General features: G+C 41.9%; 1 protein-coding gene across 3 annotated transcripts; it reads right to left on the bottom strand.

Annotated features, from left to right (window-relative positions):
• Positions 1-34,512: 34,512 nt before the first annotated feature.
• On the bottom strand, positions 34,513-136,095 carry nfyc (nuclear transcription factor Y, gamma). 3 transcript variants are annotated; one of them, XM_063033934.1, is made up of 11 exons: positions 135,895-136,095; positions 103,181-103,305; positions 97,441-97,512; positions 87,613-87,726; positions 84,578-84,673; positions 65,796-65,963; positions 65,065-65,142; positions 58,079-58,231; positions 50,612-50,722; positions 47,697-47,768; positions 34,513-39,168 (listed from the first exon to the last, which is right to left on the bottom strand). In XM_063033934.1, exons 2-11 carry the CDS (start codon positions 103,301-103,303, stop codon positions 39,052-39,054), a joined length of 1,104 nt encoding a protein of 367 aa, XP_062890004.1. In that variant the 5' UTR covers positions 103,304-103,305; positions 135,895-136,095; the 3' UTR covers positions 34,513-39,051. The 3 variants fall into 3 exon arrangements, with proteins under 3 accessions (XP_062890004.1, XP_062890006.1, XP_062890005.1); XM_063033936.1 differs by lacking the exon at positions 135,895-136,095 and adding an exon at positions 135,468-135,814; XM_063033935.1 differs by lacking the exon at positions 135,895-136,095 and adding an exon at positions 117,487-117,803.
• Between the last annotated feature and the right edge of the window lie 8,084 nt (positions 136,096-144,179).

The following is a 144,179-nucleotide window of genomic DNA, read 5'->3' as shown; positions in this document are numbered from 1 at the left end:
ACATGTTCTCAGCTCTAATTTATACCAGCCATTATCATAATATTCTCAACATACTAAACATCCGTCACTCAAACTCGTGTTTTGCGGTTTCAAGATAATGATCAGCAAGAAATAGAAATTATTGTCATAATTATTTACTGACAATTTAATCTCTAAATGTAAATGGTGTACAAAATGAGACAGCCTGATTTCTTACACACACTTAAAAATGTTTTTCTATGATTGGGATTTGGGTTTCTAAATGACAAATGGATCTTTTTACTAGCTTTATTTTCAAATCTAGAACATCCTCAATCTTGAGAATATTTTGATGATCAGTATCTCATCCTGTTGACACTATACACCAGTCTCAGACTAAATGCTTATCCATCATGTTGCACTGAATACACACCACCGACATAGAAAACCAGGAAACATTGCATGGAGATAACCACAGTTCAAATTGGGCTCTTCCCAAATATTGCTTATGAAGATGTCACCTCTTGGACTGAAAACAAAAGGCCTGCTTTGCTATTAACACAGGAGATCCTGCTGACGCTGGAAATCCAACGCGACGCACACAACATGCTGGAGGAACTCAGCAGGTCAGGCAGCAGCGTCTATGGAAAAGAGTAAACAGTGAACGTTTTGGGCCGAGACCCTTCACCAGGACTAGGAAGGAAGGGGGAAGACACCAGACAGGGGGGGGGGGGGGGGAGGAGGACAAGCTAGAAGGTGATAGCTGAAGCCAGGTGGGTGGGAAAGGTAAAGGGCTGAAGAAGGAGGAATCTGATTGGATGGGAGAGTGGACCATGGGGGAAGGGGGAGCAGGGTCACCAAGCGAGGTGAGGAGAAGAGGCATGAGGCCAGAGTGAGGAATAGAAGAAAAGGGAAGGGGAGAGAAAAGATTATCAGGAGAAATCAGTGCAGCCATCAGGTTGGAGGCTACCAAGACAGAATACAAGGTATTGCTCCTCCAGCCTGAGGGTGGCAGTAGTAATTTGAGAAAATCCCAGCAATTCAAATCGAGAGTTCTAAGCTCTTCCCCAAAGTTAGTCTCTCTGACAGGACCCAGTTTATCGTTAAGTCTCATTCTATTAATGGATGCTGGTGTATTGCGAGGTCCTTGTCATCAACACAATACAATCTACTGATAGATCCCAGTATATTGATAGATTGCAGTCTATTGATATATCCTGGTGCATTAAAAGATAATCTTTGTCTGTTTGCAATGCGTTGGGAGAGGCCTGAGATGGACTCCTGACTCTTGGAATTGGAATTGAAACTGGTTTATTATTGTCACATGCACTGAGATATGGTGGACACTAGATATCTTGCACACTAAATACTTTAATTTAATACTCATGCATTGAGGGAGAACAAGGTAAAAGAATAAAAGAATGTAGAATAAAGTGTAATCTCTACAGAGAAGGTTCAGTGCAGGTAAATAGCAATGTGCAAGGTCACAACAAGGTACTTTGTGAGGGCGAATCCATCCTAACATGTGTGGGGACGATTCAATAGTCTTATAACCATGAGGAAAAATCTGTCCTTGAGCCCACTTCCAGGCTTTTTTTTTACCTTCAGCCAAAGGAGAGAGGGGAGAAGAGAGAATGTCAGGGCTGGTGAGATCTTTGATTACAGTATATTGGCTGCCTTACCAAGGCAGCAAGAAGTATAGACAGAGTCGGTGGAGGGGAGGCTGGTCCCCATAATGTGCTGAGATGTTCCCACAACTCTTTGAAGTTTCGTGTGGTCAAGGGCAGAGCAGCTGCTATACCAAGCCATGGTGTATCTGCATTGGATGGCTTCTATGGGGCATCAATAAGGATTCATGGGGAACTGCAATTTCTGTAGCCTCCTGAGGAGGTAGAAGTGCTGGTGAGCTTTCTTGGTCATGGTGTGTACATGGTTGGATCAGGACAGGCTATTGATAGATAGATAGATAGATAGATAGATAGATATACTTTATTGATCCTGAGGGAAACTGGGTTTTGTTGCAACTGCACCAACCAAGAATACAGCATAAATATAGCAATACAAAAACCACAAACAATCAAACAACAATATGCAAACTATGCCAGATGGAAATATGTCCATGAAATAAGTCCCTGGCTCAGGGTGTCTGACCCTCCACAGGAGGAGCTGCAAAGTTCGATGGCCACAGGCAGGAACAACCTCCCGTGACGCCCAGTGTTGTATCTTGGTGGAATATGGCCGGGGTCCAAGAGCAAAAAGTTCAATATCCAGTCTACAAACACGTTCCTCGATCGTAATATGACCAGGATTGCACCATCCGTTGTTAACCAGAACAGCAAGCCCCCAACTCCTTCACGCTTACCACTCTCAGTGCACTTCCGGTCAGCCCGAACGGTCTGGAAGCCGTCCATGAAAAAGTTTTGGTCGGGTATGTCCTCATGCAGCTCCGTTTCAGTAAAACACATAACACTGCTCTCCCGAAATGTTCTCTGACTTCTGGCTAGCGCCGTCAACGCGTCCATTTTATTATCCACCGAACTCCTCTTCTCCATAAGTCTCTGTTGTCTCGACCCGGTCCTCTTTCCTCACCTTTGTGATCCCCCTCTGCATCCTCTGTGTGTTTTCCTCCAGATTTCAGCAGGGGTGTCCGCTGCTCTGCTCGCTAAACCGGCCGGCATAAGCGCAATCAGCTGGCCCCTGGAATAAACAATGCGACCATACTGCTGCCCCACTAATGAGACGTGTCGGAATGTAACTATTTCCAGCGCTAAAAACCCAAATAAAACTCTCTCCACCAGCATGTTAGAGAGGGTACAGCTTCAACATGTTACCGTAAAAAAAATACAACAAATGTAAGTTAAAAAAGTAATAAGAAAAAAGTAACAAAACTAGTCGGAACGGCTGTAACAGGCTGCATGCACAACCAGCGCATGTGCACGCATTGGTTATGTTCACTCCTAGGAAATTGCAGCTCTCAATTCTCTTGACCTCAGTACTATAGATACGGACTGGAGAATGAGCACCATCCCTCTTCCTGAAGTCAAAGACCAGCTCCATTGTATTGTTGTTACCATAACACCATGTCTCTAAGCTTTTTATCTTAACCAATTGTTACCTGGTAAGAGATATGGCTCACTGTGATGGTGCCTGCAAACGTGTAGATAGATTTAGAGCAGAAGCTGTCTGAGTGCACAGGGAGTAGAGTAGGGGGCTGAGGATACAGCTGTGTGGAGCACCAGTGATGAGAATTATTGTGGGAGGTGTTGCTGCCTGCCCTTCCTCATTGTGGTCTGTCTGTCAGGAAGTCAAGGATCCAGTTGCAAAGAGATTGAAATTTAGCTGAAATAATCGTAAAAAATAGTTACTTGGAAACCAAAGAAAAGGCATAAGTTAATAGAAATTAATTAAAAATGTGTAGGCTGTCTGCCCGGAACCAGGGCCGGCTCCTCATATTGACATCTGCGCTGTAACAAGCTGACTCAGGGGTGTTCCAGCAAGCTCCTGGCCCTCTGAAGTTCCACCAGCAGTTGGGCAGTCCAATGAGCTCCAGAATTTCAGACATAACCAGGTGATCAAACTGTCCACTGTAGACAAGGACATAGGCATGTCCTGGGGAAGTGATTGACCAATTATCCTCAAGTGCTCTTTCCTGACACCGCCCCGGCCCAGTCTCATTGTCAGGTGAAACTTCTCTGAGAACCTCCCACAAGACTCCTATTGAAAGCCCACTGCTCCTCCTGGTTCCTGAACTGTGGGCTAATTTGCTGTTGGTTGATATTGGCCTGACTGAGGTAAAGGAATCCCGATATACCCATTAGTGTCAGCAGTACTACTTGATCCACATCGTCATGGACAGTGCCTTTCGAGCTCCAACAATTCAGTGTGCTGCCCATTCACTGGAGGAGGAAACATAATAAATCCCCTTCCTCAGGGTTGATAGAGGTCAGAGTGCAAATGTGCAGGAAAGGTCACAGCCAGAAGTACAACCTGCCCAATATATGGGATTGAAGGCAAGGAATTTGAAGGCAGATAATTAGTTTAAAGATGGCAGCGTGACACAGCTTGCGCGGCCACTCCGGTGAATAATATCTGTATTCTGTCAAGTAGGGTGCCGTGCACAATCCTGATTTGATGGAGACAGACATGAGAGAACGGAGGAACATCTGGAGAAACTTCTGAAATGCCTTTTTTTGCTGCCACTGTTACTGTGTGATCCTGAATCTCCGTAGGGGAAGGCCCCGAATCCTCGGCTTCGCTTGTTCGGCGGCTGGCACAGGGTCAAAGCACTCGGCAGAGATAGTGCTCAGTGCTCGGTGTCGAAGGGCTGGTCGGAGGCTCAACGTTTTCGGACGGACTTAGAGTCGGCTGGGGTCAGGTGCTTCCAGTGCATCGACAGTTGTCGGCGCCTGGAGGTTTATGGCAGAGAGAGGTTCTCCCTTCTGCCGCCTGCTATTGGGGCTATCGGGAGTCGATTGGAATTTTGAGACTTTTTTTACTGTTCCCATGGTCTGTTCTTTATCAAATTATGGTATTGCTTTGCACTACTGTAACTATATGTTATAATTATGTGGTCTTGTCAGTGTTAGTCTTTGGTTTGTCCTGTTTTTTTGTGCTATCACTCTGGAGAAACATTGTACCATTTCTTAATACATGCATGCGTTTCTAAATGACAATAAACGAGGACTGAGTGTGCTCATAATCTAATCTAAAATTATAATATGCAACATCAGTGTGGACTTGAGAGTCGGCCAGAGTTTTGGTTTTGAGCGTTGTGCCAGGGAGGGTGATAAGTGGCAGCTGTGTACGTCTCATCTTGGCAGCCACCACACTGTGTGTGGCTAATAACAGTATATAAGCCTTGCTGGGGCATGTGGTTTCACAGAGAGCTCTTTATCTGCAGAACCAAAGGGTGAAGAGTTCACTGTTCTCAGTGCAACTCACCACAAGGGTGGGCAAGATCCAGGTTTCTAATGAGCCCCTGTATTCCTGATACCCTCTTCCATCAACGCTTCCCCATTCTGCCGAACTGTTCACCGATCTGAGACCTTTGCTGGGAGATGATCTACTCAGCTAGACCCTGTGCCTGAGGATTCTCCCATCTTTGGATTCGGCCAGCTTTGGGCATTCACACCCATCCCCAGCAGTCTGCGGCCTTCTGCTGACTGGCTGTCTTTCAATACACAACAAAAGACTGGAGGAACTCGGCAGGGGAAAAAGAACTATGACATTTCGGGCTGAGACCCTTCAGCAGGACTGGAAAGGAAGAGGGCAGAATCCATTGTAATAAGGTGGTTATTGGAAACCACAACCTGCCCTACTCCATTTTCCGTCAGGCTCATGGGGGGGCAGGGGTGGGATTGGTGTCAGCTTGTCCACCCCTCCAACCACCAGCAATCACCTTCCCGGCACTTATCCTTGCCACTATGCTAAGCGCTACACCTGTCCTACACCTTCCTCGCCACCAGTCACGGCTTCACACAGTCCTTCCAAGTGAGGTGACACTTTAGCTGAGAGTCTGTCCGGGTTATCTCTTGTATCTGGCGCCCCTAGGGCGGCCTCCTCTACATCGATGAGATGTACAAAGCACAAACTGGGAGATCACTTCATCGGGCACTTTCACTCTGTCCATCACAATAACCAGCATTTCCTGGTGGCCATTCATTTCACTTGGACTTCCCATCGCCACACTATGTCCGTCCGTGGCCTCCCTACAGCCACTCTCAGGCTGGAGAAGCAACTCATTTCTGGGTAGCCAGACTGATGGTATGAACATTGATTTCTCTAACTTTCTCCTTTATTTGTTCTATTTCCTCATCCCATTCTGGTGGCTCTCTCATACCTTCTCTTCTTCTCCTCCACCCTCATGACCTGCCCGTCACCTCCCTCTGTCTCCCCACCCCCTCCTCTTTCATCCACGGTCCACTATCCTCTCCTATTAGATTCCTCCTTCTTCAATCCTTCACTTCGCCCTCCCATCACCTCTCGGCTTCTCAAATCACTTCCTCTCATCTCCCCCTCCCTCAGGCACCCACCTCCCACCTCACCTGGTCTCAGTTTGTACCCCTTCCCCTCCCCCACCTTCTGCTCCTGGACTGTTTCCCTCCATAACTGCTGCCTGACCTGCTGAGCTCCTCCAGCATTTTGTATCTGGGTCAGGATTTCCAGTACCTGCAGAACCTCTCACGTGGCTAAAGTTCCTCATTCTGAGTTGTACTTTCCAAACTACACACAGAATGTGACAGCAATACCAACCAATTTCTTTTTGAGCTCTTCCCACTTTCTGCCAGTGGGATTTGAGCTCACCATCTTTTTCGGCCGAGCACACGAGGGTGATGGAAAATGGCCACTGAATGCAAAAGTAGGGAGATAATGCCCCAAACTTTACAAAACATTGGCCATGCTTCTGCATTCAGTTCTGGTCTCCAAAGGAAGGATGAAAGGTGACTTGATGGAGGTTAACGAGATTACAAGGGGCATAGATAGAGTAGATAGCCAGAGAGGTTTTATCCCACCCCCCCGCCACAGGGCAGAAATGGCTAGTACAAGGGAGCATAATTTTACCCCCCCCCCCGCCAAACAGGGCAGAAATGGCTAATACAAGGGAGCATAATTTTACCCCCCCCCCCAAACAGGGTGGAAATGGCTAGTACAAGGGAGCATAATTTTAACGTAATTGGAGGAATGTCAAAGGTAAGCTTTTATTTAAATCAACAGAGAATATTAAGTGCGTGGAACATCCTACCGGGGTGTTGGTAGAGGCAGATACATTTGGGGCATTTAAGAAACTCCTGTATAGACAGGTGGATGATAGAAAAATGGAGGGCTACGTAAGAGATTAGATTGATCTTAGAGTAGGTTAAAAGGTCAGCACAACATCATGGGCAGAGTGCCCTGTACTGTGCCGTAATGTATGTTTTACTGTACGTTATATGTGAGAGGGGATAGGGATCCACCAGTGAATTGACCGGGATAGAGTGTTTGAGTTATGAGGAGAGGTGAGGCTTGATTTGCTTTCCCCATAGTGGAGAAGTGATGGGTTATCTATTCCCCTCGTCATTAGAGTATCTGAGAAACGAAACACATTCCCTCATCAGTGATAATAAAACTAGAAGATATGGATGTGGGCGGTGAGGTAGAATGGCAGTTAGCGTAATGCAGTGCCACTGACCACATGGGTCATTTCCGAGTGCTCTGGTTCCCTCCCTCATCCCAGAGGTGTACGAGCTATCAGGTTAATTGGTCACATGGGCATAATCGGGTAGTGTGGGCACATTGGGACAAAAGGGTCAGTTACTGTGCTGCATCTCCAAGTAAAAACATAAACATTTTGGATAATGGGCAAGCGATTCAGAAGAGATCTGAGAGGTCCCTTTCATCCAGAGAACAGTGAGCACCTGAAACACACTGCCAGACAGGGTGGCGGAACCAGGATCACTGGCAGTTTCTCGTGGGCACTGGAGTTGAGCAAGTGCTGAGAGGTAGGACTAATGGAGGTGGGTGCCCACCGGTTGGTGTGGGCGTGGTGTGGCTGTGCCAATAATGAATTAGACTCGATGATTCAATGAACTCTGGGGAAGTGGGCAAATGCCACACACATTACCGAGGGAGCTGGTTGGCTGGGGCAGTGAAGCAGTACCCTACCAGCTACACCACCCAAACACATCTGTGTGATAAAAGGAATATTCCTCAATCTAGTCCTGTTCAGACCACGACCTGGTCTGGCACATTGACAGTTGTACTGTCACTGCTTTTACATCCTTACAGAACACAATAGTTCCACCACCTTTCCTACCAATTTCTGTCCACTTCCAGTTGAAGCATGTCTTAGTCCCTCCCTGGGTTTCTACATCTCCATCTCAAGGATATTAGTGATTAATATCCACCGTCAGCCCACAGGCTCCCACACCTGCCACAGTGAAGAGACTTCCAATACCAGAGCTTCTGAGATCTCCTTCGGTCTGCTCAACCATTGTTCTCCCTTCACCACAGTCCATAGGACTCTCAGTGTGATCGTTCCTTGCCCATTGCTCTGTTGGCCCCCTGTCCCCCATCCAGAGCAAGGTTAGTGTCCCCTTTCTCCCCCCGCCCCTCACCTTCTACGTATTGAAGAACAGAAGAGAAAAGGAGCAGGGGGAGGCCACAAAGCTTTGCTAGCTGATTCCACTTAATACTCAATTCCTTATCCATCTCCACCTTAAATATATCCACCATCCTCTGGAGCAGAAATTCTAGAGACTCACTACCTTCTGAGAAGGAATTTCTGCACACCTCAATTTTAAATGACCAGCCTTTATACTGCAATTATATTTTCGTTTTCATAATTATCCCACCAGTGAACACATTTCAACATCCACCCTGTCAACCCCTCTTAGGAACTTATTTTAATAAAGTTACTTCTCATTCTTCTAATCTTGCAATAATACAGATACAATCTCCCTTGTTAAGACAACTATTCAATCTCAAGAATTCACGCAGTGAATATCTGTCTCAAGGGCACGATAACAGAGTTGACCACCTGTTGGACCTGCCTGATAATTTCTTGCGAGTGTGCACTAGAACACTGAACTTCATTTATTTTTAGTCCCTCCTCATTTAGATGACAATCCATCTTTGATTCCTCCAACACACACAAAATGCTAGAGGAACTCAGTGCATGTTGGCTGGATTTCCAGCATCTGCAGATTTCCTCTTGTTTCTGTTTTGATCTCTCCCTACCAATGTGAAAACTCTATTTACCAGGTTTTCACCCAGTCGCTCATTCTATCTGGAAACTTTTGTCAAATCAAAACATCCCCATTACAACACGTCCTTCCACCTATCATGATATTAATGGCAAATCTGAAAATCTTACTGGTCACTAATATAATAATTGAGGGCCAAGAACAAATGGGGAGTCAGGTAGAGATTAGCGTAACAGTACTACAGCGCTGGTGACCAGGTTCCAATTCCTCTGCTGTCTTTACAGAGTTTGTACACTCTCTCGGTGACCACATGGTTCCAATTCCTCTGCTGTCTGTACGGAGTTTGCACGCTCTCCCCATGACCATGTGGTTCCAATTCCTCTGCTGTCTGTACGGAGTTTGCACGCTCTCCCCCGTGACTATGTGGTTCCAATTCCTCTGCTGTCTGTACGGAGTTTGCACGCTCTCCCAGTGACCACATGGTTCCAATTCCTCTGCTGTCTGTACGGAGTATGCACGCTCTCCCCGTGACAGTGTGGTTTCAATTCCTATGCTGTCTGTACGGAGTTTGCACGCTCTCCCCGTGACCATGTGGTTTCAATTCCTCTGCTGTCTGTACGGAGTTTGCACGCTCTCCCAGTGACCACATGGTTCCAATTCCTCTGCTGTCTGTACGGAGTTTCCACGCTCTCCCCCGTGACTATGTGGTTCCAATTCCTCTGCTGTCTGTACGGAGTTTGCACGCTCTCTCCGTGACCATGTGGTTTCAATTCCTCTGCTGTCTGTACGGAGTTTGCACGCTCTCCCAGTGACCACATGGTTCCAATTCCTCTGCTGTCTGTACGGAGTTTGCACGCTCTCCCAGTGACCACATGGTTCCAATTCCTCTGCTGTCTGTACGGAGTTTGCACGCTCTCCCCCGTGACTATGTGCTTCCAATTCCTCTGCTGTCTGTACGGAGTTTGCACGCTCTCCCCGTGACCATGTGGTTCCAATTCCTCTGCTGTCTGTACGAAGTTTGCACGCTCTCCCCCGTGACTATGTGGTTCCAATTCCTCTGCTGTCTGTACGGAGTTTGCACGCTCTCCCCGTGACCGTGTGGTTCCAATTCCTCTGCTGTCTGTACGGAGTTTTCATGCTCTCCCCATGACCTTGTGGTTCCAATTCCTCTGCTGTCTGTACAGAGTTTGCACGCTCTCCCAGTGACCACATGGTTCCAATTACTCTGCTGTCTGTACGGAGTTTGCATGCTCTCCCAGTGACCACATGGTTCCAATTCCTCTGCTGTCTGTACAGAGTTTGCACGCTCTCCCCCGTGACTATGTGGTTCCAATTCCTCTGCTGTCTGTACGGAGTTTGCACGCTCTCCCCCGTGACTATGTGCTTCCAATTCCTCTGCTGTCTGTACGGAGTTTGCACGCTCTCCCCGTGACCATGTGGTTCCAATTCCTCTGCTGTCTGTACGGAGTTTGCACGCTCTCCCCCGTGACTATGTGGTTCCAATTCCTCTGCTGTCTGTACGGAGTTTGCACGCTCTCCCCATGACCATGTGGTTCCAATTCCTCTGCTGTCTGTACGGAGTTTGCACGTTCACCCCATGACCGTGTGGTTCCAATTCCTCTGCTGTCTGTACGGAGTTTGCACGCTCTCCCAGTGACCACATGGTTCCAATTCCTCTGCTGTCTGTACGGAGTTTGCACGCTCTCCCCGTGACCATGTGGTTTCAATTCCTCTGCTGTCTGTACGGAGTTTGCACGCTCTCCCCCGTGTCTATGTGGTTCCAACTCCTCTGCTGTCTGTACGGAGTTTGCACGCTCTCCCCGTGACCATGTGGTTTCAATTCCTCTGCTGTCTGTACGAAGTTTGCACGGTCTCCCAGTGACCACATGGTTCCAATTCCTCTGCTGTCTGTACGGAGTTTGCACGTTTACCCCATGACCGTGTGGTTCCAATTCCTCTGCTGTCTGTACGGAGTTTGCACGCTCTCCCAGTGACCACATGGTTCCAATTCCTCTGCTGTCTGTACGGAGTTTGCACGCTCTCCCCGTGACCGTGTGGTTCCAATTCCTCTGCTGTCCGTACGGAGTTTGCACGCTCTCCCCGTGACCATCTGGTTTCAATTCCTCTGCTGTCTGTACGGAGTTTGCACGCTCTCCCAGTGACCACATGGTTCCAATTCCTCTGCTGTCTGTATGGAGTTTGCACGCTCTCCCAGTGACCACATGGTTCCAATTCCTCTGCTGTCTGTACGGAGTTTGCACGCTCTCCCCTGTGACTATGTGCTTCCAATTCCTCTGCTGTCTGTACGGAGTTTGCACGCTCTCCCCGTGACCATGTGGTTCCAATTCCTCTGCTGTCTGTACGAAGTTTGCACGCTCTCCCCCGTGACTATGTGGTTCCAATTCCTCTGCTGTCTGTACGGAGTTTGCACGCTCTCCCCGTGACCGTGTGGTTCCAATTCCTCTGCTGTCTGTACGGAGTTTTCATGCTCTCCCCATGACCTTGTGGTTCCAATTCCTCTGCTGTCTGTACAGAGTTTGCACGCTCTCCCAGTGACCACATGGTTCCAATTACTCTGCTGTCTGTACGGAGTTTGCATGCTCTCCCAGTGACCACATGGTTCCAATTCCTCTGCTGTCTGTACAGAGTTTGCACGCTCTCCCCCGTGACTATGTGGTTCCAATTCCTCTGCTGTCTGTACGGAGTTTGCACGCTCTCCCCCGTGACTATGTGCTTCCAATTCCTCTGCTGTCTGTACGGAGTTTGCACGCTCTCCCCGTGACCATGTGGTTCCAATTCCTCTGCTGTCTGTACGGAGTTTGCACGCTCTCCCCCGTGACTATGTGGTTCCAATTCCTCTGCTGTCTGTACGGAGTTTGCACGCTCTCCCCATGACCATGTGGTTCCAATTCCTCTGCTGTCTGTACGGAGTTTGCACGTTCACCCCATGACCGTGTGGTTCCTATTCCTCTGCTGTCTGTACGGAGTTTGCACGCTCTCCCAGTGACCACATGGTTCCAATTCCTCTGCTGTCTGTACGGAGTTTGCACGCTCTCCCCGTGACCATGTGGTTTCAATTCCTCTGCTGTCTGTACGGAGTTTGCACGCTCTCCCCCGTGTCTATGTGGTTCCAACTCCTCTGCTGTCTGTACGGAGTTTGCACGCTCTCCCCGTGACCATGTGGTTTCAATTCCTCTGCTGTCTGTACGAAGTTTGCACGGTCTCCCAGTGACCACATGGTTCCAATTCCTCTGCTGTCTGTACGGAGTTTGCACGCTCTCCCCCGTGACTATGTGCTTCCAATTCCTCTGCTGTCTGTACGGAGTTTGCACACTCTCCCAGTGACCACATGGTTCCAATTCCTCTGCTGTCTGTACGGAGTTTGCACTCTCTGTACGGAGTTTGCATGCTCTCCCCCGTGACTATGTGCTTCCAATTCCTCTGCTGTCTGTACGGAGTTTGCACGCTCTCCCCGTGACCATGTGGTTTCAATTCCTCTGCTGTCTGTACAGAGTTTGCACGCTCTCCCAGTGACCACATGGTTCCAATTCCTCTGCTGTCTGTACGGAGTTTGCACGCTCTGTACGGAGTTTGCACGCTCTCCCCCGTGACTATGTGCTTCCAATTCCTTTGCTGTCTGTACGGAGTTTGCACGCTCTCCCCGTGACCATGTGGTTCCAATTCCTCTGCTGTCTGTACGGAGTTTGCACGCTCTCCCCGTGACCATGTGGTTCCAATTCCTCTGCTGTCTGTACGGAGTTTGCACGCTCTCCCAGTGACCACATGGTTCCAATTCCTCTGCTGTCTGTACGGAGTTTGCACGCTCTCCCCGTGACCGTGTGGTTCCAATTCCTCTGCTGTCTGTACAGAGTTTGCACGCTCTCCCAGTGACCACATGGTTCCAATTCCTCTGCTGTCTGTACGGAGTTTGCACGCTCTCCCCCATGACTATGTGGTTCCAATTCCTCTGCTGTCTGTACGGAGTTTGCACGCTCTCCCCGTGACCATGTGGTTCCAATTCCTCTGCTGTCTGTACGGAGTTTGCACGCTCTCCCAGTGACCACATGGTTCCAATTCCTCTGCTGTCAGTACGGAGTTTGCACGCTCTGTACGGACTCCCCCGTGACTATGTGCTTCCAATTCCTCTGCTGTCTGTACGGAGTTTGCACGCTCTCCCCGTGACCATGTGGTTTCAATTCCTCTGCTGTCTGTACGGAGTTTGCACGCTCTCCCAGTGACCACATGGTTCCAATTCCTCTGCTGTCTGTACGGAGTTTGCACGCTCTGTACGGAGTTTGCACGCTCTCCCCCGTGACTATGTGCTTCCAATTCCTCTGCTGTCTGTACGGAGTTTGCACGCTCTCCCCGTGACCATGTGGTTTCAATTCCTCTGCTGTCTGTACGGAGTTTGCACGCTCTCCCAGTGACCACATGGTTCCAATTCCTCTGCTGTCTGTACGGAGTTTGCACGCTCTGTACGGAGTTTGCACGCTCTCCCCGTGACCGTGTGGTTCCAATTCCTCTGCTGTCTGTACAGAGTTTGCACGCTCTCCCAGTGACCACATGGTTCCAATTCCTCTGCTGTCTGTACGGAGTTTGCACGCTCTCCCCCATGACTATGTGGTTCCAATTCCTCTGCTGTCTGTACGGAGTTTGCACGCTCTCCCCGTGACCATGTGGTTTCAATTCCTCTGCTGTCTGTACGGAGTTTGCACGCTCTCCCAGTGACCACATGGTTCCAATTCCTCTGCTGTCAGTACGGAGTTTGCACGCTCTGTACGGAGTTTGCACGCTCTCCCCCGTGACTATGTGCTTCCAATTCCTCTGCTGTCTGTACGGAGTTTGCACGCTCTCCCCGTGACCATGTGGTTTCAATTCCTCTGCTGTCTGTACGGAGTTTGCACGCTCTCCCGTGACCATGTGGTTTCAATTCCTCTGCTGTCTGTACGGAGTTTGCACGCTCTCCCAGTGACCACATGGTTCCAATTCCTCTGCTGTCTGTACGGAGTTTGCACGCTCTGTACGGAGTTTGCACGCTCTCCCCCGTGACTATGTGCTTCCAATTCCTCTGCTGTCTGTACGGAGTTTGCACGCTCTCCTCCGTGACTATGTGGTTCCAATTCCTCTGCTGTCTGTACGGAGTTTGCACGCTCTCCCAGTGACCACATGGTTCCAATTCCTCTGCTGTCTGTACGGAGTTTGCACGTTTACCCCATGACCGTGTGGTTCCAATTCCTCTGCTGTCTGTACGGAGTTTGCACGCTCTCCCCGTGACCGTGTGGTTCCAATTCCTCTGCTGTCTGTACGGAGTTTGCATGCTCTCCCCATGACCGTGTGGTTCCAATTCCTCTGCTGTCTGTACAGAGTTTGCACGCTCTCCCAGTGACCACATGGTTCCAATTCCTCTGCTGTCTGTACGGAGTTTGCACGTTTACCCCATGACCGTGTGGTTCCAATTCCTCTGCTGTCTGTACGGAGTTTGCACGCTCTCCCAGTGACCACATGGTTCCAGTTCCTCCGCTGTCTGTACAGAGTTTGCACGTTCACCCCGTGACCATGTGGTTCCAATTCCTCTGCTGTCTGTACGGAGTTTGCATGCTCTCCCCCGTGACCATGTGGTTCCAATTCCTCTGTTGTCTGTACGGAGTTTGCACGTTCACCCCATGACCGTGTGGTTCCAATTCCTCTGCTGTCTGTACAGAGTTTGCATGCTCTCTCTGTGACCATGTGGGTTTCCTCCCACATCCCAGAAATGTACAGGATAGAGAGGGTCAATTGGTCATGTGTGCAACTGGGCGATGTGGGTTGTTGCGCGGGAAGCGCCAGTTACCATATAACCATATAACAATTACAGCACGGAAACAGGCCATCTCGGCCCTTCTAGTCCGTGGCAAACTCTTACCCTGTCCTATTCCCACCGACCTGCACTCAGCCCATAACCCTCCATTCCTTTCCCGTCCATATATCTATCCAATTTAACTTTAAACAACAACATAGAACTTGCCTCAACCACTTCTGCTGGAAGCTCGTTCCACACAGCTACCACTCTCTGAGTAAAGAAGTTCCCCCTCATGTTACCCCTAAACTTTTGTCCTCTAATTCTCAACCCATGCCCTCTTGTTTGAATCTTCCCCACTCTCAATGGAAAAAGTCTAACCACGTCAACTCTATCAATCCCCCTCATAATTTTAAACACCTCTATCAAGTATCCCCTTAACCTTCTACGCTCCAAAGAATAAAGACCTATCTTGTTCAACCTTTCTCTGTAACTTAGGAGATGAAACCCAGGCAACATTTTAGTAAACCTCCTCTGTGCACTCTCAATTTTATTGACATCCTTCCTATAATTTGGTGACCAGAACTGTACACAATACTCCAGATTTGGCCTTACCAATGCCTTATACAAATTCAGCATTACATCCCAACTCCTATACTCAATGCTCTGATTAATATGGCCTGCATACCAAAAGCTTTCTTCACCATCCTATCTAGATGAGATTCCACCTTCAGGGAACTATGCACCATTATTCCTAGATTCCTCTGTTCTACTGCATTCTTCAATGCCCTACCATTTACCATGTATGTCCTATTTTGATTAGTTCTACCAAAATGTAGCACCTCACATCTTTCAGCATTAAACTCCATCTGCCATCTTTCAGCCCACTCTTCTAACTGTCCTAAATCTCTCTGCAAGTTTTGAAAACCTACTTCATTATCCACAACTCCACCTATCTTAATATCATCTGTGTACTTACTAATCCAATTTACCACCCCATCATCTAGATCATTAATATATATTACAAACAACATTGGACCCAGTACAGATCCCTGAGGCACACCGCTACACACCGTCCTCCAATCTGACACACAGTTATCCACCACTACTCTCTGGCGTCTCCCACCTAGCCACTGCTGAATCCATTTTACTACTTCCATATTAATGCCTAACGATTGAACCTTCCTAACTAACCTTCCGTGTGGAACCTTGTCAAAGGCCTTACTGAAGTCCATATAGACAACATCCACCATTTTACCCTCGTCAACTTTCTTAGTAACCTCATCAAAAAATTCAATAAGATTTGTCAAACATGACCTTCCACGCACAAATCCATGTTGACTGTTCCTAATCAGAGCCTGTCTATCCAGAAAATTATATATACCATCTTTAAGAATACTTTCCATCAATTTACCCACCACTGATGTCAAACTCACAGGCCCATAATTGCCAGGTTTACTCTTAGAACCCTTTTTAAACAATGGAAACACATGAGGAATACGCCAACCCTCTGGCACCATCCCCATTTCTAATGACATTTGAAATATTTCTGTCAGACCCCGGTTATTTCTACACTAACTTCCCTCAAAGTCCTAGGGAATATCTTGTCCGGACCCGGAGACTTATCCACTTTTATATTCCTTAAAAGTGTCAGTACTTCCTCTTCTTTAATTGTCATACTTTCCATAACTACCTTTCTTGTTTCCTTTACCTTACACAATTCAATATCTTCTCCTTAGTGAATACCGAAGAAAAGAAATTGTTTTAAATCTCCCCCATCTCTTTTGGCTCCGCACATAGCCGTCCACTCTGATTCTCCAAGGAACCAATTTTATCCATGTTGTATCAATTGATACAGAATAATAGATAGATAAATAAACAGACAAACTGACAGATAAACAAATAGATAAATAGATAAGTAAATAAAGCAACTAGTAAAATGAACTGATAATTAAATAAACTAACTGATTTTTTGAGTATTCCACCCGTTACATCCATCCACGCATTATTCCAATTTTATTTTCTATATGCCTACCAGTTTTTAATCCATGCTTACAAACTTCTTTCAACACCATAGGCTCTTAAATTATGCAAGAGCTTCTTACGTGGCATCTTCTCAAATGCCATGTGGAAATCTAAATACACATCTACAGGTTCCACTCTATCAACACTCATTGTCACATCCTTAAAGAATTCAAGCAAGTTTGTCAGACATGACTTACCTTTCATGGAAAACAAATTGACTAGGTTTGATAATGATCAGAAGGACAAGCCATCTCCTTTTTGATTATTAATCCTAGCCACCTACTGCTGGCCCATAGCTCCCTGTCTTCCATTTTCCTCCCTTTTTATAAGAAGGGGGTCACAACAGCTGCTCTCCAATCTTGTGGTATTCTTCCAGAATTTAATGTGCTTTGAAAATTTTCAGATCTAATTCATGTGGAATTAATAACATGTTAAAACTCTTTAGATGGTGTGCATATGATACCGAATTCCTTCCCAACAGAGGAGATAAACGATTTGAGTTATGGATAAAGAAAGGTCTTACAACCTACCTCTCATTTATAGATAAAAGAGTATTACAAAGTTTCCAAATCCTGCAGGACAAACATGGCCTAGAACATAATGACTTTTTTAGATACCTTCAAGTACAAAACTATGTTAACCAGAGTTGTAGATATACAGACCTATCAACAGTAGAATTAGAATTTTTCAAGATTCTGAATTCGGCTTGCAGTTCAATACCTAGTAAATCAGTTTCTCGAGTATATAATGCACTCTCCCATGCTAAAAATGTAAATACACTGTATATTAAAGAGAAGTGGGAGAAAGAAGCGGGGTTGGTACTTTCAGAGGAGGCTTGGGGGAAAATATGCAGCTTTCAATGGTCCTCGACTAACTCTTTGACTTGGAGAGAACATTGTTGGAAAAACATTATAAGATACTTCAAGACCCCATATCAGGAAAAATATAAAGATAAACATTATAAGATACTTCAAGACCCCATATCAGGAAAAATATAAAGATACAAACGTGACGTGTTGGAGAAGGTGCGGCTCCAAGGAGGCAAATCATTTTCATATTTTCTGGGATTGCCCTAAATTAAGTCTATATTGGGAAGGTATACATAGAACATTAGTTAAGGTACTTAGGTCCCAGATACCTCTGAACTTTGAGACACTATATTTGGGGCATGTATTGTTTCTTGAACAGAAGGAAGATATAAAGTTGCTGCAGGCCCTCTTAGCGGCAAGTAAGAAATCAATCACTAGAAAGTGGCTAAATCCAATACCACTTACATTGGAAGAATGGCACGAAATTATCTTGGAAATATTTAAAATGGAAAAGTTGACTTATTCCCTGAGAATTCAAAAAAAAAATTTTATCAAATCTGGAATAAATGGATTGTATATATAACCCCAATGCAAGCAGACTTTAGATGACTCTCCTAATGATTTATACTGCTCTTCTCATCAACACAGTAATATTGCTAACGTAAGCACCCCTAGTCTAAATGTCTTTTTTTTTTGTTTTCTTTTGGAAAATAGAGAATTAACACAAGTAAAGGGAAAGATTTGGGAAAGGGATAAAAAATGGAAAAATTAAGTAAATAAGTACATAGGGATTGGATAATTATGTCTGCTGGCAGGAGCAAGCACAAACAAATTAGGATATAAACACCTACAATGGTTGTTACATAGACTTATATACAACATTTTGAACCAGTGGAAATGGTCCAGAAGAGTTATATGGAAACTATTATTACCATTTTTCTTAACAACTAATACCATTACTTAGCCTAATAGATTAGAATTACCACAGTACATAATTATCTATTTAAGTGTCTAATTTCCTATTATATCATCTCAATGTGTACTTAAGAATGTATAAATAATTATAGTTTTATACATATAAAAAAATGGAAAAGGTTATATGTGTGAAAAAGTACATGATATTTGTGAATTCCTTATCCAAATAAAAATAAAATTTAAAAAAAAAGAAAATTTTCAGATCAATATCTCGAATACCTTCATAGCCTCTTCCCTTTAAACCCTTGGATTTAGTGCTGGAGTTTCTCCAACACTTCATCCTTCATATTTGAAAGTTCTGCAAGTTCCTCCATGTTATTTGAAATTAGCCCATCTGTTGAATAGGAATATTTGCAGTGTTCTCCACAGTGAAAAGTGAGGAAATCAAAAATCCAATTGCACAAGGAAGCATTGAAGCCAAGGACTTGAAGCTTATTGGTTAGTTTGAAGGGATGATCGTACTGAATGCCGAGCTGCAGTCAATGAAAAGCATCCTGATGCATGTGTAATGCCCCGGTTCACATCTTCACTGTTATGCTGTAGGTATTTCATTTAGCAGTTCTGTCAGAGCAGTCTGTTCTGCTTTCAGCCTGTTGGGGTTATTGTTGAAGATTGACTCTGTGTTTAAGAAAGCATACGGTGTATTGGCCTTCGTCAATTGTGGGATTGAGTTTAAGAGCCGAGAGGTAATATTGCAGCTATATAGGACCCTGGTCAGACCCCACTTGGAGTACTGTGCTCAATTCTGGTCACCTCACTATAGGAAGTATGTGGAAACCATAGAAAGGGTGCAGAGAAGATTTGCAAGGATGTTACCTGGATTTGGGAGTATGACTTAGGAGAATAGGTTGAGTGAACTCGGCCTTTTCTCCTTGGAGCGGCAGAGGATGAGAGGTGACCTGATAGAGGTGTATAAGGTGATGAGAGGCATTGATCGTGTGGATAGTCAGAGGCTTCTTCCCGGGGCTGAAATGGCTAGCACAAGAGGGCACAATTTTAAGGTGCTTGGAAGTAGGTACAGAGGAGATGTCAGGGGTAAGTTTTTTTAAGAAAAACGCAGAGAGTGGTGAGTGTGTGGAATGGGCTGCCGGCGACAGTGGTGGAGGCGGATACGATAGGGTCTTTTAAGAGACTCCTGGACAGGTACATGAAATTCAGAAAAATGGGTAACTCTGGGTAATCTGTAAGGTAAGGACTTGTTCGGCACAGCTTTGTGGGCTGAGGGGCCTGTATTGTGCTGCAGGTTTTCTGTTTCTATAAGGGATGATAAGGAATGTGTGTCATCCGATTAGGATGGTGGAACTTAGGGAGGTTTTTTTGGGGAGGGACACCAAGTTTGGTCTTGCGGCTTTTGGCTTGGCGGGAGATGAAGAGAAAAAGCACTGGGGAGTACCAGTCATAGGATACGACCCGGTGGGAGACCTGTTTGTTCGAAATGTATTGTGAGCGACGTTCAGAGTGGTGTGTGCTTTATGCAGACTAAGGGCCCAGTGCTTGAGTGACAGGGAAGTTCAAGATGAGCTCCAACATTTGACTGTTCAATTATAATGGGCCCTTTTTGTCTTTTCTTTATTAACCCTTTAGTTAAGCAAGTTTCATAAATATAATTCCTTTAGTCTTTGTAGTGCACTGCCCGTTATTTCTCAGCACTGAGTTGTAACAAGGTAGCAGATTACACAGCAACCACACAAACCGGAGTTTGAGGTGGGAGAGCCGTCTCAGTCTCATGGTTTCGGTGGGACTGGAGTGTGTATTCCCTTTGCACAGCCAAGGAAACCAGCAGGGTTTCATTTGCATATAAACTGTCAAGATGCTCCAGGGTTGAGTGAAGAGCCACGAGATGGCATCTGGTATGGACCTGTCGCGCCGATACACAAATAGGAGCAGATCCAAGTCACTTCTCAGGCAGGAGTTGATATGTTCCATCACAACCCCTCAAAACACTTCAACTCCGTGGATCCAAGTGCTACTGGATGATAGTCATTGAGATAGGCTCTTCTTGGGCACTGGTACAAGTAAAGCCTGCTTGAACTAGATGGGTACCTCAGACTGCCGAAGTGAGAGGTTAAAGATCTCAGTGAACTCTCCAGCCAGTTGATCAGTACAAGTCTTTAGTTCTTGGCCATGCACCCCATCTAGGCCAAATGCTTTTCATGGGTTCACCGTTGTGAAGAATGCTTGCACGTCAGCCTCTGGGACTGTAATTACAGGATTATCGGGTGCTGTGGGAGTTCATGATGATTCCTCTATGTTTCGACAGTCAAAGCGAGCATAGAAGACTTTGAGTTCATCTGAAAGCGAAGCCCTGCTGTTGCCTTTACTTGATTTAAGAGGTGATAGCATTCAACGCCTGCCACAACTGTCAAGCAGCCTTTGTTGTGGGGTGGGGGGGGGTGGATGGGAACCAGAGTACCAGAGCAGATAGTGGAGTGGTTGTGAAGTCAGGAATCAAAAGGTTGAGCACATTGGGACTAATGTCCTGAGCTGCTTATATTTCAATTCAAGAAGGATCGTAGGAAAGGCAGATGAGCTCAGGACATGGATCAACACCTGGAATTATGATATTGTCACCATTATTGAGACCTGAGTAGTGGGTAGTGGCTCCATATGTCACTACTACAGGGTGTGATGACCCTGCCTTACATGAGTCCTGGGCTCAGCTGGCTCTGGCTGACAGTAGTGACAGATGGGCCCCTATCTAGGGTTACGGATCCCACTGCCTTGTGGGTGTCTTCGGGTGAAGAGAAGGCTGAGGAGTAAACCCTACACAAATACGGAGTGGAGCCCCTGAGGCAGTTGGATGACGTATCACGTCACCTCCCGGCAGCTCCTGCAGCCAAGCTGATGCCAAACGTACTGCCTCGCATTCCTTTGGACCACATCCGCGAGGCCGAGAGGGGGATCTTGATGTCTGGGCAACCCAGGATCTCCATATTCATCGCCCAGGTCTGCACCCTGGAAAACTGGGCGCATCCATTATCTACTTAGACAGACGGGGCCATGAATATTGAGACTTGTTTGCTGGAGGGGCAGGACTGCCAGCTCAATATTCTGGGGTTCTGTTGTTTCAGAGGTGATAGAGCGGGAACAATTAAGGTGGGAGGGGTGGTGTCACTCATCAGGGAAGATGTCACAGCAGTGCTCAGTCAGCACAGTCTGAAAAATTTGTCTAATGAGGCTTTAGTGGTAAAAATGAGGAATAAGAAAGGTATGAGCAAGTTAATGGGGGTTATAGTACAGACAACCCAACAAGTTTGTGGGACTTAAAGGAACAAATTTGCAGAGAGATCACAGACTGTTGCGAGAAACAAGGTTGTTATAGTAGGTGATTTTAACTTTCCACATATTGACTGGGACTCCCACACTATAAAAGGGCGAAAAGGGATGGAGTTTGTCAAATGTTTTCAGGGAAGTTTCCTTAATCGGTACATAGAAGACTCACGAGAGAATGTGCAATACTTGATCTCCCAATTAGGGAATGAGACAGGGCAGGTGACAGAAGTTTGTGTAGGGGAACATTTTACATCTAGTGATCATAATGTCATTAGTTTCGAGGTAGTTATGGAAAAGGACAGGGCTGGTCCTTGGTTTGAGATTCTAAATTAGAAAAAGGCTAGTTTTTGATAGTATCAGAAAGGATCTGACAAGTGTTGTTTGGGATAGGCTGTTTTCTGGCAAAGATGTACATGGTAAGTGGGAGGCTTTCAAGTGAAATTTTGAGAGTACAAAGCCTGTCAAAATAAAAGGCAAAGATAACAGGTTTGGGGAACCTTGTTTTTTGAGAGATATTGAGGCCCTGGTTAAGAAAAAAGGAGGTGCATAGCAGGTAGGAACAAAGGAGGTACTTTATTATAAGAAATGCAAAGATAATTAAATAACCCTCAGTGACAGGTGAGGTACTGTAGGATTGGAGGATAGAAAATGTTGTACCGCTGTTTAAGAAAGCCTCTAAAAATAAACCAGGAAATTATAGGCCGGTGAGCCTGACATCAGTAGTGGGAAAGTTATTGGAAGGTATTCTAAGGGACTGAATACACGAGTATTTGGAAAGACAGGGACTGTTTATGAATAGTCAGTATGGCTTTGTGCCTGGTAGGTCATGTCTAACTAATCAAATAGAGTTTTTTTGAGGAAGTTACCAGGAAAGCTGATGAAGACGAGACAGTGGATATTGTCTACATGGACTTCAGCAAAGCATTTGACAAGGTCTGTCCTTCATGGGAGGCTGGTCAAGAAGGATCAGTTGCTCGGCATTCAGGATGAGGTTGTAAATTGTATTAGACATTGGCTTTGTGTGAGAAGCCAGAAGGTGTTGGTGGACGGTTGCCTGTCACTGGAGGACTGTGACTAGTGGAGTGCCACAGGGATCGGTGCTGGATCCATTGATTTTTGTCATCTACAGCAATGATCTGGATGATAGTGTGGTCAACTGGATCATCAAATTGGTGCATGACACCAAGATTGGGCAAAGCTTGCCGCAGGATCTGGCCCAGCTGGAAAAATGGCATAGAATTTAATGCAGACAGGTGTGAGGTGTTGCACTTTGGGAGGACCAGCAGGGGAAGGTATTACAGAGTGAGTAGTGGGGCACTGAGGAGTGTGGTAGAGCAAAGCTTGCCGCAGGATCTGGCCCAGCTGGAAAAATGGCATAGAATTTAATGCAGACAGGTGTGAGGTGTTGCACTTTGGGAGGACCAGCAGGGGAAGGTATTACAGAGTGAGTAGTGGGGCACTGAGGAGTATGGTAGAGCAAAGGGATCTGGGAATACAGGTCCATAATTCATTGAAAGTGGTGACACAGGAGGATAGGGTCATAAAGAAAGCTTTTGGCACATTGGCCTTCATAGATCAAAGTATTGAGTAAAGGAGTTGGGATGTTATGTTGAAGTTATACAAGATGTTGGTGAGGCCTAATTTGAGTATTGTGTGCAGTCTTGGTCATCTACCTACAGGAAAGATGTAGATAAGAGTGAAAGAGGAGAGGGAAAAAAATGACAAAGCTGCTGCCGGGACTGGAGATCCCAAGTTATAAGGAAAGATACCATAGGTTAGAGCTTTATTCCCTAGAACGTAGTAGACTGAGGAGAGATTTGATGGAGGTGTACAAAATTATGAGGGGTAAATAGGGTAAATGCAAGTAGGCTTTTTCCACCGAGGCTGGGTAAGACAACTAGAAATCATGGGTGAAAGGTGAAATGTTAAGAGGAATGTGAGGGGGACTTCCCTCACTCAGAAGGTGGTAATAGACAATAGGTAGGAGTAGGCCATTCAGCCCTTCGAGCCAGCACCACCATTCACTGTGATCATGGCTAATCATCCACAATCAGTACCCTTTTCCTGCCTTCCCCCCATATCCCTTCACTCCGCTATCGTTAAGAGCTCTATCTAACTCTTTCTTGAAAGAATCCAGAGAATTGGCCTCCACTGCCTTCTGAAGAAGAGCATTTCACAGAACCACAACCTTCTGTGTGAAAAAGTTTTTCCTCCGTTCTAAATTGTCTACCCCTTATTCTTAAACTGTGGCCTCTGGTTCCGGACTCCCCCAACATCGGGAACATGTTTCCTGCCTCTAGCCTGTCCAATCCCTTAATAATTTTATATGTTTCAATCAGATCCCCTCTCATCCTTCTAAATTCCAGTGTATACAACCCTAGTCACTCCAGTCTTTCAACATATGACAGTCCCACCATCCCGGGAATTAACCCAGTGAACCTACGCTGCACTCCCTCAATAGCTAGAATGTCCTTCCTCAAATTTGGAGACCAAAACTGTACATAATATTCCAGGTGTGGTCTCACCAGGGCCCCGGACAACTGCAGAGGGACCTCTTTGCTCCTGTACTCAACTCCCCTTGTTATGAAGGCCAACATGCCATTAGCTTTCTTCACTGCCTACTGTACCTGCATGCTTACTTTCAGTGACTGATGAACAAGGACACCTAGATCTCAAAAACACAAAATAATCTGCAGATGTTGGGATCAAAGCAACACTCACAGCACGCTGGAGGAACTCAGCAGGTCGGGCAGCATCAGTGGAAATGATGAGTCGACGTTTCGGGCCGGAACCCTTCGTCAGGACTGAAGAAAGAAGGAGGGGGAAGCATTCTTCAAATCCTTCCCCCTCCTTCTTTCTTCAGTCCGGACGAAGGGCTCCGGTCCGAAACATCGACTCATCGTTTCCACTGATGCTGCCCGACCTGCTGAGTTCCTCCAGCGTGCTGAGTGTTCACCTAGATCTCGTTGTACTTCCCCTTTTCCTAACTTGACACCATTCAGATAGTAATCTGCCTTCCTGTTCTTGCCACCAAAGTGGATAACCTCACATTTATCCACATTGAACTGCATCTGCCCACTCACCCAACCTGCCCAAGTCACCCTGCATTCTCATAACATCCTCCTCACATTTCACACTGCCACCCAGCTTTGTGTCATCTGCAAATTTGCTAATGTTACTTTTAATCCCTTCATCTAAATCATTAATATACATTGTAAACAGCTGCGGTCCCAGTTCCGAGCCTTGTGGTACCCCACTAGTCACTGCCTGCCATTCTGAAAAAAGACCCATTAATCCCTACTCTTTGTTTCCTGTCTGCCAACCAATTTTCTATCCATGTCAGTACCATCCATTCAGTAAGAATGTGGAACAAGCTGCCAGCACAAGTGGTGGATGCAACTTTGATTTCAAAATTCAAGAGAAGTTTGGATAGGTACATGGATGGGAAGGGTATGGAGAGCTATGGTCCAGGTAGAGGTCAATGGGACTAGGCAGTTTAAATGGTTCAGCGCGGGTTTGAATGCCATATCTGGTGTGCTGGGAGCAAGCCATAGAACACAATCTCTCATTTTCCCTTGATACAGCAATCATGTCCTCAGGTCCTCAATTTTGTTCCGCAGTGACTGCACATTTGATAACAAGATGCTGGGTACAGGGGGTCTCATTCCTCTGTGTTTCATCCCCCCACCCCAGTCTTATTTCCAGCCATGATGATAAATCTACATATGCTCAAACCTGCTTGCTTGAGTCTGCCGAGTCCTTCAAAAGATCATGAAATCCACAGTTCATTAAAGCTGATTTAAAAGTACATTGCTTAAAGGGAAATTACATGCTGCAATAAAGGTATATTTAAAAGTACTGTAATATAGCCATGGTTCACAGGCACCTCCTTTGTTAACCACACATTGTGCCTCTTTCTCATGGAATTTCTCCTTCTAATTGGGATAAATGCATGATATTATAGACCAGTTGATTGAATACCTACCACATTACATCTACTTATTTTCCCAGTTTACTATCATACCATTTTAATTGCCCTTACTGAATTTGAAGATAGTGATTTTAGCCCTGTGACATTCCCCCTCAAACTGCACCTGGAATTCTATTATATCATGGTCTCTACTTCGCAAGGATCTTTAAACACAAATTCATATTAATCCTACCTCATTTACCCATGACCGAATCTAAAATTCTTCTTTCCAGATAGCTTCTTTTCCAAGAAAACAAAAGAATAAAAAAAGGTGCACCAGCCATACTTCCCCTACAATATCCTTGCCAATTTTGTTCAATCAATCAATAAACAGATTAAAATCTCCCATGTTCCCTTCAATAATGCCCGGTGTATTTCCTAGTTCATGTTCCACCCTATGGAAGTGGAGTTGACCCATATATACTTCCACCAGTATCTTCCTTCCATTGATAGTCAGGATTTTAAACCAAACCAATTCTACATTATTATTCACCGTCTCTATATAATGACTCGACTCTGTTCAAATACCATCTTTGATTAAAAACATTACCCTGCCCCTTTCCCCTTTGCTTTGTTCATTTATAACCTGCACTCTGCACAATTTTTTCTCTTAATTAGATGTCCCATTCTTGCAGTCCTCCCCCATTCCACCCAGCCCTGTTCCCAACTATTTTTTTGAAGTTCTGTCTACAGTGCTGTTTATGCCACTCCCCATGACAGTCATGATTCAGATAAAGCCCATAGCAAAGGATCGTATGTCTCCTTCAAAAGTAATGGTGCCCGTATCCCTTGAATTTTAACCCATTTCTCCCACACCGCACTGAGTCATCCATTTACCTCTCTAATGTCATTTAGACTTTGCCAGTTCTCATATTCCAAGTATTAATGTGGAAATGATCACCCCTTTTCAATTTTGCCCCATACTCTTCATAATCCCTGAGCAGAACCTCTTTCTAGTCCTACGTCATTAGTGTTCACATGGACCTCACTAACTGGATCCTCTGCTACCAATTCCAGCCCCAAAAGTTGTTGTAAACCCTAGCATCAGGTAGGCAAATCAACCTTCAGGACTCCCTAAACTTGCTGCAGAGAACAGGTACCTGTTATGAATACTACAGTGCCTATAAAAAGTATTCACCCTCCCCCACCCTTGGAAGTTTTCATGTTTTATACGATTGAATCACAGCGGGTTTAATTTGGCTTTTTTGACACTGATCAACAGAAAAAGACTCTTTCATGTCAAAGTAAAAACAGATCTCTGCAAAGTGACCTAATTAAAAGTATAAAACACAAAATAATAGATTGCTTAAGATTCACCCCCTTTAATATGACACACCAAATTATCACTGGTGCAGCCGATTGGTTTGAGAAGTTACATAATTAGTTAAACAGAGATCTATTTTTGGAGACCTGTGTGCAGGCAAGGTGTTTCAATTGACTGTAGTAAAAACACCCCTGCATCTGGAAGGTCCAACTGCTGATGAGACAGTATCCTGGCAAAAACTACACCATGAAGACAAAAGGACAGTCTAAACAACTCCATGAAAAGTTTATTGAAAAGCACAAGTCAGGAGATGGATACAAGAAAATTCCCAAGTCACTGAATATCCCTTGGAGTATGGTTAAGCCAATCATCAGGAAATGGGAAGAATATAGCACAGCTGTAAATCTGCCAGAGCAGGCCATCCTTAAAAACTGAGTGACCATGCAAGAAGGGGATTAATGAAGGAGGCCACCAAGAGACCTTTGACAACTCTGGACGAGTTACAAGATTCAGTGGCTGAGATGGGAGAGACTGTATATACAACTGTTGCCCGGGTGCAGCTTTATGGGAGAGTGGCAAAGAGAAAGCCACTGTTGAAGAAAGCTCACATGAAATCTCAGCCAGAGTTTGCCAGAAGTCATGTGGGCGGCTTTGAAGTCAGCCAGAAGATTTTATGGTCTGATGAAACCAAAATTGAGCTTTTTTGCTAACAGACTAAACGTTATGTTTGGCATAAGCCAAACACTCCACATCATCAAAAATACACCATCCCTACCATGAAGCATGGTGGTAGGTGCATCATGCTGTGGGGATGCTTCACTGCAGCAAGCCCTAGAAGGTTTGTGAAGATAGAGGGTAAAATGAATGCAACAAAATACAGGGAAATCCTGTTGCAGTTTTCAAGAGAACTGCAACTTGGGAAAAGATTTGTCTTCCAGCAAGACAATGACTCCAAGCATAAAGCCAAAGCTACACAATAATGGCTTAAAAATAGAGTCATGTCCTGGATGGTCAAGTCAGATCCAGACCTCAAACCAATTGAAAATTTGTGGCCAGACTTGAAAAGGGCTGTTTATTAGAATTAAATTTTATTTCTTACATTCATTTCACGACATGAGAAAGTAAAAATCTTTTCACTGTGTCTCCGTCGCTATGTTCACTCACAATCCCCATCCAATCTGACAGAGCTTGAGCAGTTTTGTAAGGAAGAATGGGTAAAAATTGCAGCGTCCAGATGTGCAAAGCTGATAGAGACCTACCCACACAAACTCAAGGCTGTAATTGCTGCCAAAGATGCACCTACTAATTATCGACTTGAAGGGGGTGAATACTTACGCAATCAATTATTTAATGTTTTATATTTGTAATTAACTTAGATCACTTTGTAGAGATCTGTTTTCACTTTTGACACGAGTCTTTTTGTGTCGATCATCCAAAAAAGCCAAATTAAATCTAGTGTGATTTAATGTGGTAAAACAATAAAACATGAAAACTTCCAAGGGAGGTGAATCCTTTTTATGGGTACCATACATTTCTCTTTACTGTCCTCCACTTGAATGCCTCTCGTGTTATAGACAGTTGGCACATCCTCTCAGCAGTCTCTGCCCTCATCCAAACAGGAAGCAAGGACCTTGCACCTGTTAAAGGCAAGAACTGAAGATCCTCTGGATTCTTCTACTTGCCTCTTCTGCAATCACACCAATTGTTCTGGAGAAATGGGCACGAGTCTCCATATTGGTGCTGTAATATTTATGGTGAAAACAACACTACAGTCTTATTGGAGACAAAGAACCATGATATAGGCTCGGATGATGAAGGACTACCATAGTGGAGAAACTGGAGATGTGTTTTTATGCATCTGTAGTCCTTATGCTTGACACAACTTTGGGTAGCGCCATAAAGAACAAAAGGAACACTTGTGATAGGCTGAAGAAATGGAAGGTGAGAAGGTGAGTGCCTGCTGAGAGAAAGTGCAGGTTTGGTAATTGCTGGTAATCTATCTGGAGGAGGTAAACTTTGACAACCCAGTTTGGAAATCCTCATAGTTCGGCAGTTGGCTCAACCCGTTGTTTCCTGTGCCTACCTTAAACTAACTGTGACCATGTTTCCAGCACTCTCTGGGTCCTGGCTCCCATGATTCCAGTTAAACTCTCCTAGCCCCATTTCATATGTTCCCTTCAAACATGCACTTTACTGGAATATTTATCATGCGTCTATACTTAAAAGAATGTTTTAAAAATGATTGGGTGTGTTAGTAGCAGTAACATCCAATAGTATGAGAAATCTGCTGAAGATAGAGGATGCTGGATTATTGGAGTTTTACTGTGGAAGGAGCAGAACAGGAACAGAGAGAAAAGGACAAGGCTGGCACTGTGAGATATAGAACTGTAGTTGCTGGAGATAAAACAGTGAATGCTGAAAATACTCAGCAAGTCAGGAATGTATGGTGAGAGATAAATACCAAGTTACCTCACAGATTGAAGACACTTATCAGAACCGGTCAGTTCCAACACAATCTAAACAAAGGAGACAATTGTAGGGATGAGGGAAGAGTTGGCTCTGATTGACTAGAAAACACATTGAAAGCTGTGACAGGGTAGGTAAAGGACAGCATTTAGAGAAATTAGGTATAGTTTGAAGAAACGCAAAGATCCAACAAATGGGGAAAGGAGGAATTAAAGCCAGAATTAAATCCACGGAAGAAGCTTTTATGGTCGTCAAGAATAGCACTTAGCCTGTGGGCTGGGAACAGTTTTCAACTCAAAGGAGGCCAAGAAATTGTTAAAGGAAAGTAAGATTGATTGCCAAGAAGAAAAATAAAGAAAAATGTTTACGCTTCCAATAGTATTGTAGGGTGGGGTGGGGAAGGAAATGAGCAAAGGCCAATATTGGCTTCTGATAGAGGTGGAAGGAATTACATGGGAATAAGAAAATAGCAAAGGAATTACATAGATACTTCATCTTCACCTTCAAACCTCCCTGAAGTATCTAGTGAGAATAAGGAAATAAAGGAATTAAGTACCTAAATTTTCAAAAATGGTTGAGACTAAAAGCTGATAAATCTCAAGCACCTGTTAATCAACATCAACATATTTTAAAAGAAGCAACTAGAGAGGAACCAAACTGATTATCATCTTTCAATAGTCTTCAAATTCTGGAATTGTTTCTGCATATTGCAAAATACCATGTGCAGCCTCATTAAGAAAGGAGGGAAAGAGAAACTACTGACCTGTAAGCCTAACACTGGTAGTAGAGAAAATGCTGGATGCTATACTAAAGGATGTAACAGAACATCTTGAAAATAGTAATAGTATTGAAGTGTCAATACAGATTTATGAAAGAAAGATGCTTGGGTTCTGACTAGTAGACTAAGTAAGGGATAAATCCATGGATCTGACATTGGTTATCAAGGATAGCTACACAAAACAGGCAGCAATGTACCCATATCGATGGTATCAAATTGACAGAAAAGTGAGAATCACCACTTCACGATAATGGTTCATGAATCTTTGGTATTTTCTGTCTGTTACAGAACCTCTTGGGGGGTTAAATAGCCTATTCCTGCTATCGCCGTTCCTATGTTGACCAACTGGAAAGGCTGATACAGTAAAATTACTGAGTGCAATGTCGTGGTTACAAGGTGTCCTTTAAATTTAGTTGGAAGAGTGAAAGAAAGTTGGAACGAGAGAAGCAAAGTGATTAAAGAGGGTGGGGGAAGAGTTGTATAGGGTTGAGACAAAATGCTGGCAGTGAGAATATGTAGAGTGAAGAAGCTGATAGGAAACATTAGGTGATTGTTGGAGAGGGAGGGAACAGAGTACATTGAGGCAGTAGGGTTAGAAAATTTGGGAGGAATATTGCAGGAAGTTGGAAGGACAATGAAAATGGGGAAACATGGGCTGCAAGGGATCACATGAAGAAAATTAAGTGTTTGGAAAAAAGTATCAGTGTAAGGGGAGAGCATGGGAAAAAGACAGAGTGAAGAGTTAATGTCCCTGGAGGTAAGAAATTAAATGGGAAGAGCGTGTGGGGAAGAGAATAAAATAGAGATTGTGAGGGAAAATCTGAGAGGGGGAGAATGTTTTGGAGAGGTTGTGGAAGAGAACAGCTGTACAGATGGAATGTATATTTAGAGTAAGAGTGGATGAGCAGACTGTATCAAAGAAAATGGGCCAGTGGAAATTTAGGGAAGAAAGATTGTATAGCAGTGGAGTATGAAGTGAGAGTGTGAAGTACAGAGTGGAAGAGAAAGTGCCCAGTTTACTTACTCTGCCATACTTTCCCTTAGTTTCTTTATCCTTGGCCCCCACCCATAAAGACCTGCAGCACTCACCCCAAATACAGTCTCCATTCCTATAACTCTCTCACCTTTGCACCATCCATTGACTTGCATCACAGACGCTCAGCCCCAGTGTATTCTCTCTCTCTGAACACACTGTGTTCCACATCCATGGTGCTTTCCAGCAGAGTTCATCATTTAACCTACACCACTAAAACAGATTCTCTGGCCATTAGACGAGTTTCAGTTTTGACATATTTGTAAGCTTAAACCAGCTACTGCATTATCTCATTCAAAAACTGAAGGTGGCTCTTCAGTCAACCGAGTCTGTGCCAAGCACCAGGCCTAATTTCTACCAATTTTCTTTTACACTCTCCTCACATTCCTATCAACTCCCCACCATTCAGCTACACACTACAGAGACTAAATAAGCTACAGATACACATGCCCTTCGGGTGCAGGACAAAATCTTACCACATAAGGGAAACCTATGTAGTCATAGTGAGAATTGCAAAACCTCCACATACACAGCACTAGATGGCAGGATTGAAATCAGATCACTGGATCTGGAAACAAAGGCATTGATGTGTACACTTCCCTGATTGCAATAGTTTGTGACCAATGAACACGAGTACAACTGTCTCCTTTCATTCTACCCACACTTTCCATGCTCTTTAACATCAAAGGTACCTGAAAATTTTCAAACAATAAATCTCAAGACATTTTGCATATTAATATCTGGGCATGTCTTTGCTAAAATGTCATGCATTATTGCAACTCCCTCAGAAGAGAAAAAAAATGTTTCATTTGTTGCATTCCATCAAAACATACAGTGAATTGCATCACTTGCATCAAATTAAATCAGTGAGGTTTGTGCTGGGCATCCCACAAGAGTCACCACCATTTTTCCGGAGCCAAACATGCTCACAATTTACTAACGCTAACCTGCACGCTTTCAGAATGTGGGAGGAAACTGGAACACTCGGAGGAACCCGCATGGTCATGGGGAGAATGTACAAACTCCTTACAGACAATAAATATTGAATCCTGGTCTTACAGCTAGTGCTATAAAGCACTGCACTAACCACTACGTTACCCCTTATCAATACTACAGTGGCTGCTGTGTTGTGCTGGCTCTACGGTACTTCGATGACTGATACAAGATGAGTGCCAGGCTGTGCTTTCATCATTAAAAGCACAGGTAGGCTACAGAGAAAAATTCATCTTTAGTACCCATGGGAATTGTATAATTGCTCAGACTAATATCTCTGCCTTCTGTCCAATCAGCTGTGGGACCCGACACAGGGGTTTGGTTTAAAAAAAAGGAAAAAGAAAATAGTTTCATTCTTTGCGATTTTCTTAACCACTTTTATAATCAATGGCTAAAGCGTATTGATTATCAAGTTCCCAAAGCAAAAGTTAGCTGGCCTGCAACATCTGCGAGACACATGGTGACACAAGTTCCCAGGCCAAGGAAAGAAAGTACAAAGGCTTAGCCAGGATCTTACCTCAGAGTATTATCCAGAAACCCAAGACTGATGACTCCATTGATAACTGACAGCTCTGTCATGTAAGAAAGCAGACTCCTGTTGCTCAATAAATCAGCACTCTCACTTGATGGTTTCTCAATCCAGCTCTATAATTGTTCTTCTCATTCATTCAGTGTTATTGCAAGAAGGATCAGAAAGTATACATATGAGGAAAGCTTAGAGAACAGTGCATTCAAAATAAAAGTACACACGGGAGATTCTGCAGATGATGGAAATTCAGATCAGTACCCAGCTGGTCAGTCAGGCATCTATGGAAGTGAATGAACAGGACGTTCTTTTAGAACTGAGATGCGGAGAAATTACTTTAGTCAGAGGGTGGTAAATCTGTGGAATTTGTTGCCACCAGTGGCTGTGGAGACCAAGCCATTGGGTGTATTTAAGGCAGAGACAGAAGGTTCTTGATTAACCAGGGCATCAAAGGATATGGGGTAAGGCAGGGGAGTGGGGATGACTGGAAGAATTGGATCAGATCATGATTGAATGGAGGAGCAGACTCAATGGGCTGAATGGCCCACTTCTGCTCCTATATCTTATGGTCTTAATGAAGTAAGAAGCTGGGAGGTGATAGGTGGAAAAGATAAAGGGCTGGAGAAGAAGGAATCTGATAGGAGAGGAGAATGGGCCATGGGTGAAAGGGAAAGAGGAAGGGCACCAGGCCATAAGCAGGTGAGGAGAAAAGGAAAAAGGCCAGCGTGGGGAACCAAAGGGGTAAAAATATTAGAAGTTGGAGAAATCGATGTTCACGCCACCAGGTTGGAGACCACCTAGGTGGAATACAAAGGGTTGTTCCTCCAACCTTAGAGTGGCCTCATCATGACAGAAGAGGCGGCCATGGCTGACCTGTCAGAACAAGAATGCGGATAGGAATTAAAATGGGTGGGCCACTGCTAAATCTACTTATTGTGGATGGAGTGGAGGTGCTGGACAAAGCAGTCCCCCAATCTACGTCAGGTCTCACAAATGTAGAGGAGGCTCCATTGGGAACACCGGATACAGTAGACAATCCCAACAGATTCACAGGTGAAGTGTTGCCACATCAGTAAGGACTGTCTGAGGCTCTGAAAAGAGGCGAGGGAGGAGGTAAATGGACAGGTGGAGCACTTCTGCTGCTTGTAGAGATAAGTGCCAGAAGGGAAATAAAAATAAATGCAAGTTTTGCAAAACTACTGTCATTTACGTTAAGACAACAGTTAAAGGGGAGTAAGTACCAACAACATGACATGGACTCCATTAAATAATATTGAAATAAACTGGCATGAGTGTCGAGTTCAAGGTCATCTGAAATTATGGTAACTGAAAAGGTGGGAAAGCAAGTTCAATTCCAAAGTTAGATCTTCCAGGTAATACAGCAGGTAACACTAGAAAAATTGTAGGATGTGAACGTATGTTTGTTGGATACACATGATGTGGGTTACTCTGCACGTGCAAAGGATTGCAAAAGTTGCACTTTTTGCATGCTTCTGTCCTTCAGTGACATTGGCCATACCAAATGTTAACCTCACATACATTCTACAGTCACTGAGTTAACAGCACTGAGGAATCAATAATAATGAGCTATAGGACCTGCACTGGAATAGGCATTTGCCTAAATAAATTAATCTGCATTTATACAGCACCTATCACCTCAGGGCACCTTGAAAACTTTACAACCAAATACACACTTCGTAAGTCTAATTGCTATTACGTTGGAACACACAGTAGCTATAACGCACACAGTAAAGTAACTCACACAGAAGTAATTACATTTTTGAAGGCATGAAAGATGGTTATGGAGAAACCACAGGGGAGTTTTAATTTAGTGCTGCAAAGGTCTCTTGGAGATGTAAAGAATGAAAAATACTTTTGAGCTGCAAGCTTCTTTAACTGCCGCCCCCCCCCCAACACTTCAGCAATGTTTAAATAAAGCTTGATACAAGTGTTATAACAAAAAAAATTTTATTTCTAAAGGTATATAAAGTATAAGTGGGCTAATATCAAAGACTCTGGATATCAGAAAATCCGTAAGACAATTTCAAACAACAAATGCACCCAGTGTATCACATGCATTGGAGAAGTGCAGGACATTGTAGCACAGGACCCAGCATACTAGATCTTCAACCTGGAAATGGCACTCAACCATTTCAGGGAAGGGATTTCACCTCCAGGAGTGGCTGCAAAGCTTGCACCTTAACCCAATCTTTTTAAAGGATGGACGCAGAAGCTCAGTAGAGACATGACTTGTGTGGACATCTTGTCATCTCAGTTGAAGCTGTGGGAAATTATTTAATAAGATCAACTACTGGAAATGGGCTATAGTAAGAATAATTCCAAAAGAGGAGAGAGAAAGGGGTGGGATAGGAATGGGGAAAGGGAAGTTCATAATGCTAATCACATCCTTGGAAATGCCAAGATCTATGACTGCTTATGACGCTTCACAAATGAGCTCAAATATTACAGTTTCAAGTGTGCATCATCTTGACACCTGCCTAACTCTATTCACGATGTCTGCATCGTCACAGACCCAATGAAAATAATTTTTACCCACATAATACAGGAGCACCCAAGGTGAGAGTTCAACAAAGGACAAATCATTTTTAGGGATGATACAATTTTCTGAGATTAAAACAGCTTTCAATAAGGACACAGCTGGTTTCATCTCACTCTCGGGAAAAGAATTCCTCCAGTTGTGTTCCAGTATTAGTATTACCTATTCTTTAAAAGATCCATAAGCAACACCCAGAACTCTTCTCGGTTCTGTGCCATTGACTTTTGGAAAGAGTGGACTATCAGCACCAAGTCAGATTATTCCATGTCAGTGCACTGCCTAGAAAACAAACCTGATGGCAGAGGAGGTGGTGCACACTAAAACACAAATTATCTGGCTCCTTAGATGTCACATCAGTTATCAATTTCATGCCCTTACAGGAAAGGTGAGTAGGAAAGTTGGTAGACACATTCAAAATCACAAGGCCATTAGGCAAGAAAATGTTTTTCCCATGGCCTGGCAGATGAGAAATTAGAGATGAAAGATTTAAAGTAAAAACTTGTATGAAAGGGAAAATAATCTTAGACATTATAATTTGGGAGGTACTACCCCAATGGTGGTGGAAACAGTTAAGAAAATAGAACTAGAAATCAGACCTGCTGTGAACTAATTAAATGACAAAGCAGGTATTGTTCGTATTTTGTTATCTTCATATTAAAGTTACAGCATGGAAGGAGAATCCTCAATCTGTTGGATCAGTAGCAACTCTGTGGACTAGTAATCCAGCTAATCCCACTTCCCAGACCTCTTCAAAGCTCTGCAAAATTTCATCTTTTCAAGTACTTAATTGGGTCCCTAATTGGATAATTTTCCAAAACAACCATCATCAGCCAGATAAACTGAATAGCACTATCCTATGGAGCAAAGACTATTCTCCCATTGGAACAAACAGGTTCTGTTGTTATAGATATCCAATGTGTCCATAAATTGGAAAATACACAAAAATCACTTGATGTGAGAAACCCACTAGCAGTATTGCAATGAACAGCAATAAAAGTACACAGCTGTGATAGTTACTAAAAGTGGGGAAACCAGTCCTGCCATTTGTCAGAATGAGCATCATGTACACGTTAGACCTATCTTTGTATAAGTGTCCACAAACTGGTGTTTGTAATTGATGGACAGCTTGCAGAACAATTAGCAAATTGGCCCCTGCTGGTCAGATGAACAGAGAAGGTTTCCAATAAATGACATGAGACTAGCATCCGCCTTGCTCTGGCAATCTAAACTCCAAACTTTATCTGTTTACATGGGTTACGAAAAGCTTTAAAATTTTCAAGTATTTTTTTCTTCCCTACGGTGCTTCAAAGTCAAGAACCTACTGTCTCTCAATAGTAAATTACTAAACTGGGGAATACACACAAAATGCTAGAGGAACTCAAGTCAGGCAGCAGCTACAGAGGGAAGTTTCAAACTGGAAAGGAAGGGGGCAGAAGCCAGAGCAGTACAAGCTGGCGGGTGAAATGTGAGAGCACGAGAAGGGGAAGGGGGGTGGGTGGTGGTCATAGGGAACCGGAAGGAAAAGAAAGTTGAGATCAAAGATTAAATCAACCAACTTCTTAATAGAGCAGGCTTGAGGCCAATTGATCTTCTACTCCCTGTTGTGTTCTCCAAAGATAATAGAAAAGATTACTGCACAATTAACATGAATTAATTTAGATTTAATAATTACAGAAACTTGAAAGGACTATGGATTTTCTATGGACCACCCAAAACCTTCCAGTATCCTCTCTCTATTATGTTTGGAAATACAGCGACGATTGTACGTTTAACTTTATTCAGGATGTTATCTTATTCAGGTAGTAGAATTGACAGGATGCATTTAATTTTGGAAATTTGGAAAATGTGAGGTAAACTGCTCTACTAAAGCAGAAACAGATGAAGCAATACTGGCAGATCTGGCTCACAGGAGGAATACAGCAGCATTTACTCTGTGCACATTGTCAAATAGCTAGAAATGAATTGAAGAGAAATGAAGCTCTGTTAAAAGTCAATTTTAGTTCCAAACATTGGGTCAATATCCTGGAATAATGGTTGTTTTCCTGGAATTCAAATGATTAAAGAGTGCTTTGAATAAACATTTTTGAAGCATTAAGGAGATCTGACAGGATACATAGGAGGGAACTATAACTGCTGGGACATATTTTCCCCCTTGGGAGCAAAGGAAAAAATAAGCAGGCCCGATGTATTTCTCTTCACATATGGTGACAAACATTTGGAACACTCTTCAGCACATGGCAACTTTTGTCAAGCTGGAGGATAAACTTGAGATTGTAGGATTTTATTAACCAAAGAGTTACATTGGAAAAAAAAGGTATACGGAGAAACAAATCAGCTGTGATCTCACAAGGTGGTAAAAGTGGCCCAAGGGACTTATGACCTTCTCATGTTTACAAGTTCTGACTGAAAGACTATCTTCACCACAATGATTACAATTCAAGGTGGCTGTCCATTATTTCACCAGGTTATCAGGGCTGAGTGATAAAAGCTGGCCCAGTCAGCATCACTCACAGCCTGAGAATGGCCATAATACTGTGCAGAGGAACAACTAACTAGCTGACTCAATGCTCAACAACACATGCAACACGCAGCTTCTGCGAAGTCCTGTTACATTCTTTACTACAGTTTCTTTCTCTGGTCAGCAAAACAGAAAAGGAGACACTGAAACACTGCAGAAAACATCTATGGGCTCTAGAATCAGCATCATGGATTTTTTGTGAGAAAAGCTTAAGAAATTAGATCTTTCCAGTTTAAAATGAAGGACCACAAGATAGTCAATGCCACAACAAAAGGCAGAATACCAAAGAATACTTTGGTAACTGTCCACTGTACACGGGTTCCAGGAAATAACAGGCTACTGCAGTATTGCCACCAGAATATTCTTCATGCAATGATCAACAGTGTTTTAGTAACATGGGCAAAAATCCCAGAATTATCAAAATGCAAGTTAGAAGTTGCAGTGAGGGTACAGTGCAAGATTTATTGCTAGTTGGATGAAAGGATCCCCCTCATTTATATTATCGTGCAGTATGGAGAAATGCAATACATGTCTTGGAAGACAGCTGATTTACCTCGACATTCAGGGGAATTACTAGACTTGCAGCATGCTGCCAAACTGGGAAAAATTTAATCAGAGATCTCTCACGAATAGATCTACACCCAAGGCAACCCCTGACCATCCTATTCAGCTTTATGGCCCCAAGCAGTTAACCGGTCAGTTATGTAGCTAGATCCAAGGTATAGTCAACACCTATTTCATGTGAACAATCAGCATTTTATAAAACAATTGAAAAGTTTTAAACATAAGAAAAACAACCACATTTTCTCCAACAGCTAAAACACACAGCAAGTTATTGAGAATGCATTCTGCAAATAATATTTAGCATTCCTCAGAATTTACATTTACTGTGGCAAACCCAAGAGCCACAAAATAATATCCTCTTGCAGGAAATTGAATCTGACACTACAAATGCATCCTAATGATCCATTCTTGAAATTCTAGTCAATGTTCATGTAAAGATCTTTTGATGATTAAGACTGAGAGGGAATACTTGTTTATAAACCTATTACTACAAAATTGTGACTTAGACTACCCCTTATTAATTCAGCCAAGAAACACAGTTGTTTAGGTTACTTCCATTTTTAACATGAGTTGCATTTCTTTATATAAAAAAAGGTCAGGCACAACACTGTACAACTGAACAAGAGAACAGCAATATGGTCAGTGATGGTACTGGATAATCAGCACAGACAAGAATTCTCCTTCCCGTCGACTCTTGTATATGGGGTTACAAAGCTTCTCAGAAGGAGTTTATTGCATTTTATATATGTACAATTAATTTTACTTAACACAATGCAATGGTGAAAAAAACTTTAAAAAATCAATTTCTATCCCAGTTATTTAGTTACTGTACTATTTATACAATGGCTTCTGTGACAGTTGCTTCCACCTCTCCATCACGTTGGACTATTCCGTGACCTGGGCCGTCTGTCCATCTGCAGTCTGATTAGTGGATTGGATGAACATGGGCTGGGCGATGTCTTGTCCGGCTGGCATGGTGACCTGTTGAATCTGGTACAGCTGCTGCAGAGATCAAGACAAAATAATAAGAACACAATTAAACCCCTCACAGATCAAGTAGCAATATTCTACAAGACACTTAGGTTCAACCAGAAAATGACCAGAAAACAGTTCACATGGGCTCAACTTGTCCAAACCAGATACCAACCTCCTCCTGCCATTTTTAACTTCACCCTAACAGCATCACAATGAGACACAAACTATTCAGAATCAAAGCCAAAGGCATTTAGTAGGTGGCAGTTGTTGCAAACAATAAGGTAACTTCTGACTTTGATTTATGGAAGAATACAAAAATATAAACAGGATAAAGCCCTCATAAAGATCAATACCTGTGAATAACATCACAGATCACCTTCTACTTCAGGACCACCTCCCCATATCCAAAAATCCATCGATCTCTTTTAATGTACTCACTGTCAGAGCCTCCAAAGCACTCTTGGGTAGGCAATTCCAAATACCCTCTGAGTAAACAATCTCTATCTCCCGAAGAGCCAACCTACCTATTGCCCATTATGCCACTCGCATATAGGGCAGCAATGCAGGTCCTCCATCTCTGATGGTGTTCAGGGTTTCCTTCAGCATGTCAGTAGCTTGGTTTTCACTACTGTCAGTCATGCAAGTTCCAGGTGGAGAACCAGGAATACGTCGAAGGATTCTTCATGCTATTTCTGTAACAGTTTTGCTTTACCAGTCAGGTTGTTAGCACTGAACTGAACCCATGAACCTGGGGGACTGGTGGATCACTCTTGGCCTGGCCTCTACCCTTTGACCTTTTTGGCATGGGTGACCCTACAAAGAGCCAAAGCATAAAGCCCTGACTCCAGCCAATATAGCTCTCCATGTCATTGAGGGACTCAAGCCTCCAAACCATAACAAGGCTGTGGTCCTCTGAAACAGCAAATACTTCATTTTTAAAAAACCTAGATTCTAGAGACCCTAGCCAGAGGAAGACATTAATCCTTTACTGTGTTAAGAACGATGAAAGACATTTTAAAGAGAGCATTTCAAAGTTCAACTTTCAAAGTAAATTCATTATCAAAGTACATATGTCACCATATACAATCCTGAGATTCATTTTCTTATGGGCATTCACAGTAAATCCAAAAATCCACAATAGAATCAATGAGAGATCGCACCCAACAGGACAGACAACCAATGTGCAAAAGACAACAAATTGCAAATATATAAAGGAAAAAAAGAAATAAAGATAACAATAAATATCAAGAACATGAGATGAGTCCTTGAAAATAAGTCCATAAGTTGTGGGAACAGTTCAGAGTTGGGATGAGAGAAGTTGAATGAAGTTATTCCCTCTGGTTCAAGAGCCTGATGGTTGAGGGGTAATAACTGTTCCTGGTTATTACCCCTGGTTTCTGGTGTGGGTCCAGAAGCTCCTGTACCTTCGTCCCGATGGCAGCAGCGAGAAGAGAGCATGGCCTGAATGGTGGGAGTCCTTAATGATGGCTGCTGCTTTCCTGTGACAGTGCTCTGTGTAGATGTGCTCAATGATGGAGAGGGCTTTACCTGTGATGGACTGGGCTGCATCCACCATTTTTTGTAGGTTTTTCTGTTCAGGGGTGTCGATGTTCCCATACTAGGCTGTGACAATGTCAATATGCTCTCTACCACACACCTATAGAAGATTGTCAAAGTTTTAGATGTCACGCTAAACCTTCACAAACTCCTAAGAAAATAGAGGCACTGCCATGCTATCTCTGTAATGACATTTGCAAGCTAGACCCAGGTCCTAGCCTTGTGGTGCACCTGTGCTGATTGTGATTGTGGAGGAGAGGTCGCTAATCCGAACTGACTGGGGTCTGCAAGGAGGTATTGAGGCCGAGGTCTTGAAGCTTATTGATTAGTTTTGAGGGGATAATAGCATTGAATGTCGAGCTGTAGTCAATGCAGAACTTCGAGGACTATGCATCTTCAATGTCCAGATGTTCACGGATTGAGAGAAGAGCCAATGAGATGGCATCTGCCACAAGAGATCAAAGGCACTACCTGCCTTCACTGCCTACAGGCTATGTGCCGTGCCCTACCCTCTGTCCCCACCCACAGCAGGCATCAATCTGGTAGAAGCTCACTACACTCCCTCCATCACAAATACACCCCACTTTGTGTAGGGCTAAGATCTGCACACATTTCATACCCAAAACCATCAAACGAGAGAAAAATCTGCAGATGCTGGAAATCCAAGTCACACACACAAAATACTGGAAAAACTCAGCAGGCCAGACAGCATCTATGGAAAAAAATACAGCCGACATTTCGGCCCGAATTGTCGTCTGTACTTTTTTCCCCATACATACTGCCTGGCCTGCTGAGCTCATCCAGTATTTTGTGTGTGTTGATGCCCAAAACCAACATATTGTTTGCTTTCCTAATTATTTGTTAACGTTTAGTGATTTGTGTCCAATATCAAAGTCCCTCTGAGCACAGCCACCTCAATGGTCTCAATAGCATGTGCCTCAAATAACCCCTGACAACTAAGTCCAGCTCCTGGCCTTCACGTGTGGCTTAGCTACTAAGCCCAGCAGAATAGTTTCAACTGGCAGGAGAAGGGGCAAAAATGGGTTACCTGTGTCTTAACCAGTTGCTTTGGGCAGATGGGCAACATCAGACATGGTTGGCACCTCATCTAGGAGGAGAACTCCAATCTCAAACATTCGCTGTCTTGTGGCCACAGTATATTCATTCATGGGGAGGGCTTCTGGAGTAAACCGAGGGGGAAAAACCCGGAACTGGAGACCCTGAGGCAGCCCTGCAATGCATTCAACACTGACTGACAACTCCTGAGACACTGCTGGTGCCAAAGTGCACTGGTCTCTGGAGTTCCTTTGAGTTCACCAGATGTGCGGAGAGGGGGTACTTGCTACATGGGCAACAGCTTGCCCTCCATATTGTACTGCCCAGGGTTGTGTATCTAGACAGTTAGAATGCAACATCCATAGTTGACCCTGACTGCCAGAGGCCTCTCTCACTCAGTTAGTGTGAGCAACAGCAGGAAGAGTGTGAGAACCCCGAGCAAAATCACCTGAGAATATGTAGAGAACAGAAGAGGATAGAACTAGACCATGGAAAGAATTAATGTGATACCAGAATTGTTGATAACTGTCAGTAGGACACTGGAAAACAGCAAAATTTGGAACAACAATATGGAACCATGGGCAGGTGTCCTTTTAATCCTTGAAAACTAGGTATGTGAGGAAGAAAGGGTGGCGCATGAAAAAACAATGGGGGGGGGGTTTGAGTGTTTGCTGGATACTTTAAAAATGTTCATTTCATTTAAATACAAAGAAAGAATAATTTTTAAAAGTTTCCAACTGTAGTACTTTAAGGGGTTTGTATTGTCACACACAGTTAATAACTGGCTATTTGCTGCTAGTTCTCACCCCATAGGAATGCAATTCTGAGGAGGTCAAGTTATTTTTGTGTCAATCATTTACATCTATCACCCACCCCTGCTGAGCAGTTGCTGAATATTATCCTGAATGGCAATTTGAAAGTTAGTGTTTCAAAACTTCACATAAACAAAGCAATTCAAGTAATTGTTATACCTACAATTAATTCTTAGTCAGGAAAAAAGCAAGGATTTGGGAGACCAGATATAATTGAAGTGCAGTGGGTAGTACTTATGCCAGATTCAAAAGCTGAAGAATTTGACACCTATAACAATCATTTGCATGAAGACATTCTCAGCTGATACTCCTGTATCTCTCCTTCTGGATGATATTTTAAACCATAAAGAAATGCAGGCAAATGGGACTAGCTTGGGTGAGAATCATAATTCTCACGGGCCAGTTGGGCTGTTCAGACAGAAACAGACCTTCCAGCACTTTGTTTTCCTGATAACCAATTCACTGCATATATCACAATTACCTGAATTGTTTTGCTTATGTGAAGATTTGTCATTATATTTTATCAATATATCTTCTGGATAGATCATGAAACCATGTATTTCACTTCTTTTGTGTCTTTTACGTTTATTTTTCACCTTGAATGTGATTCTGGAACTGTTGAGGCCTGGTTGGAGATGGTTTGGGTGTTTCGGTAGATTCTGGGAGACAGACAGAGTGAATAAACCTCATGGCGGCAGGCTGCGGGACGGCACGCAAGTTGATGTTTGACTCCACTTCGCCGATTAAAGTTACAAGGAAGATTGAAATGTTAAGGTGAATGTGGAAGTTTGGAGATGGTTTGGGTGTTTCAGTGCTCTGCAGTGTCCCAGAAGATTCTGGGAGACAGAGGCAACATGCGCATACCACGTAGCAGGCAGGCTGCGGGACTTATTAAAGCTTCCGTTGTGCGCTGACTAAGCTGACTGCGTTTTAGATGTGGACTTGGACTATAGAATTCTTTTTCCAGTCTATAGATCTTTTATATACTGCATTTTTCGCCCGATCTTTCTCGTTTTATTGTGCAGGGAGAAGTGATTTGGGGGTTGATGAGACTGTTCAGTTTTTGGTTTTTTTTGTGCAGGGAGCTGGAATTTGACTCAATTGTCAGTTCCTGAACAGTCAACACTGAAGGATTCCTACATGTCTGAGGTGCAGTCTTTCGGAGAAATTTTAAACTAAGGTCCCATCTGTCCTTTCCAGGTCAATATTTTGAAGAGCTACAACTGGTGCCCTCACTAATATTTTCCATCCCAGTAAAAACAGTAAAATATATTATCTGCTGCTTGTGGCACTTGTCACATGTTCAAAGTAAATTATCAAGGTAGATGCAGTACTGTGCAAAAGTCATAGGCACATACATAAAGGTAGGGAGCCCAAGACTTCGGCACAGTACTGTAGCAATTTTATGTATTGCACTGTACTGCAGCAAAAGTAAAACAAACTTCATGATGTACGTGAGTGATCATAACCCTGATTCCGATATGGATCTGCATTATGCACAGAATGGGAAGAGGTTAGAGAAGGGAGAATCATAGTTGGGAAAAGGGGAAGGGAGGGGGAGGGAGCAGGAAGCACCAGACAGACATTCCATGATTAATAAACCAAATGACCTTTGTCTGGTGTCTCAGGGCTGGGTGTGTCTGCACCCGTCTCACATCCGTCCTACAGTGCTCCACCCTCATCATTCCTAACAGCCTTTGCTCTGCCAGATTTACAACCTCGGGTCCAGGCTCCATGTTGACAAATACAATAGTATGCAAGAGTCTTAGGCACCCTAGCGCGTGATATTATATATGTATGTATATGTATATATGCATGTATATGTATATATATATATATATATATATATATATATATATATATATATATATATATGTGTGTGTGTGTGTGTGTGTGTATATATATATATATATGTGTGTGTGTGTGTGTGTGTGTGTGTGTGTGTGTGTGTGTGTGTGTGTGTGTGTGTGTGTGTGTGTGTGTGTGTGTGTGTGTGTGTGTGTGTGTGTGTGTGTTTATATATACACACACACACACAACTAAGACTTTTGCACAGTACTGTATATGCCACCATATACAACCCCAGCATTAATTTTCTGGCAGGCATTCACAGTAAACCCAAGAAACACAATGGACTCAATGAAAGATCGCACCCAACAAGATGCACCCACAACCAATGTGCAAGACAACAAACTGTGCAAATACAAAAAAAAGTAATAATAAATAAATGAATAAACAATAAATAGACAACATAAGACATAAACAACAGGAATTCTGCAGATGCTGGAAATTCAAGCAACATACATCAAAGTTGCTGGTGAACGCAGCAGGCCAGGCAGCATCTATAGGAAGAGGCGCAGTCGACGTTTCAGGCCGAGACCCTTCGTCAGGACTAACTGAAGGAAGAGTGAGTAAGGGATTTGAAAGCTGGAGGGGGAGGGGGAGATGCAAAATGATAGGAGAAGACAGGAGGGGGAGGGATGGAGCCGAGAGCTGGACAGGTGATAGGCAGAAGGGGATACGAGAGGATCATGGGACAGGAGGTCCGGGAAGAAAGACGGGGGGGGGGTGACCCAGAGGATGGGCAAGAGGTATATTCAGAGGGACAGAGGGAGAAAAAGGAGAGTGAGAGAAAGAATGTGTGCATTAAAAAGAGTAACAGATGGGGTACGAGGGGGAGGTGGGGCCTAGCGGAAGTTAGAGAAGTCAATGTTCATGCCATCAGGTTGGAGGCTACCCAGACGGAAAGTGAATCAATATGTTGCAGGAACATTTCAATGATGAGGTGAGTGAAGTTGAGTAAAGTTAGCCCCCTTGGTTCAAGAGTCTGATGTTTGAGGGGTAGTAACTGTTTCTGAACCTGGTAGTGTGAGCCCTGAGGCTCCTGTACCTTCTTCCTGATGACAGCAGCAAGAGGACAGCATGGCCTGGATGGTGGGGGTCCTCGATGATGGACGCTGCTTTCCTGCGACAGCGCTCGTGCAGATGTGCTCAATAATGGGGACATCTTTACTCGTGATGGACTGGGCTGCACCCACTACTTTTCAAAGTATTTTCCATTCAAGAGCACTGGTGTTTCCATATCAGGCTGTAACACAACCAGTCAATACATACTCCACCACAAATCTGTAGAAGTTTGTCCAAGTTTTAGAAGTCATGCCGTATCTTCACAAACTCCAAAGGAAGCAGAGACACTGCAGTGCTTTCTTCATGATGGCATTTACTTGCTGGACCCAGAACATTATGACAGAAACTGTAACACTGAGGAATTTAAAGTTGCTGACCCTCTCCACCTCTGATTTCCCCAATCAGGACTGGCTCATGGACCTCCTGCAGTCAATAATCAGTTCCCTGGTCTTGCTGACATTGAGATAGAGATTGTTGTTGTGCATCATTTGGCTAGATTTTCAATCTCCCTCCTATATACTGATAACATCAACTTTGATTTGATCGAAGGTAACACAGGGATCCAGATTGTCCAGGTTTGAGTGAAGAGCCAATTAAGTGACATCTACTGAGGACCTGCTGTGACTGTGAGCAAATTGGAGTGGTTCCAAATCACTTATCAGGTAGGAGTTGATAAGCTTCATCACCAATCTCTCATAGCACTTCATCACACTGGAAAATAGCAGTTGAGGTGGGTTACCATTCTTCTGAGGCAACGGTATTACTGAAGCCGCCTTGAAGCAGGTGAGTACATCAGACTGTCAAAGTGAGAGGTTAAAGATATCGGTGAACACTCCAGCCAGTTGATCAGCACACGTCTTCAGTACTCGGCCAGGTATCCCATCTAGGCCAGATGCTTTCTCTGAGTTCACCCTCCTAAAGGATGCTTTCACATTGGCCTCAGAGACTGAAATCACAGGGTCATTGGGGTTGAGGGAGTTGCTGATGGTTTCTCCATGTTTTTACAGTCAAAGCAAGCATAGAAGGCATTGAGCTCATCTGGGAGTGAAGCCTTGTTGTCATCTATGTTGCTCAGTTTCACTTTGAAAGAGGTAACAGCATTCAAGCGCTGCCACAGCTGTCCAGCATCTTTGAGCGATTCAAGTTTGATCTGGAATTGCTACTTCTCGCAGAAGGTAGTTTTCCAGAGATCATACCTGGACCTCCTGTATCTTACTTGGTCACCAGACCTGAATGTCACTGCACACATGTGCACAGCACATGATCACATGTACATGTAATATTAGAAAAGTGACATTTCAAGTTCTACAATTCTACTAAGGTTTGTAATAAGTGGATTTCAAGCACAGTGTAAGTCCTTCTTTCTCATTGACTAAGAACACATCTTGTTGACTTGGATTATGTATCAGGCAGTAGTGGATAATAGAAAAGTTAAGAATCACACTGAATCGCTGATTAAGTACCTTGTACACTGTTTGAAAGAGGAAAAGAAACAGGGTCAACTAAAGAGTAATATGTTATAGTGCTCCACAGGCATTATCTGTACAGCATGGGAGAAGCCCCAGGGGAACGACATCAGGCTGTAATGGAGACCATAGAAGTAGGTTACTTGAGTGGTTCCAAAATGCCATGAGAAACCCATCACAGTCTATTGCTCCAGTGTATGACTGGCTATATCTTCAGACACAAAATTAACTCAAATGAGTTCATTCACAAAATCACAACTGAAGAAAGGGCAGCAGCTCACTATTTTAAGGCTGTGGGGAGGGCGATGACTGTTGTTGCCACATTATTAATGGCAAATCCAGGTTATTCCTAGCACTGTAAATAGCAAGTTCATTTGTGTGTGACAATAATACTGTGCAAGTCTAATGGCTCTGATCCTGTTGCAGTTCAGGCAATGATCCTCACAAACAATTCTCACAAGGTGAGAACTTTACACATTAGGTAACAGATCAAGAGAAAAGGCATTAACTAATTGTTTTTGACCTGTAACAATCAAAATACAAATACAAAAAGCAGCAGCCAGTCAATATTTCAGATTATTTGTGACTCAAACTAACTTTCAAAACAGTTGTAAAACTATGAACTCTGGTACAGAAAGGTCTGTGATACTTAACATTCCATCTGAAAATGTTGCTAGATACACAATGGTTGCAAGTTATGTTTCTGATACAATCCATGGAAATAAAGTTAAACCTGATCAGGAAGCAATCAGCATACCTGCCCATCAGTAAACTGGTTGTATTGTTGCTGCTGCTGCTGCTGACCCTGTTGAACCTCTGCTTGACCAACCTAAAATACAGGTGAGAACAAATTACCTAAGCAGGATACAAATACAAAAAGCAGCAGCCAGTCAATATTTCTGTTTACACCTTATAGTTATTCATCAGTTCTCTGGATTAAACAGCATTCTGCTGCATAGCACCAAGGTGACCCAATTCCTCACTCAACAGCGGATCATACACAAACAGGTTATCTATTTAGTTGCAATTCCCCTGTGGAGAAACACCTAGAAATACACACCTACTCACTACAAGGCCAGGCATTCATCTTTGTAATCACCTCAGAGCCAGGCATTTCTGTTATATCCTCAGGGAAGGAATGTGTTTTTTTCTTTCTCGTTTTCAATGATGGGAAGGGAATTAGTATAAAGCACCAGTAGTCCTGTGACTAGTAAACTCAATAATTCAAAGTTCGTGAACTTTGATTTTGGCCTTCATCTCAGGCCTATTAACGTGAACATTAGTTAGGAAATCATTAATTGCAGGAAACTCTCAATTGCAGCAATGAGTTTCCTGCAGGAGCTAGCAAATCAGAGAAAAAACATTTTAGTTTACAATGTTCAATGAAGCAAGCATCACCAGCACAGGCAAATACTATGTAATAAGAGCACAGTAAATTTCTACCGTTTACTAAGTAGTTCAAGTTTTCCTTCCAAAACAATATAATATTGCCAGCATCCCTTGGATTTGTAAGCTGATTTATTACCCAAAATGGCAACTGCCAGGTTATTCTTTCTATTTAATCATTTCGACCTCAGGATTAGAGATGACACGGAACAGTTATTTCAAGGACAATAAAAACAAAATGCTGGGAACATTCAATAAGCCAGGGAGCATTTGTAGAAGTACAACGTTTGTAGTAGTAGTAGTAGTAGTAGTACAGTTAATGCTTCAGGTCAAGAACTACACATCAGAACTGGAAAATAAGAAAACAACTTGGTTTTAAGTAGCAGGGAAGTCAGAGAAAAGATGATAAGGATAAAGGCATATAACTGCAAGGGTGAAGCTTTTGTGAAATGCTATTTACGAAGCCTGTAAGATTATCTATAAGGTTAACTCAGTATTTCTCTCCATAAATTGCCTGATCTGCTGTCTACTTTCAGCATTCTCCCCTCGATTTTGGTTCTCTACAAGAGTTCTGATTTGCATTCACAGCTTGTACATGTCCCTCCCTTTGCTTCCTTTCTAACTGCCTCTGTATTCTATATCTATCAAACATAACTTTGCTAACAGCACATCTCCTTGGCAACACCGGCCTCACCCTTTCCGTGGCATTGCCTTTGTCTTATCCATACACCCCCCCTTCACTCTGGAACTTAATCAGATCTAAAGTACTGGCAGAGTTAGTTAGTTTCAAGAGTCTTCAATACAAAGTGTTATCACTTTCCAGACTTGCTGACTGACTTCCTCAAAGCATCCAACATTTTGCAATTTTATTTTAGATTTCCAGCATTCACTATGTTTGTTTATTAATTAATGAATTTATTTATAGATACAGTATGGAATAGGCCCTTCTAGCTATTCAAGCTGTGCCGCCAGCAATACCTATCTAATCATGGGTTAATTTACAATGACCAATCCACCAACAAACTGGCATGTCTTTGGATTGTAGGAGGAAACCTGAGCACCCAGAGGTTACCCATGTGTTCCATGGGGAGGACGCCAGGATCGAACTCCAAACTCAGATGCCCTTAGCGATAACAGTGTCGAACTAACCACTAATGCTGTGGTAGTTTACTCTACTGGATGAAGAACCACCAGTTTTTCCACTCTCTTTTGACAAAATTGGACACCCTTTCATTGAAAGCAGTCAGGGGAATCTTGTCACGAACATTCCTGTCTATCATCAATATGTCTGATTTAAAGTGAGAACGATATTTAAAATAGATTAGTAAGAAAAGTTTTCCACACAGAGTGATTGATATCTGGAACATGCTACCAGAGGGGACGTAGTGAAGGCAACATCTAAGAGGCATTGCAGCAAGCACACGGATAGCCAAGGCACTGAAGACTGCAGAGTCACTGAGGACAAATAGTATTAGTATAGATAGGTACAATGATATGCATAGAAATGGTAGGCTGAAAGGGACCATTTCTGTGCTGAATGATTCTAATTACACTGAGAAAGTAGTTAGAAGGCTCGTGTGTCCCTATAAACCAAATGTTAAACGCTTCATTGCTATAATTAGTGTCCAATTATATTCACTCCAGAAACCATAGGTAAAACTTCACTGTTAGTGATCATGCCTTTAACAGAACTACAAGTCATTCCCAAAGAACAAGTGAGATCTGATTTTACAGATGGCCACAAGTTGATTGTGTCCATAAATTGGAAAGTACATACTCTATCCTACAACCTACGACCATACCTCCAAAATATTGCAAAATGTGGCATCAAAAGTGAGAGGGACAAATTTTGAATCTTACAGCATCGTGGATGCTTATTTGTATGTAGGGGTGTCCACATGTTGAGGGTTCTAAACCTGGGAATGGCTTGTATAAATTTCAGAACTGTAGGACAATAATCACATTAAATACTCTGGGAAAGAAGTAGTTTCCAATAATAAATACATTAGAGCTAACTCGGGCCACCATTTTTTCTTTTGACAGAGTGAACACCAGAATATATGCCAATTTTTTTCATTTACTAATTGTTTCTTAACGATCAGGAAATGATGCCAACAGAAGTGTCACTGAAATCAGAAGTCTAAAGTGCAGTATATTCTCAGCAACATTGTGGAATGGTATTGTTTGCAATCAGCTCCAATAAAGTCAATTAACAAACACATCTGGTTGCCTATAGCAAAACAGTCAGTTTCTGAGACTAGGAGGCATTATGAAACACACGCCTACCTGCTGTGGATTGCCTGGGGTAAGGGTCTGGATCTGTCCCTGTACCACTTGAGCTCCAGATACAGGCTGAGCCAAACGGATATACTGCAGCTGCCCAGCATTCAACTGCACCTGAGGATCACAATGGATGGAAACTCAATTCTGCTGTCAGCTTAACAGAAGATGACAAATTCAGTACCTATCAAAGTAAACATAACTAACATTTCAAAACATCTTTCTATTAAACGCAACAAATTGGAAACTGTAATTTTCTCAAAACATCCAGTTTAGAATATTCTGCTGTTACATACCAAGACCATTGTTGTATGATCTAATGAAATACTAGTCAGCTATTTGTGGTAGCTATTATTTCTGTCCAGAGCTTCTGAGCAATTCAGCACACATCCCTTAAAAATGCACAATTCTCATACTTTTCACTACTAAGGGCAGCAGCGTGCTTGCAGTAACTTGAACTGTATGTAAAAGTATTTTGAGATACATGGTAGACTTCTTGTCTGAACAGTATTCTTATGCTGGGATCCTATTCCATGGGCATTGACCTCGGTCATCCCTTGCTCACATATGCAGGCTTGAACCAAGGGGAAGGTCTTTTTGTCTAACCGCATATGGACTGATATATGGACAAATATGTGGAGACTGATCAATATTAGGGATTGGAATTTTATTGTCACAAATACAATGAAAAGCTTACTGTCCATACAGATAAAATCATTACACAATGCGATAAACAAGGTAAAACAATGCAGAACAAAATGTAACAGCATAGAGAAAGAGCAGCGCAAGGTGCAATCTATCATAATTAGCTAGATTGTGAGGTTAAGAGTCCAAATTAATGTTCAAGGGAATTATTTATACATCTACTTACAGTGTGGTAGAAGCTATCCTTGAGCCTGGCGGTACATGCCATCAGGCTTTTGTATCTTTTGCTCGATAGACGAGGGAAGAGAGAATGCCTGGGATGGATGGGCTCTTTGATTATGCTGGCTGCTTAACTGAGGTTGCGAGAAGTATAGACAGAGTGCACAGAGAGGTGGCTAGTTTCCGTGATGTGCTCTGTGTCCACAATTGTCTGCATTTCATTTGCTGAGGTCAATTTTGGAATCCATACCATTGATATTACAGAAAGAACAGAAGCATCTTTGTTTATAAAATGAGAATAGTAATTTTATGTACCAAGAGAGCCTGTTAATTTAAAGACAATGGATTCTAGTTAATTGGGCCATCAGTTAAACAGGGCAGTTGCTAGTCGGGACAAAAAAACATGCAACACTATCAGGTTGAAAGAAGGCAATGGATCGCATAACAGATATATCTGCACTAGGTGTCTGTGCTGATTTTGCTTATTAACAGTCAAAAGAACATAGCAGGCTGAATACCCGCCACTAAATGTTAGGAACTAATACAGCATTATAGTACTGTAGTAGTATCGCTAGCATTTTTTAAAAATTCATTCAAATCCATCATTTGTTTGTTTTTTTATAGTTTTTAACTATTTCCATGAAACACTGGCTTATTGAGGCAGCCTCTGAATTGGGCCAAAATGTACTGGTCCCAATGTGCCCCAATTAGCCAGATCCCACTGTATGTGTTACTGAAAAGGCACATGGCTACCTTGCTTCTAATTGAAAGGGATTTGAGCACAAAATGGTTGAAAATGTGGTAGGTGAAACAGGCAACTAGTAGTATAAAATGCATTGGTTTTCATAAGTATCTCAAATGTTTTTGTACGTGACACACTAGAAATTAATGTTAACACAGGCACAATAAGCAATTTGGAAGCAAATGGAATATTGTAGCTTACTGTGAGAGAATTTAATACAGGTCCTATAGTCTGTACCTTAAATGCTATGCACAGGTCTATTCTCTCAGAGAATATACACTCAATGGCCACTTTATTAAGTACAGAAGTGCAACCCAGTGCGGCCTTCAGCTGCGGTAGCCCAACCACTTCAAGGGTTGACGTGTAGTGCGTTCAGAGATGCTCATGTTGGAGTTACTGTCACTTTGCAGTCAGCTTGAACCAGTATGGCCATTCTCCTCTGACCCCTCTCATTAACAAAGTATTTTTGCCCACAGAACTGTCACTATCTAGAATTTTATTTTTTGCAAACTCAAGAGAATATTGTGTGTAAAAATCCCAAGAGATCAGCAGTTTGATAGATACTCAAACCACCCCATTTGGCACCAACAATCATTCCTTGGTTAAAGTCACTTAGATCACATTTCTTCCCCGTTCTGATGTTTAGTTTGAACAACAAATAAAGCTCATGGCCATTTCTGCATGCTTTTATATGTTAAGTTGCTGACACATGATAGGTTGATAAGTTTTCTTTTTACATTAATGAGCAGATATACAGGTGTACCTAATAAAGTGACCACTGAGCGTATTTTAAAGGAGGGAGTATAACAAAGATTCATGGGATTGTTTGTTAGAATGAAATTTGTTCTGAGGAAGAATTAAAGCAGATTTGGTTTATACTCTCAAGCTGAAAATGAGGTGTCTTTATTGATACAAAAACCTTTTACAAGGCTTCAGAGACCCGATAAAGGATTTGAACCAAATTGCCAATTATCTATTGCCTTCAAAGATGCCGCTAGCTTTGCTGGGTTCCTCCAATACTCTGTATGTTGCATTTTATACTTTCATTAAAGACACGAAGGGGGGAAATTTGTGCTTGGAATCAGAAGATGTGGAAGAGTGACTATTGTATTTTGCCTTGGCATTCTCCATGGAGAATGACATGGAAGTTAGTAAGAATAGTGTAGAGCACACTAAAGTGCTGAAGTATTTAGAAGATGGTGATGCTAGATCTTTAAACAACATTAACACAAGCCGCTCTCCATGGCTTGATTGGATATACCCCATCTTATAGAAAGGAGCAAGGGAGGAGATTGCTGGGGTCTCGATAAAGATCTTTAAGATCATCACCAGCAACAGGCAAGGTCCCCAAAGACTTTACAGTAGCCAGTGTTGTTCCATTGTTTAACAAAGGAAACAGGGATAGTCAAGGGTATTATCAGATGGTGAGCCTTATCATGGTAGGGAGCTAGTGGAGAGGATTCTTAGAAATAGGATTTACACTTGGCCTAATTTGTGCAGTGTAGGTCATGTCTTACAGATTTGACTGAGCTTTTTGAGGAAGTGACAAAGGTGACTGATGAGAGTGGGGGGTAATGTAGATGTTGCCTACATAGACTTTCGTAAGACATTTGACAAAGTCCTTCTAGAAAGGGTGATCCAGAATATTAGCTGCATGGGACCCATATTAACTTGGTATTTTGAATTCAGAATTGGCTTCCAGTAGGCAAGGGTAGAAGAATATTGCTCTGCCTGAAGATCCACGGCCAGCGATGTTATACTGGGACCTCTTGTTTGTAATATACACATATATTTCAGTTGGACTGTATACAGAGTAAGGGAGCTGTGGACAGAGAAAAAGGTTGTCAAAGGATACAGGAGATTATAGAACAATTACAGACCTGGGCAGAGAAATGGCAGATAGAAAGTCAATCTGGGCAAGTGTGAGGTGTTGCACATAGGAAGTCAAATGCAAGGGTAAAGTAGTGAGACTGCAGAATCCTTAACAGCATTGATATACGGGCAGTCTTAGGATGCAGGTCCATATCTCCGTAAAAGTTGCAAATAACTTTGGTTAAGCCACATTTGAAGTATTGTGTGCAATATTGGTTGCCCCATTACAGGAAGAATATGGAAGCTTTGGAAAGATTACAGAAGGGGTTTACAGGATTGCTGCCTGGATTAGAGGGTAGGAGCTATAATGAAAATTTGGATAAACTAGGGGTGCTTTCTTTGAAGTGTCAGGGGCTGAGGGAAGACCTGATAGAAGTTTATAAAATTATGAGGGGCATAGACGTTTTCCCAGGATAGATGTGCCAAATAGTAGATGACATACTTTTAAGGTGAAGGTGGAAAGTTTAAAGTGTGTGGTAGTTTTTTTTTATATAAGAACAGGCAAGTGGTGAAAGCAGATACAATACTAGCATTTAGGAGGTATGAAAGGGTTAACATGAGGAACATATGATGGCTTTGAGCCTGTATTTATTGGAGTTTAGAAGCATGAGGGGAGATCTCACTAAAGCTATGAACATTGAATGGCCCAGAGCGTGGAGATGTTGTTTCCAATAGTGGGGGAGTCCAACACCAGAGGGCACACCCTCAGCATACAAGGAACAGAGATAAGGAGTAATTTCTTTAGCCATTGGGTGATCTGTCTGCAGTATTAAATGCCACAGATGACTGGAGGCCAAGCCATTGGGCATACTTAAAGCAGAGGTTGCTAGATTCTTGATTAGTCAGGGCATCAAAAGTTATAGGGATTGAGAGGGCCAATAAATCATCATGATTGAATCATGAAGCAGACTCAATAGGCCAAATGGCATTATTCTGCTCCTGTATCTTATGGTGTTATAGACAGACACACGGGTTTGCAGGGAATGGGGGAGGGATATTTATCATATAAAGACAGAAGAGATGTAGTTTAATTTCAGGCATCAGGTTCAGTGCTAACATTGAGGACTGAAGAGACTGCTCTTGTGCTGTACGGTTCTGTGTTCAAACCTTTAAATTGTGGTCCAGGATTCTGATTACATACAGTAGTTGTCAAGTTACAGGACCAGCAGGCGATTTCCCTTTGCTGACTCGTGAACACCTTGTAACTACCTTAATCTCCCCTGTAATCACGATTTGCCCATCACCCATGCAATCTTCCCTCTGATTCCCGACCTTTCCCTTCATTCCATGGCTTGCTGTCCACTCCTAGCAGAGCCTTTGCCTATTCCACCTGTTACCATCCAGATTCTCTCTTCGCCCCCACCTTCCTGGCTTCTCCTGCTCACTTCGACTCGCTTATCACTCAACTTGTGCCCCCACTTCCACCCTTTTTGTCTGGCCTCTGCCCACTACCTTTCCAGTCTTGATGAAAGATCTTGGCCCAAAATGTCAACTGTTCATTTCCTTCCAAAGATGCTGCCCGACCTGCTGAGTTTCTCTAGTATTTTGCGTGTGAGACTGCAGTGTATTTTGCTTTTTTGCCTCCTCTTTTGACAGGAAATATCACACCTTAAGTTTTCAAGCTGCTGCAACCTTTATCTGGGGAGCTTTGGAAACCCAGAACTCTTCACATTCTCTGCAGCCACTTCTGTTAAAACCCATGCATGCAGCCCATCAAACCAGCTCCATCAGCTTTACCTCTAGTACTAACAATTGTTTTCAGTTCCTCTCTCCCTCTGCATCCAGATTTTTTCTTGTAATGGAAGACAAAGTACTTGTCTCTTTTTACTAATCTCTCTTTACTAATTTTTTAGTATCATTGCAGGGATGAACGCTTAGTTTCGCTACCTCTCTTTTTGCATTCTTGCAGAAGCTTCCATTAACTATTTTTATATTTCTTGATCACATTTTTCTCCTTTGTTATCGTTTTCTTTTGCCCAAGTTTTTTCACTGCTGAACCAAAACAAAATTCTCTCTCGTGATGCTCACTATTTCTCCAGGATCCTTTATTAAGAGATTAGTAATCTGTGCAACACACACAAAATGCTGGTGGACCGCAAGCAGGCCAGCCAGAAAAAGCAGAATCTCCCAGTGGCCACACATCTTAATTCCACGTCCCATTCTCATTCTGATATGTCAATCCATGGCCTCCTCTACTGTCAAGATGAAGCCACACTCAGATTGGAGGAACAGAACCTTATATTCTGTCTGGGTAGCCTCCAACCTGATGGCAGGAACAATGGTTTCTCTAACTTCCGTTAAAACCCCTCCTCCCTTTCTTACCCTATCCCTTTTTATTTATTATTTTTCCCCCCTTCCCACCCCCCCGTCCCTCTCACAACAACTCCTTGCCTGCTCTCCATCTTCCTCTGGTGCTGCCCTCCCCCTTTCTTTATCCCAAGGCCTCCTGTCCCATGATCCTCTCCCTTCTCCAGCCTTGTATCCCTTTTGCCAACCAACTTTCCAGCTCCTGGCTCCATCCCTCCCCCTCCTGTCTTCTCCTATCATTTTGGATCTCCCCCTCCCCCTCTCAAATCTCTTACTATCTCTTCTTTCAGTTAGTCCCGACGAAGGGTCTTGGCCCAAAACGTCGACTGTACCTCTTCCTATAGATGCCGCCTGGCCTGCTGCATTCACCAGCATTTTGTGTGTTGCTTGAATTTCCAGGATCTGCAGATTTCCTCGTGTTTGCGGTTTTAAAATTACTAATCTGTCCTGTTTTATTGAACATAACCAGATTTTAAAATAGCATGTTCTTCAATTAGTTTCACAAAGTATTGCTCCAAGAATCTGTACCAAATACACCACAAACTAATCTTCAAAACCACACTTGCATGTTTGGTTTCTCCAATCTATGGAAGGATTAAAATTATGATTATTGTGGCATCATTCTTAGAAGAACCCATTTTTTGATTTACATTCTGGGCTATAGACTTGGTTCTACAAAGAAAACTTACTGGTTTGCTTAACCGATTCTACATCTTTACTTTTGACTCAAGATCATTTCTCACAACCGTACTGATCCTGCCCTTTTATTAATGAGCCGTGCCAATTCCTCCACATTCATTTTTCTAAAGAGTCATATTCCTTGTTCTTTCATCTCATTGATCTAATATTTTGTTCCACCTGCTACTTAGTTATTAGCAGACCCTCAAAAAGCAAAAGGTTTGTGGGCTCAAATTTCACTTGAGACTAGCACAGAAATCTAGCTTGGCACTCCACTGCAGCTAGCGAGTGCCACACTGGAAGACATGACAGATTAAACTGAAACCTGGTCACCTCCTTCATGAGGATATAAAAGATCCCAAGAGGTTATTTCAGAGAATACCTGGGAGCTATCCCTTGCATCCTCACCAAAACTTCTCTCAGATTATCTGGTCACTAATACACTGCTGTTAGAGAAACTCTGCATTTCACAAATTGGCTGCACTGCAACAGCTCCTTAAAAAGTATTTATCACTGTAAACATTACATCAATGATATTTCTCCTTCGATGAAATATAATAGTTCCCCATTTTGGATTGTAATATCACCTTTTATATATTCTTGTTTTACTTCCATCTTTTATACATTCCCAAAAATGTTTATTTACGAGGAAATTCAATGTTAAAAACCTCAGAATGGTAATAAAAGGTGTCTATACACGTATGTCTGCATGTGCACATCTACCATGCATGCATGTTCAGGAGTGGACACATGTAAAGAGAAAGCACAAAAATAAATCGCTCTATGTTCCATCTTCTCCAATAACATGGGAAGTAACTTAATAGTTTCAGGTTGTGCCCAATTTGGTATTTCATCAATCCACGGCACTAAGCAACGTCTTATCCACCTTCATCCACACGTACAAGCCAAATGCAAATCATCCTGCCAGTTGTTAACATTTGGGGAAAGCAAATGTTTCCAAGAATCACTATTTTATAGCTTTACCGGTGGTTCCAGAAAACTGTGCTTACTGGTATCTGTTGGATCTCGCCAGTGTTGGTGATGATCTGCTGCATGACCTGCATGGTTTGCCCAGAGTTGCTCTGAGCCTGCTGTGTTTGGTTTTGTGCTGGAACAAGCTGCACCTGTTGTCCATCTCCAACCTGCATCGTCACTGGGGCACTCTGTAATAAGGCAGATAAGAAATTACTCACATTGTACATGGTTTTGAAAAGAATGTTTCAGTGGGTAGTTTTAAATAAGACAATAGATTCTGCAGATACTGGAAATCCAGAGCAACACATACAAGATACTTGAGGAACTCAGCAGGTCAGGCAGCATCTAAGGAGAGGAATAAACAGACATTTTGGGCCAAAACCCTTAAAGGATATTTCAATTTCTTCACCGATTAAAAGGACAGACAACACTTATTTGCCCAAAGATTCTGTAGGTGTGCATTTGCTGCAAATGACGCAGAATCACCTTCAAGTATGGTCCAGGTATTGCTACAGTGAACCTAGTCTATTTCTCCATTCCAGACACCATATGTAAACACAGGCATCATGACAACTCCGGTTCTGTATCTGCAGTGGTTCAGTTCTTGGAAACTGAAGGCAGAAAACTATAGATTTAAGCCGCACTACAAAGGACTTTACACAAAAATCAAGGCTGATATTCCAGTGTAGTCCCCAACAGAGTATGATGCTTTTGGAAATGCTGTCTTTTGGATAAGATATCAAACCAGGGATCAAGCTGGTTACAGGGGAGTGCTAAAGCAGAAAATTGCCCATGCTGTAATGGTTAATAGTTAATCACCTAATAAAAATCATAAAAATAGATTGTGGTTATTGTTACATCACAGTTTGAGGGAAGTTATGTAGGTACAGATCTACAGATGATAGAATGACGTCAAAGAGCCAATGGAACAGGAGACAAATGGACAACTCCCAGGTGACTTATTCCTAAAGATTAAAGATTAGCTTTATCAAAATATCAAAAGGTACAGTGAAATACGTTGTTTGTGATAAGCTGGGGCAGCTTGCAAGTGTTGCCATGCTTCTGGCACCAACAGAACATGCCACAACTTACTAATCCTAACCCATACTTCATTGCAAGGTGGGAGGAAACTACAACATCTGGAAGAAGCTTACTTGCTCATGGCGAGAACATACAAATTCCTTACAGAAAGCCGGGAATTGAACCTTGACCTTACAGCTGGTACTATAAAGCATTACGCATTACACTAACTGCTATGCTACAATGCTGTGCTTGGTCTCAACATGGGAAGTGCAGGAAATACTTAGATCAGCCAGCATTGTTTGAGAGAGATTCTCATCAAAAAGTTAACTCCACTTCCCCTTCCTGTGGGTGCTGCCTGACCTGTTGAGTATTTTCAGCATATTATGTTTTAAATGCAATTAGAAGCTTCGGAAGTTATGTTGCAGTTGTATAAAACATTGTGGGGTCTAATCAGAACCAGGTTTATTATCACCGGCATGCGTCGTGAAATTTGTTAACTTAGCAGCAGTAGTTCAATGCAATACATAGTACAGAACAGAAAAAATAATAATAAGTAAATTAATTCCAGTATATGCATATTGAATAGATATAAAAAACCATGCAAAAACAGAATATATATTAAAAAAAGTGAGGTAGTGTTCACAGGTTCAACGTCCATTTAGGAATTGGATGGCAGAGGGGAAGAAGCTGTTCTCGAATCGCTGAGTGTGCGCCTTCGGGCTTCTGTACCTCCTATCTGATGGTAACAGTGAGAAAAGGGCATGCCCTGGGTGCTGGGGGGTCCTTAATAATGGACGCTGCCTTTCTGAGACACCGCTCCTTGAAGATGTCCAGGGTACTTTGTAGGCTAGTACCCCAGATGGAGCCAACTAAACTTACAATCTTCTGCAGCTTACTTTGGTCCTGTGCAGTAGCCACACAACCCCCCACCCCATTCCAGACAGTGATGCAGCCTGTCAGAATGCTCTCTATGGTACATCTATAGAAGTCTTTGAGTCTTTTTGCTGACATACCAAATCTCTTCAAACTCCAAATAAAGTATAGTCACTGTCTTGCCTTCTTTATAGCTGAATCATAGTTCTTGACACCCAGGAACTTGAAACTACTCACTCTCTCCACTTCTGATCCCTCTGAGGATTGGTACTTGTTCCTTTGTCTTACCCTTCCTGACGTCCACGATCAGCTCATTCGTCTTACTGAAGCTGAGTGCAAGGTTGTTGTTGTGACACCACTCCACTAGTTGGTACATCTCACTCCTCTACACCCTCTGATCTCTATTTGAGATTCTACCAAGAATGGCTGTATCATCAGCAAATTTATAGACAGTATTTGAGCTATGCCCAGCCACACAGTCATGGGTATAGAGAGTAGAGCAGTGCGCTAAGCACACACCCCTGGGGGGGGGGGGAGGGAACATCAACTCAGACCATGAGAGGCCTGCGTCGGGCATTTTCAGGCCTTACATTCCCCTGAGGTGCACCGGTATTAATCATCAGCGAGGAGGATATGTTCTCACCATTCCGCACAGACTGTGGTCTTCCGGTTAGGAAGTCGAGGATTCAATTGCAGAGGGAGGTACAGAGGCCCAGGTTCTGTAACTTATCAATCAGGATTGTGGGAATGATGGTGTTAAATGCTAAGCTATAGTCGATAAACAGCATCCTGACGTAGGTGACTGTATTGTCCAGGTGGTCTAAGGCCGTGTGAAGAGCCATTGCGTCTGCCATAGACCTATGGCAATAGGCAAATTGCAGTGGGTTAAAGGTCCTTGCTGAGGCAGGAGTTCAGTCTAGACACGACCAACCTCCAACTTAGAGTATTGTGTGCAATTCTGGTCATCTACCTACAGGAAAGATATTAATAAGATTGAAAGAGTACAGAGAATATCTACAGGTATGTTGCAGAGGCTTGAGGACCTGAGTTATAGACAAAAATTGAATTGGATAGGACTTTATTCCCTGGACTGTAGAGAATGAGGGGAGATTTGATAGAGAAGTATACAAATTTATGAAGCATATAGATGGGATAAATGCAAGCAGGCTTTTTCCACTGAGGTTCGGTGAGAGTGGAACTAGGACATTGGTTAAGGGTGAAAGGTGAAATACCTAAGGGGAACATGAGGGAGAACTTCACTTAGGAAGGTGGTAAGAGTGTAGTATGAGCTGCCAGCCGAAGTGGTGGGTGCGATTCAATGTCAACATTTAAGAAAAGTTTGGATAAGTACATGGATGGAAGAGGTATGGAGGGCTATGGTTCAGGTGCAGGTTGATGGACTAGCCAAACTACTATTCTGCCATGAACAAAGGGCCTGATTCTGTGCTGTAGTGCTCAAATAAAAAAGGAAAACTACTTAACTATATCAAACATACTGCAGGATTCTCATTCATTTGCTAGCTTCTGTCATCCACTCATTCTAAAATTCTACACCTTTGTTAGTTAACTGAACTCAAATTGAATTTTAATGTTTTTGCAAATTAGATTTGAAATTTAATAATGCATTTCCAGAAGTGCTGATTCACCAAAAACTACTTTTGACTGGACTGTATGTCAATGCCTATATGTATGGCAACACACACAAAATGCTGGAAGAACTCAGCAGGTCAGCAAAGTCTATGGAAAAGAGCGAACAGTCCACACTTCAGCCTGTTTGGAAGAGTAGGAATGTCTGCTTGTCAAAGTGGTTATCAGTTGGTAGCTGTTAATAGTCATAGTCATACTTTATTAATCCCGGGGGAAACTGGTTTTCGTTACAGTTGCACATTAATAATAAATAGTAATAAAACCATAAATAGTTAAATAGTAATATGTAAATTATGCCAGTAAATTATTAAATAAGTCCAGGACCAGCCTATCGGCTCAGGGTGTCTGACCCTCCAAGGGAGGAGTTGTAAAGTTTGATGGTCACAGGCAGGAATGACTTCCTATGACGCTCTGTGCTACATCTCTGAGGAATAAGTCTCTGGCTGAATGTACTCCTGTGCCCACCCAGTACATTATGTAGTGGATGGGAGACATTGACCAAGATGGCATGCAACTTAGACAGCATCCTCTTTTCAGACACCACCGTGAGAGAGTCCAGTTCCATCCTCACAACATCACTGGCCTTACGAATGAGTTTGTTGATTCTGTTGGTGTCTGCTACCCTCAGCCTGCTGCCCCAGCACACAACAGCAAACATGATAGCACTGGCCACCAGAGACTCGTAGAACATCCTCAGCATCGCCCGGCAGATGTTAAAGGACCTCAGTCTCCTCAGGAAATAGAGACGGCTCTGACCCTTCTTGTAGACAGCCTCAGCCACAATACTCCAAAAACTGCATATTTCCCTCTATAGATATTGCCCAAATTGGTGAGTTCTTTCAGCATGTTGTGTGTAATTTAAAAAGAAACATTTTGGGTTTTAGAGGCATCACTGTAAAGAACGTGTCTGAACCCAAATCCTAGTATAAATAAGGTACTGTACCTGTAAAATACAAGAATAATTTACGTGTATAGTTGAAGTCAGAAATATACATCCACCTAAGCCAAATACATTTAAACTCAGTTTTTCACAATTCCTGACATTTAATCCTAGAAAACACTCCCTGTCTTAGGTTAGTTAGGATCACTACTTTGTTTTAAGAATGTGAAATGTCAGAATAATAGTAGAGAGAATCATTTATTTCAGTTTTCATTTCCTTCATCACATTCCCTGTGGGTCAAAAGTTTACATACACTTTGTTAGTATTTGGTAGCATTGCCTTTGAATTGTTTAGCTTGGGTCAAATGTTTTGGGTAGCCTTCCACAAGCTTCTCACAGTAAGTTACTGGAATTTTGTTCCATTCCTCCAGACAGAACTGGTGTAACTGAGTCAGGTTTGTAGGCCTCCTTGCTCGCACATGCTTTTTCAGTTCTGCCCACAAATTTTCTATCGGATTGAGGTCAGGGCTTTGTGATGGTCACTCCAATACCTTGACTTTGTTGTCCTTAAGCAATTTTGCCACAACTTTGGAGGTATGCTTGGAGTCATTGTCCATTTGGAAGACCCATTTGCAACTGACCTTTAACTTCCTGGCTAATGTCTTGAGATGTTGCTTCAATATATCCACATAATTTTCCTTCCTCATGATGCCATCTATTTTGTGAAGTGCACCAATCCCTCCTGCAGCAAAGCACCCCCACAACATGATGCTGCCACCCCCATGCTTCACGGTTGGGATGGTGTTCTTCGGCTTGCAAGCCTCACCCTTTTTCCTCCAAACATAACGATGGTCATTATGGCCAAACAGTTCAATTTTTGTTTCATCAGACCAGAGGACATGTCTCCAAAAAGTAAGATCTTTGTCCCCATGTGCACTTGCAAACTGTAGTCCGGCTTCTTTTTTTTTTAAAATGACGGTTTTGGAGCAGTGGCTTCTTCCTTGCTGAGCAGCCTTTCAGGTTATGTCGATATAGGACTTGTTTTACTGTGGATATAGATACTTGTCTACCTGTTTCCTCCAGCATCTTCACAAGGTCCTTTGCTGTTGTTCTGGGATTGATTTGCACTTTTCACGCCAAAGGATGTTCATCTCTAGGAGACAGAATGCGTCTCCTTCCTGAGCGGTATGACGGCTGCGTGGTCCCATGGTATTTATACTTGCGTACTATTGTTTGTACAGATGAACGTGGTACCTTCAGGCGTTTGCAAATTGCTCCCAAGGATGAACCAGACTTGACATCATTTTCTGTCCTCAATCCGATAGAAAATTTGTGGGCAGAACTGAAAAAGCGTGTGTGAGCAAGGAGGCCTACAAACCTGACTCAGTTACACCAATTCTGTCTGGAGGAATGGAACAGAATTCCAGCAACTTACTGTGAGAAGTTTGTGGAAGGCTACCCAAAACGTTTGACCCAAGTGAAACAATTTAAAGGCAATGTTACCAAATACTAACAAAGTGTATGTAAACTTCTGACCCACTGGGAAAGTGATGAAAGAAATAAAAGCTGAAATAAGTGATTCTCTCTACTATTTTCTGACATTTCACATTCTTAAAGTAAATAGTGATCATAACTGTCCTAAGACAGAGAAGGTTTTCTAGGATTAAATGTCAGGAATTGTGAAAAACTGAGTTTAAGTGTATTTGGCTAAGGTGTATGTAAACTTTTGACTTCAACTGTATGTGCATAGGAGGGAGGAGAAGATAGCAGTGCGCGCGGCCATTCTGAATGAATATCGTATGTGTTAACTGGGGGCCGTGCACAATCCGGATTTGATGGAGACAGCTGTGAGAAGCAACGGAGGAACACCTGGAGAAACTTCTGAAATGCCCGCTTCGCTGCCGCTGCTACTGTGCGATCGAGAATCTCCGGAGACGAAGGCCCCAAATCCTTGGCTTTGCCTATCGCCTGTTGCCGGGGCCAAAGTGCTCGGCAGAGATGGTGCTTGGTGTCGGAGAGCTGGTCGGAGGCTCAGAGTTTTCGGACGGACTCTGAGTCGAACTGTGGTCGGATGCTTCCAGTATGCTGCATCAGCAAGTTTGCGGCGCTGAAGGTTTACCATCTGCGTGAGATGATGGGACTTGCGAGAGACTTGAGACTTTTACCATGCCATGGTCTGTTCTTATCAAATTACGGTATTGCTTTGCACTGTTGTAACTATATGTTATAATTATGCGGTTTTTGTTAGTTTTTAAGTCGGTTTGTCATGTATATCTGTGATATCATTCTGGAAAAACATTGTATCATTTCTTAATGCATGCATTACTAAATGAAAATAAAAGAGGACTGCGTGTCCTCAATCTAAAAAAAAATCACAGGAAAACTGAGACTAATCTGAAAATGCAAGACTCTAGGACAGGTAATTTAAATTCACGGATGCAAGCATTACGAATTGTGTTAAAGATATCTGGGAAAGGTATTCCAGTGGTGTGGCAAGCTGGAAATTCATCTATTAGCACCATGCTACGTATACACCAAGACAAATAACAGCATAAACTATAGCTAGAAACAAAGTACACGATTTACAGTTGGCATTACCGTGATGGATGATGCAGTAGTCTGAGACTGTGCCACCTGCACTTGCTGCAACTGTTGGACAGTGGCTCCTTGCACAACCTGTAGATGCAACATTTCAAGCCATTGAGCAGCAGAGACCAAAAGGCTTTTTAAACAAGCTGTTACTCATGAAATTATGCATACTGCAGTTCTGATGGCATACAACCAGTAAAGCTAACCAGTGAAATGTGACATCATGTTAGATTCCATTAGAACAAGGATCAGATGACATCTGCTGTGACCTGCTAGCTCCTGAGCCAACAATAATGGTCTATGCAATAATTATCATTTAGATTTTCATGTATACAAGGGTACAATAAAATGAGAATATGACAAGTTGTCCAAATAGATATCAATGAACTAAATTTTGCAAGTCATTAAAATTAAGATAAATTGAGGCATTTTATGCCAACAGTTTTAACCACAGAACTTGAAGTCCAAAATGGCAGAGAACGCTCCTGCAGCTCGAAGAGTTCAGCTGACTGAAGATGCTCTGTAGTGGTCTCCAAAAGTGTAACAGAAAGAATCCAAGCTCTTAGTTCCCCAAGCCTCTGAGATACCGAGGTCACCGAATAGCTCTGGAGATCTCACAATTAACAATCATAAACAGTTAAAGGTATGAGCTCAAATGAATCTTTAGAGAACTGATCACAACTAGAAGAGTTTGATTAACAAAGTTTGATGCTGCTCCTTGGATCCTTATTGCTTCCTACCTGACCCTGCTGTGGTTGCCCAATGATGATCTGACTTGGCTGAATGGTTGAGCCGCTGGAACTCTGTCCCTGCTGCTGCCCCTGTACTTGCACCGTTGTTGGCTGCTGGGCCAACGTGAAATAGTACTGCACTTGCTCGGAGCTTGGAACTGCCTGGCGGACTTCCTCCTGTCATACAAAAACCCAGAAAGTACATTTAGAGGTTAGAACAGCTGCTATTTTTGTTAGTAAAGCTACTACTATCAAAATAAAAAGGTGTTTTGTTCTACAAACGTAAAAGTAGCATAGATTGTTCCTTTCACGTGACAATCCTAAAACTTAAAATGGTGGCACAATATGGCTGCTATATCCAGTACCATACCAATTAGTTACAAAGCACTGCTCTCACCTGGGGCACATCCTCTTCATACAGCATACTTCCAACATGGTACACAAGAGCATCAGCAGTTGCAACTACCCAATTCATATTCTCAAACAAAAGCATATGGATCTTGGCTTCATCACTTGAATGGTAACTTGCTGACAAAAGCTTTCAATTCTCTACGACAGTATTGAAGTACATCACTTAAAAAAAAGACCAGGAAAACTACTGGTTCAATAAACAGAATAACTGTTTGATGTTGGTTACTGTTCATTCACCTGTTTTCATGTTTGTGCATTTTGGCTTTTTGCAATACTGGAAAGAAATACTCTAGGCACAATAGTGCGCATCTCCTCTTCTTGGAGTATCATGCATGCCAAACATAGACCCATTAGCATCCTGTGCTATCCTTCACCTAGGATTCTGAAGTACATAAAAATCCTTAAAATCTAAAGGCCACCGCTTTCTATAGCTAGGTTACCTGGTAAGTTTCCTGTTTAAACAAGAGCCAAGAAATAAACCAGGAAGGATCTGGTTCCAATTAATTTTCAGCCTTTTGTAACATTGACACTCCATGATTGGCTTCATGTCCTGACTGGTTCCACCACATACTTCCAACACGGATAGGTTTGCTCTCACCACCGCCCGCCCCCCCCGCGCCCAAGTCAACGTAAGCACAAGATTAACAGAACCTCTAACAAATCTAGTACAGTCTGTGTGCACACGTTGATGGCTTGATGCTGTTTAGTCTGTGCCAGAATGAGCAAACATCCCTCTCCCAGCTCAGTCAGACCACAGCTGAGAGTGTAGGATGTTTACACACCAGAGCACAGTGATTCTTCTGCATCAAAATGAAATCTTCAAACGAGAGCTAGGAGAAAAGGAATGACAAACCAGAAAACAAACACTTCAATGAATGAAAGGCTAATACACTATGACCCCTTGAACAGGGCAGAGGAACTCTGACAAAAGGTTCTTAACTTCAGTATTGATTGGTTCATCCAACTTTTCATGCAATTATCACCAGTTTTTATTTCAACATCTGGCATCTTCTGTTGTCACCTTACAAAACAGTTAACACTACAGATGAAGTTGGAAAGATATTTTGTCCAATATCCAATTGCATACACAAAATTCCCACTATTTAGTGAACATTCCTCCTGCTAGCAGTCTCGCCTCCGACCAAGGCCGGGAGATCAGAGAAGTGAAAGTAAAAATTTTAAGTAACAGTATAGTCCAGCATTGATGGAGCACAGTACTGGCTGAAGTGCTTAGTGCTCTCATTTAACAACACTAGTTTAAAAAAAAATCAGTGAGAATTATCAGTGCCCTGGTTATGTTTATCCTACAACTAACATCACTAAAACACGTTGATTATTATCACACAGCTGTTATGGGATTCTGCTATATATAAACTAGGTGCCATATTTATATATTGCCACACTGACTACAGAGCAAAGTGCTCTTTTAGCTATAAAGTTCTTTCAGCATCATGAAGCCACAAGAAGGTATGGAAATTTAAGTCTGACTTTATATTCTTCATTCCCCTAAGGGCTACTTAATGACAGTAACTTAAAATATAATTTAATGTAGATTTTCCTCTATGCCAGTACACACTCATGGAGACAATAAATGTGCTGGCCTATCAGCAGTTGCTTGGTGGATCAGGCAAGCTATGACAAAGGAACAAAGAGGCTGTAACATTCCCATTTCAGCTTCAGCTGGAAACAGCTCTCATTGCAGTGGCTGCCTGGACAGGGATAACAGTTTGTTGAACAGCAACATGTCCTGGTGGCCTCACTGAGAAGAGGAGGAATTTTAGATGCACATTATATTCAGGAGAATTTTAGTGACATACAAGCTGACTACAGGCATTGTCAAATTTGTTTAGTGATGAACATTTAAGGCACCTCTATAGCATGAAGTTTACTTTAGGTTTGTGAAAAGATACGCAGCACTCCAAGATAAGCAGGCTGCTGAAAAATGCCAATTGCAATGAGAAGGGTGAGGTCTGGGAAAAGCGGAATTAATGCTTAGCTAGCAAAACTGCAATTGAACAACCTAAAGTCTTTAAGGTAGAGATAATTCAAGTATAATGAAGATACATTCCCACGAGGAGGAAAAAAGGTATGGTAATTAAAGCCAAAGCACTCCGGATGATCAAAAAAAGAGGATAATAAAGCAAAAGAAAGGGCATTAGACAGCAGGTTGATAACATGTCTGAACCACGATGATTAAAGGGGGTATTTAATAGCCAAAGAACAAAAAGAGCAGGAGAAAAGACTAATAGCAAAAATAAAAGGAAATCCAACATTCTGTAGATATGTAAACAATTAAAGGATTGAGGAAACAGGTGGGGCCAACATCAAATCAACCCAGCATATCACTACAGAAGACGTTGCTGGCATCTCAAAGGAATAGGAAGCTGAAATAGAAAGTGGATGAATGACTGACATAAGTGGCAGTAAAAGGGGTGATTAATTAAAGTGATTTGTTGCATCCAAGATGCCTAGATAAATTAGGAATAACAATAATCAGGGACAAAACTAGCTATCAGTTCGAATGTTTAGGGAAAGCTACTATGAATTTGCTGAAGGCAAATTGCATCTAATCAAACTGACATTGGTTTTAAAGAGGGACTGAGGTATCTGCAGCTGCAGTATTCAAAGGGTTTCCAAATAAGTCATCTACCTCTACCACATAAGAGAAGCTAACAAGAGAAGTCAAAGCCAACATGAAAGCCGAACTGAAGGCACATAATAGAGCAAAAACTAGTGGGAAGTTAAAGGCGCAAACAACAGGAATTCTGCAGATGCTGGAAATTCAAGCAACACACATCAAAGTTGCTGGTGAACGCAGCAGGCCAGGCAGCATCTCTAGGAAGAGGTACAGTCGACGTTTCAGGCCGAGACCCTTCATCAGGACTAACTGAAGGAAGGGTTAGTAAGAGATTTGAAAGTGGGAGGGAGAGGGGGAGATCCAAAAAGATAGGAGAAGACAGGAGGGGGAGGGATGGAGCCAAGAGCTGGACAAGTGATTGGCAAAGGGGATATGAGAAGATCATGGGACAGGAGGTCCGGGAAGAAAGAAGGTCCGGGGGGGGGGGAAGAGAACCCAGAGGATGGGCAAGGGGTATAGTCAGAGGGACAAAGGGAGAAAAAGGAGAGTGAGAGAAAGAATGTGTACATAAAAATAAATAACGGATGGGGTACGAGAGGGAGGTGGGGCACTAGCAGAAGTTAGAGAAGTCGATGTTCATGCCATCAGGTTGGAGGCTACCCAGACGAAATATAAGGTGTTGTTCCTCCAACCGGAGTGTGGCTTCATCTTTACAGTAGAGGAGGCCATGGGTAGACATGTCAGAATGGGAATGGGATGTGGAATTAAAATGTGTGGCCACTGGGTGATCCTGCTTTCTATGGCAGACAGAGCATAGGTGTTCAGCAAAATGGTCTCCCAGTCTGCGTCGGGTCTCGCCAATATATAGGAGGCCACATCGGGAGCTCTGGACGCAGTATATCACCCCAGCCAACTCACAGGTGAAGTGTCGCCTCACCTGGAAGGACTGTCTGGGGCCCTGAATGGTGGTAAGGGAGGAAGTGTAAGGCCACTATCAACTCTGCTCTCAAACGCATCTCCCCCATTTCACATACATCTGCTCTCACTCCATCCTCCCGCCACCCCACTAGGAATAAGGTTCCCCTGATCCTCACCTACCACCCCACCAGCCTCCGGGTCCAACATATTATTCTCCGTAACTTCTGCCACCTCCAATGGGATCCCACCACTAAGCACATCTTTCCCTCCCCCCCCTGCTTTCCGCAGGGATCGCTCCCTACGCGACTCCCTTGTCCATTCGTTCCCCCCCATCCCTCCCCACTGATCTCCCTCCTGGCACTTATCCTTGTAAGCAGAACAAGTGCTACACATGCCCTTATACTTCCTCCCTTACCACCATTCAGGGCCCCAGACAGTCCTCTGGGTTTCCCCCCTCCCCCGTCTTTCTCCCCAGACCTCCTGTCCCATGATCCTCTCATATCCCCTTTGCCAATCACCTGTCCAGCTCTTGGCTCCATCCCTCCCCCTCTTGTCTTCTCCTATCATTTTGGATCTTCCCCCTCCCCCTCCCACTTTCAAATCTCTTATTAACTCTTCCTTCAGTTAGTCCAGACGAAGGGTCTCAGCCTGAAACGTCGACTGTACCTCTTCCTAGAGATGCTGCCTGGCCTGCTGCGTTCACCAGCAACTTTGATGTGTGTTGCGGTAAGTTAAAGGATTAGGAAGCTTCTTAAAAACCAACAGAAGGCAATTAAAAAAAGTCATCAAAAGGTAAAGATGGAATATGAAAGCAAGCTCGCCAATAATATTAAAGAGTATATTAAAAGCTTCTTCAGATACATAAAGTGTAAGAGAGGCAAGTGGATATTGGACCGCTGGAAAATGACGTTGGAGAGGTAGTAATGGGGGACAAGGAAATGGCAGACGAACTATGAATTTTACATCAGCCTTCATAGTGGAAGAGGCGAGCAGCATGTTGGAAGTTCCAGATGTAAGGGGTCATGAAGTGTGTGAACCATTACCAGAGAGAAGGTTCTTGGGAAACTGAAAGGTCTGAAGGTAGGTACCATACTCAGCGTTCTGAAAAAGGTGGCTGAAGAGATTGTGGAGGTATTAGTAATTATCTTGCAAGAATCACTAGATTCTGGAATGATTCTGGAAGACTGGAAAATTGCAAATGTCACTCCACTCTTCAAGAAGGGGAAGAGGCAGAATAAAGGAAACTATAGGTCAGTCTTGGAGTTGATTATTATAGGTGAGGTCTCAGGATACGTGGAGAAACATGATAAAATAGGCAACACACACAAAATGCTGGAAGAGCTCAGCAGGCCAGGCAGCATCTATGGAAAAGAGTAAGTAATCGACGTTTCAGACTGAGACCCTTCATCAGTCTTGCTTACTCTTTTCCATAGATGCTGCCTGGCCTGCTGAGCTCCTTCAGCATTTTGTGTGTTGCTAGGATTTCCAGCATCTGCAAATTTTCTTGACTTTGTGATAAAGTAGGCATAGATTCCTCAAGGGAAAATCTTGCCTGACAAATCTTTTGGAATTCTTTGAAGTAGTAACAAGCAGGATCGACAAAGGAGAAACAGTTGACGATGCGTACTTGGGTTTTCAGAAGAACTTTGACAAGGTGCCACATGAGGCTGCTTAATAAGCTACAAGCCCATGGTATTACAGGAAAGACTCTAGCATGGATAAAGCATTGGCTGAATGTCAAGAGGCAAAGAGTGGGAACAAAGGAGCCTTTTTCTGGTTGGCTGCCAGTGATTAGTGGTGTTTCACCATGGTCTGTGTTGGGACCACTTCTTTTTACATTATATGTCAATGATTTGGATGATGGAATTGATGGTTTTGCTGCAAAGTTTACAGGCAATATAAAGACAGCTGAAGGGCCAGGTTGTTTTGAGGACGTAGAGAGGCTACAGAAGGACTTGGATGAGGAGAACGGGCAAAGAAGTGGCAGATGAAATACAGGGTTGGGAAGTACATGATTATGCACTTTGGTAGAAGAAATGAAAGGGATGACTATTTTTTAAAATAAGAGTGAAAACCCAAAAACAGAGGCGCAAAGGAACTTGGGAGTCCTTGTGCAGGATTCGCTTAAGGTTAATTTGCAGATTGAGTCTATGGTGAGAAAGGCAAATGCAATGTTAGCATTCATTTCAAGAGGACTAGATACAAAAACGATCCAGGGTTAGATTATCATTGAAAATTCAAATGGGATTAATGTAGGATTAGTGCAAATAGATGGCTGATGGTCAAAATGGATGGTGGGCCAATAGACCTCCTTCCATTCTGTACGATTCCATGGCATTATGAACAGAGCTGGTCAGATGAAGAAAGTGACCCGAAATGCATACAGAAACTTTGGCTTTACAAACAGACGCCACAAAACATTAGAGGATCTTGATTAACATGGACAAAACAAAAATCCAACTGCAGCAAAAGCAATACCCCCAGTTCTACGCACCCCAGAAAAGAGATTACTAGTGACTGGACAAGAGATCAGAGTTTAATTATGATCTCCACTATTTTATGGGTAAAATTTGCATTTTTCTTGTTGACCATGTGGGTCACTTGCAGGTGCTCCAGTTTTCTTCGAGATCCTGAAGACATGAAGTTAACTGGTTGCAAAAATTACCCTTAGCATGCAGGTGGGTAATGGAAGGGGTGCTGACCATATGTGGGAAGTTTCAACTGTGATTAATATTGGATTACTCTAAATAAGTGCTTGATGCTTCACAAAGCCCATTTTCACATTCAACAGCAGACTCTACAAGTCAAGTTTGTGCTCCTTGGAATAAGGGAGGTTGACGGCAAATCTGATATTTAACGTTACTAAGGGTCTGGACAGTAAATAGAGCAAAACTCTTTTCCTTTGATAAAGGGTCAAGAATCAGAGAATTAAAAAAAAAACAAGGCAAAGTATCATGAGAAAATAGCAATATTTTGAAAAAGGAGGAACAATCTGCCTTAGGAGTCAGTGGGTTGAGCAATATCCACAGAGGTAGAGTAATTTTTGATGATCCAGGTGGAAATCCTGCTTTCAGTCCAGATTCTACCATTTGCCATCTCATGTGCCAGCACTGTAAGGGGAACTGGATAAGTACAAGAAAGGAGATTATTCCAGTGCTAAGAGGAGAAGGCAAGGCTTGCTCTTGCATAAAATTATGTCCTTAAATTATTTAATATTGTGATGTACTGAGACACTGCAAATCCAAATGCCTACACATGAAGAACCTCACAAAAATGATTGAAATATGTATATTGTGCATTTTGCAACAGTAATTTTTATTTTGTAATTCCTGTGTTTACTGTCAGCTAAGATGCACACAACTGGCAATATAGGTGATCTTTTCTACGGTACTGTACTGGGGAGGGAGGGGAGAAGGAGGGCAATTCATTATACAGGAAATGGCAAAAAACAAATACATTCCTATTTTAACGCAAACAACAGGAATTCTGCAGATGCTGGAAATTCAAGCAACATACATCAAAGTTGCTGGTGAACGCAGCAGGCCAGGCAGCATCTATAGGAAGAAGCGCAGTCGACGTTTCAGGCCGAGACCCTTCGTCAGGACTAACTGAAGGAAGAGTGAGTAAGGGATTTGAAAGCTGGAGGGGGAGGGGGAGATGCAAAATGATAGGAGAAGACAGGAGGGGGAGGGATGGAGCCGAGAGCTGGACAGGTGATAGGCAGAAGGGGATACGAGAGGATCATGGGACAGGAGGTCCGGGAAGAAAGACGGGGGGGGGGGGTGACCCAGAGGATGGGCAAGAGGTATATTCAGAGGGACAGAGGGAGAAAAAGGAGAGTGAGAGAAAGAATGTGTGTATTAAAAAGAGTAACAGATGGAGTACGAGGGGGAGGTGGGGCCTAGCGGAAGTTAGAGAAGTCAATGTTCATGCCATCAGGTTGGAGGCTACCCATACGGAATATAAGGTGTTGTTCCTCCAACCTGAGTGTGGCTTCATCTTTACAGTAGAGGAGGCCGTGGATAGACATGTCAGAATGGGAATGGGATGTAGAATTAAAATGTGTGGCCACTGGGAGATCCTGCTTTCTCTGGCGGACAGAGCGTAGATGTTCAGCAAAGCGGTCTCCCAGTCTGCGTCGGGTCTCACCAATATATAAAAGGCCAGATCGGGAGCACCGGACGCAGTATATCACCCCAGTCAACTCACAGGTGAAGTGATGCCTCACCTGGAAGGACTGTTTGGGGCCCTGAATGGTGGTAAGGGAGAAAGTGTAAGGGCATGTGTAGCACTTGTTCCGCTTACACGGATAAGTGCCAGGAGGGAGATCAGTGGGGAGGGATGGGGGGGACGAATGGACAAGGGAGTTGTGTAGGGAGCGATCCCTGCGGAATGCAGAGAGAGGGGGGGAGGGAAAGATATGCTTAGTGGTGGGATCCCGTTGGAGGTGGCGGAAGTTACGGAGAATAATATGTTGGACCCGGAGGCTGGTGGGGTGGTAGGTGAGGACCAGGGGAACCCTATTCCTAGTGGGGTGGTGGGAGGATGGAGTGAGAGCAGATGTACGTGAAATGGGGGAGATGCGTTTAAGAGCAGAGTTGATAGTGGAGGAAGGGAAGCCCCTTTCTTTAAAAAATGAAGACATCTCCCTCGTCCTAGAATGAAAAGCCTCATCCTGAGAGCAGATGCGGCGGAGACGGAGGAATTGCGAGAAGGGGATGGCGTTTTTGCAAGAGACAGGGTGAGAAGAGGAATAGTCCAGATAGTTGTGAGAGTCAGTAGGCTTATAGTAGACATCAGTGGATAAGCTGTCTCCAGAGACAGAGACAGAAAGATCTAGAAAGGGGAGGGAGGTGTCAGAAATGGACCAGGTAAACTTGAGGGCAGGGTGAAAGTTGGAGGCAAAGTTAATAAAGTCAACGAGTTCTGCATGCGTGCAGGAAGCAGCGCCAATGCAGTCGTCGATGTAGCGAAGGAAAAGTGGGGGACAGATACCAGAATAGGCACGGAACATAGATTGTTCCACAAACCCAACAAAAAGGCAGGCATAGCTAGGACCCATACGGGTGCCCATAGCTACACCTTTAGTTTGGAGGAAATGGGAGGAGCAAAAGGAGAAATTATTAAGAGTAAGGACTAATTCTGCTAGATGGAGCAGAGTGGTGGTAGAGGGGAACTGATTAGGTCTGGAATCCAAAAAAGAAGCGTAGAGCTTTGAGACCTTCCTGATGGGGGATGGAAGTATATAGGGACTGGACATCCAAGGTGAAAATAAAGCGGTGGGGGCCAGGGAACTTAAAATCATCGAAAAGTTTAAGAGCGTGAGAAGTGTCACGAACATAGGTCGGAAGGGATTGAACAAGGGGTGATAAAACAGTGTCAAGGTATGCAGAAACGAGTTCGGTGGGGCAGGAGCAAGCTGAGACAATAGGTCGGCCAGGACAGGCAGGTTTGTGGATCTTGGGTAGGAGGTAGAAACGGGAAGTGCGGGGTGTGGGAACTATAAGGTTGGTAGCAGTGGATGGGAGATCCCCTGAGCGGATAAAGTCGTTGATAGTGTGGGAGACAATGGCCTGGTGCTCCTTAGTGGGGTCATTCCTATTTTGGGCAATTTTCAGATGTGCTAAGGAGAACTAGAGTCATAGAATACTAGAGTGCAGATACAGGCTCTTCAGCCCATCAAGTCCATGAACAGTTATTCTGCCTAGTCCCATTGATTTGTACCTGGACCAGAGACCTCCAGATCCCTCCCATCCAACCCTTTTAAATGCTGAAATCAAATCCACATCTTCCACTGGCAACTCGCTCCAGTCGCACCATCCTCTAAGTGAAGAAGTTCCCTTAAACATTTCAGCTTTCACCCTTAACCATGACATCTAGTTCCAACATCACTCAACCCCAGTGGAAAAACCTGCCTGTATTAACCCTATCTATACTCCTCATAATTTTGTATACTGCTATCAAATCTCCCCTCCTTGTCTTATGCTCCAGGGAATTAAGTCCAAACCTACTCTAACTTTCCATACAACTTGGGTCCTCAAGACCCAGCAACATCCTTGTAAATGTTTTCTGAACTCTTTCAATCGCATTGCTATCTGTCCTGTAGGAGAGTGACCAGAACTGTACACAATATCCCAAATTAGGCCTCACCAACATCTTATTCAACATAACATCCAACTCTTGTACACAATACTTTGATTTATGGAAGCCAATGTGCCAAAAACACTACGATCCTGTCTACATGTCACATGACTTTTAAAAGTATTATGGACTTGTATTCCCAGATCTCTCTGTACTACCACACACTCCACGGTGGTCTACCGTTCCACTGTGCAAGTCCTACCCTGGTTTGTCATCCCAAAGTACAACACCTCAAACTTGCCTGCATTAAATTCTATCTGCCATTTTTTCCACTGCTCCAGATCCCATTGCAAACCTGAATAGCCTTCCTCACTGCTTACTACACCCCCAATTTTAATGTCATTCACAAATTTGCTGATCCAGTTTACTGCCACTCTGGCTTCTTCCATGAAGCTAATGTCAAATCCAAATTACTACCTCTTGAATGGCAAGCAACTGAACCTTCTTGACCAATCTCCCATGTAAGACCTTGCCAAAGACCTTGCTATGCACACAATACCCTCTGCCTTTCCTTCATCAATATTCTTGGTAACTTACTCCAAAAATTCTATAAGATTGGTTAGGTACGATCTATCATACACAAAGCAGTCCCGGTCTAATTTTCTTAAAGACTTTCTCAAACAATAAAACAATATTAGCTATTCTCCAATCCTCCTGCATCTCAACCGTCTCCATGGATATTTTTGATACTTCTGCTATGGCCACTGCAATTTCTGCACGCCTCCCACAAGGTCTGACCCTGGGGATTTATCCACTCTAAGTATGTCCTCCTTTGAAACCTGTATACAGTTCATGACCTCACTGTTATTTTACATCAATTCCATTAACTGTGTCAAACTCCCAAATAAATACATATACTCCACATAATGCTACCACACATTGATTCGTTACAATGCAGTTGTTCAATACTTTATTGACATTTTTTTTTAAATGACTAAAACTCATTCTAAAGAACACTTAAAACTTCTCTAGAGTGGCTGCCGTTACAGTAAACATTCAATCAGCCAATGAGAGCGTTTTACATACGCTCTAAGCCACTCACAGCCAATATGTTAGTTCACGCTCTGTAAATGTTCTTGCTCCCCCACCAATTTATTCGATTTTCTCACCCATCTCTGGAAAATGGCCTGCAACATCAAGCTGCATGAATGGAGTGTGGAAGAAGCTATGGCCAGAAGCATGCAACAACATCCTTGGTTCCAGCTGGAACCAATCATCTAAAACATCGTTGAACTGACAAATGAAGCGGGATTAGAGGATGTAAATGATGGTGTTATTGATGAGTTGCTGCATTCTCAAGGTGAGAGCCTTAACAACGAAGGACTTCGAGAATTGGCAGATCACCACATCCTGGGTGAATCTGAGGACAATGATGGAGGACAGGAAACACCAGCAAGAAACCTCACCACTAGCATCACCACGATCACACAAATCATTGATCAGTTCATCGGTAATGACCCCAACCAGGAGCGAAGCAACAGGGCAAAGATTTCCTGCTACAGGGAACTGTTTCATAAGAGGAAACTTAAGAAAAGGTAGTCAAATCTGAACACCGACTTGAAGAAGCCAAAGTTAGAGGATGACCCACAGCCTGGTCCCTCCTCTCAAGATGTAACCACCACCTAGTTTCCTTCGCTGCTGCTGTGACGTGTTGCTGCTCCACTGGTGTACAGGTTTGACCTATTTGCGTGTTTGTTACTCCATGAATTACTGTTTTATACATAAAATAATACATCATACATCAGGTTTGATTTTTTTTTAAAAATCAGGCACATGTCCAATTACGCAATGTTATGATGACCCCGCATAGTGCTAATTTACATAGAATTCCACCTCTGAGGAAAGCGTTATGCGGAGTCTGAGTATACAGATGAAAAAAATCAAGATCTCCCCCATCTCTTTCAGCTCCATAGATAACCATACTGATCTTCAAGTGGAACTGCACAGATGTTAACCCAAGTAGATTGTTATTACTGGCACCCAATTCAATAAAAGGGTGCAGAGCATAACTCAGCTTTATTGTTGAAAGTATGTCCCACACTATGGCTGTACACAAGGAACAGTAAATTTTTTACAATAATTAATGGAACATTAACAATTCAATGGTAACAAATGCAAGTGAATTTTGGGGCAAAACTCTAAACGTAGTAAATTAGTTTATTATTGTAACAGGTACCAAGGTATAATGAAAAACATCTTGAATATCATACATGCAGAATAGTGTTATAGTTACATAGGCAAACACCAGGTGCAAGGTCATAATGAGGCAGATCAAGCGTTCAATAATTTGGGGAACAGCAGGACAGACCTAATAGCATAGTCTAGGAACAGCAGAGTAAAAGCTGATCTGGAGCCTGGTGGTAGGTACTTTCAGGCTTTGGTATCTTCTACGTAATGGGAAGGTGGTGAATAAAGAATGTCTAGGGTGGGTATGGTCTTTGATTATGCTGGCTGCTTTACTGAGGCAGTGAGAATTGTAGACAGAGTCCATAGAAGAGTGGCTAGTTTCTATGATGTGTTGAACTGTGTCCACAGCTCTCTGCAGTTTCATGCAGTCACTGACAGAGCAGTTACCATTCCGAGTTGTGATGCAACTGAATAGAATGGTTTCTATGGTGCATCAATAAAAATTGGTAAGCATCGATAGGGAAAATGCCAAATTAATTTAGCTTCTTGAGGAAGTAGAGATAATGGTGAGCAGTCTTGGCAATGGCATCGACAAGTTTGGATCAGGACAGGCCATTGGTGATGTTCACTCCTAGCAGCTTGAAGCTCTCAACTCTCATGATCTCAGGACCATCGATGTAAACAGGAGCTTGTCCAATGTTCCCCTGTTTAAAATCAAACAGCTTGTGTTCTGGCGAATTGAGCTCACAAGACCATAAAACATAGCAGCAGAGTTTGGCCATTCAGCCTTTCAAGCCTGCTTCGCCAATCCATCATGGCTGATTTATTATCCCCCTCAACCCCATTCTCCTGTCTTCCCCGTCATAATGCCATGTCGAATATACAGTCACAACACCATGTCGAATATACAGTCACAACACCATGTCGAATATACAGTCACAACACCATGTCGAATATACAGTCATGACACCATGTCACTCGGCTCTCCATCTCCTTCCTGCATTTCAGCTCATCATTCTTTAAGAATCAGCCCACTGCAATAGTATCATCTGCAAAGCTGTAGGTAGAACACAATCCGACCATGCAGTCAGGGTATACAGATTAGTGCAGGGGGCTGAGGAACCAGGATGGAGGATAATTGTGGTGTTGCTGTCCTTATTAACTGGGTCTGTAGGACAAGAATCCCATTGCAAAAGTAGATGATAAGTCTCAGGTCGAGGTTGGAGACGGGCTTGTTTGGAATTATAGTATTGAAGGCACAGATGCAGTCAATAAAGTCTAATGTAGGTGTCCAGATATTCCATTAGTTTGTTAGGCCAGGGTAGATGGTGTCTGCCATCTGTTTTGGTAATAGGCAAGTTGCAGTGGATCAAGGTTTCCTGGGAGGCTGGAGTTAATGTCAGCTACAATCCACCTCTTGAAGCACTTTCTGATGGTGAATGCCAGCCACCATGTGGTAGCCACTAAGGCATGTATGTTATCTTGTTTCCCTTGCATAGCTGGACGGTAGTGGTCTTCTTAAAACAGATAGGAACCCCAGTTTGAAGTGGAGAAGAGGTTAAAAAATTTCTGCAAATATCCCCAACAACTGATCCGTGTAGAACCTAAGATCATAGCCAAGGACACTATCCAGGCCAAATTATGCCAAGAGTGAACGTGAATGTCTAATATTAAATGGACACATATGCAAAACAGACCATTAGTAACCCACCTCAGAGAATTTCAATTGTACCTTGAAGGCAGCAGAACATGAAAATACTTTGATAAAACTTAAAAAACTGAGAAGTTCCAATTTATAAAAAAAATCTGTACAGAACAGACACAGATTTCAAAATAAATGTAGAGTCAGTGATGGAAATAGCCCATGTGGGGTAATATACATGCTAAGATACAGATGAGCACTGGGGGACAAGGATGACAAAGACAGATAGAAGAAAGAGAAAAGACAGGTGTTTATTGAACCTGTACTAACATGAAGTATTTCATAACTGGACCTTGGAAAACAATACTACACTCTAAAAATCAATTTTACTGCATGTTATAAAGCACAGGACAGCAGACTTCTTAAAACTGCAGGTAATTTCTGAGCAGCCACAATTCATTGAAGCAATCAGCAGTCAACAGCTGCAAACATCTGACTGAAAGCCCTTTAACTGCTGCACAGCTTCCAGTCAAGGATGTTTACAACTGTATAAACTGCCAGTAACCAAATCCATCAATACCAAAAATACTAATAAACCAAGTTGTAAATCAGAAATCACTAAATTAGGTTTGATCAGCACAATATAGGAGTCCTGATCTGATCAATTTGATAGCACCAACTATTCCAAAAATGAGGCAACAAACATGAAAACCACTCTCAGACATCCAAAGTCATTCAATGACCAAGAAGTTACAGTGCTTGACTGGGACAAAAACCCAGAACCCTCTTCAAAAGACCTTTCCAGACTTGTGTGACAGGCAGATCCAGAATATTACACTCAACCATTTCAGAAGGTGGTCTAATTGTAGCTTGAAAGCTGCACATGGCTTCTACAGCCCAAACGCAGCTCTCAAAAGATCAATGGCAAACATGATAGGTTCATCAGAAGTGGATCAGGGTGCAACAATGCCCAATGCACTTGGTCCTCCAACCTCAGAAGAACTGCCATAAAATGCTCTGTATGAAATTTCACAAAATGGTATCAGATAGTATTCAGCCATTTTGCTGAAATGATCAATGTGTTTGTGGCGAATTCTCTGGAGAACATTTCTCAAGAATTTAAGGACTGTAAGTTACGTTTTAAATTATCCGTAGCCCTATATTATGTACATTACAATTTAAGGCACAGTGGAAAGATGTTCTGCGTTCACTGTTGAAGATGGCAAGCCACTATCTCCTATAGGTATCTACAAAGCATGACCCATTTACTGCGCCGTAAGCAACTTGGAAACATCACTACGAAAATGAAGCAGAACGGAAAAGGCAAGATTATGACATTAAAGACAAACCCAAACAGCTAACGAGCACCAACTTTCAGCATGAAAACTGGTAGAACAACAGAAGTGAGTTTGGTTATTGCATGCAAAATTGTACATGATTAGAAAATGAAGAGATGAACCTTTTTGAATTTGTATGACAAAATTCCAGCAATGAATAAAGCAAACTTCAATTGTGGAATGTTAGAATATTTACCCATTCAGTGATGTCACAAGGTGGATGCAGAATGGCTTTTCTTTTATATAGTTAGGCTTGTTCTCATTGAGTACAGTTGAAAGACAAGTCATAACTTTTTGCCAACTATGTTTCTGCATATTAAATGAAGGTTAGAAATGGTGGACCTAGTGTTGCTGAAAGAAACAAACTGATGTTGATATAAAGAAAGCAGTTAACAAAACAGTGGAAAATGCCAGAGTGTCAGCATGGAAACTTTTCAGTGCTGCAGTGGGTAAGGTACCTGAAAAGACAGGATAAAAGTAGTCTTTGTCCAACTCTTGACACAGTCCCAAATATCCAGAATATTTTCCCACTCATTACATCATCCATCATGAACATTCTGCCCGCAGAAGCTAAATATAAAAATAATCCTAGAAATCAATTTCTTCTGTTTATATGGGAAGAGGCAAAAAAAATCAGCTAAAAGTGGAATTACTCCACAGCAAGGTGGTTATCCGCCAGCAGTATCTCAAGTATGTTTATGGAAACTATTGGAACACATCATTGCTTTCCTTACAAAAATGGGAAACTTCTCTCCACAACTTGGTATGTATGCAAGTTCGGATAATTTTTACTGTTATCAGACATCTGGAAACATTCAAATGGACACCGCAAGGGCAGGATAAGATTATATCCCACTTTAAAGAGTATTCAACTTTCAGAAGTTCTGCAAATAGTCAGTGTCAAGAAACCTCACTTCTCTCATCATGGTATGGCAAACAAATGACCAAAAATCCAAGTAGCAGAATGAAAACTCAATGAATTTTAGGAATGGTTGATGACTTTCATGTGCATGTGTGAAGATCTACAGAAAGGGAGTGACCACAAATGCTGTGCCATTACTACAGCTACAGAAATATCTACCATAGAAACAGAACAATACAGTTCTAGGAGAATCAGACTAAAGGTAACGCACAAACCAGGATCAACATTCAACTTCTGGCAGAGTGTGCCAGGAACAAACCCCAGGACCAGTGTGCTGCAGATTTTGATTTCTAACATCACTATGATGAAGTTGGTAAATTTAAGATGTTGTGCAACGCTTACCAAGTCAACTGACTTCCATGACAACACATCAGATTTCTAAAGAACAAATAGGATGACATAATGGACACAACTCCAGACCCAACATTAACTAGCCATGATGCAGCAAATATTTGTTGTTTCTCTTTATTAATTCAAAACATTGCCAGTAAACTATGGTATAACACTGTGAACATTGAATCTCTTCAACTTCTTAAAGTTATCACACGCAGCTCCAAACACTAGTAGATTTGGTTACCTTAGCCTACAGAAATATAATGCAACATAAAACACAACACAGAAACAGGAACAGAAGTCGGCCATCTGGCCTAATGAGCCTGCTCTGCAATTCAATAAGATCATGGCTGATCTGGCCATGGATTCAGCTCCATCTCCAGCCTTTCCCCCAAATCATCAACTCCCCTGCTATGCAAAAATCAATGTGTGCTTTAAATGTATTTAATGAAGTAACCTCTTCAGCTTCTCTGACTAGAGAAGTCCACAGATTCAGTACTCTGAGAAAAGCAGATTCTTCTCATCTCCATGCTAAATATATTCCACTGAATCTTAAAGCTATGTCCTCTAGATCCGGTCTCACTCACTAGGGAAAACAACTTTCCTGGCTCCCTCATCTATCCCTGTCCAAATTTTATATCTTTCAGTAAGATACCTTCTCATTCTTCTGAATTCCAGAAAAATATAGTCATGGGCAATCAATCTCTTCTCATAGGTTAACCCCTTCATCTCTGGTGAACCGCCTGTGCACGCCTCCAAAGCCAGTATATCTTTCCTCAAGTACAGAGGCCACAACTGCATGTAGTATTCACCAGTACCCTGTACTGTTACAGCATAACCAAATACAATACGTGTAGCACTGTTCATTTTGCCATTAAGAATGCCTTTTTAGACTATGCATAATTACAATAAACAAAGGCCTACTCTTTTAACTATCAAATATTACCTCAGTAATAGTAGTCCTAAGTAAGCAATCAAGATTTAATTACAAACTCATTTTTGTACAAGGGTTGAATCAGTACATTTCAAATGATACTGATATTCATTCATGCAAGTTCATAAAAGTCAAACAACATTTAAAGCCACAAATCAGTCAATTAATCAACAATCATTTACTCCCTTTCTGAACTACCATGACAAGAACATGAGTGAGAAGATTGTGAATTTTAAATAAATCGGTACTTAGGGATTGTCCAGTGACTTGATATTCAGAGACTTTTAGTGACAAGGTAACATAAACATCTCACTGAAAGCCGTACTTATCACATCAAGCTTTCAGTTAAAGATGTTTACATGACCTCTGCACTAGACGGCAAATGTATGTACCAAGGAGAAAATGGACAGCACAATTTTAAAATTAAACAGATGACACTATTAGAATCAAACATTTACCATCCAGCCATTTGGATACGGAGACTTTTCTTTCAAATGCCCTCCTTTGACTATACTTATTGGAGAATAGAGACATAATCTGAAACACAGAGAGCCAGTCGGTACCTAGAGTGAAAGCCATCGACTGCCTGCCAGGAACACTGAAGGAGTAATGCTTGGTCAAGAATTTACAATCAGTTGAGTGCAGGGTTGCTTTGTTTGAAACACATTGCATACAAGCATAGTAAAAATTATATAACAAAAGAAAACACAATGTGGATTTTGTTTTGGAACAAATCCTCATACTTATTTGGATCTTAAGAAAACTGCAAGGACAACTGAAACTGCTAAATTCCAATCACTTGTTAAATAAGCTTTATCTGTGGGTAAAATACATGTGGTCCAGATTATTACCCAAAATTCAGTACCTTTAAGAAAATCTAAAATAAAATTATAATATTTCAGTGATTTCTAAATTCCCTGTGAAAATAGAATTCAGAATAAATAACATCTTGATCTTTTAAATAAGCCTAAGAGCAATCCATTTCTGCAAAACAAAAATACTTGAAATAGAACAAAATTAAATAATTCCATTTTCCCTTTTTTTTAAAAAAAAAGACACAAACTGTCACATTTATCAAAAAGTAGAAGACATTTTAAAAGACCTGTTCACTTGTTTTGTCACCAAAAGACACTCGGGTATTACTGAAGAAAAAAACATATGTTCAATAGACAGTGATTGAAAATGACTCCTCTCTAGGAGAGCATGACACTCAGGAATTCCCACCACCAACACACAATGTACAAGGTCAAGGTTGCCATCAAATACCATCATTCTTAAGTGGTGCATAGCCACAACCACGAACTTATACATATTCAGACACCACCATTCCTAGTGATCAACTGATAGACAACCTACACTAATAGATTTGAGAGCTCAGAGTGCAGTAAAGTCTGAGAAGTGCGAATTTGATTTATAGCAACATAAACATTGCTGTTTTTCCTCCTTACCTGCCGTTTTGGGGGCTTGAGCTCATCTCTAGGAACAATGTCAATTAGAAAATCAAACTGATCGAACTTTGTGATGGCCATAGCAATATCATTCCTCTGTAAAAAGAGAAACATGAAAAATACTTCAGAAGCAGGCAAAGCCACAATACAGATAGCAATGCAATACCAATATGCTGAAAGGGAAGGAGAAATTTCCCAAAAAGCATCAATTTATTGGGAGTGAAGGAGTGATGAGAAGTGAGGAGGTTTAGGATATGTAGGGTCAGGTTTCTACAGGTTTGCCATACACAGTATCTTCACTCCACCTTTCACCTCACTTTCAGAATCAAAGCAAACTTTCAGCACCTGAAATAATGCCTAGTCTGGGATTCACTAATGGAGTGCAGTCCATTACATTCTAAGGAATGTACAAAAAAAATTCTAAAAAGTTTTACCCTATAAATTTTAATGATTATACGCTACAGAAACCAGGCTGGCATTATTCTGTACAGCATATAATCAATTAGTAATAAAATGTTTTCATGTGATAAATTCAAAAATCAAAAATAAAACCACGTAATAAATTCAACATGTCATCTAGGTCAAAAATTGCTTTAAGTATTCAATTATACCATATTATAAACAATGGCCCCTTCAAAATATTATTTATCCAAAGAATGGGCAACTCCCAAAAACTTGAAATCCTTGGCCAATGGAATTAAAATTCAAAAATAATAGAATCCTCTTTCAACTGCACCCCTCAGCAATCAAGGCAGAGGGTAAATCAGAAACCGGAGAGTCTGGTTTGAGCTGTACAATAGCCTGACTTCTCAAACTCATTCACTGCAGCTGCAAGTCACTGCAACATCTCTGGAAGAATAGTGCAGCAAGAACAGCTCCTAACCTTACTATCTTGTGAATCACTACAGTCAAATGGACCACGATGCCACCCTGCTACTTTACAAGCAAACTCACTCCTGTTAGACAATCACAGAGCAGCAGCACCTCAGTTCCTTAAAACAATGGAAGACTCCTTGCAATTTTTTTCATTACTTTGTTTTCTAGGGTAACAGCACCCAAGCAAGCCTTGTCCAGCTTTCTAACGTTACCATTAGGGCAGCATTAGGTCATATGGACCATCAAGTCTGCCCCACTGTTCGATCACAGCAGATTTATTAACCCTCTCAACCCCATTCTCCTGCTTTCTCCCTGTACCCTTTGATGTCCTTACTAATCAGGAACCTATCAACTTCCGCTTTAAATATACACAACAACAGCTTTTTATAGCAATAAATTCCACAAATTCATCACTTTCTTGGCTAAAGAAATTCCTCATCTCTGTCCTAAAGGGATGTCCTTCTATTGTGAGGTTGTGCCCTCCGATCCTAGACTTTCCCACTATTGGGAATATCCTATCCTTATCCACTCCATCTAGACCTTTCAATATTCAGTAGGCTTCAATGGTAATTCTAAACTCCAGCGAGTATGGGCCCAGAGCCAAACAGCCATCATGAATTAAGCTTCATTCCCCAGGATCACTCTTGTAAACCTCCTCTGGACCCTCTCTAATGGCAGCTCATCCTTGCTGTACATTCATTACAATGAGGAGCAATTGATAGCAAACTGGATACAAGCTCCAGTTCTCCTTCAGCAAAAGTGCTTTCTACAAAATTGACCAAAGTTGAGCTTTATAGCAAGTTCAAGTGCAAGGGAGCTTTAAACTCGCACCTTAAACAGTATTTACTTCAACCAGATGCACAGTATATAAAATTAATTCCCAATAAAACTATGTACACCAAATGGATTAAACTTGTATCTTGATAAAAAGCTGTTATCAGCTTTCCAAGCAACATGCTGACACCTACAGCACTCAACAGCTTGAGCTGTAATGGCTTGAAACAAGCATTAAGGTTAATGCCTATTCAGAAATTCTAATGTAAATTCACATCTTTACTGTTATGCTATAGATATTTAGCAGTTCTGTAACAGCCATCTGTTTTCAGCTGTTTGGGTTATTGTTGAAGAGACGGGATGATGAGGAACGTGTGCCATCCATTAGGATGGTGGAACTGGGATGACATTTTTTGGGGGAGGGATACTAAAGTTGATCTTGGAGCTTTTGTTTAATGGGAGATGCTGGGGAGAACTGGTCGTAGAATACGACCCGGTGGGTGACGCGTTTGTTCAAGATAGATTGCGAGGAACTTTCGGAACGCAGACCGAGGGCCCAATGCGCGAGTGACAGAGAAGCTCCAACTTGTGCACATTTGACTGTTTTAATTATAATGGGCCCTTTTTTCTTTTCTTTACTAAACCTTTAGTTAAGCAAGTTTCATAAATATAATTCCTCTAGTCACATGCAGTGTGCTGACCATTATTTCTTGGCACTGAGTTGTAACGGGGTAGCAAATTACACAACATCCACACAAACCGGAGTGCATCTTCCCTAGACTTACGCAGCCAAGGAAGCCAATGGGGTGTCATTAATAAAAATATGTAAACAGCCTCTGAAATAATAAAATTCCACTTTTAAGAATTAATTCTATAAATATTTCCTGTCTTTCACTCTGATCGGAAATGCTAGAGATTCACACATTTGGACAGACGCATGAATAGGAATAGCTTAGAGGGGAAGTGGGCTGAATGCAGGCAGATAGGCTTAGCTAGGTGTTTTTTTTGGTAAATCAGTACTGATGAGTTAGGCTAAAGGGCCAGCTTCAATGCTATATTACTTTATGAATCCAGTTGAATCGACATCTGAATCCTGTCTTTAAGAAAGTGCTGATCTATAAAGCCTGCTGCGTTCACCAGCAACTTTGATGTGTGTTGCTGATCAGTTGAAGCACGTTTGCTTGGTCAATCTTATCCAATGCGGATTATCACAAGAACAGAAAATGTTGGAAATACTCAGCAGATCAGGTTACATCCGTGCGACGAGAAAGAGCTAATATTTTTTATTCTTCGCCTCCTTCAACTGAACTTACTTACTAGAATATCACAATATGACTTAACCACAGTCAAGTTCGCTATTCAATAAACCTAATTTTCTAAAGTACCTGCAGGGTCCTGCGTTTGTTATCTTCAGTATGTATCCATGCTCGTAAGGATAATTCAGTAATGAAAATTTGAGCTGCTTTTGCAAACAGCACTGGTGCCTCTGCGCTGATCATCTGCAAGAGAAAAAGAGCATGTGGAGATTATATTGAAAAAAAATTCTCCTGTCATGTGCTCTTTATGTAACAGGCCAATCAAAACACTACACAGTTCTAATAAATAACAAAGGCTTTGGTGTACAAAGCCCTCAGATAGTCCTACTGCTTACTAAAGGTTTCACAACCAAAGATGTGGTTGTATTGGACAAGGTCCAGAGGAAAGTTACAAAGAAGCTGCTAAGAATGGAAAATTGTAGCTGTGGGGAAGGATGGGGGTTGGATAAGGCAAGTACTGTTGACTGATCCCTGATTTAGTGTTCCCATACAATTTGGAACTGATCAACTTGCAGTCTGGGTTTTGATTACAAATTTATAGATAATTCAGAAGATAATACGCTAATATGCAACATTTCAAAATCCTTTTCTGCTACTCCTTCCACCGGGAAATGACTATGTGGACAAATGTACAAACTTTACATAATTGTCGAACTGACTTGAGGTGATTGCCTTATAAACCACGAAATATTTACCTGCACTTAAACACCACAGTGGAATATACAATTGGTGTATTGTACTGGTACTGCTTGATAGCTAATGAAAACAGAAAGGTAATAGAGCAAGATTGCATTACTTTATGCTTTATTCCACTGAGTCATTTTCATTCCAACTCTCTACCTTTCTTTGAATTGTAGACTTAGTTACTAATCTACATGCAAGAATTTCAAAAACATCCTGCTAAAATTCATATAGATTTACCTCAAATACCATACTTCCATTAATCCTCGTTACAAGATTCAATTAGTCACACACAACCTTCTCTCAATAAATCAGTCTTGCTGTACTTGATTACCCTCTGCTGCACTAAATACAGATTTATGCTGCCGTTGGGAGCTTTTCCCAATGATCTGCTTGCTGATTGACTGGTTAGTAGTCACTCAACCTATTCTTTCTTCTCCTTTTAAGTAATGGTACCACATCAGCCATCTAGTCCACCAGTACCAAGGCTATTACAAGAATTTCAAACATTTTTTTTTTAAAACTAAGATACCTGTATTATTACATCACATCTTGTAAAAACAGATGCTAAGCATTCATTTAAAACCACACATATTTTCCATTGCTATATAGAGTCTTAGAGTCAACAGCATGAAAATCAGGTCCTCTGACCCAACTCATGCTCAACTGAGCTGGACTCGTATCCTTCTAACCTTTACTATAAGTTGATTACCTTTTTATAGTTTCCAAAGGCCCTAATTCTGTTTTTCTCTATATTACAGATTTTATTCATTACACATCTATAGATTCTCGTAGCTTTTTAATTTCATTTTTATTTCATCCTTGCTTATCCTATTTGATCAATTTTTCCAAAATATGACCGTTTCTTTTTTAAAAAGTCTTTTATCAGATACTTTAACTATCTAGACTAGAGTGTCTCATCCTTTCAACATAAACATATTTAGTATAAAACTTTGCTATTTCTTCCTGGAATGGTTCTCACTTCTCCAAAACTAATTTACCTTATTGAAGTTGATATTATATCTAAAAATAATTCATCCTCATTCTTCGAATCACCGACATCCAACTAAAGCTTTCCCACTGACACCCCAACCATAGGGCAGGGTCTGTTAGGGGTAAAAAGTAACCAGCATAGCATGGAGATAAGATTCTGAATGAATACTCTGCAACTATCTTCAAAGAGAAGGAGAGTGGAAGGTGAGAGGTTCATGTCAATGTTATTGGTAGGGAACATTATTTATCTTCGACAGTATTTTGCAAAGTTTGAAGTTCAGGATCTTTGAAAGTGGATAAATTACCTTGTCAAATGAAATACACATCTCAGACTGCTCAAAGAACCAATGGTAGAAATTGCAAAGGTTTGAACTTTTATTGTTCTATTTCTCCTTGCTGCATGAATTATGCCAAAATGACTGGAGGACAACTGATACTGCATTACTATTTGAAAAGGAAAGTTGGAATACAAGCAATTTTAGAATTTGTTTAATCTTGAAAGTGAGAACACAGGTAGATGGGTCATTTGGGCACACAGTGCTATGATTTATGAAGACCAGAGTACAGAAGTAGAGATGTTATGTTGAAATTGTACAAGACACTGAAGTCAAATTTAAAGTATTGTATGCAGTTATGGTCAACTACCTACAGGAAGGACTCAATAAGCTTAAAGAGTGCAGAGAAAATTTACAAGCACATTACCAGAACTTGAGGACCCAAGTTACTGCAGCATTAAGGCCAACAGGCTACAGGACAGTTCCTTTCACTAGGTCATCAGGTTTATCGATACACATTGATCTGATTGCACATCTGACTGTACATACATGTACACAAAACAATTATGTATACAATCTTTGTGTGTGCACAATATCCTTCCACATTTCCCTTCCTTATTACTTGTACATAGCGACACAGACGCAACATTAAGACTTTTACTCCCTCATGTTGTGAGATGGATGTAAGAAATAAAATTCCAATTGTAATACAGGGACAGGCTAAATAGGTTAGGACGTTATTTCCTGGAAAGTACAAAAATGAAGGGAAATCTTTTAGAGGTAAACACTGGGTGAATGCATGCAGGCTTTTTTCCGCCCTCAGGGTGGGTGAGACTAAAACTAGAGGTTGTTGGTTCAGAGTGAAAGGTGAAATGTTTAAGGGAAATCTGAAGGGGAACTACTCTACTCAAGAGGGTGGTGTAAGTATTTAATGAGCTGGCGGCAGAAGTGGTAGCTGAAGTGGTAGAGGTCAATTTTAACATTTAAGACAAGTTTGGATAGGTAGGTGGATGGTCCAGCTGCAGGTAGATAGGACTAGCAAGAAAAATCAGGCTGGCATAGATTAGATGGGACAAGAGGTCTGTTTCTGTGCTACAGTGCTCTATGACAGTGATTGCAGAATACAAACCTTCACCGAGATAGCCACACTTGAGAAAACAAGGAGTTAATGAGGGCAGTACATTTGGGGCAGTACATTTGATGCAGTCCACATGGATTTTTAATTTTTTGACAAGATCCATCATTACAATTGGTTAAAAAAAGGATGAAAGAAATAATGGCAAATTAGTCCAAAAACTGTCCCAGTGTCAGAAAGCAAGGAGAAAAGTAGGCTTTTCTTTATTAGAAGGCTGTTAGTGTGGTTCCTCAGTATGTCAAAAAGTTCAGTCTACCCATCAGCAGTCATGCCTACCATCCTATGATTTTTTTTTGAGATGGACTTACAGAGCAGTTACCACAAAGCATTAGGGAGCTACTACGAAAAATACCTCTTTAAAATCCTCTGAGTCTCTGGCAGGAGAAGCAAAGCATCAGCATCTTTTCCCAGGCCTCCATCTCTAACATCAAAACCCAGTTTTTGATTGTCAATCCATCTAATTTATTCACCCAACAATTCAGTCCTGAAACATACTCTACTCCTAACTTACCCAGTTAGCATCTTCCACCTTACCCAAACAAAGTCTGTCAGTCCTACATTCATGTCTTCAGCCACTTTAGACCTCTCTGGTTTGCACGGCTCACACAGAAAACATAAAAGCACAATACAGATTCTTCAGCCCACCTTAGAACATGTCCCTACCTTAGAACTGCCTAGGGTTTATCCATAGCGCTCTATTTTTCTAAGCTCCATGTAGCCATCCAGGAATCTCTTGAAAGGCCCTATCGTTTCTGCTTCCACCACCACCGGTAGCCCATTCCACGTACTCACCACCCTCTGCGTAAAAACTTGCCCCTGACATCTCCTCAGTGCCTACTTCCAAGCACCTTAAAACTATGCCCTCTCATGCTAGCCATTTCAGCCCTGGGGAAAAGCCTCTGACTATCCACACGATCGATGCCTCTCATCATTTTATACACCTGTCAGGTCACCTCTCATCCTCAGTCGCTCCAAGGAGAAAAGGCCAAGTTCACTCAACCTATTCTCATAAGGCATGCTCCCCAATCCAGGCAACATCCTTGTAAGTCTCCTCTGCACCCTTTCTACGGTTTCCACATCCTTCCCATAATGAGGCAACCGGAATTGGGCACAGTACTCCAAGTGGGGTCTGACCAGGGTCCTATATAGCTGCAACATTACCTTGCGGCTCTTAAACTCTATCCCATGATTGATGAAGGCCAATGCATCTTATGCCTTCTTAAACACAGAGTCAACCTGAGTAGCAGCTTTGAGTGTCCTATGGCCTCGGACCCCAAGATCCTTCTGATCCTCCACACTGCCAAGGCTCTTACCATTAAAACTATATTCTGCCATCATATTTGACCTACCAAAACGAACCACCTCACTCTTAGCTGGGTTGAACTCCATCTGCCACTTCTCAGCCCAGTTTTGCATCCTATCAATGTCCCGTTGTAACCTCTGACAGCCCTCCACACTATCCACAACACCCCCAACCTTTGTGTCATCAGCTGCTTCCTCATCCAGGTCATTTATAAAAATCACAAAGTGTAGGGGTCCCAGAACAGATCCCTCAGGCATACCACTGGTCACCAACCTCCATGCAGAATATGACCTGTCTACAACCAGTTTGCCTTCTGTGAGTAAGCCAGTTCTGGATCCATAAAGCAATTTCCCCTTAGATCTCAATAAGCCTTGCTTTGGGTACCTTATCAAACGCCTTGCTAAAATCCATATGCACTACATCTACGGCTCTACCTTCATCAATGTGTTTAGTCGCATCCTCAAAAAAGTCAATCAGGCCCGTAAGACAACCTGCCTTTGACAAAATCATGCTGACTATTCCTAACTATATTATGCCTCTCCAAATGTTCATAAATCCTGCCTCTCAGAATCTTCTCCATCAACTTACCAATCACTGGAGTAAGACTCACTGGCCTATGATTTCCTGGGCTATCCCTACTCCCTTTCTTGAATAAGGGAACAATATCCACAACCCTCCAATCCTCCGGAACTTCTCCCATCCCATCATTGCCAGAGGCTCAGCAATCTCCTCCCTCACTTCCCACAGTATCCTGGGGTACATCCCATCCAGTCCCGGTGACTTATCCAACTTGATGCTTTCCAAAAGTTCCACCACACCCTCTTCCTTAATATCTACATTCTCAAGCTTTTCAGTCCACTGCAAGTCATCCCTACAATCGCCAAGATCCTTTTCCGTAGTGAATACTGAAGCAAAGTACCTCCATTATTTCTTCCGGTTCCATACACACTTTTCCACTGTCACACTTGATTGGTCCTATTCTCTCACGCCTTATCCTCTTGCACTTCACATACTTGTAGAATGGGGTTTTCCTTAATCCTGTCTGCCAATGCCTTCTCATGGCTCCTTCTGTCTGGCTCTCCTAATCTCATTCTTAAGCTCCTTCCTGCTAGCCTTATAATCTTCTAGATTCCTAACATTACCTAGTTTTTTTTGAACCGTTCGTAAGCTCTTCTTTCCTTCTTGACTAGATTTACAACAGCCTTTGTACACTACGAATCTTGTACCCTACCATCCTTTCCATGTCATTGAATGTACCTACTCAAAACCCCATGCAAATATCCCTGAAAATTTGCCACGTTTTCTGTACGTTTCCCTGAGAACATCTGTTGCCAATCTATGCTTCCAAGTTCCTGCCTGAGAGCCTCACATTTCCCCTTACTCCAATTAAACGTTTCCCTAACTTGTCTGTTCCTGTCCCTCTCCAATGCTATTGTAAAGGAGATAGAATTGTGATCACTATCTCCAAAATGCTCTCCCACTGAGAGACCTGACAACTGACCAGGTTAATTTCCCAATACCAGATCAAGTACAGCCTCTCCTCTTGTAGGCTGATGTACATATTGTGTCAAGAAACCTTCCTGAACACACCTAACAAACTCTACCCCATCTAAACCCTTCACTCTAGGGAGATGCCAATCAATATTTGGGAAAATAAATTTTCCCATCATGGCAACCCTGTTATTATTACTCCTTTCCAGAATCTGTCTCCCTGTCTGCTCCTCGATGTCCCTGTTACTATTGGGTGGTCTATAAAAAAAACACGCAGTAGAGTTACTGACCCCTTCCTATTTCTAACTTCCACCCACAGAGACTCCGTAGACAACCCCTCCATGACTTCCTCCTTTTCTGCAGCCGTGACACCATCTCTGATCAACAGTGCCAAGCCCCGACCCTCCCTATCCTTTCTGAAACATCTAAAGCCTGGCACTTGAAGCAGCCATTCCTGCCCCTGCACCATCCAAGTCTCCGTAATGGCCACAACGTCATAGCTCCAAATGCTGATCCACACTCTAAGCTCAACCGCTTTATTCCTGATACGCCTCGCAATAAAATAGACACATCTCAAACCACCGGACTGAGCTCGTCCCTTCTCTATCACCTGCCTATCCTCCCTTTCACACTGTCTCCAAGCTTTCTCTATTTGTGAGCCAACCTCCCTTTCCTTCGTCACATTAGTTCGGTTCCCACCCCCCCAGCAATTCTGGTTTAAACTCTCCCCAATAGCCTTAGCAAACCTTCCCGCCAGGATACTGGTCCCCCTCGGATTCAAGTGCAACCCGTCTTTTTTGTACAGGTCACACCTGTCCCAGAAGTCGTCCCACTGATCCAGAAATCTGAATCCTTGATGTCTGCTCCAATCATTAGTGATCTACACTTAAAACACAGGAGGCAAAATAATGCCCTACAGACAGATGGTGGAAAGGTTTTGGGACACAGGCAAGATAGTTGTTGCAGGATACCAAAGCTCTGATCAACTCTCAGCCATAGGACATATATATGGCCAGTCCAACTGAGTTCCAAAACAATATTGACCTCCAGTACATGAATGCAGGAAGACTCAATGACATAAATTCAAAGGTAGGTGGCCGTCTTGCTAGAAAAGGATATTGCCTGATACTTCAGTAGTACAAACATTAGTTGCCACTCATCAGCCCATGAAGTCTGTGCAATGGAATTGAAAACAGTGCAACAGTCAGTGAACATTCACTCTCCTGACCCATTAGGTTTGCATGCATTTGCTCTTTTACCTTCACGAACATTTTACCATCATGCAGGTCATTCTCTAAGACACAATCTAGTGGAACCACTATGATGCTACTACAATAGAGTAACAGTTGGCTAAACTTCTCAGTAGTAAGTTATTTACAGATGTGGATCAGCCCAGAGACAGGTTACCAGTTGTGTCCCACAGGAATTAATGCTGAGTTAATACATTCAATGATCTACTTAAACAACTTAGATGGAAGAGCAAGGGAAGCGTCAAGGTGGGATGATGGAATGAAAACGTGCAGTGTTGAGAAGACAATAGATCTGCAGTTAAATTTTGGAAAAATAGGAATAACTCCAACAAAATGCTTTTAATTCAGAATGCAATGTTAATCACATGGACAAAAGAAACTCCAAATATACCAAGATTTTAACAAATTGAAGCATTAGGATATTGCCCTAACCACTGCTGAAGAGTAGTTATCAGACTAACAGGACTTTTCAATGTAAAAGTACACCATGTTGTCAATATATCAAACTTTATTATTCGAAGTGTTTGTTATGGCACGTCAGATTTTGGTTTCTACACATAGTGGGTGACAGAAGCTGCAATAATAAGGTTCAAAGTTTAGTCACCAAAAGGTAAAACTCCTGCAAGCTGTTTTACAATGTTAAGCAGCTATACAAATACCCTAATAAACAATCTTAACTACATAGATAACAAGCATTTCAACTTCAGGGAAGGTTGAACTGAAGTTAGTATATATTGAGTAATAAATTGCTACCCTAATGAAGAATTTCTATTTTGGAAGGAGTAAGTATCATCCTTTGCCAATAATGTTTCATGGCCACCTTTTACTGACATATACCCAATTAAACTTGAAGTTAGAGGCTGCATTACCGTCCATTACTGTCTGGTATTTGGGGGGGGGGGGGGAGGGTCTACTGCACAGGACTAAAAGAAGCTGCAGAGGGTTATAAATTTAGTCAGCTCCATCTTGGGTACTAGCCTACACAGTACCTAAGACATTTTCAAAGAGCATGTCTCAGAAAGGCAGCCTCCATTAAAGACTTCCAGCACCCAGGGCATGCCCTTTTCTCCTGTTACCATCAGGCAGGAGGTACAGAAGCTTGGAGGCACACACTCAGCAATTCAGGAACAACTTCTTCCCCTCTGCCAGCTGATTCCTAAAAGGACCTTGAACACTACCTCACTTTTTTTATATATATCATTTCTGTTTTTGCACAATTTTTAATCTATTCAATATACATATACTGTAATTGGTTTATTTATTTATTATTATTTTTCTTCTATATTATGTATTGCATTGAACTGCTGCTGCTAAGTTAACAAATTTCATGACACATGCTGCGGGTGGTAATAAACCTGATTCTGTAGGCTTGCTCCGAGATACAAGAGTTAAACTGGACATTGCTGTGTGTATGGCGTCACAAGGTAGATTTCCATAAGAATGTTAGTGAAACAGATTAGTTCTTGTGATAATCAAGTAATTTCAGAGTCACTTTCTACACAGTGTTTTATTTAATTCCAAATAAAATTCCAGAAAAAAAAAAGTACGTTCAATTATTTAACTGAATTTAAATTGGACTTCCGGATTAGTTCAATAATCTAACTGCAACTACACCATCAGGTGTAGATAAATCAGTTTTCTACTAATTTTTCTAAATTTGCATGAACACAAAGTGGTAAATTCACCAAATTACTACCTCTATCTTTGACCTAAGTGTCTAGGTTCACAGCTTCAATGGCCAGCTGGTGTTTTACAGTCTAAATGTATCACTGAATGATGCTCACAGCATTGTGTTCTCTCAGCCACTCCACCACCGTAGAGTGTCTGAAGAACAGAAGACCACAGTATGGATTTTAAAAACTGCACTTTGGACATTCACAACACTAAAGAATCCACAAATGGTATCAGATTTCTTTCCACCTCAGATTTCTGCGTCTGCTGACTTAAATTAGATTTGATGTGCCATACTGATCAAAAATGCTTTTTGCTCCAGTTTTCTATTAATGTCCTTTTCAAAGATAAGCACCATACTCTGCAGTAAGCAATTGGGCGTCGGGTTTATGGCTGTAAAAGATTAAGAAATGTCACAAATAAAGGAGTCAAAAATTACCGTGATCCTATTATGGCACTGCAGACATATCCATGTTTTGAGTGACTTTGCTTCCCTCCCCCCCACACACTTTTTCCAGATACCTTTATGTACACCGACTGCTACAATTAAAAAAAAAACTTACCCTGCAGTTTAACTCAGAGATCTTTTGTTAATAAAACCACATTCAATAATTGGATTATTAATTGATAATCAAAATGAACTTTGGGAGAATTAAAGGAGAATAAGTAACAGTCAGCTGCTGATTTACACTCCGAGTTGCAAGAATACAAATCCTAGTTCTATGAGATTTTGATTTGGTTGCTTAGATGCTACACTGAGAAAAATAAAACAACACTGGAGCAAGTGATAAATTATATCTAAAAAGGGAACAATGATACTGAATCCCTTTATAAAAATAAACACGCACGAGCTACTGCCCATACATATACACCTTGTCCAGTTAAGGTAGTTCAATGTGGGATCTGAGTGAAAGCATTTCGACCATCGTGGGAACAGTGGAGCTATAATTCGTTAATTGCCACCTGTCATCAGAAGCCCTCCAATTTGCTGGAAAAACATTTTCCACTTATATTAGCTCTGAGTCCAAATGCATGAGTGAAACTGTGCTCCTGTGCAACCTTCACTGATTGCCTATTACTACACCATGAACACAGTACCTTTACATCTTCATCGAGTTTCATAATCTTCTTGATTCGAGCCAAGGGAAGATCCTGCATCTTGAAATCATTCTGTTGGGTCAAATATGAAAAGAGGGCCAGAAAAAGGGGTTTAAAACATAATGTAAGAGCTTCTAAAACATACAGATTGAACACGACATCCAGTAATTCTACTAGCTGCACTAATTCTAGATATAATTTTACTTGGGTGGCCTGTGCACAGCTCTCAATCTTTTAAAATTCATTGAGTAATAACTACAGTACATTCCAAACTGGATTCTTAATGATACAATCCCCACTGAAATAAGACCACAAGCCTCGTTTCTGGACTGTTTTCACATTTGGGCTGAAATTAAAAGCCCTGCCCTGGGCTTAAATCAGAATTAACTGCGGAATTATTTAGACCCAATTACAATCTGCCACCCATTAAAAACCCTCCGACAATTCTTTTTAAAATATTAGCACATAACATACTGGGCTTCATTTTATTATGAAATGAAATCACAACTGTAGAATTTTGAAGTAAATTTAACACTTAGCAAATGATTTAGAAATGTCCAGATAGAGAATAACAAAAACAGCTAAAATAAATTGGAAAAGGAACAGAGATTAATAACTCTCAAACTGAAACAAAACATTTTATTAAAAATGTAAAATAAGAACACAGAACAGCGGAGTACAAGAACGTGCCATTTGGCCCACAATGTTGTGACAAACCAATTAAATTAGTATACAAATGGCTTACTAATCTTTTCTGCCTATACTATGTCTATAGTATTCCAATTTCCTCTCATTTGTACACCTATCTAAACACATTTTAAAAGTCCCTCATATTTCTGCTACTACCAGCACCCCAGGCACCAACCACCCGGTATATAAAAAAAACTTGCCCCTCACATCTCCTTTGAAATGTCCCCCTCTACCTTAAATACATGCCATCTGGTATTAGACATTTCAACACTGGGAGAAAGATACTGTCTGTCTATTCTGTCTATGCTTCTCATAATCCTCTATCAGATCTGTACTCAGCCTCCATCGCTCTGGAGAAAACAAGCCAAGCACCCTCTCCAAAGTCTCAACAACTTTCCTACAATGGGGCATCAGAACTATATGCAATACTCCAGGTGCAGCCTACCTCGAGTTTTATAAAGCCGCAGCATAACTTACTGACCTTTGAACTCAATGCCTCGACTAATAAAGGCAAACGTGCCATATGCTTTCTTAACCACCCTTTCAACTAATGTAATCACTTTCGGGGAGTTATTAACTTTGACTTCAAGATCCCTCTGATCAACAACACTGTTAAGGGTCTTAACCTTAACAGTGTACTGTTTCCTTACATTTGACCTACCAAGGTGCAACACTCACATTTGCCTGGATTAAACTCCATTTACCATTTCCCCACCCATATTCACAAATTAACTATATTCCATTGTACTTTTGCCAGTCGTCTGCGCTATCCACAACACCAGTCTTCGTATCATCTGCAAACTTATTAACCCACCCATCTACATTTTCATTCAGGTCAATTATATACATCACAAACAGTACTGAATAGAAAGCAAATATAGCTTAAGTTTGGAACTCAGCTTTAAAATAATTATTTTTGCATGTAATTCTGTCTGTCCAAATGCTTGGATCACCCCTTTGCAGAGCAAATGAAGATAAACCATGTTTGTTTTTGAGGGAGGTGTACACTAGGGTCAAAGCAGCTCAAGGTGGGAAAAATACCAAGGCCAATTTAATTCATTCTTGAGCACGGGAGGAAATTACACACAGTAGTTGGTAATGCCCCACCAAATATGCTCTCTTCACTAAATTGCATTTATATAGGGTCCTAATGGTAATGGAGTCAACTGCCCTAAGGCACTGCACAGAGCTTGCAAATAAAATTTAGCATCAAGTTACAGAACGAGAAATTAGGGCAACTTCTAGGTTCCCAATTTGCATGCATACACAATGAAATGAACGCCATGACCTTGAAAAGCAAGCCTGCAACACGCTCAAATCTCAGTTTAAACTAGTATCAAGGAAGTTAGCAGCTTCAAAGTTGTATCAGTCTTTTTGATCATTATGGGGCAATTCACCTCCAAACTTCCAACTGGAATGGAGCCAATTTACAGAAGAATTCTTCAACCTACTGCAAGTCACCTCTAGACAGAACTACAGCCACTCCAAATTTAAGCTAGATTGCTGTACACAGGATGCCACTTGCATTTGGGCTTGCTCAGAGGCTGAACTGCAAATCATGATCAACTCATCCATTGAAGCATACAGAGGATGAACCTGCTATAAATAACAAACCACCAAATAATGAAGATCTAGGAGAACATCCCGCAATACATTACTACTTTCCTATATCTCAGACAGAAATTCATCACTTTCAGTTCACTTACACAGCCTTTGACAATAGACAGTAGGTGCAGGAGTAGGCCATTCGGCCCTTTGAGCCAGCACCACCATTCACTGTGATCATGGCTGATCATCCACAATCAGTATCCAGATCCTGCCTTATCCCCATAACCTTTGATTCCGCTATCTTTAAGAGCTGAATCCATCTCCTTGCATCCAGCGACTTGGCCTCCACAGCCTTCTGGGGCAGAGCATTCCATATATCCACCACTCTCTGGGTGAAAAAGTTTTTCCTCAACTCCGTTCTAAATGGCCTACCCCTTATTCTTAAACTGTGGCCTCTGGTTCTGGACTCACCCATCAGCGGGAACATGCTTCCTGCCTCCAGCGTGTCCAATCCCTTAATAATGTTATATGTTTCAATAAGATCCCCTCTCAGCCTTCTAAATTCCAGAGTATACAAGCCCAGTTGCTCCAATCTTTCGACATATGACAGTCCCGCCATCCCCGGAATTAACCTTGTGAACCTACGCTGCACTCCCTCAATAGCAAGAATGTCCTTCCTCAAATTTGGAGACCAAAACTGCACACAGTACTCCAGGTGTGGTCTCACCAGGGCCCTGTACAGCTGCAGAAGGACCTCTTTGCTCTTATACTCAATTCCCCTTGTTATGAAGGCCAGCATGCCATTAGCTTTCTTCACTGCCTGCTGTACTTGCATGCTTGCTTTCAGTGACTGATATACAAGATCACCTAGATCTCGTTGTGCTTCCCCTTTTCCTAACTTGACTCCATTTAGATAATAATCTGCCTTCCTGTTCTTACCACCAAAGTGGATAACCTCACATTTATCCACATTAAACTGCATCTGCCCACTCACCCAGCCTGTCCAAGTCACCCTGCATTCTCATAACATCCTCCTCACATTTCACACTGCCACCCAGCTTTGTGTCATCAGCAAATTTGTTAATGTTACTTTTAATTTCCTCATCTAAATCATTAATATATATTGTAAACAGCTGCAGTCCCAGCACTGAACCCTGCGGTACCCCACTGGCCACCACCAATCAGAGGAAATCAACAAGCCAGCACAAATATCACGGGGTACAGGACCACAGGCTACCCCCTTTAGGTATACGAGACATGCAGAAGCTACAGCAGGAGCACCAAAACTCTGGAGGTATATCATTAATTAACCCTTGCAAAAATCATCTAAATCAGCATAAGTGAACCAATGTCAGTATCCATTCCAAATCCACATCCAGTATAAAAGTCTTAATATATTCAGTCTACTCCAATGGGAAGATTTACCCAAAGTCCTCAAACAGATACTGCAAATTCTCATGGCAAGAAATTACAAGGTAGATATAGAAAACAATACCATTGTTCTCCAAAGCTACTCAAAGCAATTGTAACATCCCCACTGGCTTCTGGGAATCTTTAGCCCATGGTCAAAGCCCAAGTTAAAAAGGAACATTTAGGATGGGTTGAAGAGTGCATTCATCAGAAACACACAGAGCAAAAACAAAAGCGCATCATGTAGCAAAACATCCAGACAGTCAATTAGCCACCTCCTGTCCATCTGTGACACAGCTCAAAGATCCCACATTGACTTAACAATTTCCTCAATACTCTCAGAACTGAATGGTTTGATAAGCATGCACAAGGTATATTTCACTAAATACAAGATCAAATCTCAAACTTTCAAACGGAGGCCAGTAGTCAGCAGAATATTCAACAGCTTCAAAAAAATGACAGTTTTGACAAGTGTGATTTTTCTTGCTATCAAAATAATTACTAAATTAAAAAATTTAATCTGTTTGATATCAAAACATTTCCCAACAGATATCATGGAAATGACTGTGCGAAAATTAAGACACATTGAGACACTGGTGATAGCACAAAACAGACCACTAATTAACTGTACATTGAAAGCAGATTGTGATTTGAAATAAGACTCTCTCTCACTGGGGCCAAGTCATTAGTGGATTTGTCACAAGATTTGGTGCTCTTCTGCTGGTGATATTAAATCTAACAAATGCAGCAAGAATCGCCAGAGTTACAAATTACATCTGGCTTTAATTGATTGGCAAATGTCCTCCAGTGTTGATAACCAAATAACTATGAATGCGATGATCAGAATATTTAGGACTGGATGGGTAGGATAGGTGACAGGTGGCTGCCTAAAAGGTTTTACGCTAAATGGCCTCAGCCACAATAAATTGCTGAACTATTCACAGGAAATCTAGGGCCTCAGAGGTTATATGTAGAAAAAGAGAAACTGATTTCCCTCTTAACTCCAGGTGTTCATCAGGAAGGACAAAAATAATGATCCCTAATCTATGCACCTCAAACTTTGCTAACAAGCCCAAGTATTGTTTGAGTTTCATCAGAGAGAGACTGAGCTTGAGGAAAATTGATAGTGCTGGTTCCCATTTTTTTCTCCCCAACTCTAAATCCACAGATCCTTCTATTCATTTACACTGGGGCAGTTTACAGAGATCAATTCATGTTCCAGCTTGCACATTTTAAGGATGTGGCAGGAAAATGGAGCACCTGGAAGTTCACGCACCTACAAGGACTCGTACAAATTTCCCAAAGGGGCAATATTAGAGGTCAGGATCAAACGGCGACTGGGTGAGTGCCCCCCTCCCAATCGGTCAGGGGTCAAACAAGGATGTTGTGTCCTAGCTAAGACCGATTCAGTTTTGTACCAGCAGCATCGCAGGAGTTGCCAGTCAGCATTGAACTCAACGTAGGACTGCCGCAGGGACTTCAGCTCAGAATTTTTCCCGGGTTTACTCCCTAATCTTTCCATATGAGTGAGTATAGCCGCAAGATAGCAGAGGTTTGAGATCAGATTTTTCCTTCTAGATGATCCACCAACAACAGCTGATGAGGCCCATCTGCCCAAAGCGACTGGTTTTAAGGTGCCAGTAACCCGACTTTGCCCCATAAGGGAAAGGCTCCACTATCACCCTTATACAAGGTGCTGAGACTGTGTAAAGGAAGAAATAGATTGAACATTCTGAACAGTATCAAGCACGAGTCTGATGCTTTTAATCTTATCCCAGACACAGACTCAGTTCTCCAATCCTGCTGAAGGGGTGTACTTCGTTCCAGGGATGCTGCCTGGACTGCTGAGTTCCTGAGTACGACACACTCACAAAGACTGGTGCAGCTTGTATTCCTGTCCACATTACCAATGACCTAGGCAGAGCCCAGTTTTGGTGGTTTAACTAAAAGCTCAACCTGATGCTTTAATTTAAGAAATTTTATTTGTACATATTTACAATACATCCTTTTCCTTAAGTAGTACAATCCAGATTTCAGCCAGTTGGAATTTCATGAACTTGTAGTGAACATTCAAACAAGTAATGAGACATACCGGTGTTAAGTTGCGAATCTCTTCCATGACACGTGGCCAAAACGTCTGCAGCAAATGTTGGGCTTCACTGTTGCCACCGCCTTGAGAGGCTGTACTAAATGAACCATCTGCAGTGGCAGACATTCCTACGAAAGAAAAAGAATTCTACTTATATAGCGCCAAGCATGTCTTCAGGACATTCTTCAGCAACTTACCGCCATAAAATTACTTCATGGATATAGAAATCTTGGAAACCAATTTGTACAATGCAAGCTCCACAAACAGCAATTTCAAAAAGAGTGGATATTTTATTTTCCAGAGGTTTTAATTGTGGTATAAATAATTAACAAGCCCAAAAATTAATTACTTTTCTTCTAAATATTACTACAGCATCTTTCATATTTGCCCACGAGAATAAATATTCCCAAATTTTAGTGACTTAACTAAAATATTGTGATTACAACTGTGCAGCAGTGTCTCAGTACTATGCTGGAGCTGACTTACCATCCAAATTGATAAGAAATGCTTTTCGTTGCACTACTCAGATCAAAAAGATATTAGAAATCAGCACAAAGGTAGGATAACATCAGTAGTTTTAATTCAGCAGAAACTTTAATTTTGCTAAATAACTTCAGCAAGAGATCTGTAGTTTCAATACAAGAAACATATTAACCCCGTACATATTAGAATACAGGTGAATCAGAAATAGATCATCCTGATCCATTAATAGGATTATGCCTGATTTTCTTTAATCTTGTTGCCATTCTTCTGCACGAATCCCATTTTCCATGATTCCCTTAATATCTAAAAGTTTATCTTAAAACTTTTCTTGCTTTTATAGTGATAACTAATCAAAAGCTTATAAATGTTATAAATTATTGGGGCATTTTTGGACAAGTATTTATTGCAAGAGTTCTTCTGTGAAATGCCACCCCCCCCCCCCCCCGGTACACAGTTAGCTGCTAAAAGGTCAAAAATATGGATGCTTACAGTTTTCAATTATGTACACACAAAAGATATCCAAAAAGAAGGAGAATCCTATCTGCAGGCTGAGAATAAACGGGGAAGACATAAAACAAGTACAGAACTTTTGCTACTTCGGAAGATGGGTGACATCAGATGGCAGGTGCGACTTGGACATCAAAAGGAGAATAGGGATGGCAAAAGACACCTTTATGAGAATGAAGAGTATAATGACCAATACTAAACTAGGCATGACAACCCGCCTCAGAGCACTGAAATTTTACATTTATCCAGTTAGGTTATATGGCTCAGAATGTTGGACAATATCTAGTAACATGAGGAAACAAATTGAAGCAGTAGAGATGTGGTTTTTGAGGAGGATGCAAAGAATATCATGGACAAAATGAATATCTCATGAGGATGTCATGAACAGAGCAAGCACAAAAAGAGAAATAATGTACGAGATCATGAAAAGGCAACGTGACTTCATTGGATATGTGATTAGGAAAGAGGAGTTAGAATGCACGGTAATTATGGGAAAGATTGAAAGGAAGAAAGCAAGAGGAAGGCAAAGACAAATAATGATAGAGACAGCAGCCAGAGAACTGGAAATGAATACCAATGATTGATCCACTTGACTCGAAACAAGAGAGTGTGGGCCATGGCAGTCATAGCTCAAACTCCTGATGATGATGACGACACACAACTTCTCAGCAAATGAAATTCCCCAGCCCACAGTAAATTACATTTATGCCACACAAATTCTAGATAATAACCATTACAAAAAGAAATTGTTATTTGCCCTTGCCGCTTAGTAACATTACTGAAATGAAGTCCTTGGGGTGGGGGTAGGACAGGGACAGAAGGTACATCACCAGTGACCAGAAACTAACCACACAATTACAGTGATCACAAGTATACACTAGAGACTGAAACAAATGAATCACAGGTGCTTTTCTACTTCATATACTTCCACTTGAAACCACATCATCATTATCCCAAATTCTGGAAATTCCTACTCAATTAACATTGTGATGGCATCTTCACCAGAAATACTTGTTGTAGTCAAGCAATAGTCCACCACTGTTTTCTTACCCTAACACTACCATTAGTGTCAATATCTCATACATGAATAATTGTTTTTTTTTAAAGTTGCCCTAAAGTTATCCTTAAGAGTTCTATCAAAGATTTCCCTGTTCTCTGAAGGACACTATTCTTGACAGGACAGTTTCTGTAGGATCAAAGTTCTCCTCATAAACAAAGTAAATTCACCAGAAAAAAAAACTATTTTGTCACTGCCTGCTATGCACAATCCAAGGGAAGATGTTGAGAAAACTTTTGCATTCATTATATTTCACTGAAATCTATGACACTACTGAATATCACAAGTAAATGCCAATGTAGAAAGGCTCAGATCCCATTTCTCAGGATCAAATCCATTGTGGAGGCAATGTTTTCAAATGAGAAAATATACATTCAGAACTGTAAAAGTGAAATTAATATAATGATGAGGCAATAAGTCTCAATATCTTCTTGGTAGAAGTACATCATTCAGCAGTCCAGCTTAGCAAATCAGCAAAATTAAACCAAAAATTTACCTTTGAACTGGAAATTCTAATTAAAAAGTCATCTCTTAGAATTTCTAAATGTCCCTGGTTACTAATTCAATTGGCAGTTTGAACTCTGGAAGTGTTGCATAAACTCAGTTTACCCAACCATTCAGTACATGGTAATGAATTATCTCCAAGAGCAATAGTTTTATGGAAACAAGGACTAAATTTTTTTCACGAAAATATTTATATTAACTAAACCTGCTTAATCATGCAAATGATCACAACTCACTGAACTTGAAAACGAATACAATTGACTGACTTGCACATGCATTCAGTCAACTTCCAATCTGGATTTGTAAATGCTTCAAAAAAAAACGAACAAACAAACAAAAAACAAAAATGTTTCCTACAGCTTTATACAACTCCTAGAAAAATTGGCAAAATACAACAAAATCAAAAATTTATGTGTTTTTGGAATGAACCAAGTGTATCATCCCAAAGTGATCAAATGTCTTGAACAATGACTAGGTTCCTCAAACACTTTAGCGAAGTTGGAAGTTGGTGTCTGAGCAAGTATGACTGATTGTACCTTAACAAGGCTCAGCATGTGAGCAATGTTTCTACTTTAAGAGAAAATAACAAGATGAAAGTGTATTCTCATTTCTAGTTAATCTAATATGGCAAAGCAACTCAACCTTTACAATGAGAAAATGGGAATCAGATTCCTCATAACAAGAAAATAATTATTTAATAACTGCCAATTAAAACTCTTTCAATGTCACAGGCTATAATCTAATTTTCAGAATAAGTAGGAACTGCATTGCAAGGCTAGGCGGACATCCTGAATACAATAAGTTTTGAAATAATTTTTTGTGGTACATGTCAAGAATCAAGGATCCTTTAAAATCCAAAATTTATGAAATCAATGATTTAAAGTCATCAGACTCTTCTTGTCATGCACATACAGTTGCAAGAAATAGTCTGTGAGCCCTTTGCAATTACCTGGCTTTCTGACTTACACCTAAAATCTGATCTTCATCTAAGTCATAATAACAGACAAACACAATCAGCCTAAACTAATAACACACAAACAACTGTACTTTTCATGTCAATATTGAATACACAGTTTAATCATTCACAGTCCAGGCTGGAAAAGTATGTGAACCCTTGTATTTAATAACTGGTAGAACCTCCTTTAGCAGCAATAACCTCCACCAAACGTTTCCTGTAGCTGCTGGTCAGACTTGCACAATGGCAAGCAGAATTCCTCCACACAAATATGTTTCAGTTTATCAATATTTCTTGGATAGTTGCATGAACAGCCCTCTTCAGGTCATGCCCCAGCATCTCAATTGGGTTATGGTCTGGATTCTGACTAGACCATTCCAAAATACATATTTTCTTTTCAAACCATTGCTGTTGATTTGCTCTTCTGTTACACATGGTTATCTTGTTGCATCATCCAACTTCTATTATGCTTCAGGTCCCTGACATTCTCCTCCCCTTTTGAATTCTTTGTTCCCTCAACGATTGCAAGCTTACCAGGCCCAGAGGCAGCAAAGCTGCCACAAACCATGATGCTCCTTCCACCGTGCTTCACAGCTGGAATGAGGTTTTGATGTTGGTGTTCAGGCCCCTTTTCCCTCCAAACATAGTGATGCGCATTTCTGCCAAAAGGTTCAACTTTCGTCTTATCTGTCCCAAGAACATTGTCCCAGAAGCATTGTGGAACATCCAGGTGGTTTTTTACAAACTTAAAATGTGCAACAATTTTTTTTTGAAGATCAGTGGTTTCCTCTGTGGTGTTCTTTTATGAGCATCTTTCTTATTCAGTGTTTCTCTTATAGTGGATACATGAACAGAGACTTAAGGAAGTTCTAGTGTTTTTTTTGCAGGTCTTTTGCTGTTATATTTGGGTTCTTTTTCATCTCGTTCACTATTGCACATTGTGCTCTTGATGTGATTTTTGCAAGACGTCTACTCCTTGGGAGAGTAGCAACAGTACTGAATTTCTCCCATTTGTAGACAATTTCTCTTACTGTGGACTGATGAACACTCCGGTCTTTAGAAACGTTTTTGTTGCTTTTTCAAGCTTCATGCATCTCCACAATTCTTCCAATATCCTCTGAAAGTTGCTTTGGTCGAGGCATAGTGCACATAAACAGATGTTTCTTGAGAAGAGCAGGCAGTGTCAGTGACCTGACCTTGTGAGTCTTTTTTAGGGCAGGGCATTGCTACACCCACACCTACAAACTCACCTTATTGCTTGGAACACCTGACTCCAACCAGTTTTTGTAGAAGGCATTATCCCAGAGCTTCACATACTTTTTTGAACTTCAACTGTGATTGTTTAAATGGTGTACTCAGTATTGCGGAGAAGTAGTACAATTGTTTGTGTTATTTTAGATTAGGCAGATTGTGTTTGTCTATTATTGTGATTTAGATAAAGATCAGATCACATTTTAATGAGTAATTAATGCAGAAAACCAGGTAATTGCAAAGGGTTCACAAACTTTTTCTTGCAACTATATGAGCATTTCTACTTTTATCTTTTAATCACTTTTACCAATGATAAAAGGTGCAAATACTACCACTAATCAGGGTGAATTGTGAAAAAAGGTTGGTTGGAAAATTGCAGGTACAAGTGAGGGATTTATCTCTGACTACTGTGAATGTACGACAGATTCCTGCAAGGGTGGACAATAGGATCTGGATCTTAAAATGTCTCTTACCCATCTCACATCATGGTTCAAAGATCTTGCCAACTGATTTTTAAATGAAAGTTTAAAAAATAACATTAATAAATTTAATCCTACTGACATTTGCTGAGCTAACTTGAGCAGATACAATATCATGCTCAAAAGAAAATACAATTAAGGGAGTGCAGTGCTTTGGGAGCAGTTCCACATATAACAGATTGCTCTAGTATACAACTTGAGGCGAATACAGCAAATCCCTGGTCAAAATATATAATTTTTATTGCGCTCACCCTCCTGTCACAGAACACTCATTCCCTAACTTTTGTGGGAATTCAGCAATATTATAGATATTCACTTAAAGTGGAGGCAAGTTGCCTTCCCAGTGTTCAGAATAAGGGTGGGAAGTCAAATTCCGAGATCGCCAGCAAAAGCAGCTTATTTGCATCGCCAGTGATGTGTAGCACCGGGAAGTAGACTGCACAGCAATTCCGGAAACAAACCATTAATGCTTCCTGAAGCATGTTGATGATCATTAGTGCCTCTAGAGATTATACACTAATATAAATATGATACAAGAAAGTGTTCCTATAACATTCAAGTAAAATTGTGAAATATCACAAGCTTATTGCTACTGAGAAATTTGTGAAGACATTTGACCCTTGGCATGGACTTCATCTTCATATCCACCTTGAATAAGTTTGACAAATATATATTACCATTACATGAAACATTAAAGTCATTTTTTTAATAAAAGGGGATCCTACCTGCCCAGTACCAATGATAAAAGAGTTTAGATGCAACAGGTGCTTTTATAACCTGCACCCATATGATACAGACAACATATAGGACCGACACCAGTGTAATTCCAGTGTTCTACAGTTGCAAGAAAAAGTTTGTGAACCAATTACCTGGCTTTCTACATTACTCAAAAACATGGTCTGATCTTCACCCAAGTCATAATAGACAAATACAATCTGCCTTAACTAATAACACGCAAACAATTGTACTTCTCATCAATACTGAGTACACCATCTAAACAATCACAGTCAGAATTCAAAAAAGTATGCAGACCTCTGGGGTAATGCCTTTTACAATCGATTGTTCCAATCAGTGAGACGGGATTGGATGTGTAGGCTGTAGAGGTGCCCTGCCCTACAAAAAGACAACGATTACAGACAGAATCAGCTCTTCGCAAAATAGATCTGTTTGTGTGCCCCATGCCTCAATCAAAACAACTTTCAGAGGACCTTAGAAAAATTGTAGATACATGAAGCTGTAAAAAGCCATAAAAACATTTTTAAAGCCCCGAGTGTTCACCAGTCCACAGTAAGAAAAACTGTCTACAAATGCGAGAAAATTCAGTATTGTTGTTACTCTCCCAAGGAGGCTGTCCAGCAAAGATCGCACCAAGAGCAAAACGGGCATGAAGGAGGTGAAAAAGAACCCAAGTGTAACTGCAGAAATCTCTAGAATTTGCTAAAGACTCTGTTCATGTATCCACTACAAGAAAAGCACAGAACAAGAAAGGTGCTCATGGAAGGACACCAGGGAGAAAACCCCTGCTCTCCAAATAAAAACATTGCTGCACATCTCAAGTTTGCAAAAGACCACCTGGATGTTTCACAATGCTTCTGGGTCAATGTTCTGTGGACATCTTAGACAAAAGTTGAACTTTCTGGCAGAAATACACACCATTATCTCTGAAGGAAAAAAAAAGGCACTTTACACCAACACCAAAACCTCATCCTAGCTGTGAAGCATGATGGAAGGAGCATCATGGTTTGGGGCTACTTTGCTGGCACAGGGGGTGGACAGCCTGCAATCATTGAAGAACAATAAATGAAAAATTGTATCAAGACAGTTAGCAAGCTTAACAGAAGTTGGATGACACAACAAGACAACGGTCTGAAACACAAGAACAAATCAACAGTTTAAAAAGAAAATTTGTGTTTTGGATGATTAAGTCAGAATCCAGACCTTAACCCAATTGAGATGTTGTAGCATGACCTAAAAAGTACTGTTCATGCAAGGTATCCCAGAAATATTGATGAACTGAAACAGTTTATTGTGAATGAATGGTCTGGAATTCCTCCTCACCATTGTGCCAGTCTGAGCAGCAGCTACAGGAAATGTTTGGTGGATAAAGGTTATTGCTGCTAAAGGAGGTTCTACCAATTATTAAATACATGTGTTTTCCCAAATTGGACTGTGAATGAAAAAAAGTGTACAATAAAAACATGAAAAGTACAATTCATGTTAAACTAAAAATGTGATATTAGTTTAGGAAGATTGTGCTTGTCTATTATTGTGACTGAGATGACTGAGAACACATTTTACAAGTAATTAAGAAAACCAGGTAATTGCAAAGTGTTCACCAACTTTCTTACAACTGTATGCTCTTTCAGCCTGAGCTCTTAGAAATTTAGTATTGTGAGACAGCATATCCCACAATCAGCAGGTTGTTACATACATCCGAGTTTCCAGTCACCCAACAGATTTGCCATACCCTGTGATCTGTTGCTCATGCTCTGTCCAACAAGAATTTATTCAATACTGTTTGCCTTGGCTGATAACTGCACAATTATGCTTTCAGTTACATATTGCTCAATTGTAACAGCTCATTTAACTTGTACTTACATGTTGAAGTTCTTATTCCATACAATATGCTACTTAACCGCCTTCAGTAGATCAAACACAAAACTGATATAAATGAAAAGGTCAGATTGGAAAGCTACGATGACAACATAATTTCTGAAAAAAACTTCAGTGAATCAAACTTTCCACTTTAGAAACATTTAATTGTAATTTCATCTTTTTAAGATAGCTAAATATATTAGGAATATTCATTAGCAAGCTATTTCATAAATACAATAATTTTGGATACAAACATATTGCCTAGTGTATAATATGTAAATAATGTTTTAAATATAGCAACTAGTTAATTATACCCAGATAATTGCATACCAAAGATCCATCTTGGACTTTAACCTTTCTTGCATTATGATAGTTGCATTTTCACATTAGTAGTTGTACTTTCTAAAAGAATCAAGTCAACCCTAATTGAAATTTATTTCGTGCTGTCTTGGACTTGGGTGAAACTGAAGCAAATTTATTTTACTTATGAATTAGATCTCATTGCTTAGTCCCAAAATGAAATGTAAGAATGTTGTACTTCAGTGTCAAGTATCTCAAAAGTGCTTCTTCACTTTAAATCAAGGACCTTTCATCAGAATCATCTCATCATAAACTATATATTTGTCCTTCCATGTGTTGGTTGGCATGTTCAGTTTTTGTATTTTTAAAGAATTCACTGCATCCACATGATTTTGCTTTTGTAGAGGAAGAACTTCCTGCTTTCCACAAAGAGCACAACAGGATCTTTTATTGTTCATAGTAACTAGCAGTGAAAAGTAACTGAAAGCCACCATTTTAAAGCACCACAGTTTCTGAAGGTACTCTCATCAGTGCTACTGGATTTGGAGATACAAGTTTCCTTACACTTAATGGTAACAAAGGACCTGTGCCCTCATCTTTCTTAACTGAAGTCCTGGGGTTAGGGGACCATGTATCCCAGCGATGCTACACACTGCAGCCTCCATGCAATAGTGGTGGAGGTAAGTATTTAGAATATAGCATAATGTGCCAATCTGAGGGATTATAAGAGCTGGAATGATCCAGCTAAGGAGTATTCCAGTCAATGCTTAATAACAATGGAGACCATTCGCTATAACTGCCCAGCCTCTGACAAAGCCACTGGTATTTTGGTGACGTTCTAGCTTCCTCACTGGAAATGAACACTGCCTGCCACTTGTTTCAATGCTGTTGAGTTGTGCATGCAGACAGTAGAGTGAACACCACTGCTTTTGGTTGACTGATGGAAGATCAATGAAGAAGCTGCTGAAGATGGTAGGACCCAGCATAGTCCACTGAAAAACTCACATAGTGATATCCTGGGATTGCAAGATTTAGCAACCAATGGGACATGCTCATGGCTCCCATTGATATCATATTGGGTCAAATACTGCCTTTAACAGTAAGGGAAGTCATTCTTACTTTGCATCAGGAGTGCAGCTCTTTTGTCCATGCTTGGACTCAGGTGACAATGTGGTCTTAAACTTATCATCTCCCCCTGCTGACTGAGACAGAAGCACTATTCAATACAACCAAGTTGTTACTTGGACTACTACTCTATAGCATCCACATTCCAATTTCAATGTCAAACAGTGAAACAACTCAGAAACCAGTAAAATTAAATATTATTAGTACTTTCAAATATTTCAGTCACTCTCAGCAACAGCTGCTTATCTTACCCTTTATATTCCAAACAAATGGCAGTTAAAACCAGCAGTCTTGCATTTTAATTAAGTGTTCACATTATTGGATTGAGGACAGAGTTAATCAATGTCACATGACTGAAGACTGAAAACTGAAAGACTAATTTTTACAGCAAAGTGTGTGTATTCACAATATTTAATGTTGCAACACTTAGCCCCTCTTATGTACACAATACAAGAACTCCACACTGCTTGGGCTGTGACCTGGGAAGATCACGCAAGGTGGTTATACTTTGGTACATGGAAAATAATCTACTTCTTTTTCAATAAAACAGCATGAATCTTTGCTCCTACAACACCAATTAACTTACACTGACAAAAACTAGTCTGATACTTTGGAAGGAATGGGGCTATTATTTCTTCCAAATATGCAACAGTAACCTAGATACATAAAATACAAGATACTCCATATAATTCTTTCTTTGCTCAATAAACCTTGAGAAATGTATGCAAAATATGGGTTTTGTTAATTATTATGACTTATCAGTAAATTCAACTACACTAATACATTAAGCTTTACTTGTACGAGTACTCTGGACACCATCTACAACTTTGTCTGTCTATAAGGTGGCTGTACATTCAGCACACACCACGAAGGCATTCATTCAGAACTGTAAGCATTGCTAACAGGATAATAACAATTTTTCAAAACTCGTTAGATTCTGGACTAGTTCCTGAGGATTGGAGGGTGGCTAATGTAACCCCAATTTTTAAAAAAGGAGGGAGAGAGAAACCGGGGAATTATAGACCGGTTAGCCTAACGTCGGTGGTGGGGAAACTGCTGGAGTCAGTTATCAAGGATGTGACAACAGCACATTTGGAAAGCGGAGAAATGATCGGACAAAGTCAGCATGGATTTGTGAAAGGAAAATCATGTCTGACGAATCTCATAGAATTTTTTGAGGATGTAACTAGTAGAGTGGATAGGGGAGAACCAGTGAATGTGGTATATTTGGATTTTCAAAAGGCTTTTGACAAGGTCCCACACGGGAGATTAGTGTGCAAACTTAAAGCACACGGTATTGGGGGTAAGGTATTGGTGTGGGTGGAGAATTGGTTAGCAGACAGGAAGCAAAGAGTGGGAATAAACGGGACCTTTTCAGAATGGCAGGCGGTGACTAGTGGGGTACCGCAAGGCTCAGTGCTGGGACCCCAGCTGTTTACAATATATATTAATGACTTGGATGAGGGAATTAAATGCAGCATCTCCAAGTTTGCGGATGACACGAAGCTGGGCGGCAGTGTTAGCAGTGAGGAGGATGCTAAGAGGATGCAGGGTGACTTGGATAGGTTGGGTGAGTGGGCAAACTCATGGCAGATGCAATTTAATGTGGATAAATGTGAAGTTATCCACTTTGGTGGCAAAAATAGGAAAACAGATTATTATCTGAATGGTGGCCGATTAGGAAAAGGGGAGGTGCAACGAGACCTGGGTGTCATTATACACCAGTCATTGAAAGTGGGCATGCAGGTACAGCAGGCGGTGAAAAAGGCGAATGGTATGCTGGCATTTATAGCGAGAGGATTCGAGTACAGGAGCAGGGAGGTACTACTGCAGTTGTACAAGGCCTTGGTGAGACCACACCTGGAGTATTGTGTGCAGTTTTGGTCCCCTAATCTGAGGAAAGACATCTTTGCCATAGAGGGAGTACAAAGAAGGTTCACCAGATTGATTCCTGGGATGGCAAGACTTTCATATGAAGAAAGACTGGATGAACTGGGCTTGTACTCATTGGAATTTAGAAGATTGAGGGGGGATCTGATTGAAACGTATAAGATCCTGAAGGGATTGGACAGGCTAGATGCAGGAAGATTGTTCCCGATGTTGGGGAAGTCCAGAACGAGGGGTCACAGTTTGAGGATAGAGGGGAAGCCTTTTAGGACCGAGATTAGGAAAAACTTCTTCACACAGAGAGTGGTGAATCTGTGGAATTCTCTGTCACAGCAAACTGTTGAGGCCAGTTCATTGGCTATGTTTAAGAGGGAGTTAGATATGGCCCTTGTGGCTACAGGGGTCAAGGGGTATGGAGGGAAGGCTGGGGCGGGGTTCTGAGTGGGATGATCAGCCATGATCATAATAAATGGCGATGCAGGCTCGAAGGGCCAAATGGCCTACTCCTGCACCTATTTTCTATGTTTCTATACTTTTATTTCACAAATATTAAACGTACTTTTGGTAACATCCTTACAGAGCAAGCAGTGGAAGTTCCACAGTGGTATCAGCAATTTTGCATTGTATAAAACAAGGACATGGAGTTGTCACTGTTGTGTTACAGCAATAGGAATACCAGTGGGCAAATAACAATTGGTAAAACCAACTGGAAAGTTCTCATTCAGAGGCCTGGAGGTTTCTGAGAAAAGTGAGGATCAACAAAAAGGTTTGAACTGATTAGGTACATTTGAAAATAGACCAAGAGTATTAGTAGATTGAGCTGATCTGAAATAATTGCTTATGATCCATTTCCTATCCCAAAAAGTGTGATTTTCCCATTTGTAACAAGTTTCTGCTGCTAACAAAATGGCTGCTCTTGAACTCCCATCTAGAAGCAACACCACATAAGCACAGAGTGCAGTTTCTCGATGTCAAAGACAAGTATTGTGAGCAGTTTTGGACCCCGTATTTAAGAAAGGATGTGCTAACATTGGAAAGGATTCAGAGGAGGTTCACAATAATGAAGCTGGGAATGAAAGGCTTATCATATGAGGAGGGAATGATGGTTATTGGCCTTTACTCACAGGAATTTAGAAGAATGGGGTGTGGGGGGAGGGATCTCATTGAAACCTATTGAATTTTTAGAGGTCTGGATAGAGTGAAGTCAAGAGAACGTTTCTTATGGAGGCGGAGTCGAGGACCAGAGGGCACAGCCTCAAAATAGGGGGAACGTCCTTCAGAACAGTTGAGGAGGAATTTAACTAGAGGGTGATGAATCTGTTGCCACAGGCAGCTGTGGAGGCCAGGTCATGGGGTGCATTTACGGAGGAGGTTGATAGGTTGTTGATTAGTCAGGGTGTGAAAGGTTACAGGGAAAAGGCAGGAGAATAGCATTGAGGGGGAAAAGAAACAGCCATAAAGAAATGGCAGAGCAGACTTGATGAGCCGAATGGTCTAATTCTGCACCTGTGTCTTATGGTTAAGGGCGGCCATCCCCAATGTGTGTGCCACACTATCTTTACACTGGACGAAACATATGACGGCACATATTCCATGGCAGTACTCACACAAACAAGTTCACTAACTGGCTCAATATCACCTCTCACATCCAACCTTGTAAAAAGGTTTTGGTAATGGGTAAATAAACAATTTAAATTAACTTTTTACACTATTTTATACCTTGCACAGATTCATTGTTGCATTAAAATAAGGCAAGAGAAACTAATCTGGTTGCATCATGCCAGAAACAAACAAGGGGAAAACTTGTATTCATTCTGCAATGGTCAAAATTTTTCATTGTGAAATGCTATATACATGTTCAAAGGTTATCATAATATAATTACTATTTGCTATGTTATCGATCCTGTTATTCTACTAAACTGCGGTCTTCTCAAAAATTCCAGAGGAATATTGGAATCTGCAAAATGGGAAACTCTTACTGAAACAATTATAAACACTTAAACACAGTGGAATACTTTCATAACATGGACTTGTTTCCATCCAATGGACTAAGAACACCCTCTGAACAGCAAACAAGACTACTGTATCTCAAGGTCACTTTCTTTTAGTTCAAGGCCCAGTTACACCAATATCAAGCCTCTCACTACAGGAGCAGAGCCAATGGGTAGTGTAACACTTCTGATAAGAATCCTAATAGACTTCTAGATAAATCAAAAAGCAAGTGTCTCTCCCCCACCGTCTGTTCCAAAGTGAGTATTTCAGTACTCTGAGAGGCAGGCACTGGCTGACTGAGCTGTTCAATGCAACATTCCAGTGACCTTCACTCACTATTCCCAAGCTAAACAAAAATACAGGACAGGGCTCTAGTCTGTGTCCTTTCTCTTTCTCATCATTCATTTAAATTTCAAGTTGTTTCCCTTCTAGATGACTGCTACAAATGTATCCCATAACAAAGATGAAGCCCAAGGACCAGCTTCAAAATTCACTGCCAGTAATGGTAATATCACAAACTATTAAAGGCAAAGACTTTGTCGTGCAACAATAACAATTTCTGAACGGCCTGGTTCACAAATAAATAAATTTCAAATGAAATTGACATAACTAATTTTGGTATACGGTGGAAAAAACAGTTGAACTTGCCACTCTGATCTGAACACATTATACGATCTCTCTAACCAACTGCAAGCCCAAGAGCCTCGTAAACTTCTTTCATGGCAGTTTTGAAAACCCACTCAGATTGTTTTAGGCAGAGGGAGATAAGAGGATACAAAAAGTAAGCTGCAGTCAGTTTGCACCAACAACAAACTAGCGGACTTCGATACTGTTTAATGGTTGTTGATTTTTTTTGAACTACGGATAAATGTAATCAAAGTGGAATTCTTCGTAAGAGAACCAGGCAAAAACACTCGTACTCCCTTCTACTTTAATAATCAGTGCCAATCCACTAGTCATTTGAGAGGGCTGTCTCAAAATCTTCGATTGCTTGCATCAGGTTTGTAAAGAAACAAGACGCTGAAGGACATCACAAAAATGTTTGCACGGAGTAATATACAAGTGGGATCTTTTCTTTCTTAATCCCTGATTTTTAGAAGGAAACCCCACACATTGCAAAGACTGCCATAATTTCCATTAATTCAATCCTGCATAAAATAATTCCCAAACTTACCCTAACATCCAGGCTTACGGTATGCTTTTCCCTCTCCTGCTCCGGAGGGAGGGGGAGTGGGAAAGGAGAAATGGAAGACTCTCCTATGCTCCGAAAAAGGAAGCCAACGATCAAAAGCGCCTCGAATTCAGAGAATCCCAAAGGAAGCTCCAGTACATTGCAGACAGGACACTATGCAATATATAAGGCTTGCTGTTCAGAACCCCGTAAACGAACGCAATCGCCATTTTTCTTTGTCTTTCACTTGACCCCTGTCTCAGTGATAAACTCTCTACAACAAACCTGCAGCCTTTCCCCCACTGGCAAGTGAAAGCTGAAACTCAGCCCAACCTGCTACCCGCTACAGGACCACCTCCCACGCTGGCCATCATTCAATTGGCCCACAACGTCATCGTTCCCTCAGAGCTTGCACCCTGATTGGACCACTGCAACATCAATCGACTCGTGATTTGACACTTCCGGCTTCAGGTTAGGTTGCCCTGCACACTAGGGGTCAGAGGAGTAGGAGAGGCCTGGACACAGGACGCGCCGAACAGGAGCATTTATTGTGTTAAAAAAACATGAATGATTGTAACAAAGGTCGTAGCACTTTACTATACAGCCAATCCGTAAGCCTTGTACTTTTTGCCCATCCATTTACTCGCTTGCCCTTGGGAATATATTTTGGCGCAGGCTTGGATCGCAGTGTTCACCCCGCCTTCTAACCTTGCTTTGTTTTTTTCTTGAATTTAATAGCAATGCGGTTCTTTTTCTGCAAACTTGCCGCCGCTTTGCTTTTCACCAAATTTTCCCCGCCCCGATGACATTTCTATAGGTCGGAACTGTTTTACGAACATTCCATTCCAACAGCGCTCGTGTCCAATTGGTTACCCACAGTGTCAATCATATAAATAATTGGCGTCATTCCGAAGAATCCTTTCCATTGACAATTGCAGTCAGATTCCTTCTCAAATATTCAGCAAGACTCTTCAAGTTATCTTTACTCCAACAACGATTTTGCAAATCTAAACTTTTCGGCCAACGTAGGTCCTATAATGTGACCCAAACATAAAAAGAAAATCTCAAGTATTGCCTTGTGTTCTGAAGTACAATTTATTAATCTTAGACAAATGAGTCCATACTTTGCGATTAACTTCCTGAATGCATGTTTGAGCAACCAACATCTGGGCCAAACACGTTAATTACAGGCACACCACCAGCATCTACCATGTAGATTACAAGATGTCTCGATAATTTTGCAAACCAAAAAACCATGAGATATTGGGGTAATGATTAAAAGAGTGATCTGAGGCATTCTTTATAGGAGGGTAATAAGCGAGGAGAGATTTAGAATAGGAATTTTCAGATAGCATTCTACATACAGATACAATAACTATTTTGACAGACACTTAAATAGGCAAGCCATGGCAGATACAACCCTAGCATAGGCAATTGGGATTGTGTAGTTGTACAAAAGCCTGCATGGATGGACGTAATGGGCCAAAGGACTCTTTGGGTGTTCTACAACTCTTAAGAATCCTATTTTAAAGCCTAGGGACTTGGCAGCTGGAAAAGTGATCAAATTAAGGGATGATCAGAATCGCAAAGGGCGTAGATATCTCAAATGTTTATGATTCAGGAAGACCATGGGGTGTGCATTTAAAAGTAATCAAGGCATTTATGGTAATAAGAATCTAATGCCATTTAAGAAAGGGTAGTGTTTTGAAATACCCCTGGTTTGCAGAGAATGGGGACCAGCCAGTATTACACTGGGACAGCTAATCCTAGTGGTAACAAAGGCACAACTGAGTATTTCAGCAGATTAGCATAGACAAGAGTTATAGTAATGTCATAGAGTGGTAACAGGTAATGTTCGTTTCACTATACGAACATGTGGTACGAAATTCTTCAAGCTCACGTCCATCAACTAAGTTGCAAATAATCCATGGACAGTGACAAGGAATAAATTGGTTGCTTGGGGAGACAGAATTTGTGATAAAATCTAAAGATGATGGGCAGAGTTAGTTGCTAGTAATTTCTGTTCATTCAGCACTGAAGTAGTGGGCATGAAATAGTGTGGTGTAAAACTGAGTGAAAAACAATGCTTCAGGGACAGTTGGGATAAGTATACAGCGGGAGAAAAAAAACATTGATGGTAATGCAAAAAATCCAGAAGAGGTGTGAATTTGGAGCCAGTACTGAAGCAATGAGAGTGCAATGGGTTGAGAGGGGAAGGGAAATGGCAGAAGTAGCTGACCACACAATATAATTTTTAATCCATTAACTCCCTGCACTTTATTGAAAGTGATAATGGAAACAACAAATGAATAAAGGCCATAGAGAAAAGCTTGATACTGTGGCATGGAAACTGGTCCTCCAACTGACTTCATTCTTGCCAATCAAAACATCTATTCAAACCTGACACATTTACCCTCATTTGGCCTATCTGTCTAAACATTCCTATCCATGTACCTATCCAAATGTTTTTTAAAAGTTGTTATTGTACCTGCCTCAATAACTTCCTTCATATACATACCACCTTCTATTCTGGGATCTCCCTCAGGTCCCTTTTAAATATCTCTGCGCTCCTACAAACCTATGCCCTCTGGCTTTTGATTCTCTTTCCCAGGGAAAAAGACTGTGTCGATGCCCCTCACCATTTTATTCACATCCAAGGTCACAGCCCAGTCTCCTGTGCTCCAAGGAATAGAGCCCCAGCCTGCACTACCTCTCTGTACAACTCAGGTACTGGACTCCTGTCATCCTTGCTGTAATTCCTCTTTGCACTCTTTCTAAGTTAATGATGTCCTTCTTAAAGCAGGTTAACAAAAATATACACAATACTCCAAGTCCGACCTCACCAAGCCTTGTAAAACTGCAACATTACATTCCAACTACCATATTCAGTGCACTGATTGATGAAGGCATGCTTGCCATTTGCCTTCTTCACTACACCAGCCACCTGCCCAAACCAGTGTTATATCATGACTTCTTTTCTCTTCCATTTCATACCTTTATTTTTAAAGTTCAGGGTTCCTGTTACTTTTTAATAATCACATAAACTCATACACTTGCAAGAAAAAGTTGGTGAATGCTTTGTAATTACTGATTTCTGCATTAATTACTCATAAAATGTGGTCTGATCTTCATCTCAGTCACAATAATAGACAAAAACAATCTGCCTAAACTAAAAACACACAAAGAATTGTACTGTCCATGTCTTTATTGAACACATTGTTTAATCATTCACTGTCCAGGCTGGAAAAAGCATGTGAACCTTTGTACTTAATAGCTAGTAGAACTTCCTTTAGCAGCAATAACCTCCACCAAACGTTTCCTGTAGAAGCTGATCAGACTTGCACAATGGCAAGCAGAAATTGGAGACCATCCCTCCAGACAAAGACGTTTCATTTATCAATATTTCTGGGATAGCTTGCACGAACAGCCCTCTTCGGGTCATGCCCCAGCACCTCAGGCGGGTTATGGTCTGGATTCTGACTTGACCATTCCAAAACAAATTTTCTACTTTTCAAACCATTCTGTTGTTGATTCATTCTTCTATTTCGGATCATTATCTTGTTGCATCATCCAACTTCTATTTAGCTTCAGGTGATAGACTGCTACCCTGACATTCTTATGTAAAATGTCTTAATACAATCTTGAATTCATTGTTCCCTCCATGATTGCAAGCTGTCCAGGCCCTGAGGCACCAAAGCAGCCCCAAACCATAATGCTCCTTCCACCATGCTTCACAGCTGGGATGAGGTTTTGGTGTTGCTGTGCAGTGCCCTTTTTCCTCCAAACATAGCAGTATGCATTTCTGCCAAAAAGTTCAAATTTCATCTCATCTATCCACAGAACATTGAACCAGAAACACTGTGGAACATCCAGGTGGTCTTTTGCAAACTTGAGACATGCAACAGTGTTTATTTTTGGAGAGCAGTGGTTTCCTCTGTGGTGTCCTTCCATGAACACCATTCTTGTTCAGTATTTTTCTTATAGTAGACACATGAACAGACTTTAACAAGTCCTAGAAGTCTTTTGCTGTTCCCCTTGGGTTCTTTTTCACCTCCTTCACTATTGCATATCGCGCTCTTGATGTGATCTTTGCAGGACACCCACTCCTTGGGAGAGTAGCAACAGTACTGAATTTCCTCCATTTGTAGACAGTTTCTCTTACTGTGGACTGTTAACACTCAGCTCTTTAGAAATCCTTTTGTAGCCTTTTCCAGCTTGATGCATCTCTACAATTTTTCTTCTTCTTCTTCTTGTTCTTCTAAGGTCCTCTGAAAGTTGTTTTCATCGAGTCATGGTGCACATAAACAGATCTTTCTTGAGAAAAGCAGGCTCACTAGTAACCTGACTTTGAGTCTTTTTTCTAGGGCAAGGCACGTCTACAACTCACCTCCAATCTCATCTTATTGAATGGAATACATTACTCCACATAATTTTTGTAGAAGGCGTTACTCCGGAGGTTCACATACAATTTTTTGAACCTAGACTTATTGTTTAAAATGGTATACTTAGTATTGACAAGAAGATGTACAATTGGTTGTGTGTTATTAGTTTAGGCAGATTGTGTTTGTCTATTACTGCAATTTAAATGAAGATCAGACCATATTTTATGAGCAAATAATATAGAAAACTAGGTAATTGCAAAGGGTTCACAACCATTTTCTTGAAATTGAGCTCCCTCTACCTCCTTTAAAAATGAGCCCCTAAGTTTATATTGCCTCTTTCATACTTCCTATCAAAAAGTAACACTCTAGTCTTGCAGTATCAAAATTTCACCTGCCATCTATCTGCCCATTCCATCAGCTGGAATTTGTCTCCCCAAAGTCTCAATACACTTCCAGATTTTAAAAAAAAAGTTGTTCTTAAAAGCAAATCTGTATCATTTTGCTGTTACAAAAGCAGTGGTTTAGGTAACAACTCTGTGAACTCTGCTATACCACTTTCTCCCCCTCCCCATCCATTTGGAAAAAGATCAACATTTCAACGTTTCTTAGCTAGATCTTTCTTCTTGTTATGACAGTTCCCTTTTATTCTATGGCTTTCAATCTTGATTAGAAGCCCATTAAGTTGAAGTTATCAATCTTCTTTTATCCCTACTTATCACATCAACCAGATGGCCCTCATTAACACTCCATCAGTTCAAAATAATATTGATCAAGCATTGGATATGATTTGTCTCAACAAATACATGTAGTCTCTCCTTAATCACACCAGACTTGTTCAAGTGACTGTCAACTGTCCTTGGTTATGCCTCTAGAACTTCAGCCACCACCAAATTGCTGTTTTTACCCTATAACCTTTCTTGCACAAGGGTGGAACTTCTGTAATTTTGCAGTCCTCAGCCACTGCAAATGCACGTTTAGATTTTAGGAAGACAGAGGCCAGAGGCTCCATTATTTCCTCCTGTTCTTCCCTCAACAACCCAAGATGGATCCCATTTGTACCAGATGATTTATCCATTAAGAGCAGCTGGACTTTTTAGGACATCAGCTATTACTTTTTATTCCCTATCTTAACTTCATCTTGCTTTGCTGAAAGTCCAGCAACAATTCTATCCATTGTCACCAAAGTCCTCCTTCAGAACTCCAGCCATTTTCTGTGCCTCCTATTACTTTTCCCTTTCAGTCTTTGAGCACCCAATCCCCTCTTACAAGCTTTTTTCCTGTTCATTTCCTGTTTTTGGATTCCATTTTATATTTGTTACGGACCTACTATTAAGCTCAATAGTAGAGTTTGATCCTGTCTTCTCACTTTTTAATTGCTCTATTAATTTTTTGTCTTTACCTTGGATTGTGCTCTCGCCCACCCCCAATTTATTTTACACTTATTTTGATCATCCAGTAGCTCAGGGTTTAATCTACCTACCTTTCTTCCTCACATCAAGAATATATATTAGAGCCAAAACATATCTACCTTTGCTTGATTTATTTGACTAACTCATTGATACTTGTACATTATCTATTGTTTCATTTACCCTGGAAGAAAGAACTCGCATTTTTTTGCTTAAACGATTGTTTATATTCCCAGAGCTCTGACTCCTGGGCCTCCCTTCCTCCCCAGGGCTTTGACTCAGGCTCTCATTTACTGACATACAGTTATCCAGTTTTCAGTCTCCTTTCCATGGACAGAGTTATAGTTCCAGTTGTCCAATCTGCTGGGACATTTTCAGAATGCAAGAAGACCACAGACAATAAATACATTGCCCTTCCAGCCCAAGGATGCATTTCATCAAGTTCAGAACATGTCACCCTCTAATCCCATTAGTTTGCTTGGAAGCTTTTCACCAGTGTGTGAATGCTTTAAAATAATCCCTGGCTGCTACACTCAGGTGTTCTACTTTTCTAAGGTAGCTTTTAATTTTTCCTACTGTGAAAACAGTTAAAATATTTATCTGAAGTATCAACTATTTCCTATTTCACATTATGTATTCCCAGGATAGAGACTTATCTTAGTTTTTTTCTTCCTGTTTATATAATTGTAGAAGCAAAAAGCATTTTGTGTGGCACCAATACCAAATTCCATGAGACAGGTTCAGAATATATCATGCCACTTTAGACTGGCATTCACGAATGGAAATTGGTATCTCAAGTGAAAGAACTACTGTATATTCCACAATGATCATCACTGACTTTCCTCAATCCATCTGCAGCAAAACCAGTGATTAACCCAAATTCAATGTAAAAGCAAGCTGTCGGACCCATGAATATTGGGCAACATGTTTGCTAAAGACAAAGTTAAGCAATTTTACCGCCAGTAAATCAGATCAAAGCTCTGAAAGACTGCTGTATACATTTGTTCATAATGACGAACATTTCTGTACTTAATGGTAAACAGGACTAACATGGATGAGAATGTGATGCGGTTGAGGGGATTGTAACAGTCCTTAGCTAGAATGCCAAGTGAATAATTCAGCAAAACCTCCTCATTACTGGAGACAGCTTTCAGCAAATTTGATTTACGATCTCAAGAAAAATCTGAGCATGCTGCACGTAGCAATGACTGTGGCTCCTGACAAAATTTGAGTTGTAGAAATGAATACTTTTCTAGAGCCACAATGCTAGGCCGTTTCAATACAACTTCAAAAATCAGCCAGGAAAATACCTTGTCCAATGAAAGTCAATTCACCCAAAAGGAAGGAAATGTCAACAGTATTATCAAGTAACACATTCATGAAAATTCCAAATACACCCTATCCTCATTATATGCGTCTTCAGACTATGCGGATTCACAGTTAATGCGAGGAACCTATTTCTACCAACGTCCTGTTATATGCGTCCAAAACTCACAGTTATGCGAGGAGCACTGCTTTCCCGCCAATACAAGTCACATGCACATGCCTCAGTCTCACTGTTGGGACGAGGAGCACTGCTTTCCCGCCAATACAAGTCATGTACACTTGCCTCACAGTCTCACTCCCGCCAGTCTTGCATTGGTTTTCGCAATGTGTGGATGTGCCATCTTGCGCTCTTAAAATGTTGTTGTTTTTAACCTACAGTGCACTGATTTTGTGACTGAAATACTTAACTATGCCTCCTAAGCGTCCGATGTCAAGTCCTGGGCCATCAGCCAAGCAGCACAGAACCACTTTAACACTTGAAAAAAAAGTTGGAAATTATAAACAGGGCGGCGTCCAGTGAAGGTAACACAGCTCTGGGACGCTACTTCGGCCTGGGTGAGTCCACGATCAGAAACAAAGAAAAATGCTGAGAAAATAAAAAGTGCAGTGATTGATTCATCACAAGTGTCTTCAAAGATTATTACCAAACTGCGTAACCCGATTATGACAAAAATGGAGAAAATGTTGAGTTTGTACATTGAGCCTGAAACAAAGAAAAAAATTACCTTTAGTTCCAATCATCTTCGTGTGAAAGCTTTGGAAATTTATGGTTGCCTTTGTTCAGAGGCTAGTGAGGAAGTGTCAAGTTAGCTTTAATGCAAGTAGGGGATGGTTTTCAAGTAGGGGATGGTTTTCTAAGTTTGTTAATCGTCACAGGCTTCACAATTTAACTGTGCGCGGTGAGCAAGCCAGTGCTGACCACAAAGCTGCTGAACTCTACCCTGTGCAGTTGCAGGCTTTGATAGCTGAGTTAGGCATCACACCAAAGCAAGTGTTTAATGCAGACGAGACCGGGCTTTTTTGGAAGCGTATGCCGAAACGTACTTACACAAGTAAGGATGAAAAAACTGCGTCAGGTTTCAAGGCAGCAAAGGACTGATTGACTTTGCTTATGTGTTCCAATGCCGAAGGAGACTGTGAGATGAAGCCTCTCTTAGTTTACCATTCACTAAACCCCCGTGCTCTTAAGGGTTTGAGTAAGAATATGCTTCCTGTCCACTGGGCAGCTAACAAGAAAGCTGGTCACTGGGTCACTGGTCAAATCTTTGAAGATTGGTTTGCTAATCATTTTGCTGTTGAGGCCGAACACTACTGCCGGGAACAGAATCTTGCCTTTAAAGTTCTTTTGTTGCTTGACAATGCACCAGCCCATCCTAAATATTTGGACAGCATTCATCCTGACATAACAGTGCCTCTCCGGCCCCTAACACAACATTGCTGATTCAACCACTTGACCAAGGTGTGATATCCACATTCAAGGCATATTTTTTACGGCGAACTATCTCTCAGATGCTGCAAGCAACAGACGATTTTGAAAATCCCAAGAGCTTACCAATGGTGAGGGAATGATGGAAGTCCTTCAACATCAGACATGCCATCAACAACATTGATGAATCCTGGAAAGAGGTCAGGTCTTCCATGCTCAATGGAGCGTGGAAATCAATTTGGGCAGAGTGTGTGCACACCCTCAAGGGGTTTCCTGCCTTCACTGCAGCTGTCCAGGATAGTGTGGTCCTGAGCCGTAAGGTTGGTGGGGAAGGATTCTCAGATCTTGAGACTGCTGATGTGGTAGAACTCCTGGATTCTCACAATGGAGAATTAAGTGTGGATGACCTTCTGCGTTTAACTCAGACTGAAGGTGATAATGATGAAGAAGAAAGTGTTGAGTTGCAGGTGAAGAATTTTACGGTGAAGCAACTGGCAGAATTTTTTAAGGCTGCGGAACACTTGTCACGAATGGCGATGAACATGGACCCAAGTTTACAATGAAGTCAGCATTTCAGTCGTTCCCTGCAGTCAAGCCTTCTTCCCTACAAGCAAATTTATGCTGAAAAGCAAAATGCTGCCAAGCAAACAACCCTCACCACTTTCTTTAAACCAGTGTCATCTTCTGCTGCCTGCAGTACTGAGAGTTCTGTGAGTCTTCCTTCACCCCTTGCTGTCCTTGATGATCCTGACGACACACAGCCATCCACCTTATCCATGTAAAGCTGCGAGACACCACAACAACCACTCATCTCCCGGAGCGAACACACCTGCCACTGTTGGTGAGTACTGTTAACTTTCTACGATTCATTACATTAAATTGATTAAATATAACCCTAATGCTGCCTTGTGGTACTGCTTTTGTGTCGTATTGGTATGAAAATGTGAATAAATTACAGATAAAACATATTTAGGAAGCCTCCAGAACATATCCCTATTTTCTCCACTTAAATAATTATTCCCATTATGCGTCAACTTCGAGGAACGCATCCCCTGCATATAACGAGGATAGTGTGTACACAGTGCCTTTTAAAAGTACTCAGACCCCAACCTTTTGTTCACATGGGTATTAGAACCAGGGATTTTGATCAATTTAACTCATGTTTGCTACATGTTCCTTTTTTCACAGTAAAGCCCAAGAAGACACAGGGAAAATTGTAAAGCATAAAAAACTAAAAACACAAAGAACTGAGATGTCAGCAGTTCAAAAGTATTCATCCACCTTTGTTCAGCGCTTAGTTAAACCAGCCCTCACAACTATTACAGCCAGTCGTCATTTTGGGTAAGTCTCAATTAGCTTTCACAATGTAATGAAGCAAGATCTGCCCATAGCTCCTTGCAAAGTTGTTCAAGTTGTGTCAGGTTAGTTGGAGAGAGGTGGTGGACATCAACCTTGAGGTCTTACCAAAGATGTTCAATGGGATTAAGGTCAGGACTCTAACTGGGCCACTGAAGGACATCAATTTTCTTCATCTAAAGCCATTCCATGGTTGCTCTGGCAGTGTGCTTTGGGTCATTGTCCTGCTGAAAGATAAACCTCCTCTACATCCTAACAGTGATTCTTTGCAAAGTCTTTATTGCCAAGGATATGCCAATTTTTTAGCCAGAGCTTCTTCCTTGCCACTCTTCCATAAATACCCTTTCTGTGCAAGGATAGAGATTGTGCAGCCACAAAATTCATCTCCAAATGGAGCCACCAGCTTCTGCAGCTCACTCAGAATGACTGTTGGCATCACAGTAGCTCATCTTACAAGTGCTATTCTTCTCTGGCGACCAAGTTTAAAAGGTCAGCTCTGACTAGGCAGTATGGCTGTGGTTTCATCATTTTCCACATTTTCATGATGGACTGCTATGAGCTCTGAGGCTCTGAATGCCTTTGAAATGGTCTTATACCCTTCCTCAGGTTTTTGCTTCTCTATTATCATTTCCCTGACTTGTCTTGAATGCTCCTCTTCATTTTGGTTTGGTCTGTTGAAAATCTACGACACGGTTAGACCTTACAGAGAGAGGGAGAAATTATTCTTAAGAATTCATTGAAAACAGATGATCCTCCAATTTTCTACAACAAATTGGGTGAGTTGGTAAGGTAACATATAGTATTGCACCTGAGGAAATTTAGTGTCAAAATTACAAAGGGGATGAATACTTTTCTCAGCCTCAATTTTGGTTTCTAATTTTTAGTAAATTGGTGACAGGCTTTGGACTTTTTCTTTTAATACAAAAATAGTTGCAGGCACTGAACACTTTTTCAAGGCACAGTAAATTCACATTGGGTTTTGCCAGATCTAGATGACTCCAGGTCTCAATTCAAACATAATAACAGCGACTCATTTAAAGAGCACTTTTAATACAGTCAATGTATTCAAAGTGCTTTACAATGTGATAAAGTGCAAACATGAAAATTAAATTAAAAATAAAAACAATGAAAATAAAAGACAAATAGATGTTAGTTAAAAGGTTAAGTAAATAGGCTTTGTGTTGACGTTTAAAGGTGTCAACAGAGTCTACATCCTTTTTCGTTTTGGTGTTGAATTCCACAGTTTAGTTCAAAAAAATCTGACCCACCATTTATCTTTTGAAGAAAATTGTTTAAATTTAAGAGACTAATGGGATAAGACCCGAGAGCCCGAGCAGGATTATAGAACAAAACCCATTATGTAATATTCACTGGTCCTAGACCATTAAGAGTTTTAAAAACAAGTAAGACAACTTTAATATCAATTCTAAAAGATACAAGAAGCTAATGCAGAGTAGCTAGGATTGGAGTAATATGCTCTCCCATCCTTGTTTTAGTTAAAAGTCTAGCAGCAGCATTCTGAATAAGTTGCAGTTTGTCAATAGACTGCTTTGGAAAGCCAGTACAAAGTACATTGCAGAAATCTAGTCTATCTGATATGAAGGTGTGAATTAGTTTTTCAGCATCATTATGTGACTTAACTCTTTTGGCTTTGTGACCAACCAAAAATACTTCAGTTTTATCTTCATTTCATTTTAAGAAATTATTGCTCATCCATTTATTCATTGCAGCCATACCAGATGTCAGACAAGATGAAGTGTTATCACCATCAGGCTCAACCGAGCTATACAATGGTGTGTCACTTTATGCTCGCTAATGTCCTGCAAGGAGAACACGTAGAAGGAGAAGAGCAGGGGATCAAGACAGCTTCCCTGAGCAACACCAAAAGGTACATCGTAGCTCTTAGAAAATAGGTCTCCATGACAGACAAAAAAAGTTTCCAAGATATACGAGTGAAGGGCATTACCAAAGAGGCCAACCCAGTTCTCAAGGCAATCTAGGAGAATGTTATGCTCAATTGTTGAAGGCAGCACTTAAATAATAGAAGAACTAGAACAGAAACTGTTGGCATCTGTGCCAAGCTCAAGGTCACTGATGCATTTTGGTAAGGGCCATGTTTTGTCCTGTGGTTTGCTCTAAAACTTGACTGAAACTTTGCCAGATGTATTGTTCTCATTCAGAAAGTTGTTGAATCGATTGAAAATTACTTTCTCAAAAATCTTGCCCAGGAAGGAAAGATTTGATATAGCCCTGCAGTTAGCTAGTACCTCACTATCAAGGGTTGACTTTTTAAATAGGGGTTTGAAGGCATCTGGGAAAACTCCAGTTTCAAGGGATGTGTTAATTTTCCTGACAGATTTGAAAACATTATTAAAAAGTTATTAAAAGGTGTGGAAGGAACAGGGTCGAAATAGCAAGTAGATGGTTTACCCTATCACAATCTGAATCAGAAATACTTGTATATTTTGTCATGGTTGCCATCTTTTCATGAGATTGACTGCAGAGGTACCAGTACCTGTAGCAATAGTCATAGTCATACTTTATTGATCCCAGGGGGAAAATTGGTTTTCGTTACAGTTGCACCATAAATAATAAATAGTAATAAAACCATACATAGTTAAATAGTAATATGTAAATTATGCCAGTAAATTATGAATAAGTCCAGGACCAGCCTATTGGCACAGGGTGTCTGACCCTCCAAGGGAGGAGTTGTAAAGTTTGATGGCCACAGGCAGGAATGACTTCCTATGACACTCTGTGTTGTATCTTGGTGGAATGAGTCTCTGGCTGAATGTACTCCTGTGCCCACCCAGTACATTATGTAGTGGATGGGCAACATTGACCAAGATGGCATGCAACTTAGACAGCATCCTCTTTTCAGACACCACTGTGAGAGTCCAGTTCCATCACCACAACATCACTGGCCTTACAAATAAGTTTGTTGATTCTGTTGGTGTCTGCTACCCTCAGCCTGCTGCCCCAGCACACAACAGCAAACATGATAGCACTGGCCACCACAGACTCGTAGAACATCCTCAGCATCGTCCAGCAGATGTTAAAGGACCTCAGTCTCCTCAGGAAATAGAGACGGCTCTGATCCTTCTTGTAGACAGCCTCAGTGTTCTTTGACCAGTCCAGTTTATTGTCAATACATATCCCCAGGTATTTGTAATCCTCCACCATGTCCACACTGACCCCCTGGATGAAAACAGGGGTCACCGGTACCTTAGCTCTCCTCAGGTCTACCACCAGCTCCTTAGTCTTTTTCACATTCAGCTGCAGATAATTCTGCTCACACCATGTGACAGTTTCCTACAATAGCCCTGTACTCAACCTCATCTTCCTTGCTGATGCATCCAACTATGGCAGAGTCATTCGAAAACTTCTGAAGATGACAAGACTCTGTGCAGTAGTTGTCATTTTGACAACTAATAGATGTCAACTAATAGATGTCATTTTGACAACTAATAGATGTCATTTTGTTGATAAAAAATATTGCAAGTTCCTCATATTTTGTGGCTGATGTGTGACTGAGGGCATTATAGGTTAGGGTATGTTGAGACATGGACAAGAAAGCTGAATTCTAGTGGGAGGTACAAGACTGCCCATGATATCAGGCAGCACTTGCGTAAGTTCAAAATTAAGTGAGACGGGAAATGTGAGGGAAAATTCTCCACTGTCACACCAATCATAAAGAAAGTTTTAGTTGCCCAATCATCTGCTTCAGGGGAAAATTCTCCACTGTCATGTCAATCATAAAGAAAGTTTTAGTTGCCCAATCATCTGCTTCAGGGTATTAATGCAAGAATCTGTCTCCTCAGTGATGATTGGTGAGTGTCCTTCCAGAAGTCTACAATCTATTCTTCGACAATTTATGCAACTGACATTTGGTGCAAGATTGATGGAGACCATCAATGTCACCATCTGAGATTCTGCCTACAATTTTGTCACCAGCAAATTTATTGATGTCATTTGAGCTTTGCCAACCCATCCAATCGTAGGTGTAGAGGGAATGGCGCAGTGTACATTATAAAGTACAGCACTTAGGGCTTGGTCCGACTAATATTATAAACCAATTTAGCACAACCTCCCTGCTCTTATATACCTAGCTAAAACCGCAAGGCCACTTTGAACAATGCTGTCCTAAACCTATAGATTTGTACAGGTACCTTTCAAGATCCTTTGATTCACATTCCATATTGTCCTGTTTATTATACCATCTTATTTGCTTCTTCACAAATGAACTACCTCATGTGTCTCAGGTTTACCCAGTTTTATTTATTCATTTAGTGATTACAACGCAGAGTAGGGCCTTCCGACCCTTTGAGCTACGCTACCCCAGCAACACCTGACAGACCTGATTAACCCTAACTTCATAAGGCCATAAGATATGGGAGCAGAAGTAGGCTATTCGGCCCATCAAGTCTGCTCCGCCATTCAATCGTAGGCTGATCCAATTCTTCCAGTCATCCCCACTCCCCTGCCTTACCCCATACCCTTTGATGCCCCTGGCTAATCAACCTATCTACCTCTGCCTTAAATGCACCCAATGACGGCCTCCACAGCCACTTGTGGCAACAAATTCCACAGATTTTCCACCCTCTCACTAAAGTATTTTCTCCGCATCTCTGTTCTAAATGGACGTCCTTCAATCCTTAAGTCGTGCCCTCTTGCCCTGGACTCCCCTACCATGGGAAATAACCTTGCCATATCTAATTTGTCCAGGCCTTTTAACATTCGGAATGTTTCTATGAGATCCCCCCTCATTCTCCTGAACTCCAGGGAATACAGCCCAAGAGCTGCCAGACATTCCTCATACAGTAACCCTTTCATTCCTGGAATCATTCTCGCAAATCTTCTCTGAACCCTCTCCAATGTCAATATATCCTTTCTAAAATAAGGAGCCCAAAACTGCACACAATACTTCAAATGTGGTCTCACGACTGCCTTATAGAGCCTCAACATCACATCCCTGCTCTTATATTCTATACCTCTAGAAATGAATGCCAACATTGCACTTGCCTTCTTCACTACCAACTCAACCTGGAGGTTAACCTTTAGGGTATCCTGCACAAAGACTCCCAAGTCCCTTTGTACCTCTGTATTTTGAATTCTCTCCCCATCTAAATAATAGTCTGCCCGTTTATTTCTTCCACCAAAGTGCATGACCATACACTTTCCAACATTGTATTTCATTTGCCACTTCTTTGCCCATTCCCCTAAACTACCCAAGTCTCTCTGCAGGCTCTCTGTTTCCTCAACACTACCCGCTCCTCCACCTATCTTTGTATCATCGGCAAACTTAGCCACAAATCCATTAATACTGTAGTCCAAATCATTGACATACATCGTAAAAAGCAGCAGTCCCAACACCGACCCCAGTGGAACTCCACAGGTAACCAGCAGGCAGCCAAAATGGGATCCCTTTATTACCACTCTCTGTTTACTGCCGATCAGCCAATGCTCCACCCATGCTAGTAACTCCCCTGTAATTCTAAGCAGCATCATGTGCGGCACCTTGTCAAAGGCCTTCAGTAAATCCAAGTACACCACATCTACTGCATCTCCTTGGTCTACCCTGCTTGTAATTTCCTCAAAGAATTGCAGCAGGTTAGTCAGGCAGGATTTTCCTTTCAGGAAACCATGCTGGCTTTGGCCTATCTTGTCATGTGCCTCCAGGTATTCCATAATCTCATCCCTAACAATCGATTCCAACAACTTCCCAACCACTGATGTCAGGCTAACAGGTCTATAGTTTCTTTTCTGCTGCCTCGCACCCTTCTTAAATAGCAGAGTAACATTTGCAAATTTCCAGTCATCCAGTACAATGCCAAAATCTATCGATTCTTGAAAGATCCTTGTTAATGCTTCTGCAATATCTCTACCTACTTCCTTCAGAACCCAAGGGTGCAGTCCATCAGGTTCAGAAGATTTATCCACCCTCAGACCATTAAACTTCCTGAGCACCTTATCAGTCGTAACTTTCACTGCACATACTTCACTTCCCTGACACTCTTGAAATGTCTGGTATACTGCAGATGTCTTCCACTGTGAAGACCGATGCAAAGTATGCATTCAGTTCCTCTGCCATCTGTGACTCTCATTACAATATCTCCAGCGTCATTTTGTATTAGTCCTTTATCTACCCTGAACTCTCGTTTACCCTTTATACACTTAAAAAAGCTTTTAGTATCTTCTTTGATATTAGTCGCCAGCTTCCTTTCATAACTCATCTTTTCCTTCCTAATGACCTTCTTAGTTTCCTTCTGCAAGTTTTCAAAACCTTTCCAATCCTCTATCTTCCCACTAGCTATGGCTTCCTTGTATGCCCTCTCTTTTGCTTTTACAATGGACCATTTTACAATGACCAATTAACCTACTGGACTGGGGGAGGAAACCAGAGGACCCAAAGAAAACCCACGTATTCCACAGGGAGGACATACAGAATGGCACTGGAATTAAAGTCCAAACTCCGGAACATCCAGATGTAATAGTGTCACACTAACCACCACTACTGTGGCACCCCAGTAATTTTTTTAAAAATTACAGTGTTATAAAGGGCAGCACAGTGATTGAGCTAGTAAAGATACCTCCTCACAGGCTTGGTGCTAACCTCAGGTACTGTGTGAAGTCTGCATGTTCTCCCTGTAATTATGAGTTTTCTCCAACATCTCAAAGACATATGGTAGTACACCACCGAGAGTATGTCATTTAGCAGAATCTGGCAGCAGTTGATGAGAATGTGGGGAGAATAAAACAAATGGAAAAATGGACAGTGCAGACATTGGAGAACCCATTTTCATGCTGTATGTCTCTAAATTAATTGAAAGTCGTTACCATATTACTTGGAAAATATTGATTAGACGCCAAAGAGAAATACACCAATGTTTAAAGAAAAATGATAGAAGGTTTTACATCAACTGAGGTAGTTGTGAGAGTTGGGAAGAGAGATGTAGGTGCACCAAGCTTAACATGCAAATTCTTTCCTTACTAGACAGTTTGTTACTTTCTTGAGAACACACCATTCAAACTGGCAAGAATGTGATCCCCTGAAACATACCAATAGCCATTTAGAACCCAAACCGTCACACACCAAGTAATAAACACAAAATGCTGCAGGAACTCAGCAGGCCAGGCAGCATCTATGGAACAGTGCGTTGAAACGTCGACTGGTTACTATATTACTTACTGTATGTGTATTATTTTCATTTCCAACATTTGCAGAATTTATCTTGCTTGCACACTAAGTTCCTTTTGAAACGTGATCATTGTTATTTTTGTAGACCATCACTAAAATAAATTTGCATACTGCAAAGATTAAAGAACAGGAAAATGGAGGCACAAGAGATTGTATGTGGAGTTGTGGGGAAGAGGTCAAGGGTAGAGCAGCATCCGATACAAGTCTATCAAGGTTCTCAGTCATCCAGGTCATTCTGTATCAAGCAGTAATAAATCAAGGTAATTGGACTTGCTGTGTTGTCTAGAAGACATTTCACCACTCATCTAAGAGGCTCCTTCAGTTCTAATCCCTGGTGGGTAGTTTTCTAAAGTTTTAACTAAAACAGCTATAATTCATTTTCCCCCACAGATGCTACTCCACCTACTGAATTCCTCCAACAGATTGATACTGACGAAGTTTCGGGGAAGTTCTGGTATGGGGCCTGAAACAATACATGTTCAAGAACACTGCATGCTATTAGCAGCGTAAGAAAATAAGGAGAGTCAATTTGTGTCTGCGGCAGCACTCAAATAGGGTGCAGAGCAAGAGAGGCATAGATTATTAAGACTAAATCAAACTCGCAATTAGAACAAAAAATAGAGAGTAGTATGAAGTTACAAGGATCCAGTCAAAGCTCCTTGCAACCTAGAGTACCCATTAACCATCCAAAGTCCCAGTCCGAACTCCAGGACAGAGCACCCACCTCACCCCCAGCTCCCCGGGAAGATGACCGACCCCCCACCGTTTACCATCCCTCTCCGACAAGGACAGAGGGTCTATTACAAAACTCCAGGACAGTGAACACCTTAACTTTGCTGAACACAATGCAAGCGGTGGGCAACTAGGAAACGGACAAGATAGAATCCAACCTGCTTGCGGCACCGTACCCGCCCCCAGAATCCACTGATTGGTGGGTAGACGAGTCCGCGCCAACTATCCCACGGTCTGTGCCTGATGATTGGCCCAGCTGCACGCCCATTAAGGGTGTTCAAGCGGGTTTGAGTGAGACGCGCGGCTGCTAGCCAAGGCCCATGGCGCCAAGCAGGGCCGGGTAGCGGGGATAAAAGGAGGGCCAGCGGCTGGGACCTTCAGCCCCCAGGATGGCGGGCAGCCACCGGGACGCCAGGCAGTGCACGGAGCTCGGACTCGTGAACCAATAGCGGCCGCGGCCCTCAGACCAATCACACCTCTGACCCGTGTCCACCAATGAGAGTGGCGGGAGGCGCAGGCTCAAGATGGCGCCATGGCCCCATATCCTCCCGTCGCCGGCCGGCCCCGGTCCTGCACCACACTCACCTGCTGGTCTGTGGCGTGCCGCCTATCCGACACTTGCCTCCTTCCAGCCAGCCGCCGCCGTTCTTCTCCGGCCTGACTCGCCTTTTTGCCCCCCCGCTCGGAAATACCGTCCTCAAACAAGATGGCTCCCGCGCCGCCTCAGGGAGGAGAGGGGATCGCATCTCGCGATAGCTCGTCGTTCTCGCGTATTTCTTAAAGACGCTTCCTGGCACATTAAAGGGAATGTTTGGCCAAAGCTTCATCTCTCTGCAAGTCCTGACCCCTGCCCTCTGGCAATATTGAATTGAATTGTCTTCATTACTTGCATCCTTCACATACATGAGGAGTAAAAATCTTTACGTCACGCCTCTGTCTAAATGTGCAATTTATAGTAATTTGTACTAAATAGTATGTACAACAGGACAGTCAATATAACAGAAATACAGTTGTATCAGCATGAATTAATCAGTCTGATGGCCTGCTGGAAGAAGCTGTCCCGGAGCCTGTTGATCCTGGCTATTATGCTGCAGTTCCGTTTCCCGGATGGTAGCAGCTGGAACAGTTTGTGGTTGGGGTAACTCGGGTGTCCAATGATCCTTCGGACTCTTTTTGCACACCTGCCCCTGTAAATGTTCTGAACAGCGGGAAGTTCACATCTACAGATGCACTGGGCTCCCCGCACCAAAGTCATGTGATTGAGGGAAGTACAGTTCCCATACCAGGCAGTGATGCAGCCAGTCAGGATGCTCTCAATTGTGCCCCTGCAGAAAGTCCTTAGGATTTAAGGACCCAAACCAAACTTCTTCAACCATCTGAGGTGGAAGAGGTGCTGTTGTGTTTTTTTCACCACACAGCCAATATGTACAGACCATGTGAGATCCCCAGTAATGTGTATACCAAGGAACCTCTCAACCCCAGATCCAATGATGGCAACAGGGGTTAGCTGTCTCCAGTTCTCCTGTGACACTGAGGGAGAGGTTGTTTTCTTGACACCACTGTGTCAGGGTGATGATTTCTCTATAGGCTGCCTCGTTATTATTTGAGATTAGGCCAATCAATGAGGTATCATCAGCAAATTTAATTAGCAGATTGGAGCTGTGGGTGGCGACACAGTCATGGGTATACAGAGAGTGCAGGAGGGGGCTTAGGACACAGCCCTGAAGAGCACCTGAGGGGCAGAGGTGAGGGAGCCCACTCTTGCCACCTGCCAGCGATCCGACAGGAAGTCCATGATCCAGCTACACAAAGCAGGGTGAAGGCCGAGGTCTCTGAGCTTCTTGTCGAGCCTGGATGGAATATGGTATTGAATGCTGAACTGTAGTTCAAGAACAGCATTCTCACATAAGCATCCTTCTCCAGATGTGTAAGGATGGTGTGTAGAGCTGTGGCTCTAGTGTCAATAGTGTCAGCCAGTTGTGTTGGTAGCTGAATTGTATGGAGCCCAGTTTGGGTGGTAGCGTGCTGCAGATATAGTCCTTAACCAGCCTCTCAAAGTATTTGCTTACTATTCAGGTGACAAGTCCACTCAAATGAATAAGGAAGGTAGGAAAAAAATGTAAAATGTGCATTAGGCAGAATCTGTGTGGAGGGAAACAGAAGTTCTGTTTCTTCACGGATGCTGACCGCCCTGCTGAGTGTTTACAGCATTGTTTTTTTTTGTTTTATTTTCCAGTCCCTGTGGTTTGTTTTTGTTCCCGTGAGGAAATCCCACGGCCTCAGGAAACTGATGCTCTCAGTGGGTGAGCATCTGGGGGACAGTGACCACCGCTCCCTGGCCTTTAGCATTATCAAGGAAAAGGATATAATCAGAGAGGACAAGAAATTTTTTAATTGGGGAAGGGCGAATTATGAGGCTATAAGGCTAGAACTTCCGGGTGTGAATTGGGATGATGTTTTGCAGGGAAATGTACTATGGACATGTGGTCGATGTTTAGAGATCTCTTGCAGGATGTTAGGGATAAATTTGTCCCGGTGAGGAAGATAAAGAATGGTAGGGCAAAGGAACCATGGGTGACAAGTGAGGTTGAAAATCTAGTCAGGTGGAAGAAGGCAGCATACATGAGGTTTAGGAAGCAAGGATCAGATGGGTCTATTGAGGAATATAGGGAAGCAAGAAAGGAGCTTAAGAAGGGGCTGAGGAGAGCAAGAAGGGGGCATGAGAAGGCCTTGGCGAGTAAAGGAAAACCCCAAGGCATTCTTCAATTATGTGAAGAACAAAAGGATGACAGGAGTGAAGGTAGGACCGATTAGAGATAAGGTGGGAAGATGTGCCTAGAGGCTGTGGAAGTGAGTGAGGCCCTCAATGAGTACTTCTCTTCGGTATTCACCAATGAGAGAGAACTTGATGATGATGAGGACAATATGAGTAAGGTTGATGTTCTGGAGCAGTGGCCCCAACCACTGGGCTGCAAAGCATGTGCTACCGGGCCGTGAGGAAACGATATGAGTCAGCTGCACCTTTCTTCATTCCCTGTCACACACTGTTGAACTTGAACATAGGGTTGCCAACTGTCCCGTATTAACCGGGACATCCCGTATATTGGGCTAAATTGGTTTGTCCCATACGGGACCGCCCTTGTCCCATATTTCCCCCGCTAAGGTAGAGCGTTTCTACGAAACCTTGCGTAAGCGGAAACGGCGTAAAGCGAAGAAGCAATTACCATTAATTTATATGGGAAAAGTTGCTGAGCGTTCCCAGACCCAAAAAATAATCTACCAAATGATACCAAATAACACATAAAACCTAATATAGCACTAACATATAGTAAAAGCAGAAATGATATAATAAATACACAGCCTATATAAAGTAGAAGTAGAAATATGTACAGTGTAGTTTCGTTTAACAGAATCGGGAAGATTAAGCCAAAACGGATTTGCAGAAAAAAACCCGGCACGTCACGCATGCGCACACAGGTGCCAGCGCAAGGCTTCATGGTCATGGTAGTCTTTCTCCGGGTGAGCACAAGTGTCTGGTATTTGACTGCTACTTTTGTCCCTTATTTGGGAGTGAGAAAGTTGGCAACCCTACTTGAACACACACCCCACCCCCCACAACTCCCGTCGGCCGGTCTGCAAGAATATTGTCAATATTAAAACGGTCCGCAGTGCAAAAAAGGTTGGGGACCCCTGTTCTGGAGCATGTTGATATTAAGGGAGAGGAGGTGTTGGAGTTGTTAAAATACATTAGGTCGGATAAGTCCCCGGAGCCTGATGGAATATTCCCCAGACTGCTCCACGAGGCAAGGGAAGAGATTGCTGAGCCTCTGGATAGGATCTTTATGTCCTCGTTGTCCATGGGAATGGTACCGGAGGATTGGCGGGAGGCGAATGTTGTCCCCTTGTTCAAAAAAGGCAGTAGGGATAGTCCGGGTAATTATAGACCAGTCTGTGGTGGGAAAGCTGTTGGAAAAGATTCTTAGGGGTAGGATCTATGGGCATTTAGAGAAACATGGTCTGATCAGGGACAGTCAGCATGGCTTTGTGAAGGGCAGATCGTGTCTAACAACCCTGATAGAGTTCCTTGAGGAGATGACCAGGCATGTAGATGAGGGTAGTGCAGTGGATGTGATCTACGTGGATTTTAGTAAGGTATTTGACAAGGTTTCACACAGTAGGCTTATTCAGAAAGTCAGAAGGCATGGGATCCAGGGAAGTTTGGCCAGGTGGATTCAGAATTGGCTTGCCTGCAGAGGGCAGAGGGTCGTGGCGGAGGGAGTACATTCAGATTGGAGGGTTGTGACTAGTGGTATCCCACAAGGATCTGTTGTGGGACCTCTACTTTTCGTGATTTTTATTAACGACCTGGATGTGGGGGTAGAAGGGTTGGCTGGCAAGTTTGCAGATGACACAAAGGTTTGTGGTGGTGTGGATAGGGTAGAGGATTGTCAAAGATTGCAGAGAGATATTGATAGGATGTAGAAGTGGGCTGAGAAGTGGCAGATTGGGTTCAACCCGGAGAAATGTGAGGTGGTACACTTTGGAAGGGCAAACTCCAAGGCAGAGTACAAAGTAAATGGTAGGATACTTGGTAGTGTGGAGGAGCAGAGGAATCTGGGGGTACATGTCCACAGATCCCTGAAAGTTGCCTCACAGGTAGATAGGGTAGTTAAGAAAGCTTATGGGGTGTTAGCATTCATAAGTGGAGGGATAGAGTTTAAGAGTCGTGAGGTAATGATGCAGCTCTATAAAACTCTAGTTAGGCCGCACTTGGAGTACTGTGTCCAGTTCTGGTCACCTCACTATAGGAAGGATGTGGAGGCATTGGAAAGGGTACAGAGGAGATTTACCAGGATGCTGCCTGGTTTAGAGAGTATGCATTATGATCAGAGATTAAGGGAGCTAGGGCTTTATTCTTTGGAGAGAAGGAGGACGAGAGGAGACATGATAGAGGTATACAAGATATTAAGAGGAATAGATAGAGTGGACAGCCAGCGCCTCTTCCCCAGGGCACCACTGCTCAATACAAGGGGACATGGCTTTAAGGTAAGGGGTGGGAAGTTCAAGGGGGATATTAGAGGAAGGTTTTTTACTCAGAGAGTGGTTGGTGCGTGGAACGCACTGCCTGAGTCAGTAATGGAGGCAGATACACTAGTGAAATTTAAGAGACTACTGGACAGGTATATGGAGGAATTTAAGGTGGGGAGTTATATGGGAGGCAGGATTTAAGGGTCAGCACAACACTGTGGGCCGAAGGGCCTGTACTGTGCTGTACTATTCTATGTATGTTCTATGTAAACCTGCTCACATAATCAAGGACCCCTGTCATCTCCGAAATTCTCCTTTCTCCCAACTCCTTTTGGGCAGAGGATAGAGTGCTATGCAAAAGTCTTGGGCACCCTAGATTTTTTATATAAATTTTGTTTTAGATGTTTATTCTTTGTCTTTTGCATTATTAGAGTATCAGTATAAAAGAACACATTTTAGATTTGCAAACATTAATTTTCCAAAAAAAAGTTACAAGGAATTTTTTGTACTTTGTTAAAGAAAGTAATTTTCAAATAAAAATGTAATTACTTTGTAGGTATGTAGCCCAGTGCATGATTAAACAAAGGTGCTGATGGTCAATGACGTAATGAGTTGAATGAACTAGACTGATAACTGAAACAGAAATGGGTGCAGAAAGAATCAAACTAGACGAAGGACAACCAGACTAAAAGGTGAGGGTGTCGCATATGTAACAGTTTAATGTTCAAATCATCAATCCTTCCACCATGGCAAGACTGAGCTTTGCAACAAGACACAATCTGGTCATCCTGCATCAGCAAGCTCTTTCCAAAGCAGAAGTTTTGCGGCAGACAGTTGTTAAAAGTTGTGCCCCAAGCACACAGCCAAGGTCATAAAGAACTATCTTCAGCGAGAGAAAGAACAAAGAATTCTGCAACAGAATTCCACAGAGCCCTGATCTCAACATCACTGGGATAACCTGGAGAGGATGGAGGCAAATGAGACAGCCAGATTCTGCAGAAGAACTGTGGCAAGGTCCCCAAGATGCTTGGAACAGCATACCAGTCGATTTTCTTATAAAACTGCACAGCAGTGTAATAAGAGAACTGATGCAGTTTTAAAGACCAAGGATGGTTACATTAAATATTGATTTGATTTAGTTTTTTACTGATTACTACCCTTTATGGTAAATGTTTTTCATTTTGTTTGAGAAGTTTTTCATTTAATTATTTTCGAAAGCATCATCACTTTTCAGAATTTTTTACACATGCCTCAGACTTTTGCACAGTACTGTACATACTACAACACAAGGACAGCTCTTACCAGAGTCTTGAATGGACCTCCCTGTGCTAAAACATGAACCCTTGAGACTGCTTGTACTCATTACACTTGCATTCCGTTCATCTAACTGCATTGCAATGCCTCTGCAGCTGTAACGCTATATACAGCATTCGGTTTTTTTTTACAGCTTTATTATAATTACATATGGCATCATCTGTCTTGATGACATGCAAACCAAAGGTTTTCATTCATTTGACAATAAAGACAATTACCGCTTGTGATGAAGGGTTCTTGCCCCTCACTTTCTCTACACACAGATCCTACCTGGCCTAGCAATTTCTATTTTGAATTTGTACTTCCAAAATCCACATTTTTTTTTCCTGCGGGCTATCTCTGATTCTGACTGCATCAAGCTGTGTAGATTTTATGCTCCAAAAGCTTTCAAGAGGATCTGTGACCTAATTTCACATTCCAGGCCATTTGTCTCTTATACTTCCTTTCATTAATCTCAATGTACAAAACCCATCTTTAATACTAACAACACACAAAATGCTGGTGGAATTCAGCATGTCAAGGAAGCACCTATGAAGGGAAGTAAACAGTGAACGTTTTGGACTGAGACCTTTAATCTGGGCTTCGTCATATTAACAATTCCCTTTCCTTCAATTGTTGTTTGAAGCAGGGCTTTCTAGACTTCTGCTACACTTTGTAAGTGGAACTTTCTAAATTCTTTGCTAATTTACTATATATCCCGCAATATATTTGTTGATTACGTTCTGTGTTTTGTGTGAAGGAGTTACTTAGTACTGTATGTACTGTCACGTACACCGTGACGGGTTAAAGAACAAGCAGAAATGGAAAATATTTTGGAGTCCAGTATTGCTATTAACTAATGGTATTTATTAGTAATTATGCAATACAGTGATATAAATGCAGATATATCAAACAGGTTAGCAATGATTATATATATATGTGTGTGTGTGGAAATATATGAAAACCAAGCTTCTTCAAGTCTAGGGGTAAGTAGATAGTCTTACGATGATGAGTAAAGTTCATTTCAGTTCGTGGTATTGAGTTGAGTAGTGATGAAGAGAGAGAGAGAGGGAGAGATTTGAGTCTTCAGGTGAGCTGATGCCGTCGATCTTCCCGTTGTCCTCTGAAATCCTTTAGAAGTCACTGAGTGTGACCACAACAAAGGGGACCGTTCTTCTGTGGTGGAATTATCAACCCAGTCGAGGGTCGGCCACACGAATAACTCCCCACCGGTCACACCCTTTTCACACTGCGAGAGCCACTGATCAATCCGCCCGATAGATCCTCCAAAACCCACCTTTTCTGTGGGCACAACAAAGCTCATTCAGTGTGCAAAACCATGTGCCTGTAGGTCTAACAGCTGACCTTCTATTTATCTCCCCGTGCTGAATACCAGCTGTCCATCAAGCAGCTCCTCTCTTCTCTCTCTGTAAGAACTTGGAAGCTGCCAGTGTCCTTGCAGAAGTGTAAACATGCTGCAGAGAAACTATAACATCAATTGCCCATCAAATAACTCCACCTCCCTCTCTTTCCATGGCAACCCAAAAGCTGACAGCAGTAGTCAGTGTCCTTGTAAATGTGTAAACATGAGCTGAGAGGCAGCCTCTGCCCCTCTCTCTCTCAGCAGAATCCAAAAGTTAGTCTCAGTTCTTTCTTGTGCCTTAAAATGACAATCCACAGCAAAAAGGAACCCCAGGGGTACATAACAGTACATTCTACTGACCTCATCATGATCTATAACAGGGGGCATATATTCAAAGCAATTGATAGCAGGATTAGACAAGAGATGACCATTTCACCCAGAAGGAGGAAGAGTATGGAACTTAATATCTGAATGGGTGATAGCAGAAATTCTCATCGCTCAAACATATACACTGCATCATTGCTTAAAATTTTAAAAATCATTTAAAAGTTGAGAAAATCTGTTATCTTTTGTCATTGTCATCAAAACTATAATTAATCATGAATCCTTATTTTTTAATCTTGCAATTAATCTTAATTTTAAAAATACTCAGCATCCACATTAATAATAGATAAACTGCTCCATGTTAATAATAGATTGTTCGTTTCTTCTACATTGGTTTTTACAGGACTTAATGTATACAAATTGGCCCACGTAACAGTAGTCACACTTCAAAGGTACTCTATGGGCAGTAAGGTGCTTTGGGGAGTCCTCAAGTACCATATAACCACAAGTTTTTTCAAAGACCAAAAACACAGTCAATGCTGCTAAATTTTAAGGAGATTACTCTGGAATGAAAAGAGTTATAGATGGAGCTTTAAAGTGAAAATTCCACAGCTTAAACCATTGATGACTGAATGTTCATGATTAATTCAGGGATGATCAAAAAATCAGAGATGAAAGAGAGAATTCTTGTCTGAAAATTGTATTATTGGATTCCAGTGGCAAAGATCCGATGGTAATAGAGTGAGCGGTGTGTATTTGCAAAAGCAAAAATGACCAGGATGGTTCTCCTTTCCCATAGATAGCCTCAGAAGTTGCAGACTAGAAGTCAAGCTAGGCCAGTGTGGATAGGTCACCAGATTAT

Source organism: Mobula hypostoma, chromosome 26 (assembly GCF_963921235.1).
Source record: "Mobula hypostoma chromosome 26, sMobHyp1.1, whole genome shotgun sequence".
NCBI classification, from domain to species: Eukaryota; Metazoa; Chordata; class Chondrichthyes; order Myliobatiformes; family Myliobatidae; genus Mobula; species Mobula hypostoma.
The sequence above is the reverse complement of the archived record's forward strand: the minus strand, read 5'-3'. Positions and strand labels throughout refer to the sequence as shown.

Bases quoted from the DNA above. Each gene is read 5' to 3' on its own strand.
- nfyc (XM_063033934.1), bottom strand. From the start codon at position 103,303: ATGTCTGCCACTGCAGATGGTTCATTTAGTACAGCCTCTCAAGGCGGT. The intron at 87,727-97,440 runs GTACTGTGTTCA...TTTCTCTTGCAG, and splicing joins AACTCGATGAAGATGTAAAG to ATGATCAGCGCAGAGGCACC. The intron at 39,169-47,696 runs GTATGCTGATTG...TGATCTCTGCAG, and splicing joins ACCAGTTTACTGATGGGCAG to CAGCTGTACCAGATTCAACA.